This window comes from Equus caballus, chromosome 7 (assembly GCF_041296265.1).
Source record: "Equus caballus isolate H_3958 breed thoroughbred chromosome 7, TB-T2T, whole genome shotgun sequence".
In the NCBI taxonomy this organism is placed as follows: domain Eukaryota; kingdom Metazoa; phylum Chordata; class Mammalia; order Perissodactyla; family Equidae; genus Equus; species Equus caballus.
This window is the reverse complement of record NC_091690.1, coordinates 1,386,161-1,501,859: the sequence shown is the minus strand read 5'-3', so window position 1 is coordinate 1,501,859 and position 115,699 is coordinate 1,386,161. Positions and strand designations below refer to the sequence as shown.

Sequence of the window (115,699 nt, the reverse complement as noted above, 5' to 3'; positions counted from 1 at the left end):
GTTGCAAAACAAAGTGTTCAGACATTCACTAAGGATGCTCATTGTGTAAAAACAAATACATCAATAATATTAAAACAGAAAGTTGCAAAAACATCCAAGGAAAGAATACTGAAATATCATACAGCGTCTGAAGTTGCACGGGGCCATGGCGGGCGTTTGACAAACTGTCCTCTCTGAGCTTGTCCCCATTTTCTAAACATTCGGCTTTTGTCCGTGTGATGAGGGAGAAAATCAGAGTTGCGGGGATTTCAGGGAGTCGGGAGGGGGCAGGGGGCGCTGGCCTCGGCGGCCCCGCGTGTGCTCAGGTTCCCGAGTGGCTCCTGCGGAGGCCGTACGTGCCCAGGAGTTTTCCCGGCGGCAACTCCCTGCCCGAAGCCACTTCCCCTTTCCACTCGGGGGTCCCAAAGTGGCCCACGCTTTGCAGCTGCAGACCCGTGGCTGCAGGTCTCAGAATGCACCTTTGAAGGCCAAGAGGGGACACAAGCATTCAGGCCACAGTGGACCCCCTTCCCAGATAAGGTCACGCTCCGAGGCGCTGGGGGTCAGGACATGAACGTGCATTTTTTGGAGGGGCGACCCAGCCGTAACGGGGTCAGGGGCGTGTCTGGAAGGTGAGCCTTCTGTAAAGGGCCTAGTGTGCACACGGGGTGGGACCGAGGACCGGGGTTGGGGGACGGGGCCAGGTCACGCGGGGCGAGGGCGCTCCTCACCCGGGTGAAGCCGGGTTTCCCACAAACACCCGGGAGAGTTTGCTGAGCGGGGCGATGTCCACAGGGAGCAGCATCGGCCGGGACAGGGGAGGGCTGGCGGTCCCCCTGGGGTCCAACTCACGGCCCACCCTCAGTCCTTCCCTAGGCTCGGCCCGCCTGTCCTCACTGAGCGAACACTGTGACACCAACGGACGCTACTACGAGCGAAACTGAGGACAAGGTCTGTCCTGACGGCATCCTACATGGTGTCACGTTTGTAAAAGTCTAAATGGAACAGGGTCCCCCTCGGCACGGTGACATTGGGGCCGGGTCACTCTCTGGGGGGCCGTCCTGGGCATGGTGGGGGGTTGAGCAGCATCCATGGTCCCCACCCACTCGATGCCAGGAGCTCCCCCAGTGTGACACCCACAAATGTCCCCAGACGTGGCTCAGTGTCCCCCGGGGGGCAGGATCACCTCCTGTTGGGAACCACAGACCTACAGTTACAGAAATCACATCCTTTTACAAATTTTAAAACACATGGCTCCTCCAGAGGATTTCAAAGCTTCCCAGTGCTTTCGAGATAAGCTGGTGACTTTGCCCGCCGACATCGCGTGCCGGTGACTTGTCAGGGCTCCGTTAGTGCAGACGGCCCTGCGGGAGGCTGTGACATTCGTCCTGGCCGCGCTGGCCGCCGTTTGCAGAGCTAGCACCAGGGGGACAGCTTAGGGACGCGGGGTGAGCGGTGTCTCGAGGCTCCGCCTGAGCTCACAGGGCCTCTCACGTGGACCCAGCCGCACTGCACGGACTTCAGCACTGAAAACGGCACGCTGCTCGTGGGCGAGCAGCACGGGGGCCCGTGTTCACAGCAGCCAAAGGGGGAAGCAACCTGAGCGTCCATCACGGATGGTGGATGCACACACGGGGACCTCCACACGCTGGAATATTACGCAGCCGTGAAGAGGAGCGAGGCCCTGACACGGCTGCACGTGGACGGACCTGAACACACGACGCTCAGGGAGAGGCGCAGGCACAGAAGGACACACAGCGTGTGATCCCATTGACATGAAACGTCCAGAACAGGCAGATCCACAGACAGAGAGCGGGCTCGTGGGGGCCACGGGCTGGGGAGGGGCAGGGGGTGACGGCTCATGCGGAACTGGCCTGCTTTTGCAGTGATGGAACGTTCTAGAACTAGATAGAGGTGATGGTTGGACATCTCTGAATGTACTAAAACCCACTGAATTATACACTTTTAAAGGATAGGTTTTATGGAATATGAATTATATCTCAATAAAGCTGTTATATATTTTAACATTGGCCCTGTGCTAACACCTGTTGCCAATCTTTTTTTTCTGCTTCTTCTCCCCAAAGCCCCCCAGTACATAGTTGTGTATTTTAGTTGTGGGTCCTTCTAGTTGTGGCATGTGGGACGCCACCTCAACATGGCCTGATGAGTGGTGCCATGTCCGTGCCCAGGATCCAAACCAACAAAACCCTGGAGCCGCCGAAGAGGAGTGTGGGAACTCAACCACTCAGCCCTGGGGCCGGCCCCCAATAAAGCTGTTATATTTTTAAAATGACAAAATAATTTCCCATACACCTGGGCCGGGCTGGAGTGGGTGTTGGTGTGTTTGATGACTGACTAAACGAGGACGTCAATGTTTGAAGAGGTGGGATGACACAAAAGCAGTCCAGGGTGACCGAGTGGTTACTTAAGCAGGATTTTGACCTCACCGCCCCCCTTGGAGGAAGTGATCCCACTTTGCAGATGAGGAAACGGAAACGAGGCCTCTGAGCTGGCGAATCACCCGGGTCAGCCAGCAGAGCCCGCATTCCACACAGCCGTCTTGCTCCTCCTCCAGGAAGTCCTCCGTGATGCCTCCAGACTCCACAGGCCGCATGGGCCTGGGGTAAGGCCGCTCCACGCAGTTGGCTCACACCTGGCGCTCCAGAAACGCTTGCTGGCCGACTCCGAGAGAGAGGGCAAGGCGACCACCCTTTGTGGGTGCTCTCGCCTCTGGACCCCCTTCTCTGAGGCTCCAAGACAGGAAGCAACGTGCCCAGGGTCACTCGGCCAGCCTGGGGGTGACTCTGTGCTGAAGGAGGGGTGGGGTCACCCTCGGCCAATGCCCAGTCCTGCCCCAAGGCGGGGGACGCCCCAGCGGCCATCTTGTGCCCGGCCCTCCTCCCTCTCGCTCCGCCGGCCCCGCTGATTGGCCCACCCTGCGGCCTCTGGCCACCTGTCGCTGTCTGTCTTGGGGCCACCCTCCCCGCGCTCCATCCCGTCCACCAGGCCCGGCGCCACGGCTGCGGGGTAAGTGGGGCAGGGGGAGGCCCAGGCTGAGGTGGGGGTCCCCGGGGTCTGGAGAGTGCATCTCTGAGGTCCACAGGGGTCCCCAACTCTTGCGGCTGCCCCCCCCACACACCTAGGGGCACCCACCTCCTGCCCACTTGGCCCCTCCCCCACTGCTCAGCTCCAGCCCCCAGGAAGGGTCTCCTCTCTGCCCAGCAATGGGGACACCCAAATGCTGGCAGCCAGAGGCACTGGGGACCCCAAAAAGCATGGCTTTGGGAAGCCAACAGACCTGGCTTTGACCTCAGGCTCTGCATGACCTCTGGCCTATGGCTGTCTCCAGCCTCAGTTTCCCCTTCTGCCCTATGGGAGCAGAGGCAAGGAGAAGGGGCAGCGTTGGGATCGGGGGACCCCTGGGACCCCTGTCTGTCCCTGCCTGTCATGGCTGGAACGAGGCTGGTCCTGGCTGCTGGGGCCTGAGCGCCTAGATTTAGAGAGCTGGGGAGGGGGGTGCCAGGAATGGTGGGTGAGAACAGTAGAGAGGGAGACCCCGTGGGGGCAAAGGCCTGGGAGGGGCCGGGCTGCACGTCCGCCTGTCCCGCTGGCCTCGGGCACCAGATAAAAATAGTCCTGGTCTCAGAGAACATGAGCCGACCCGGGGGCCAAGGGTTCTGGTTTGGGCTGTGTCTTTGCCCATCTCTGTGTGACTTGGGTGGGCCCCAGCCCTCTCTGGGCCCCAGCAGCCTCTGCTGTGCGCTCAGGGATGCTGGGGCACCGGAGAGGCTGGCCTATGGGGAGGGGTCCCAGGGCGGGCCTGGGGGGCAGGGAGGGGGCCTGGGGGGGGCCAGCGCGAGCGTGATTTGCCGAATGACGGGGGCCCCAGGCAGAGGGATGGGGCTGGGGGAGCCAGGGCTGGGTGATCCCTGTACACGGAGCCCCCTCCTTCTGGCCCACAGCAGGGGCCCAGCGAGTGAGGACGCCTCCTCCTTGTCCCCCCAGCCCCGCTGTGGACCCGCTGCTGCCCAGACGTCGCCATGACAACCAGGGCCGTGGAGGAGCTGGACGGTGGCCTTGGCAGCTGCCAGCCGAGCGAGGACCTCCCCACGCTGGCTGAGCTCTGCCCAGGCCAGCCCCCCGAGGACCGGGCTCGAGGTACCCATGGCGGTGGGGGAGGCGGGGGGGCTGGCAGGCTGAGGCCCACGTCCCCATCCTCCCGTTGAGCCACGTGGCTCAGCTTCAGAGACCAGGACTGGGCTCCCACTGGACTGGCTTCAACGGCGATCCCCGTTTCTAACCCCTGTGACCGTTCGTGCCTTGGGGGCCCAGAAGGAGCCCACAGGACATGGGTGCTGGGCCACACAGGTCGAGGCTCGAGTCCCACTTGCCAGGGAAGTGCTGGGTGCCTCCGAGCCTGTCAGCTTTCGAAAGTGGAAAATGGGAGCAGTCACCTGCCGCTTGCCCAGCAGAGCCCCGTGGAGGGCGGGATCGGCCTGGGGTCCCCACGACTTGACTCTCCCTCTTTTCCCACCAGCAGCGACGCCCAGGCTGGCCGACTCCGGCGGCTGGCCCCACGTAAGTAGCCGGAGCTCTCAGGCTTCAGTCCAGGATGCCCCTGCAGTCGGGAACACGCTGGCCAAGGGGGGTGCGTTCCTCCAGCCCACGGGAGAGGTTTGGGCTCCCTTAGAGGAAAGATGGGACCATTTGTGACTCCCCATAGGACTCCCGGGAGGCAGCAGCTGAGGGCAGCCCAGAAGGCAAAGTGGATGCCAGGCCCAAGAAGACAGAAAAGGAGCCTGTGGCCAAAGAGGCCCCAGGACCCGGGAAGGAGAAGCTGAAAGCAGGTGCAAATGGGTTTGCAGGAGGCAGGGGTGAGGCGGGGAGTGGGTATGGACGGGTATGAGGGGTTGTTCCTCGGCTGGGTCCTTGGATGAGGGGTGGGAGGGGAGGTGTGGCTCATGGAGGCTCCCGCTGAGTGGTGTCCCGATGCCCCAGGCAGTAACTAAATGGGCCGGGAGCCTCTGCTAACCAGCTAAAGTGCTGCTAAGCTTCAGCTAATTATCTTCTAGAATATTCTGGGCATCCCAGAGAAGCTGCCAAGCACGCAGGGCTTAGTTCTCCCGCCAGGGCGGCACACACAGAGCTGCGTTTAGGGCGGACGTGTGCCCCCGGGTACCGGCGCCCAGCCCCGCCCTTGCTCCTGCAGCCCCCCGGAGCCCCGCGCGCAAGAAGGCGCAGAGTGCGCCGCCCCCGCAGCCGCCGCCGCCGCCGCCGGCCCTGAGCGAGGAGCTGCCCTGGGGGGACCTGTCGCTCAACAAGTGCCTGGTGCTCGCGTCCCTCGTGGCGCTGCTGGGCTCGGCTCTCCAGCTGTGCCGCGGTGAGCCTGCGCCCCACGGGGGGCTCCACGGGGCGCGCGCTCCTCCGGGGAAGGGTCGGGTCTGCGGGCCTCCCCTCCCCAACGGACAGGCCTCCTTCCCCCAGGATGGATCTTGTGCGCGGTCCCCCCACCCCCACCCCGCTCAGGGATGGACATTGGGTGCCCTCGCGATCGGGCCCGCGGCCCTCTCTCCAGGACCGGCTTTAAGCGTCCCTCCCCTCGCGCCCCACTATGGACCTTGCGCGGAGCCCTTTCCCTCCCAGTGAGGACCTTGCTGCCCCTCCCTCCCCTGCGAACACACCCTCACCCCCGCGGGCCTTGCATGCCCAGGGTAGGCGGTGGGCGCCCCCTCTCGGCGCGCGGGCCTTCCTTGCGCGCCTGCAGCCCGCGGAGAAACACGACCGGTCCTTTTGCAACCGCAATGAGGGAGATTTGGAGGGGAGGGGGCGCGCGCTGCAGCGGAGACACGGAACCCCTTCCGAGGGCTCCGAGGGACCCAGTCCAGCCTCAGGGTACCCGGCGGCGTCCGGCGGGGCCCCCTTCGCTGGTCCCCAGGGAGAGGGAGCTCTCGGGGCGAGGGCTAGGATGGACGGCGACTCGCATCCCCTTGTGTCCCCTCCCAGACGCCGTGGCTGGGGAGGCGGTCGCCCCTGCGCCTGTCCCTGAGCCGTGGGTCCCGCCGGGCTCGGCCCCCAAGGAGCCAGCGTCGCCCTTGGTAAGCGCTTCTTTCAAGTGACCCCGGGCGTCGGGTGCTCATTCGGGGGAAGGCCTGGGCCGGCCTGCGCTGACCCCAGCACCCCACACCGTCCCGTTGCAGCCGAAGCCCGTGGCCTGGGCGCCCCCATCGGGGCCGCCTGCGCCCCAGGTGGAGGCAGAGAGGCCCGGGGTTCCCGTGAGCAGGGAGGCTGCCGAGCAGGACGAAGGTGAGCCTGCGGAGGAGCGCGCAGCCGTCGCCGACCGAGGGTCCAAGGAGAGGCCACGGAAGCAGAGGGCGCGGAAGGAGAGAGCGCGGAAGGAGAAGAGGCCGCGGAAGGAGAGGCCGCAGAAAGAGGAGAGGCCACGCGCCGCCAGGGAGCCCCGGGGAGCCCTACCCCGGCGCTGGGAGGCACGTGACGCCGGCCGTCGGCCATGGGCGCGGGACTCCGGACACCCCGAGCACGGGAAGAGGCCGGCCTGGGCCTCCCCACGGCGCCCCAACGAGGAGGACCGGCCTCCGGGCCGCCAGAAGGCCCGCGCGGGCAAGGGGCGGGACTGAGCCGGATCCTGGGACCCCTTCTCGGAGGCCCCGTGGTTCCAGTAAAATAAAGCGAGCGAGCGGCTCCGCGTCGCCTGCTCCTTTGCGCTTCTAACCTGCCCGGGGCCTGAGTGACGGGGATGGAGCTTCAGGCCGGCGAGAGGCAGTGGGGCCGAGGGGGACAACCCGGCCCTGCGCACCAGGAGGAGAGCTGGCTGAAGGAGGCCCCGCCCCCAACATGCACGGACACCCGAGCTGGGTGCTTGCTGGTCTTTATTGGGGCGATGATTGGGATCTGAATAAATATGGGCAGGGCGCCACTGGGAGCACGCGGCGGGTCACCGGCAGCCGCACTCGGTGGCCACCATGTTGGGCACGTGGTGCGCGCTGATGCGCTCCTCGGACAGGCTGATGAGCAGCTTGCCCGCGTAGGCAGTGGGCACGCAGCAGGGCGCGCGCGCCAGGGCGGCGCCGCGGGCCTGCATCTTTAGCAGCAGCACCACGTGGTTGCCGTAGCGCGGGTTGCGGTCCGACTGCGGCCAGCCGCACGCGCCCTGGCAGTTGTTGGCCTGGTACGTCTCGGGGATGAGCACGGAGCGCTCGGCGCGCAAGTCCACGCGCAGCTCGCGCAGCGCGCACGGCCCGTCGGCGGCCCCGGCCCCCGCGTTGCGCTGCGCCCGCCCGGGCCCGCTCCGCTCGCGCCCGCGCCACTCGGCGCGCAGGCCTTGCAGCGCCTTCAGCAGCAGCAGCGCGCGCAGCGGGCCGCCCGGGCCGCCCTGGTCCTCGGCGTCCCCCGGGCACAGTGCGAGCAGGCGCGCCAGCAGCGGCTCTGCGGCGGGGGGCAGCCCCGGGAGGCTGCGCAGCTCGGCCGCCGCCGCCTGCAGCTCGGCGGCCACGCGGCGCGCCAGGCCCGCGGCCCAGGGCGCCGACGCGGGGTCCGGCAATGGCGCGGGGTCCCCGGCAGCGGCCGCGGTGGGCGGCAGCAGCAGCAGCAGCGGCTCCTCGCCGTCGAGCAGGCGCTCCAGCGCCGCGGGGTCCGACAGGTTGACCAGGCCCTGCGGGAAGCTGGCCAGCGCGCCCGGGTCCAGGGCCAGGCGTGGCGGCGAGGCCGGAGTCGGGGGCCCCCGCAGCGCGCGCACCAGGCGCGTGAGCGTCTCCAGGAAGGGGTCGGCGCTGGGCCGCGGCTCCTCGGGCTCCGGGGACGGCCTGGAAGGCAGAGTCGGGGGCACTGAGCGGGCGCGAGGCTGCCCCGCCCCCACCTCCCCGCGTCCCCAGGCCAGGGCTTGCGCGCACCTGGCTGGCGGGAAGGGCACCGTGTCGAGTCGGCCGTGCGCGGGCATGGGCGCGGGCCCCGGCCGCTGCAGCAGGAACAGGGCGGGGGTCATCCGCGTGAAGCAGCGGGGGTCGGCGCCGAACAGCAGCGTCTGCAGCTGGGCCGTGCTCAGGGGGGCACCTGCACGGGGTGGCGCCGGGCGGCCTCAGTGGCTTGAAGCCAAGGGCATCCCTGTGCCCCCCGCCCGGTCCCTCTGGGCGCCGGCCTACCGTCTCCGCGAGGCTGCAGGGTCAGGATGAGCCCAGGGTGGCGCCAGGCCCGTGCTGGGTGGTCGACGGCCAGCGCCAGGTAGCGGGTGTCCGGGGACGGGCAGAGGCTCTGCGGAGATGGGGGCTCAGCCCGCTGGGTGGGCGCGGGATACCAGCCCCGCTGTGCCCGCTGCCCTTAACACCCCTTCACGGTTCCAGCCTGGACCCCTGGAGCCTTTCCCTTAACTGCGGCTTAACCCCCACCCTGCAACCCCCGTCCCAGGCGTGCATGTGGGCTCCTGAGACCCGGGACTGGCCCCCTGAACTGCCTGGTACCTGGGCCCCCGGCAGCCCGGCCCCCGTGACAGTGACCTCAGGGCCGGGCCCGGCGTACAGCACCAGCAGCGCTGGCTCCAGGGGGCTGGCTCCTCCAGATGGGGGCTCCTGGAACCTCAGCGAGGGCGTCGGCTCCCACATCACTGTCACCAGGACAAGGGAAAGGGGGACGCCTAAGCCATTGAAGCCGGGGCCCTTCCCCAGGCCTGTTGCCCCACCCCCCTGGGAGCCTTGGGGAGCCTGGTGGGAGGTTGACGTCTCTGGACACCAGGGGCAGGACCTCGCTGGGACATGGTGGCCAAGGAGGACTGACTGACAAGGTCGGTGGGGGGCCAGCTGCCTGTCACCCTGATGTCTCTGGGTCTGGGGTCTCTTGGGGGGCCCCTTCCTGCCGTGGGTCTCTGAGGCCAGTGGCCCCTGAGGACAGGCACCCCCTGCATCTGGCTCCTGCTGGGTGGGAGGACGGGCGTCCTCACTGGGCCCTCGGGGCCTTCAGGGGCGGAGTGGGCCACCTTCCCTGATACTGCAGGAGGGGTGGGCCTGGGAGCGGGCACCGGGGACCTGCCTCCAGACACGACAGAGGCAAGGTGCCCACCTCCTGGCCGTCGGCCTCCACTTGCCCTGGAGGCGGGAGGGGTCCGGGCGGGGGGCTCTGGCTGTGCCGTCTCAGGAGGAGGGGGCTGTCTCCCATCTTGGCGGCCTAGAACCACATCTCCCGCCAGCTCCAGGCACGGCCCCCACCTACCTTCCTCCAGGTGCAGGACCACCAGCCGCTGCCCCCAGGGTGCCCCCAGCCAGGCCTGCAGGCGCTGCAGAGATGGTACGGCCGCCTGCCGGTCGGCAGGGGAGCAGACCCCGAAGGTGGGCAGGTCGCGGGGGCTCCAGTGGGTGCGCTGCACGGCCTCCAGGAAGGCCTGCTCGTAGCCGCTCAGGGCCCCCGCCACCCGCAGCGGGGCGCTGCTCTGGTTGCCACCCTCGTCCAGCGTCACCAAGCACCCCAGGGGTTCTTGGGGGCTGCCTGGCGGCCAGTCCCAGTCCTGGTGGAAGATGAGGCCCCCGGTGCCTGTGGCTGGCTCCCCAGGCAAAGCTGGGGTGCTGGAGACCTCTTCTCCGGGGGTCCCGGCCCTCAGCAGAGCCCCCACAGCTGACAGCACAAGCGCCAGCCACGAGAGAGACGGAGCCCGCATCCTGGGCGCTGCGACGGCCCGGGCTGCCCGGCCTATATGGACGAGCCGGGGATGTTTGTGCGCGAGGGCGGCCCTATCTCCCGCGCCGTGACCTTGGGGGCCAGTGCCCGGCGCCCTGCCGTGAGCCTGGGCGGCCGGGCGGCCTCCTCAAAGCCCCTTCTGTTCCAGCCCAGCTGCCTATCTCCCCCTCACCGGCGACAGAAAGTGTGGCCTGTGCCCAATTGTCCACAACTGTCCTTGACGGGTTCTCCCCCTGGAGACAGCGGGAATGTGAGCAGGGAGTGACCGGCCCAGACTGTCAACAGCTCCCAGCCGGAGGGGGCAGGCACGGAGCGGGTAGGGCGAGCTGCAGAGCCCCCGCCTGGAGGATGGGGCCGGGCCCTGAGGGGCACCAGATGGCTCGGGGCTCAGAGCACTGGGTGGGCGGGCCTGGCTGGGGCTCCCGTCTCCTGCTCACTTGCTCTGACCCGGGGCCCGTGAGGCCGCGGTAGACCCCCAGGAGAGCGGGCAGCCTTTGCTCTGCTCTCCGCAGAGGACACACCCCAGACCCCCTGCGTGGCTGGCTGGTGGGGCCACAGGGACGCCCGACCCTGAGCCACCCCCACACATGGTGGAGAGCACCCCAAGGCGTCACTGACAGCAAGTGGGTGCTGTCTGCCGGCGCACACAGCGATCCACTCCAGACATCAGGAAAGCTGTTTAATGCGTTTTGGGGACACGGCTCAGCCCCGTACAGAAGCACGGACTTCACTCCAGGGGAAAATACAGGAATCAGAACCAGACGTGCCAGGACGGGGCAGCTTTTCAGTTGGCAGGGGGAGGGGGAGGAATGCTCCCAGGACCTTCGGAGGGCAGTGGGGGCCTCAGCATTGGGGGCATGGGAGTTGGGGGGTGGACCCCGGGATTGGAGGGGTGAACTCCAGGAGGCTGGGGGTGGACCCCAGGAGCTGGAGGATGGACCCCAGGAGGGGGAGGGTGGACCCCAGGAGGCTGGGGGTGGATCCCTGGGGCTGGGGGGTGGACCCCAGGAGCTGCTGGATGGACCCCCGGGGCCTGGGGGTGGACCGCAGGAGCTGGTGGGTGCACCCCGGGGGCTGGGGGGTGGACCCCAGCAGATGGGGGAGGATGGACTCCTGGGGCCGGTGGGTGGACCCCTGGGGCCGGAGGGTGGACTCCTGGGGCCGGAGGGTGGACCCCGGGAGCAGGAGGGTGGACCCCAGATGCTGGGGGGTGGACCACGGGTGCCGGCGGGTGGACCCCGGGGGCTGGTGGGTGGACCCCAGATGCTGGGGGGTGGACCACGGGTGCTGGGGGGTGGACCCCGGGGGCTGGCGGGGGCAGCTGGGGGGGGCCCGGGGGGCCCGAAGGTGCAGGCCCACTAGGCGGCATGGGTGGCAGAGGCAGGCCTCCGGGTGGGGGTGGGGGCAAGGACTCAGGCAGTGGTGGCCGAGGGGGCAAGCCATTCATCAGCGGGGGCGGGGGCCGCTTCACTCCAGGAGGCCCGGCCGGGAGGCTCGGCGGTGCCGGTGGCTTCTCCATCTTAAAGTGGAACTGGAGAAAAAACTGGAGAAACAGCAGAGGCTGAGCCGGCCCGCAGAGCCTCAGGTGGGGGACAGGCTGGCCCGGCAGCTGCCGAAGGCCCCGGAGCGGCTTACCTGCTTGGTCTCCCGGTTCCAGTGAGTCCAAAACTTGCCTTCAGCCTTGTCAATCTCCCTGCTGGGCACCTGCATGGGGAGGGGCAGAGCCGGGCCTTCAGGACCACGAGGGTGGACCGGGGCACGGAGCTCAAGGGCGTCCCTGCCCGCCCCTCGGCCTCAGAGCAGGCCCGGCGGGGAGGCCCTCTGTGAGGGACCCGGGCTTGGTCTCGGGCTGACGGACTCAGCTTACGATCCAGCTCTGCTGCTTAGCACCCTGCAACCCAGGGACGCCGTGCCCTACGCTGTCCTGTCCGTCCTGCGTGTCCAGGCACAGAACGCGGTTACAGAGCCCCCGGACAGCCCGGCCACGGGGGCCACTCGCTGCTGGGTGTCTTGGGGCACCCACCTCGGGCATGCAATCCCCAGCCCTGGCTGCACCGTTTGTCCCACTCTCAAGAGGCACGCGTCCACTGAGGGGGCCCTGGAGGGGCCGGGAGCCACCTGCCTGCCCCGAGCAGACCCCTCAGCTCACTGCCCGCCTCATGGGCCTGGCAGGGCAGGGACGTGGGGACCTGGAAGGCAATGGTCTCGTAGGGCCCTGGCGCAGCGGGGACCTGGGGACTGGGGGACCGTGTACCTTGAAGGCGATGGTCTCGTAGGGCTCGGCGGCCATCAGCAGGTACTGCCAGCGCCGGTCCGGAGGCTCGATCCTCTGCTCGTAGGCGGACATGAAGCGGTGGCGTGGCATGATGCCCTCGGCGATCTCTGGGTAGTCAATCTGCAGGGACACAGCCAGGTGGCAGCAGCGCCCGCAAGCTCCCATTGGAGCAGCGAGCGGAGCCTGGCAGCCCCTGCCCTACCCCACCCCGGCCCCAGGCCCTGTCTCACCTGGAAGAGGAGGCTCTGCTGGCCCATCTCCGTGTCCCTCTGCTTGGTCACTGCAACACACGAGGGTCTCAGGGCCAGGCCGGCTTGTCCTCCCCAAAGCTCAGGGGGCCTGGGGGGCTCTACCGCCACCCACTAACAGGAAGGCAGACGCCAGGGGAGGTTGCCCAACCGGTGAACTGGAGCCCTGCCCAGGCCAGGAGGGTGCACTGCAGGGGACGGCCCAGGTGTGTGGCGGTGGGGCAGGAGAGGCCTGTTGCCCTCACCCCTGGAGGCCTGGGGGCACCGAGCACACGGGCCAGTGCAGCCTGTACCCCTGCTTCTGCGAGAGGGCGCCCTTCCCAGTAGAGCTGTGGCTTCTAGGCTCTTCTCCACGCCACCCCCCGACGCCTCCGCGCTACAGAGACCAGACAGCCTATCATGGTCAAAGGCCTTTGGGGGCCTCCCCAAGTGGACGCTGCCGTCCCAGCCCTGGTTCACGGAGCAGGCCTGCCCCGGGGCCTCTGCATGCTGTCTCCTGTCTGGACCAGTCACACACAGGCCGTCCCCACCTCCTGCACAGACACCAGCCAGGCAGCTTTCCTCCCTTCCTCCCTCCCTTGTAGCTCCCTGCAACAGTCTCCTGAATTCTGGCGGGCACGTGCCCCGCTCTGAGCCAGGGAACCAGGGCGCTCCCCTGCCAGCGGCTCCACTGACAGCTGCTGCTCACACGACCCCACCTCCCCTGCTCTCTCTGCTCAGGTCGAGGGGCCACAACCCGGTCCCCAGTCCAGAGGAAAGGGATGCACCAGGCTCACTGGCCCCTTTCACGCTCCCCCTCAGCCCCAGGAGAGTCATGGTCATAGCTCCCCCGACACGGCGCAGGGATACTGGGGTCCTCACGGGGGAGGAGGGGAGGATTTGGCCCCAGGAGAGGAATCCTTCTGAGGGAAACGGTCGCAGGCTCCCCAGAGGGTGGGGCGGGGTCGGGGTCCCGGGCAGAGGGCTCCTCAGGCCTGGTGCCAGCTGCAGGCCCAGCCCCCTGGACACTCACCTTTGTAGCCCGGGCGGCCGATCTTCACAAACTTCTTCACCTCCACCTTGACCTTCTCCGGCGCCGGCTGGGCGGGGGCCTCCTTGGCCTCCTTGGCTGCTCGCCGGGCCCTGCAGGCCGGACAGACACAGCACTGCGGCCCCTCCCCACAGCCGCCAAGGCCACAGGCCCAGGTGCCGGGAGCCGCCCCGCTCTGCCCCTGGAGCCTGGAGCTCATCTGCATGGTGAGCGGGAGGGGACAGGCCTGGCCACCTTTCTCCTCCTATCATGTTGCCCACTGTCCCTTGCTGAGAACCCCAGAGCCCCCCACTACAGAAAAGCTTCAACACTGGGTGAAGAGGGCCTCCAGCCCCGGTGGGTCCGCCCGCCTGTCTCCCCGCGCTGGCCCGAGGCGCCGGCTGGGCACGGGAAGGGCGGCGAGGCACTCACAAGTTGGTCTGATGCTTCTTGCCCTGGGTGTGCGCGAGGTAACTGCCCTGCAGCGGGAAGAGGGGCACACGACAAAGGACAAAGTGAGCAGGAGAGAGAGGGAGGAGCCGGTCTCTGTCCGCAGGGCCCAGGACAAGGGCACCCGGAGGTGGCCGGACAGACAGACCCCGCGGATCTGCACAGAACAGAACGAGACAAACACGAAGCCAGAGAGGACGAGCCCCCAGTGCCGGGTCTGAGAGCCGAGGGACCCGGAAGTCTCTCCCACTGCTGGGGACACCAAGGGGCCTGCTGGACTGAGGACGCTCCGTGGCAATGGCTGGAAAGTCCACACGGGAGCAGCCCTGTGACCCTGCGGTTCCATTCTGATGACCCCACAGGAAGCTCTCCGACGGGGGCAGGATGAGACATACGGATTGTGGTTCTCAACCTGGCAAGGACTGTTCTGACCACTCAGGGGACGTCTGTGGCTGTCACACTGGGGGTGCTCCTAGCATCGAGTGGGTGGGGCCAGGGATGCTGCTCAATGGCCCCCACAGCGCCCAGCACGGCCCCCCAGAGAGTGACCCGGCCCTGATGTCCGCAGTGCCAGGGGGACGCAGACAGCTGAGACTGTTCGGGTCGCCACTGTTTGCAGCTGTGAACAGACTGGAAGGCGAACCGAACCTTCGAACGCGGAAAAGGACAAATGAAGCCTACAGGACAGTGGACAAGCTGCCCGTGGGAGCACTCATTGAATGGTCATTCAACCTTCCGGTTGTCAGAAGACGAGGACCAGAGCCACACCAACTAAATCTCGAGAACCCGAGGTGGGATGTTTTGGGCTGTGCCCCACGTTCGCAGACACACACACATAGCCGCAGCATTAACGGTACTGAAGGAAAGGGAACTGGGAGGAGGCTCAGCGAAGACACAGCGCTGGGGGCCTCCAGGGGCGGGGACAGAGGGGGCCCGGCCTCCACCTGGCGCCAGCAGGCCTTTGCCCTCAGCTCTGAGTGGCGGCCCCAGGCAGAGCCCCTTTGTCCTCGGCTGCATTCCCGACGGCATCCCAGAATCAGCCAGGCAAGAGCTGCGAGAACGAGGATGGGGGAGCCGGGGGTGGGCACAGCGAGCCCCGCCTGAGAGCTGGGATGGCGGCACTGGACCGGGGGTGGGGGTGGGACAGGGGAGGGCCCGTGTGGGAGCGGGTGGTGGGCCAGCAGCCCGGGCCTGGGCACACACCTCATTGTTGTGGAGCGTCAGGCACAGCTTGCACTCGTACGAGCCCAGGTGGTTTTTCATGAAGTAGGGGTCCTGGGTGGGAGGGAAGCAGACTCCATCAGATGGCGGGAGGCGGTGCCCCCCACCCCGCAGGCGAGGCCTCCTGTGTGGGGGCTGAGGGGCGGCTGTCTTCCCCGTGAGCACACGTTCCGGGAAGGAGCACCAGGAGCAGCCCGGGGCCCGGCAGGAGCCCCTAAGGCAGCAGCGCTCGCCCCCTGGATCGTGGAAATGCAGAGCCCGCTCTGCAGGCGGGGTGCCGACCCTCTGCATCCGCAACGCGCTTGCGGGGGGGAGTGTCTGTGCGGAGTCCCTGGCCCCACATGCGTGGAACTTTGGGACTAGAAAGAGGCAGAGCTGAACCAGCACTGCCAGCTGTCCCTCTCCCGGGCCGGCCGAGGACCTGCCCGCCAACCCTGGCAGCACCCCCAGCGTCGCCGCACACAGGCGGCAGAGGAGGAGCGCTGGACCAGATGCCCTGAGCCCCGTCTCAGTGAGCGGGCAGGGCTCCTGGCCCGACAGCTGATTCGCCACCAACAGAGGCAGCAGCACACCAGCCGTGGCTCAATCCTGAGTCCACTACCCGGCCTGTCACCTCCGAGACAGCTGTCTACACCCCCCCACCTGGTCCTCTGCGGAAGGCGGGGGGGGGGGGGGGGGGGGGGGCAGGGCAGCACCCACCTTGTTGATGTCAATGGTCTCCAGCGCCAGCTGCCGGAGGCGCTCCCTGCGGTCGCGGTTGCTCTCGGAGGAGGAGGCCACGCCCCCGCTCCCGGTCTTGCCCCCGGGGCGATGCTGGAAGTCCATGGTGAAGGCCTTGGGGCTTGATCAGACTGGGACGCAACCTGCGGAGGCCCAGTGAGAGGGTGTAAGGCGGTGGCAGGGGCTGGGGCCTCCCCGGGCAGGCGGAACCCCCTGGCTCCAGCCCCCTGCACTCAGGACCAGTCTGCAGCCCTCTCTTCCAGCAGGCCGAGGGCCCACGGTGGGCCAGGCCCACAGGAGAAGGAATAAGGATAAACAAGGACAACGGGGCGTCTCCAGGGACCAAGGGGGTGGACTGGAGGGACGTCACCCCAGCCGAGGAGTGCCAAGCCCAGGGGCCCGAAATGGCAACGGGGAAGATGAGCCCAAGTGCTCACTGACGAGTCTCACCTCCTCCAAGGAGCCTCCCCGGACAGCCCGAGCCAGGGTGTTCCCTCTCCTCGGAACTCCCTTCCCGCTTGTCTACACTCGCTTCTCCCAGCCAACCTCACCTCTGCTGCTTGGGCTCAGCTGTGAGCTTGTGGAGGCAAGGCGGACACACATCTATCCTCTTATTCGCCCTACTGCCTCACGCACCGGAGGCCTTCCAGACCTGTGTGCGGCCGAGGAAGGCTCTCCTGGGTCCTCCACATCCTCTTCCAGCCCCTCGTCAGCCAGCCCTGCCCCTGGGCGTCCCACAGTCAGGCTCAGCCCAAACCCACCGTCCAGGCACCTCTCGCTGATTTCCCAACACTCTCTCTCTGGATTAGCCTATGGTATCTCGTCTCTGTTGGAGTGAGCTCACAAGGACAGGGCCCAGGAGTGAACACGACCCCTAAAGACGTCCCCGTCCTCGTCCCGGGACCTGCAGATGTGTCACCTCACATGGTAACTTTGCAGGTGATACTGAGTAAAGGACACTGAGATGGGGGGTGACCCTGGATTCCCGGGGCCCAGGGTCATCCCAGGGTCCTGAGCAGAGGGAGGCGGGAGGGTCAGAGACAGAGATGGAGATGCTGCGCTGCTGGCCGTGCGGACGGAGGAAGGGCCCCGAGCCCAGGACGCAGCGCCTCTGGAAGCTGGAGGAGGCGGGACACGCTCCTCCCCTGGGGCCTCCGGGAGGACCCGCCCTGGACACCCTGGGTTTAGGACTCCAGACCCCAGAACCTGAGACGATAAACGTATATTTTTTTAAGCCGCTGAGTTTGTGGTGATTTGCTGCAGCAGCCACAGGACACCACCACATGGGGTACAGGCCAGTAGTGAAGTGGGGTCACGCCCCCGGAGGACCAGACTTTTTATTTCACACAAATCCACTCACAGCTGCCAACTGTTCAATCTCGTCGGCCACAGCGTGAGACAAACCCCCACTGACTATCAGCCTCGCTTCATCAAACAAAGGACACTTCAACGTGCAAAGAGGACACGATACCAGGACAGCCCCGTGCCAGGAACGCAGCCTGCCCGCCCAGTGGAACCCTCCTGCCTGGCCATGCTCCCCGAGACCAGGGAAACCACGCCTGGCACCTGCCGCGGCTGTTGGCCCAGGCCGCCCTGAACTCCGTGATCCCACTGCCAGTGCCGACCACAGGCCCCTGGGGGAAGGCCCCGAGTCCAGCAGCACATCCGCCCTGTGGGGACGCACCTCGACATCCCTGCCGTCAAGGGATGGGAAGCTCACACCAGGCACGTGTGAGACTGAAGGGTGCGACCCGCTCTCCAGCCCCAACCCAGAGCAAGAATCCAGAGGCCCGGGAGCCGGCTCCCTCGGGTGACAGATGACAGGCCTCCCCTGGAGAAACTCCCACGGTGGCAGAGGACGGCGTTCACCCCAACACTGAAGACTGGGGGCTTCTGAGGGGGACTGTGCTCTGATCAGCACAGCTGGCCGACAGGTACCTGGAGAGGTGCTCGACATCACGCACCATGAGGGACACGCAGGTCAGCCCACAGCGGGACGCCACCCACAGCGGTCAGGAGGGCGGGGATCAAAAGCAAAGACAACCACAGCCAGCTCGCGCTCTGGGAGTGAGCGCCGGTCAGACTAGGGACCTGCGGCACAGCTTCTGGGGCTGGGACAGAGAGCCACCAGTCTGCTGATGTCCTATTTCCCGCCACACGTCAGTGACATCTTCAGAACACTCTCCTGGCCCCATGGTTGGGAAGAGCTGGAAAAGTGACTCAGAAGGCAACGTGCTAGCCAAGCCAAGAGCGCCGATCTGTTTGGGGATGAGCCCAGTTCCTTCCTAAACGGCCAGACCCCGCTCCTCGGTCCCAGCGGCTGGCTGGGAACGTGCACAGGGGTTGCAGGGGGAGCCTGCTCAGAGAACCTGATGGGCTCAAGGGAACCCAAACGAAGACATTTGCTCACTGCTCACCAAACGAGGGAAAACCAGTAACTCCCAGAAACCGAAACTGCTGGTTACTCGCAGCCCACTGAGCACAGATCATCGTCCCCAGCCGGACTGAAACGAGAGCCCTCGCCCAAGGGGAAGGTCACATGCCCAGGCACCCTCGACTCCCGGGCAGGGCAGTTTTATTCTCAGGAGAATTGGGACGACGGGCCTCCCAGCCTAGAGAGCCCAGGGTGAGGGCCAGGCTGAAAAGCCGGGATTCCATGAACATCTGCCCAGGGAACGGCTGGCAGTCTGCCCCCGACGCCGCGGCCAGAGGGCGGAGGCCCAGCCCGAGCCCCCAGCCCAGGGGACACCACGACTCTCTTCTGGGGAGAGCACCCTCAGACACTGACGGCTGGGGTCCCCCACAGCCCAAAGAAAACACCAGCTCCCGTGGGGCCTGCCGAGCTGGAGGCGCACCAGACGAGGAGCAGAGCTGGCGACTCTAGTTACGCAGATGCGAAGAGCCAGCACGGATCCCAGGAAGAAGGGGCCTCAAAAGGAGATGCCGACATCCTCCTTAACTGTCAGGAAAGTCACCTGCCCTCCCAGGAAACCAGAACAGGAGGCCAAAGGTCAGCACGGCAAAGCAAGACCAGAACGAACCCTTGGAAAGTAAAGACCAGGTGATCTCAACCAAAAATGGAATACGGGCGCTCGGAGGTAAGAGTCAAAGAAATCTTTCACAGAGGAGGAAAGAAAAGGAAAAAGCAGGCGGCACAGCGAGAAGCTGGATGAAGTTCCACAGTGGGGACAGAAAGAAACACGGAGTGTGCCATCACACAAGCAACATCCGAACACGATCAGGCAAAAAAAAAGAAACCGTCCCAGGACCGAAAGGACCTATTCTTCCAACAGGACAGCCTTACCCAGGTCAACACACAAAAAGACCCTCAATAAATGGATCCCGAAACTCCACAACACGAAGGAAAGCTGGCAACTTTTTACTGCACAGAGAGAAAATCAGAAACAAGAGATCAGAAACCAGAATAGGACCAGACCGTTCAGAATGGGACTGAAAACCTACGGCGTGCAAATGTTTTCACGGTTCTCAAGACGGATGTTCAATCTAGAATTTTACACCCAAATTTCTAGCTCTGAGGATCAATAAAGCCGTTTTCATGTAACCAAGGACTCAAACCAATGAGTAGGTTTCTTAAAAGCTCTTTCAACCTGCGGAAAAGCACACGTGTGCGGTGTTGGAGCTTTGAGAGAAAAACTAATAACGGACAAAGAAAATCAGTCCCATAGGAAAAACGAGGAAATCGGGGGAATTCAGAACGCTACGAGAACCACGACATGGTTAAACACGCTGTTATTTTCCGTCTTAGGAAACGGGACTAAGGCTTCGACTACAGCTCGGGGTCTACAAACACGACCGGGGTCTGGAGGGTCAAAGTGGAGCGGGTGGGCGAGGGGCAGAAATAACCGCCATCAGTCACGGTGGGAAGTCAGCAGGTCGCGTCTAAAACCGACACACGCAGAAAGCGTTCGGGTTTTTACAAAGATGAAGGGTGGCACTTAGAATATTAGGGGAGGAGCGGCCTCTGCGGCGGGACGACGGCGCAGGGACCAATGACAGTTTTTGGTGAACACGCTATTAACCCCGTAAGCCCGGCAGACGGAACATTTCCGGGGGCTCCTCTCGGGGGTTCCGCGCGGCCAAAGGGCAGAAGCGGGAAGCGGGCATCAGGGTCATTTAAGCTCGGGGCCTCGCTCGCCAGACGGGGCCAGCTAACGGGCTCCGGGTGCCCTCGGCGCGGGGCTGGGCGCTCCGAACTGACCTGGAGCCGGTGACCGCCGCGACCCCCATCCCACAGTTACCGGAACTGGGGTTCCCAGGGGACCCCGGACGGCAGAGCCAGTCAACTAACACTCAGATAGAAGGAAGGAGCCCCGGCCCCAAGGCGGCGACCCCGACCCTTCGGGCCTCTGGAGGGAGAGCTCCGAGCGGGCAGGGGGCGACGGGACGCAGAGGCCCCAGACCCCGGGGAGGGGGCGCCCCCCGCCGCAGGCGCCCCTCGCCCACGTCCGCTCCCCTCCAGGGAACCCCGGGCTCCGGGGCCCCCGCCCCCGCCGCTCCTTTCCCGTGCCTGAGGCTGAGATACCGTTGTCTTTTCAGCCGCCACCGGGACCGCCACGACTTCGTCCTGCGCACGCGCGCCGCGGGCTAAGGAAGCACTTCCGGAGGCAAACGGGGCGGGGCCTCCGGTGTGCGCATGCCCACGCCGTCCGGCGGCCTGGGGAGGACGCTCTAGAGGCGCGAGGAGAAAGGGGAGGGGCTAAGAGTGAGGGCTGGAAGCAGAAGTGCGCGTGCGCACCAGGCTCTCGCCAACCCTCGGGCTGCTCCAAATCGCGCGACGCCAGTTCTCGCGGGAGGGAGGGCTGCGACTCGCCCACGGCCCGCCTGGTCCTGTCCGCTTCAGTAAAGGGGGTGCTTTATTCTGTTTCCACCCTGGTTCTGGCTTATTTCATGGTTATATATAACGACCGTCCGTCTCGCCTACTATCCCGTACGGCCCAGAACGGCTTCGCTCCGCCCGGGTGACCCCTCTGACGTCAGCGCCACGCACCGGTGACTGACAGGCCGAGCGGAGACGCGGCCCGCGAGCGCGCAGGCGCAGTAGCTCCGGGAGCGCTTCCGGGACGGCGCCGTGGGACTTTTCTGGCGCGATCGGGGACGGCGGCCGAGAGGGCGCGGCCCGGGGTTCGCGTTCTGGGTCCCGGCGGCGCCATGCGCTACAACGAGAAGGAGCTGCAGGCGCTGTCCCGGCAGCCGGCCGAGCTGGCAGCCGAGCTGGGCATGCGGGGCCCCAAGAAGGGCAGCGGTGAGAGGGGCCGGGCCAGGCCGGGGGGGCCGGGGCGGGGAGGGCGGCCGCCGAGTCCGCTGAGCCCGCGCGAGCCCGCCCTGTGCCCGCAGTGGTGAAGCGGCGGCTGGTGAAGCTGGTGGTCAACTTCCTCTTCTACTTCCGGACGGACGAGGCCGAGGTAGGGGGGCGGGGGCGGGCCGGGGCCGGGGAGGAGTCGGGGTCGGGGCCGGGGTCGGGGTCCCCGCCGCGGTCCGCCCCCATCGCCCCGTCTGCCCCCAGCCCGTCGGAGCCTTGCTGCTGGAGCACTGCAAAGTCGCCCAGGAAGAGCCCAGCGGCTTCTCCATCAGTGAGTGTCCATCACCGAGTGCGGGGGGGCGGGGACGAGGCCCGCCGTGACCCAGCTCCGCCCGGCCCCGCCCCAGAAACGGAGTCCCCCGTCCCGGGCAGCGGCCCCGCCGGGCTCACTCGGCCGGGCCGCTGCCCTGGGGGCTCAGGCTGGGCGCACCCGTCGCAGCCGCTTCCGAGCTGCCACCCCGAACGCCGCCTCTTGCTGGGGAACACTGCCCTCTCGGGGTGCCTCGCTGTTGTCTCATCTGCCTTCGGTGCCCGGCCCTCTGCTGGCCCCCCGCCTCCTCCTGCCGGAGGATTGTCCTGGGCGGTCCGGAGAGGGGCTGGAATCTGCGGGGGAAGGAGGAGCCGCTTCTAGTTTTCCGCGGCTACAGGCTGGGAGGCCTAAACGGCAATAATTCATCTTTCTCGGTTCTGGAGGATAGAAGTCCGGGGGGCGGGGCTGGGGCAGGGCAGGTGCGCTCCGAGGGAGAATCTGTTCCATGTCTCTCCCGGCTTCCGGGGGTCGCTGGCTGTCCCTGCTGTCCGTTGCCTCATAGGAGCATCGCCCCATCTCTGCCTCCGTCTTCACATGGCCTTTCCCCTTGTTTATGCCTAAGTGTCCCATTTTTATAAGGACTCCAGCCGTGTTGGATTAGAGTCCCCTGTATTCCAGTGTGACGTCATCTTCACTGGTTACACTTCCAATGATCATCTATCCAAATATGCTCACGTCACCACTTCCCAGGTGCCAGGACATATCCTTTTGGGGTACACAGTTCGATTCATGACTGGCAGCAAGGGATGAGCCCGTGCTGGGGCTGGAGGAGGGGACAGTTGTGGACGGTGGCAACGGGAAGCTGAGGCCTGTGGCTGTCTGGGGGGTGGGTGTGAGCGGGGACGCACGGGGGCCGCTCTCTGCAGGCTTCGTCGAGGACCCGGAGAGGAAGTACCGCTTTGAGTGCCACAGCGAGGAGCAGTGTCAGGAGTGGATAGGGGCTCTCCGTCGAGCCAGGTGGGGCACAGGCCGGCCTGGGGGGCCCCGGGCGGGGCCAGAGCAGGGCCCTGTGAGCGCAGGCTGCTTTCTTCCCCAGCTACGAGTTCATGCGGAGGAGCCTCATCTTCTACAGGAATGAGATCCAGAAGGTGACCGGCAAGGTGCGCACGGGGGCCGGGGCGGGGTTACAGCGGCCGGAGGTGCAGGCCTCCTGGGCAGGGCTCACAGCTCCCCGTCCACCCACACAGGACCCCCTGGAGCAGTTCGGCATATCGGAGGAGGCCAGGTTCCAGCTGAGCGGTTTGCAGGCCTGAGTCCCGGCTCTGGTTCCTCTGATTTCCCACTGGGGCTGGGGCGAGCCCTCCTCACCCTCGCTGGGCCCTGGGTTTCCTGGCCGCGCCTGAATTTGCCGCGGGAGGTGTTTTGGTTTAAAGACTTCAAAAGCCCAAGGCTGCCAGAGGTGGGCAGTAAGGTCTCCTCCCCATGCCTCAGGGCCCACTGGACTGGCCTGGCACCTCTTGGTGCCACATGCTGCTGCCGAGGACGAGTGTCCACTCCCAGGAGCTGTGCCGGGCCCCTTGGGCCCGTCTGTCCAGGGCCTGGCAGGCCCCTGGGGCTGGCGCAGCTCTCCTGCCCTGCGCAGGCTGAATGTACAAAGCTAGACGATGCTGTGAAGGGCGTGGGGGCCGTGCCTCCCGGGCCACTGTGAATTCTCCTGCTGACAGGGCGGGCCCTGGCCAGACATCTCCGGCTGGCGTGCTCCTTCTGTTCGAATAAAGGTACCTCTTTTCCACACGGGGCGGTGGTGCAGTGAATGCAGAGGCATGTGTGTCCATAGGCCGGCGGTCCAAGGCGGTCGGAGCAGTTTCCCCAGGGAAGCGAGGCTCCTGGGGACAGACGTCTCCTCCAGACTTGAGGGTTAAGTGTTCAGGAGGCCGGGGTGGGGCCCCCCGAATAAAGGGAGACCTGGGGAAGGCAGTGGGGCTTGCGGGGGAAGGGAGGGGGTATGTGGTGGAATCCTGAGGTGCCCCTGAGCCCACCCCGCTTCCCAGGCCTGCCCTGAGTACAGCGGGCCCTCGGGGAGGGTTCTGCCCATGTTGTGAAAGGCTCCTGTCAGTTGGTGTTAATGAATCGAGGAGGCTGTCCTGGGCAGGCCTGACCTGCGGCAGGGGTGGGGCACGGGCCTCCCCAGCTGTCTGCCACGGTCACAGTGGTGGCCTTCAGGAGCATATGGGCTTCTGCCACTGTGACTGTCCTCCCCACTGAGGGGCAGCGAGAGTGGCCCAGGGCCCTCGGCTCTGCAAGGCCTTGTCGTGTCGTGACGAGGAAGAAACGCTGCCACCAGACGGGGTTCAAGTGGAAACAGATATTTTATTACAGCGTCCAGAGGTGGGAATGCAGAGCGCAGGGGTTAGGGAGAGAGGGGCAGGCCGCGCCAGTGCCCCCACCTCCAACAGTCTCCCCGGAGAACACAGCGGAGCCCGTCTGAGTTACAAACTGAGGTCGAGACATGAGAAACAAGTCGCGTGGAGGGGCCAGGTGACGGGAATGATGGGGCGGCGCGAACAGCCTCTTGCTGCGGGCCGGCGGATAAATAAAGGGGCGGGGGTCTTAAATAAGTCAGAGTCAGCAGGGAGGAAAGGCTGGCCCCTCCTGATGGAGGGTGGTCTTAGTAGTTGGGGTTTCCTGAGCAAAGCGACCGTGCAGCCCACTGGCTTCCCTGAAGGTGCCCGCTGCCCACTGTCAGCAGCACCGGGCACTGTCCCGAGCCACCTGGAGCCCCTGGCCTGCTGCTCCCCACCAACCCCCCGGCGGCCTTCCTGCGCAGAGGCTACTCTGTTAGAGGGCCGGTGCAGAAAGGAGGCACCCCGGCACTTGCTGCCAGGGCCCCCCCCAGTGGGCGCTGCTGCCCAGCCTTGTGTGCGCATGCGGACACGGGGAGGACAGCTATGGCACGTGAGTGGCCGCCCACATGAGTGACACAGGGTGCCGCAGGCTTGCTTGGTCGTAGACGGGGACTCGCTGCGTGCGGGCATTTCTCTGCTGTCAGCTCCGCAGCATTTTAGGGAGCCCTGTGCTCCCGACGTGTGGAGGGGACAGGCCAAGCATACGCTACCTTGTCCTGGGGGCTGGGGCGCAGGGTACGAGGGTTCACGGGGTGAGGCACAGCACCTTCGTACGCTGAGAGCACCGACCCCGAGGGCAGGCCCCAGGGCAGCCAGTTACAGAGGACGGGCTGGTTCCCGCCACAAGCACCATCTTCAACTTCAACTATTGCTCTGGGCCGGGGCATCAGCCTGGCCCCGCAGGAAGGAGGCTCTTCCAGGCCCACCCGCGGCAACCAGGGGTCCAGCCACTTGAAGCTGAGCCAACGGCCAGGCCTGCTCCACACGGGTGGCTCTGTCCCTGGGAGGTGGCTGGAGGCAGTAGACCATCCTGCCATGCACCTGCTGGCCTGCGTCCCACCAGCCTCTGCCCATCTGGCCATCGGACCTGTTGCCAGGGACGAGGAGGAAGCAGGCCAGTGTGGGCTGCCATACCTGGCCTCTCAGACAGGCAGAGGGCCCCTGGCACCCACATCTGGAGGGATGGGCCATGCCAGCCAGGCTGGGCGGGGCGGGAGCTCCAGGCTTTTCCTCGAGCAACAAGTTAAGTCCTGGCACAAAGCCCCACCTCGGCGAGAGATGAGTTCCACCCCTTCCCTGGCAGGCGCCACCTCACGGGGGCAAGTGCCACCTTGAGGGGACAAGCACCTGAGGACTGGGCTCTGACTGCACCCACCCAGCCCTTGCTGGAGCACCCTCCTCAGGCTCTGGGCCCCCCTGCTAGGACCTTTGGCCGATGTTGGCCCTTTCAGAGGACCAAGGGCTTCTGGACATGCCCTTTCAGGGATGATACACAAACGACAATGCTTGCCTGAGGGACCCGGGGCCAGTCACGGACCACTGTGCTGGAAGGAACCCCCAGCCCTGCTGATAGCCTCTGGAAGCATCCAGAACAGCTCTCCTGCCTTCCTGCGAGGCTGCAGCCTTCGCCCCGGTCGCCCGCCCCAGCGCATGCGTTCACAAGCACCTCAGAGGCGGCTCCAGCATGGGGGCAGCTGAGGGGTCGGAGGGCCAGTGGCGACCTGGAGCGGCTGCATGGGCCAGCCCGGGCCAGTGCCACCTGTGTGCACTTGAATAAATAAAAAGGTTTTCTCCCCTCACTTTTCTTTCTTCCTTGTTTTTTAGTTTACTGTGCATTATACAATCTAAAAATAAATGAAGTCAAGTCTATGAAATTTATAAATTTTCATCACATCTCTATAAAATACTGTCACTCGTCACCGTGACTCTCTTCTGTACAGACACAACCAGGCACCCACGACTGACCTGCCCCGCGTCACCGGCTGGTGCCCCATGAGCTGACCGCACTCTAGCGGACCGCGGGGGGAGCCCAGACGAGCAAAGACGTACAAAAGTAATGCACTTGTTCCAGCAGCCAGCGCGCCGAGCCGTCCGCACGAGCACCACTCCCAGCGGGTCCCCTCGTGGCTCTGCCGCCGCAGCCTTGCCGAGCAGGATGGAGAGGCCTGGCCGCGCCCGCCAGGCCCTTCCTATGCCAAAGGCGCTGCTCCCGGACCGAGGGGCTAACAGTCTGGTGGGGAGCCATTCACAGTGATGGGCGCGCGGGCGGGCGGCGCCCTCTGGGCGACGGGCCTTTTCTGAGGGCCGGCACGCGGCCTGTGGGATAGGAAGAGCCGCGGGAATCAATGGGCGGGTGCGTCAAGGACTGGTCTGGCGTGGGTCAACCTCGAGTCAGCACCAAGAGAACGTGGAGGGGCGAGCCTGGCGACGATAGCACCGGGACCGGCGGTCGGCGTCTCCGCGGGCGGCCAGTCCTTCGGGTAGGTGTCTTTATATAGATCCTCTCATATATAGTATTTACATTTCTCAATAGGTTGCCTTTATGACTTCGGTGGAATAAAATAAGTCAAAGTTGTTTATACTTTTTAAAAAACGATAAATACTTTATCTAAAACCTATGAACAGTACGAGCCGGAGCCAGGCCCCCACTCTCCCGCAGATCTGCGCAGCACTGATTCACAGTAGAACTCGCCTCCTGTCCTGTCCGTCCTCGCCGTCCCGTGGCCGGCCGCCAGCACCGCGGCCCCCGTCCTTGCATAGGTCTCACGGGTGAGGTAGAAATCCTAGTTACCTGCGGAGAGCGCGTGGAGAAAGGCAGGACAGTGTGAGCGTTCCACCTGGGGAAGCCCAGACATTTCCCCAGGCCAGGGAACCAAAGCCTCCTACAGACAGACAGACGGACAGATGGACGGAGCACGGCTGTTGCAGGACTGCGGCCCTACCACTCCCGGAAGGGACCTCCATGCCATGCCTCTCGTCCATTCAGAGGCAGGAGGTCCCCATCCCAAGACCCTTCCCAGAGCACAAGGGGCGCTGGTCCCGGCCTCCCCTCCTCCCCAGGAACTGTGCATCTGAGGTCCCCCTTGGTCGCCACATGCCGGGCCCTGCTCCACAGCGGGCCTGCAGGCGGCCCCACTGGCAGGCCTGCGTGCCCCATAAGCGAGGCTGGTGCTGTCCAGCCCAAAGAGACTGCCTGGGAGGGGCCCAGGACAGAAGGACAAAAGGCAGGTGCCCACTGTGGGCCAGGACGGGGCCTGACACCCAGATGCCTCCTTGCGCACAACTCTGATCCCTTGTTCACGCTGGTCGCAGCTGCGCACCACCTTCCCTGGCAGTGTGCGGCCACTGTGCGCTGAAGGAGCCCTACCTTCTGGGTTTCTCCAACAGCATTGAGGCACGGCCCATCACCAGACCTCAGATGAGGCTGTCCGCTGACCCGCACCCTCACTGGGAAGCTGTCAGACTCCAGTGGCCTCACGTCCGTTTGACATAAACACACACCAGACCCTGTGCCTGGCCCCTGGCACCCAGCTGGCGCCCAGCTCCGTTCCTCAAGTCCTTGGCCCATGGGCTGTGCACCTGCCCAGGGAGGCCCCTTGCCCCAGGCACGTGAGGCAGCACTGGCAGTGGCCCAGCTCTCTACCGCCGTCTTGCGCCCAAGGAGGGGCAGACGGCCCCCCCGAAGGCCTCGCAGACCCCTGGTCCTACTTCCACGGGCAGGCCCTGCCTCACTGCTCTCCGCCGACTGCACTGCCGGCCCCAAGTGCACGGGCTGCGCTTCTCGAGGCCAGAGGAGCTGTGCCCGTGGGCCCGGGAGCCCTTCCTCTGGCCGGTGCCGGGCTCACCATTACCCAGCAGCTTTCAGGGGGTGTGAGGGACCTGCAGACAGGGACCTCCAGCTAAGGAGCCCGATCGATGGACCACCACTGTGTTTTGAAGGCCGCTACAGACCGAGGGCTTTAAGTGGGTTGAGTTTTCCTAACCCTACGAGGTGTGTTCAAGGAACCAGGCTGAGAGAGGCCCTAAAGCGGACAGACGGCGAGGCTGGGACTCTGAGCTGCCCCATGGCCCCACACGGGCCTGCTGGGCACCCCAGCCACTGCAGACACGCGGCCCGGGGCTGGCGCAAGCTCAAGCCGGGCAGGACGGCCAGGCTGCTGGCCGTGCCCATCGCCTCCGGCTCCCCTCCCTGCACGGCCCCACTGGCCTGGGTGGAGCAGCCCTCCCTAGCTCCACGGCGCACTCAGGCTGCCCCAGCCTCCTGGTCCCGGGCTCCTGCTCACTAGCACCTCTCAGAACTGACTCTCTGCCCGCCGGCCGAGGCAGTGCCGCCTCGGTGCCGGGCCCGGCCGTTCCCTGCAAAGGCAAGGGCAGGTGAGAATCTCACACGGCCGCCTGGCGGGCTCTGGCCTTACCTGACGGCATATGAACGGCTAGCTAAGCAAGGTCTTTATCGCGGCTTAACCCCCGCAAGGCGCGCGGCACACGGAGGCGGCATGCCAAGGGAAACCCACACGGCGGACGGCCCCGTGGAGCTGGCCTGCGGGAGCACGGGCGCCCGGGCCAGGGCCAGGCCGGGCAGGGGCTGGCGGGGCCCGGTGAGGGCGGGGCGGGCGGCCTTGTGCGGGAGGGAGGCGAGCTTGATGGACAGAGAGGCGTTAGCAGGCGGCAGGGAGGCGGCAGAGGAGGCAGGTAAGAAAGCTTGGTTAGCGGGGAGGGACGCGAGGCTCTGCAGAAGCTCGGAGTTAGCCGGGAGCAGCGCGGGAGGAGGAGGCAAGGCGGCGTTAGGCGGGCGGGGGGCGGGCAGGGTGGGCGGCCCCGCGGGAGGCCGGCCCGGGGGCGGGGGTGGGGGTGGCCGCGACTCCACCGAGGCGGGGGCCTGAAAGGAAGAGGCGGGGGTGGCGGCCACCGCCTGCAGCGGGGTTAAGCTCAGCGTGGCGCTGCGACACGCGGCCCCGCTGCCCGCGAAACTGGCTCCAAACGGATGAGCAGAGGCGGAAGGCACCGCGTGGTTAAAGACACCTGCAAACAGGAGAGAAAAACTCAGCTTCAACAAGCGGGCATTCTCTGGTCAAGCTAGAGCGACACGCAAGGGGCAGCAGACGGCAGTGGCGGCTCCGCGGGTGGCACAGGGCAGGGATGCAGCGCAAGCAGCGGGGCAGGCAGCCAGGGAGACTCACCTGCAGGCGGCCCAGGCCTCAGCCCTCTGGGCACGCCTGCCGGGCTCCCCCGGAGTGAGGGCCTCACTGCCCGTGCCCGGCCCGGCCAGGTCCGCCCTGGCCCTGGGGCTCCTCTCCACCCCGACCCAGAGCCACCATGCAGCAGGCGCTCGTGGCCAATCGCTCTTCCCCAGCACCAGCCCCTGTGGCCGCCCCGGAAGCCCAGCTGTGTCCGGTCTACAGGCGCCCTCCGCTGGAGGAAGGAGAGCCCTGGCTCGGGCTCCCCAGCAGGCGGGAGGGACGCCATCACGACCAGAGAGCCCAACACGGGCCGACTCACACGTGAGTGCTCTGCCCACACGACAGGCACGTCTGCATTTCGTGGGAAGGAACGAGGTGGCGGGAGCAAAGGACACAAAGGGACAGGCGGGCACAGCCTCTCGCCCCCTAGGGGGCTCTGGAAGGGAACCTGCAAGGCAGTCGTGGTTAAAGCTGGCGCTCCAGGAGAGTGTCGGCGACGGTGTGCGGCTTCACGCCTGCTACCCCAGAGCAGGCCCGCGGGACCCGCAATGCAGACGGCAGGGACGCGCTTCTGCCTACCTCCAACTGCGCCGCCTGCTACCCCGGAGGAGAAGCTGCCCATGGCGTGCGAGTTGGTCAGTCTGGTTGCGGCGGACGAGACGTGCACCAGGCCGGCGGCGGCCGGCACGGAGCTGAACAAGGACTGCAGCACAGACGAGCCCAGGTTGGCCTGCAGGGACATGGGGCCCAGGGCAAACTGCGGGCCGGGGGTGAAGGAGCCCAGGAAGGGGCGGTGCGTCTGGGCAGAGGGCGTTGCGCTGCCCGCCGAGGATGCCGCTGTGGCGAGGCCTGGTCCACTGAGGAGGCCCCCGGGAGGCACAGTGGCAGCAGAAATGAAGAGATTGTGGCCATTCTTGGAGTCGGGCTCGCGGTCACGGCCCTTGCCCACCTTGCTGTGCACCAGCAAGGCCCTGTCCGAGGGCCCGACCACGGGCAGGCCCAGCTCGCCCACATCCCTGCCCTTGCCCCCCTCGCCCTTCGGGCCACCCAGTCCATCCAGCTGCCTCTTGTTCACAAATGAGCCAGGCTCCGCGGCACCGGCCTCCTTGCCCCTCGGCGCGGGAAAGCTCGGGGCGGCACCCAGGCCGGCCACCTCAGGGGCCTTGTGGGAGAGAGCAGCGCCATCACTGAAGCTGTGTGCACTGAGGTCAGCAGCCAGGCCCCCGCTGAAGGCGAAGCCGTTGGGAGGGGTGCTGCTCGGGCTCAGCCCGCCAGCCCCTGCCAGGGCGCCGGGAAAGCTCTTCCTGGGGTGGGCGGCCAGCTTGGCGTCAGCCGAGCCGGGCTCGTCCAGGCCGGGCCGGAAAGCGAACAGGGAGTTCTGGCTCAGAGTGGAGCTGGCCTGCAGCGGGCTGTCGGCGGCCTTGGCCAGGCCGAGGTCGGAGATCGGGGAGAAGGTGGACTTCCACTTGCTGCTGTTGACGGGCTCGCCGGCGGGCGTCGGCTTCCTCCCCGCCAGGCCGCCACCTGACAGGGAGAGGCAGAAGCTGTGAGGCCCGGGCGCCTCTAAGAGGCCAAACTGGGAGGAAGACATGGTGTGGGGTCTCTGAGGGGATCCACGAGGACACTGCATAGGGGCAGACCACCGCCGGCTCGGAAGGACACCTTTCTGGCCGAGACAAGCGTGTTTAGGTTCACAGGTGCCTCTTTCGGGAGGACCCGGTTCACCCCGAGTCTGGTGAGGGTGGGGCTGGAGGGGAAGCTGCACACAGAGGAGGCTTCTGTGGGAGGGCAGGCGCATTCAACACAGAAAATCAGACTGTGGCCCAAATTCAGCCAGGAAGGAAACAGGACTGCCGCCCAGGCCACGGAGAACGCAGCCCACGCAGCACCAAGACCAGCCCGGCCAGTTACCACTGCCTCCCAGGCGGGACTCAACCCCACCCAGAGACAATTCCAGAAAGGCCGGGCAGTGTGGTCGACCCCAGGTGTGAAGGCCACCCCTGGGGTTGCATTACCTTGCCCCTCGGAGTTATTGCTGGGGAAACCGTTACTCACCGTTTTCCAAGGTTTTTGGAGGAGATTTGCTTTCTAAGGAGATAGTTGCAATTTTTCTCTCAATTCTGTGAAGAAGCGAAAAATCCACAATGAATGTCTGAATCCAAGTGTGTGTGAAAGAGCGGTATCCTTAAATGAAACTGCCCAGGGAGACCAGGAAGCAGCTGGACACACGGCCTGCTCACCCTCTGACTCCCTCAGAGGACCGCCGGGCAGGGCCCCAGCCCTGGCACGGTGCTGTCAGTGGTGGGGACAGGGAGGAGGAACGGGTGCCCTTTCCCAGGACAGAGACACCCACAGTCCCAGACAAGCGTCTCCGTCTAGCTTCTCTCTCAAGGCGCGGTGCCGGCTCCGCGTTACTCACAGGGTCTCTAGCGCACCCGCCCGCCCGTGACAGAGCAGCAAGCTGGTGCTCCAGCAGCCCCGGAGTACACAACGGTCTGTTTGTGTGTCAGTATTGTTATGGTCTGTCCCAAAGAACGCTGACCTCCAGAGACCCAGGGGAACTCCCGAAAGAAGGCAGAAGCCATGGAGTGGGGCATTCCCAACACGAAGGAAGAGCGCCCAGGTGCGATACTTTACAAAACACAATTCACATGTGGCAGCGACAACATGAAGTAACGTGGACAGACACCCGAGCAAACGGGCATCAACGGGCTTCATCACCCTGAACGGTCTGTGCTTCAGAGGACGGCCGTGAGAAAATGGGAAGAGCGCCCCAAGCACGGGGCGAACGCCTGCAGACCGTGTCTCTGAGACGGCACTGTGTGCAGCCCGCACAAAGACTTGTAACGTCACAGTAACAGTAAAGACAACCCCTGAAATAGCGCGCCAGGGACCACACACACGTCTCCAGAGAGAACAGCCCAAGGGCCAACTGGCACCTGAGAAGACGCTCAACGTCACCAGGCATCCTAATGACACTCCACTCCACACCCGTGAGAACAGCAATCACGCTAAACACCAAGCCTGAAAACGACAGGTGTTGTTGGCAAGGATGTGGAGAAACGGCCCCCGGGCACAGGCTGACAGGATGCGACACGGGGCAGCCACTGGAGAATGCTCTGGTAGGTCCTCAAACAGTGACACACAAAGTCTCCCCAGGACCCAGCAATCCCAGGAACAGGGAAATGAAGACACGTTTTCAAACAACACACACGGCATGTTCGCAGCAGCGTGATTCAGTGCAGCCAAAAGGCGTGTCCATGGACACGTGAATGGTCCACACAGTGTGGTCCATCCAGACACTGGAACATCATGCAGCCTTGAAGAGAAAGGGAGTCCTAACACCTGCTCCAACGTGAGCGGACCTGGAGAACGTGATGCTCAGTGACATGAGCCACACACAGAAGGACACACATTGTGTGACCCACTCACAGGAGGTCCCCAGAGGAGCCACATCCACAGAGACAGAAAGTAGATAGGGGGCCAGGGGCCAGAGGAGAGAGGGGGAGTGACTGCTAATGGGGACAGGGTTTCTTTTTGGAGTGATAAAAATGTTCTAAAATCAACAGCCTCAGGGCAGGTGGCAGCTGCCTGTCCCTGCCCCGCCCCGGGAGGGGCACGCTGAGCATGAGGGGAGCCTCCCAGTGGACGCCCCTCCCACGGACGGAGCCCCCACTCGCCTGGCGCTGCCGGGCTCGTCCTCGGAGCCCTGCTCCTCGTCCGAGGTCAGCGGGGAATAGTGGGCCCCATTGGTCTGGCTCAGGGGCTTCTCCTTCTTGAGCACGGGCGGCTGGTCATTGTCCTGGTAAGGGACCGGGGAGCTCTTCAGGGAGCTCTCTGGAGACGAGATGGCCGTGATTTCCAGAGGCTGGTTGATGTTGTTGACCTGAGGGCCAGCACAGACAGCACAGCCCTGTCAGCAGGCTCCCGGGCGCCCGCCCCCCTCAGCTGGGCCTGGGGGCAGAAGGCGCAGCGTGCAGGCATCAGCCTGTCTGGCCCGGGGGTGGGGAGGCTGCCCCAGCCCCCCCTCAGCTTACCATGGAGTTGAGGTTCAGGGGGGACCCTGAAGACTGCGTGAAGAGGCCGGCGACGGATGGCAGGGCCCGGCGCTTGGGGGACACACCCGAGCTGAGGCTGGGGGTCCCCACCGACGCCCGCTTCCTCCTGCCCCGCTTGCGGCTGTCCTGCCCGTGGCTCTGGCCGCTGTCCCCACGGGCACCCGAGGGCAGGGGGCTGTGCTTGCTGGAAGGCGACTGCTTGGAGCCGGGGGCACCTGCCGAGATGGTGAAGACGACCCTCCTCCTGGCCTCGCTCTCCGGGTCGGAGAGGCCGGACTCGCACGGAAGGTCCACCTTGCCGGCATCGGGGGGCGGACCCTGGGCGGCGCTGAGCCGTGGACTGGCGCAGAGCTGGTGGGCGGGCGAGGCCGAGCCGGAGTTCCGCGGCTGCACAAGCAGGGGGGGCTGCTGCGGGGTGGAGCTGCGGGACCCCATGGTGGCGAAGAGGCTCCCCGAGCTGGAGGACTCATCAAAGGCGGTGGGCTCGACTCCAGGAGCGAGTGGGGCCGGGCTGCCCGCCAGGGCCCCACTGATGGCCACGGAGCCAGCATAGGAGAATCCTGCGGGAGAAACGCGGGTTCCTCAGGGGGTCTGTGCCAGGAGACCCCCAGCCTGGCCGAGGACGGCGCCGGCCCTGGCGGAGCTGGCTCAGCACCCAGGAACCTGCCGTCTGTGTGGCAGCGAGCCCCCCCGTGCCCAGAGATGGGCACCAAGGAGCCAGGCAGGCACCTGGGAGGCCCTGCCGGGCAAGAGACCACGCAGCCCCGGGCCCTGTTAGGCGCTGGCACGAGGCGGCCACGCTTTTGGACGTGGGATGATGGGAGGTGGAGGAGCCCGCCCATGACCCCGGAGTGGCCCCTGGCGCTCCCCACACCGAGCCCTTTCTTGGGGCCCCTGGAGGCTCAGGAACCCAGATGAAACCCTTGTGAGAGAAGATGAGAGCCATCAGGCCGCCAGTGCTAAAGAAGGTGGATGCTAGAAGAGTCTCAGCTTGGCTGGGGCCCCTGCGTTTTACTGTTCGCTCCTGGAGAAGTAATTACCCCATGGCCACGGGCTACACAGGGGCTCAGCCCGCGGGTTTGGTGGTTCGGCCCAGCCGTGGTGGGAACCAGTTTACTGGCACACACCCACCCATCGGACTGTGGCTGGCGCCTCCACACTGTAGTGTTAACAGATGTGACAGAGACCCCTCGGCGGCAGGGCCCCAAGTGTCTGCTCCACCGGGCCCGGCACAGATCCGCTGGGCACTGTGCTGACACGCAGATGTGTCAAGAATCAGAGCTCTCTGAAGAAGAACTGGAACCCAGCGGGAACTGGGCCGCCCAGACGCCCCTGGCAGCGAGACGAGGACACCATCTACCAGGGGGAGTGCACATGCCAGGCTGACACCAGCCAGACTGAGCAGCCACGTCAGGAAGGCCCACACAGGCTCGCCGTGCCGCTGAGACCACAGCTCAGACCCCAGGTGGGAGGGGCCGGGCCGGCTCTGAGCTCGGCCTGGCATCCCTGAGCCTCATTCGGAGACACCCTGCTCCTGCCTCCCGTCCCCAGCCTGGGCCCTCCCGCTTCAGAGAGCGGCGGCGGCAGTGGCTGGAGGGGCCAGGCCGAGCTTGCGCAGAGGCCAAGTAGGGGGAGGGAGCCACAGCAGCAGGCAAGGCTCTTACCCGCAGGTGCCAGGGCGAGGCCTCTGCCTCCAGCAGCGCTGCTCGCGGCACCATGGGCACCGGCACCCGGCTGCTTCTCCAGTGTGGATGAGGAGTCTCGGGGCTGCGGCACAGGGCTGGGGGTGCTTCTCTGTGGAGAGGAAGCGCACACCATCAGCTGAGCTGGGCGGCAAGCAAAGGTCGGGGAGGGGGTCCTGGGCAAAAGCCATAGGAAATGCAAACGGCCCGAGGAAGAGAGAATGGCAGGTGTGTGAGAGCCATGCGCTCAGGGTGTGAACGCAGCGGGCAGCCACCCAGAGTTCTGACAAGATAAGGGACAGGTGTCTGGCGGGGCTTCTACAGGATCGCCTGGCTGAGGAGCCGCGTCAGGCTGAGGTGAAGGGACAAGGAGGGCAGCGAGGGGCTGCAGTTACATCCGACACAGCCCTTCCACTCCTGGGGGACAAGGTGAGAGCAGCCGTCCACATAGAACCTGCACACGCACGTTTAGTGCAGCGTGACACAGGACAGGAGAAGTTGGAACAACCCAAATGACCATGAATAGATGAACAGATACACAAATGTGGCCCACCCACACGCTGGAGCACGACGCAGCCGTGAAGAGGAGCGAGGCCCTGACACGGCAGCACGTGGACGGACCTGAACACATGACGCTCAGGGAGAGGAGCAGACACAGAAGGACACACGGCGTGTGACCCCATTGACGTGAAACGTCCAGAACAGGCAGATCCACAGACAGAGGGCGGGCTCGTGGGGGCCAGGAGCTGGGGAGGGGGTGGGGTGACTGCTGATAGGGATGGGTCTCCTTGGGGTGATGGAATGTTGTTCTAGAAGCCACTAAAATGTCCACTTTAGATGGGTGATTTATGAGTTATATCTCAACAAAAACCACAAAAAGGCTGCATTATACAAGATTCTGGTATTCGTGTGTCCACACGTGTGAGGTAGGAGGATGCAAATGTGGCCTAAAAGGAAGGGAGACAGGTTGCAAGCTTCCACCAAATCCGAAGTTTTATCCCCTCTCTACCCGCACACACCACCTTTCACGCAAAAAACCTGAGATAAAAATAGCAAAACCTCACTGCAGCTAAACTTGGATTTTGGACGTTCTATCTTTCTCAGAGCACTGGGACATTAAAAATTCAACAGCATGCAATCTAACAAGAAGGAACCAGGTCTCGAGGGGAGAAGAGCAGGCGCAGCACCCTCAGGTCCACGTGGCGCTCTGGGACGCCAGGCTCCCAGGCCGGCCCGCACCTCCCCGCGGGGCACTCACCGCCTTCTCGGCGCGGCTGGGCAGCACCACGCTGGCCAGGGGGATGCTGACAGGCAGCTTGCTGGGCTGCACGGTGCTGAGCGGGATGCTCACGGGCAGGCTGGTGATGGCCTCCCCGCTGCTGGCGTAGGCGCGCTCCTTCAGGCCCTGTGGCACACCGGCACAGCCGCTCACTCCGCTGAGCAGAGTGCAGCTGGAGCACACCACGGCCCTCCCACCTCAGGACAGGGCCCACGGCAGCGGATGGGCCCCCGCCCCCAAACTGCTCCTCCTGACCTTCCGGGGCCCCCGCCCACCTGCACCCCATCCATCCAACCACCAGCTCCTCACGCTCTCCCTTTCCCCGTATTTCCCGAACCCGCTGCCTTACATGCACAAAGGAACCGCCCAGAGCGGCTCTGCTATCACCCCATGTGCTGGGCTCACCCCGAGGACAGCGTGGTGACCACAGGCGGGACACAGCAGAGCCCGAGCCCCCCACCTGGCATTGCCTCCCGCCCGGCCTGACCGCTGGCTCCCCCACATCCGCCCCACGTCCTCCTCAGGCCAGACTCAGGCCTCCCAGGACAACATCCCCTAACGGACTCGTGGAGAACACTCTCCGAGGGGGAGACCCGCCCACCTTCTCGCTGCCCTTCTCTCCCGTCATCTGTAAGGCCACGGGGGACGAGGGCCGAGGGTCCTGAGGGCTCAGCTTGATCCCGTTGGCGATGACAGGGCTCTGGTAGGGAAGGCCGTTCTCCTTGGCGTGCTCAGCTCTGGAACGAGATGCGTCCGTTGGTCATTCTCCGGGGAGCCCACAGCCACGTTCCACAGGCTGGCAGCCTGGGCCTAGCAAATCCCCCGAATCCCTTCCAAACTGATGAGCTCACGCTCAAAAGACCCCAAGGCAGCCGCAGGGCACCCGAGCGGGGCAGCAGGCAGCAGGCGCAGAGCCCGTGGGCCCGCGCACTCACCTCGGGTGCAGCTCGCCAGCGGCTGCCTTGCTGCTGACCGCGTGGTCCTGGCTCAGGTGGCGCCTCAGCACCAGCTTGGCCGGCGAGAGCCGGGTGTAGTCAGGCAAGGCCAGCCCGGACAGCTTCTCGAGCCTCGGCCGGCTGCCGTGGCTGGGGGTGCAGGGCACGACCTCCTGGTCCAGCGGGGAGGCCAGGTACTGGGGGGTGTTCTGCTTGGACGAGGGCCGGCTCAGCGCGCTGCAGAGCTCGTAGCCGGCCGCGTGGCCGTTCATGGAGAGCTCCGGGCTCATGCTGCTGAAGTGGGGCAGGGAGAGCTTGGAGCAGTCCAGCTCCAGGGGCAGCCGGCCGGGCTCCGCCTCCAGCTCCCGGCCCAGCGCGCCCTTCCCGCGCAGGGGCAGGGGCAGGCCATCGTCGGGCGGCACGCAGGACTTGAGCTGCAGGAGCTCCTGCTGCCGCTGGCTCTTCTCCAGCTCCACGATGCTGATCTGAAGACAGAGCGGGTGTCAGGCCTGCCGCTTGGGGGAGGCGCCCCCACCGCCGAGGGCCCAGCCCCAGCCCGCAACCCGCCAGAAGGGGCCTTCCGGGAGAGCACGAAGGACGGGAAAGCCCGGACAGCACTTTCTTTGGGGGGTGGGGACGCGAGCCTTTGTTTCTCGGTTTATCCATTTTGGCTTTTTCCCTTATTGTGAACATGTGTCATTTCTTTATCACACAAAAGAAATGGAACGCAAACATATTCCCTTTCCGAGACTTCCGTGCAGGCTGGTGTGTGGACAACACCTGGCTCTGGTCACAATGTCAGCGACCCTCTGTTAGGACACACGCTGCTGGCTCAGCGAGCGGGACACCCCTGGGCCACCAGCCCTTCAGAAGCTGCTCGGCAGCGGATCATATGGGACCCTGAACTGCCCCTCTTAGAGACGGGGAGCACATCTTTAGAAAACATCCTTAAAGTGAGTGGGTGCAGAGAAACCCGCCGCGCTGTCATCTGTAATAAGTTACTTCCAAGAACCACAAGGTTCTGGGGTCGGGGAACGCCTACGTGAGTTATGAAGGTGCGCCGCCAAGACACAAACGCAGCGGGGCCCCAGCCTTCACACACAAGCTTTAATCACTGACGCCGCCGGCAAGCGTCCTGTGCACCTTTCTGACTGAAAGCCACACCCGCAGGGAATCAGCTGCCAGCAAAGGCCCGAGGGCAACAGACCCGGAGGCTGCCCTCTCCCTTCGTCCCACACCCCCTCCTAGCCGACCACCACAAGCAGCCCACCCTCAGCCACAAAGACACCAGCCAGTTGCCTTTCACGTAAACACACATCTCCTCAGTGACTGTTCCAGAAACAGTTCACCAGGAGCCCTCAGGAAGCCCCAGGCGCAGACTGCAGCCCGAGACGCCCTGGGAGCGCACCCTGCCCACCGCACTCATCGCACTGACGACGGGGACGCCCGGGGCGACGTGACTGTGACGCCCAGAACGAGTACCCTGTCCTCAGGCGGATGGCCTCGGCAGGTATGCCGAGGGCACTGAGCACACCCCTGGAGCCCGCGGAAGCCCAGCGCCCGGGCCCGGCCCACCTGCAGCTCCAGGCAGTGCCGCTGCTTCTCGGAGATCTGGCTCTTCAGGGCCTGCTTCTCCTTCAGCAGGCTCTCCAGGGACAGCGTGGACCAGTCCAGCTTCAGCTCCTCACACCGAGCCTTGAGCTGCGGGGGGGCGATGGTGGCCATGAGCCGGGCCAGGCTGGCCCCTACCCGCGAGCATGCGTGGCTGTGGGGGGATGGGACGCGCCCTGGGACGCGCAGCAGAGGGCTCTGCTTCCCGTCCCCACACTGGGCTCGGGGGAAGAGACGGGCCGGGGGTCTGGGCAGGTGTCCCCACAGGCCTGTGTTCTGGGAGCATGGAACCCATTTCTGGAAGGCCAAGCTGAGGAGGCAGCCCAAGGAGGAGGCCGGGGTCCCCAGAAAGGAATGTCCTACAGGGAGCAAGGGGAGGGTGCCCACAGGAGGGACTAGAGGCCCCGTTAGAAGCGAGGCTCCTGCCCAGCCAGCGACATGCGTCCAGGGTCCCCAGGGGAGCAAAGCTGCATGGCCTGTACCCTGGGGCTCCCTGAGGAGCCCAGCACTGGGGCACGGAGAAACGGGAAAGCCCAGGACGCCTGAAGGGGCCTGCGTGCTGTCACAGCCCTACATGCCCGACAAGTCTCAGAAACTGCCTGTGGCTCTAACATGCTCTGAGAGCCACGAGTGTTCCGAACACGAACGAGGACAGGGGGATGGGGCAGGGGGTCCTGGGACCTCCCCCCCGCCACTGCAGACTAAGCGAAGGACAGCCCAGGCCCAGCAGGCACCCTCGGGCCATCTCTGTCTCGGGACGCATATCAGGGCACCGGGCTCCAGGCCCATCGGTCGAGGGATGCCCGGCCCTTCCGGTCTGGGGTGCAGGAGCCCTGCGTGCTCCGGGGCGCTCTGGGGCACTCTGGAACAGACGACCGCCCTCCCCGCGCCCGCCCAGGCCCCGCGCACCAGCTGCAGGCTCTGGCTCCGCAGCTCCTGGTTGTCCTTCTCCAGCTGCTCCGTCTGCTCCCTCAGCTGCTGGTTGTGAGCCGAGATCTCCTTCTGCGCTTGGATCAGGTCATTGTAGGTCAGCGCCTTCACTCCCAGCTGAGGACACAGGATGGCAGAGGTGCGTGTCCACGGAGAAGCACGGGGCAGTGGATAAAGGGGGGGGCAACCCAGGGCTGGGGCTTCAGTGGTGGGAAGGGGAGGGGGCTGGCTTACACCAAATATGACCACGGTGGCAGCCATGCTGGGACGGCCCCTAAGACACAAGCCTGCGCCCACCCCACGCGCTGAACGGGGCACAGCCCTTGGACCAGAGCCCCGGTTCCAGGCCGCCCTGTGAGGAAGACGCTCAAAGCCAAGAGCACCCGACGAGGAAGCGGGCCTTCTGGATCTCAGCCGCGCCAACTGCACCCCTGCCCGCCCCCCATCCCACACTTGGGTCGTTGCCGGGATGGGGAGCCGGGGCAGGGGCGCACGCCTCTACCTCATCCAGCTTCTGCTGGAAGAGCCTCTTGATCTCCTCCTTCTGGGCCTGGCAGTGGCCGAACAGCTGCTGCGCGGCGCCCAGCAAGCGAGCGTTCTTCTCCTGCAGGGGACGGGCCGGCAGGGAGGGCTGGTGACCATGCAGCCCGTGCCCCATCCCTGCCCTCAAACACGCTCCGAGGGCCGCCTGACGTGAGACGCTCCAGCCCGGAAGGCTGCACAGCCTCCCAGCCCTCTCAGGGATGAGAAAGGCCGGCGCTCAGCGAGGGAGGGGCCGACCCCTCTCCAGACTCAACCAGGGCCCCACACACACCACGGGACCGGCCGGCTCCCCTCCCACCGCTCCGTCCAAAGGCCGTGCGACACGAGTGGCGTTTTGAGTTACAAACTGATGAGGAGCCACAGAGCCACATCCTTCCCACTGGGCGGCCACGTCAGGGGAAGTGAGACAACTTCCCCGCGAGCCGGGGGCCATCGGTGCCCGGCAGCTGGTGGACAGGGGCCCCTCCACCGCCCCGCCAGCCCCCGTGGAGGACATCTGGAACCCAGAGGCAGACGCCGGCCCCTCACGAAGCCCACCTTCTCCTGGTCCAGCAGCTGCTGCAGGTTGGCCTTGTACTGAGGGGTCTTCGTGTACGCCAAGAACTGCAAGTACTGAATCTTGAAGGACTCTAGGGGAGAGCCGAGGGCGGGGTTTTCACGCAGAAATGCCCCAAGCGCGGTCAGCAGGGAGGCAGAGGGCAGCGACGCGGCCAGGCCGGAGCCCTGATCTCAATGGGGGCTTGCTCGGTGCAGCCTCAGATGCCGCTTAAACGTGTCTGTTCGCCACTGTCATCCCACCAGGGCCTTCGGTGCCCACGCTGCCTCAGCGCCTCCACCGGGACCCTCCCACGGCCCCTCAAAGCCCTGCCGTCGTCACCCTGCACTTCCTTTCTCCCCAGACCACGTGGGTTTCAGCTACCAAACCTGCCAACTTTCCCGAGTAAACATGCCACGGACGCCGGACGGAGGAACCTGACGGCTCCCACCGCGCGAAGGGCTTTCCTGCTTCCAGGCTCAAAGTGGCCAGAGGCACCGGCATCTGGCCCGTCGATGTGAGCACATGCTCGGCTAAGCCAGAGAGGGCCCTGCGCCCTGGTGGCACCAAGCTCATCCTGACAGGCCCATCCCCCACACGGCAGACACTGGGGCCGGGTCACTCTCTGGGGGGCTGTCCTGGGAGGGGTGGGGGGTAAGCAGCATCCCTGGCCCCACCCACTCGATGCCAGGAGCTCCCTAGTCTACCCTGGGGGGCAGAACCTCAGCCTCAGACAACCACACGGCCCTGCTGACCCGGAAGCCCCGGGGTCACCTGACAGGACTGACCCTGGCCCTGTACCTCTAGTGTGGTCACCCGTACAATGTGGCTTTCACTGGGGTCGCTACACAAGCAGAGCCTCAGCCCCGCCCCCTCCCCAAGAGCCACGGGGTCGGAACCTGTGGAACCCGCAGACCCCGCACGCCTGGCGCCAGCTCACCTAGCAGCTTCTGCAGTGCGGGCGGGGTGGGGGCCAGCAGCAGCTGGTCGGGGGGGTGCCGCTGCACGCTGGGAGGTAGCTGGTAGAACGGGCTGTGAGGTGACTTGTACGCATCTGTGGGGAGACAGCAACAGCCACGCTTCAATAACTGCCCGGCACTCCTGGAGAGTTCCAGAAGACTGCTCCATGGACTTTTACCAGCTTTTTTAAAGATAAGACTCAGTACAGCTCCTAAGGTCCAAAGACGCCATCAGATACCACATCTCGGCGCTTCTAGAAACAGACAATGACCCCTACGATCTAAGACATCCCTGTGGCCGCGTCGTTTCTGCCGTGGCTGTGCAGCCAGCAGAGCCTTGGCCGGCAGGGTGAGCCAGGAAGCCCCGCTGCGCCTTGCTCTCGGGCAAACTGTAGGGGGCGGCGAAGCCGGGCAAGCGGCGCCGCACTCACAGCCCAGGACGTCCCACCCTCAGCAGGATCTGGAAGTCACGTGCCGACCCATACAGCACAGGACACCGCCAGCAACCTCTGCCCTTCCACTGCCCCAAGCTGGTGGGCCGTGCCAGGGGCAGGAGAGAGGCAGTGGGGATGCCCAGAGAGCCGCACACCGCGCCGAGGCAGCGCAAGGACGGGGAGCCGCCAGGACGGGCGGACGATGCATCTGAGGAGCACAGCGCTTGGGCCGCGGGGCGGAGGCCATGAGGGGCCGTCTGCACTGGGAGACGCCGGGAGGCGGGGCTGCTCACCCTGCGGCGAGGGCGACGCCGCCTGAGACACGGTCTGCGCGTGCAGGAGGTCCAGTGCAGTTTGGGTCTTCTTGGGCTTACGCTCGGGGTTCGCAGTGCTCGCCTTCTTGGGACGCCCGCGCTTCCGGCCGGCCATCTTCCGGCCCTTCTTGTTCAGCTTCTTCTTCCGCGCTTTGGACGGGGACGGCTTTTTGACGGCGGTCGCCCCAGCTTTCTCGTCCTCAGCACCAGAATCCTAGCGGACAGGTTGGGGGGGGGGGCGTGTTGGCAGGAGCCAAGCCCTTTGTTAGCACCAAGCATGCGACATGGGCTCCAGGAGAGCGAGGGGAGGAGAGCAAGTGCCGCGCACCCAGGACCAGGCCTGGAATCCCGGCCCTGCTCCGGCCTGGCGAGGGAGGGCGCCTACCAACGCGCACATGCAGCATCGCCCTCCCTGGCCGGGTCCCCACAGGTCACTGTGGACAGACGAGACACTCCCGCCAGGACCAGGGCAGCAGAGCCAGGGCGCGCGCCCTCGACGCCAGGCCGTGGGGCCGCTCACCATGGGGGTGTCCACAGGCGCGGCCGCCTTGCCCTCGGGCACCTTGGTGGGAGTGGTCGTGTTGCTCTTGGCGTCCCGCTGCTGCCGGCGCCGGGCTGCCTCTTGCTCCTCCTGGAAAGCAAGTGCGGCCGTGTCCCCGAGAGTGCTGGCGGTCGGGGCCCCGGCCTGAGGAGACCCGGAGCCCCTGCTTGAGGTCCACTCATGTCCACCCCTCTGCCCTCTGCACAGACGAGGGGACTGAGGCGCCAAGCAGCCCAGGAGCCTCCTGAGGCCCCACAGCCGGCCGCAGCCTGTGAGCACATCTGCGTCTGCCGGAGGCGAGCAGAGCCCCAGAGCTCGGTCACGGGAACTCAAATTACAGACGAGGGACCCTCAGTGCAGGGACGGAAGCCACTGCCAGGCGGTCACTTCCCTCTGCCCCTCTGACAGGTGTGCCAAGGGCCCCAGGATGGCGTGTTTCCTACACAAGAGAGTCTGTTCTCTGAAGCAAGATTTGCTACAGACGCCATGACGAAAGGGAGGTAACACGGGGCGACACCGGCAAGCTTAAGCTGCTCTGTGTTCTTGGCGGGGGATGACCACGTAAGACCTGGCTCCTGCTATGTACGGCAGAAGGACACAGGGTCCCGGGGGCCGGGGCAGGTCATTTCCGAGGGGGCTTCTTCATGCTCAGATACTTGTCTGAGCCTCAAAGAGAAAGACACTTAGACAGACGTTCTCTGAGGCTTGGAGGCTGGAGAGGCGAGTCCTAGGACCTGGCCCTGGGAGGGACGCCACAGGGGTGGCAGAACCACACGGTCAGACTTCAGGCCGGCTCTCTCGACAGCCAGCAGGCACCCCGTGTGCTGACCGGCAAGGCCAGAAGCAGCCGCACCATGCCCGGACGGGGCGGGACACGCCGGCCGCCCCGGCTCCTCGGGTCCCGTGTTATGGATGCGGTGGGTCAGGGTAACGAAGAAAGAGCGGTTCGCCCATTCTGTGCTTCAGCACAACTCACCAAATGACCACAAAATTTTCAAAGACTGCAACTCATTCAACCCATTTCCCAAAAAACAGTTGCTCACAAGAAGCATGCCCAGCGGGAGCTGGGAGAGAGGAGGCGGACATGGGCGAGCGAGGGCCGGAGGAGACGGGGCAGGGCCGGGGCCTGCAGGCCCGTGGAGCCGCCCAGACCCGCCGCTCCAACAGCGCTCCTCACGCGGCCACATGGCACACGGGCAAGCTTCCGGCAAGCGGCACACCCACGTTGTTAAGTCAAGGAAAAAAACACAAACTTACCCTGAGTTTTGGGTTTTTCAGACTAGAAAAATAGTTTTCAAGCTAAAAATGGAGAAAGAAAAGAAATACTCGTATTAGAAGTCAGTTGCAACCCTGTCAGGACAGAAGCGACACCCCAATGCGCTAGCGTCAGATGCCACTAGAGAGCTGGCAGCATCGAGGCTTCCAGACAGGCCCACGACCTCGCCTCCCAAGGGGAATGCATTCTGCCCAGACCCTCCCCGACCACTGGGCCACGCTCTCCGGGGTCGTGCAGACCCTCCAGAGCCATCTCACGAAGCGGGCAGACACACCATGGGTGAGCCCAAGAACTGGCTTCCAGCCGGCCCAGAGGCCCCTGGACACCAGAGGCCTCAGATGCCAAGGCCAAGTCCATTATCGTCACGTGTCACCCAGGACCACGTCTGTCCTACACAAGGGCTGAGAGCAGAAAAGGGAAGACAGACAAACGCCTCGACCTCCTGGCCACAGCCATTCCTGCTGAGAGACAACTGTGACAGCTGAGGGTAGGGTGAGAGTGCTGGGGAGGAAGGCGCTTGGGGTGCAGGCCTCAGCAGCGATGAGGAGGGTGCCAGTCAGGACAGCCCAGGGAGGGCGCAGCACCCGCCACGCGGGGACACTCACTATGGTGCGGTCGATGGTGTGCAGGTAGTAGGAGACCGGCTTCCCCGTCCACGACACCGAGCCCTTCAGTGGCGAGAGCTCCACAACGCGCATGATGGTGCCGATGTCTGCGCACAGCAGGCAGCGTGTCAGGGCCTCAAGCACCGGGCAGGGAGCCGCGGCGAGGCCCCGGCGTGCAGTTTCCTGGCAGTGACCTCCTGCCCAAGAGGCACCCGCAGGAGACGAGGCAGGAAGCGGGCAGAAAGTACCTCGCACCCACATCCTCACGGGCCCGTCCACGGCCACCAGGCCAGGGAGGCACCTGGAGGCCAGCCCGCAGGCAGATGAGAGAGGCGCACAGCCTGCACATGCCTGAAGGCAAGTCTGCTAACCCACAGGGCTCGTCAGAGGAAAAAGGCAATGAGCTCAACCAGGTAGGATCGAAAAGCACTTGTAGGATGATTTCGAAACACGGCTACCAAAGCACCCAGCACCCAAACACCAGAAACCCACAAGGCTGAGCACCACGGAGCCAACGTGGCTCCCCCAGGGGCCAGGGTGCCAGCCCCTCCCATCGCAGGCTGTCTGCACTGAGCCCCTCGCCCACCCAGGCCCTCAGTGTGAATGCAGAGCAGCCTTGTCACCTGCTCCTTTCTGGCTTCGTAAACTCCCATCCAAGCTGTGGGCCAACCCGGGCAGTCCTGCCCCCAGGGGACCCCAGGTCATGTCTGAGGACATCTGTGAGTGTCACTGGGGGTGCTCCTGGCATCGAGTGGGTGAGGGCCAGGGATGCTGCTCAACCCCCACAGCGCCCAGGACAGCCCCACAGAGAGTGACCGGGCCGGATGTCAGCGGTGCTGCAGGGACCCGGCATTAACGCACGTCAGAGGCTCAGAATCACATATATTGATAATTTAGCAAAACGAAAGTTTCTTACCACTCAAGTTTCTACTGTTTATTCTGAAGTTCAGAGGTGCAAAGGGCTTCGAGGACACAATTCTGCCACCTGAAACACAGAAATTAATCACTGCCATCCGTGGACAACAATCGTACGCTTAAATGAGAAAACTCAGGATGAGTCCAACTGAGCACGCACATGCCCCACAGCCCCTCAGTCACGAGCAGCACCCCGACATGCAGCCGGGTCTCTGAGAGCTGTCCCCAAGAAGGCGGCGGGTGACATGGCCCAGGGCCGAGCCAAGCCAAGGTCAGGTGGCAGCCTCGTGGTGCCAGGGAGAGAGCAAGAGCTCAGAGGGCCCAGGGCCTCACAGAGGCCCGGCGGCCAGGGCCCTCGCAGCACCCACGGGGCGTGCTGAACCGCGGGAGCATCCAGGGCGCGTCACGGGATGAGGAAACAGAACCTCGAGTCCTCAGAGTGGCCTAACTGGGAAACAGCAACCTGCAACAGGGCCAGGAGGGGCTTCCGAGTGTGCACCCCTGCAGCACACAGCTGGTGACCAGAGGGATGGGCAGGCGCCCCCCCCCCCACCCTTGGTCCCGAGCTGGCCCTAGTTCGACAAGCGGGCGTTTAGGCCCACAGGAGACAGGGCACAGAGGGGCAAGGTCGAGCTCACCACGGGGGATGAGCCCAGGATGGGCTAAAGGCGACCAGACAAGGGGTCCACTGGGGCGTTGTCAAAAAAGACGGAGGGGCTGCTCTCAAACGTCAGTGGCAGAGGCCCGAAGGCCATGTGTCAATGTCATGGGTTAGGGGCACAGCAGAAGAGGTGTTCCAGGCACAGCTGGGCTGGAAGGTTAGGGACACACAGAAGAGGTGCTCCAGGCACAGCCAGGCCGATGTGGGCTCTGATGGGGGCCTGCATACTCGGGCTGGGGGGACGTGTGCAGGGTGAGTGGGACAGCTGCAGCTCACTCAGACAAGATCATGAACCTGTGCCACACTCACCTGCACACAGACATGCACTCACATACACGCACACGCACACACGCGCACTGAAGCTGCCACTGCTGAAGGAAGCCGGAAGCCACCTGGCTTGATGCTGAGAGGTCCTTCAACTCTGCAGTTTGCTTGGAACAAACGTGGGAACCATCCTGAGATCAGGTGGCACTCGGGGGCCTCCCTAGAGGCCTGGTGGTAGAAACAGGTGGGAGCAGGGCAGGGAAGACGCCCTGAGCCAGGCCACCCCGGGAGCACCTCGCGTCTGTCTAGGCCATCTTGGAAGGAGGACCAGCGCAGCTCACTTTATTAGCCACTCTGATTGGCCCAAGGGGGAAGGGCGCTTTCTGGGGGACCTCCCTGCAGGGCGGGTGACTCCTGCTGTCTGTGTCATCACTGGCGAAGTGCGGGGACACCTTCTCAGAGCCGCGCGGCTCCATCCCTCCATCCACGTCCAGGAGCTTCCCTGTTTGGGCCATGAAGGGGAGCTGCTGACCCCAGAGCCGGGGGGGGTGCTGACGGCTGAGGGGGCTGCATATCCAACTTCTAAGGTCACAGCCCACAGCCCAGTCTCCTCGACAGGGCATGCCCACTGGGGGGCCCAGGAGACCCGCCAAGTTCATGTCAGGAGGACCCTGGAGAAGGATGGGCATCTGAGGTCAGAGGACGCCTGTGGGCTTTCCCTGGCTCGACTGCCCATGGGATTATCGATGGTGCTTTCTGTGACTAAATCCAACGTGGACGACACCACCGTCGTCTGTGGGAGAGAAGACTGGCGAGGACCTGCCCAAGCTCCAGGTATGGCCTCGCCCGCAGCACCCCAGATGGCGCTGGCTCTTCTGTCTTCCCCTCCTGGAACACACTGGGTTTTCTCCCCTACTTTCTGAGTCAGAGCCTGACATACTAAAATCCAGGGGCAGTTACAAAATCTGAATCAGGGTTCAAATAAAATGAGCTGGCTCCCATCTACTTAGAAGGTTCTAGAACGGGGTGTTCTCATCAGTCTGACATTCTAGCATGCGAGGACGCCCCAGACATAGCAAAGGGACAGGAGACACTAACGTCTCTGCCTGAGTGACTCCCTCCTGGGTGGCTAACGTGGGGACACGCATGGAGCTTCCCCCCTTCACCTTCTGGGGGACGCAGAGCGGGCATGCAGCCCGCAGCACACACAGCTCGGGCACGGAGGGAACTCATACAGTTCACCACAGGCCGAGGGAGGAGCTGGGGACACAAGAGTCAAAAGAGGGAAGCCCCACGTCCCCAGGGAGAGGCTGGCTGGGTGAGGGGGTGAGGGCCGCAGGGAGCTGCGGCCTGCACGGGTTCCTCCCCATCCACCGGTGGACTGTCAAGATTTCAGAGACAGGGCACCTCCCCTTAAGGTTTGGGCCAGATCCCAATAGAAGAACACACACTGCACAAAACCGCCAGGGGAGTCCCGAATCTCAAAGCTGTCCTGGGTATGGGGAGAACACAGCTCTTCCCAGTGCTCGACAGACCCCAGGGCAATGGCCCGACAGCTCCAGGCTCGAAGAGGCCACCGGCGGCTCTCAGCCGCGCTCCGCGACCTGCATGGGCAAGCTCCGGCCGCAGTGCTGAGACTCAGACACAGGGGAGCCGGCCCTGCCTCTCCCCTCCGGGCTGGACTGGGCGGCCACCTGCTGCTGCGGATGGAGGGCAGGGAGGCAGACAGAGCAGCAGGGGCGGCTCTGGCCAGGTGGGGACGGGCTCAAACGAGAAAGGCCCAGAAAAAGCCAACGGAGTCAGCCTGGACAGCCCCAGAGCCCTCAGCGTCCCAGGTGAGGGCTGCCAGATAAAGCAGGGATGCCAGTCAAGTCTGAACTTCAGATAAACGATGAATGACCCTTTTATCTAAGCTGGGACATTAGGTAGTCACCCGTTGTTTAAGGGCCACTCCAATTTCACCGACAGCCCAGGGCTCTCCTTGCTGGTCTGGCCGCCCCACAAGGCCCTGGGGCCAGCGGGAAGCTCCCGCCCAAGCAGGGGTTGGGCCACGCCTGCTCCACTCCTCACTGGACTGGAAGACACAGGCCTGGGACCCCGCTGCTGAGGCCCTGCGATGGGGCACTGAGCTGGATGGGGTCGGGACCGACCCAGAGAGCACCAGCACCTGCAGTTGGGGCCAGGACAGACGGACCGCGGTGGCCGTCTGAGGGCGCGGTGCACAGGGCAGGGCTGGGGTACGTTACCTTCCTTCATGTTTGCAAATCGCTCCTTCAGCTGGTGATCCACCTCAGGACCAAAGGCAAAGTTATTCACAAATATAACACTGCAAAATAATATTCCAGTTGAGTAAAACGAAGGTTCCATTTCCACAGTGTCTAGAGCTCCGGGGCACACACGCCGGCCGCCTCCAGTGCCAGCTCGGGGGCCGGCCAGCCCAGGCTCTGCCCGCACCACCACTGCCCAGGCGGGGATGGGCTCCTGGGCCCGCAGGGTAGGACGGCTGCCCTGGTTTGTCACTAACATGGATAACTCAGAAATTCTCCGTGACAATCAGACTGCTGGCTCCTCTGGAAAAGCCCAAGCAGACACGTGCGGGCCAAGGCGGCCCCAGTCCTCGCCTCCCCCTCCCACTCCCTCCACTGACTGCTTGCTCCTCCCTGCCCGCCTCTCAGACGTCCCTGGCTGGAATGGGGTGGCACAACCGTCGCCTGGGGACAGCAGTGTGAGGGTGACCAGACACCCAGACAGGAAGGCAGCTCGGTGGGGTCAAGCTGCGTTTGAAAGGGAGCCACTTGAGGGTCCACGGGACCAAAGCACAGTTCTAAGGGCGGGGTGGCTCGTCCTTTCCTGTTTTCTCCAACGTTCTCTGGCCCCAGATGACTCAAGGACCCTAGACTTGAAGGCTGCCCACTCGGGCGGTCCAGGAAGCTGCCGTCACACACCAGGGGGCTGTGTCACCTGCCTGCGCACCCGCCTGCCACGTTCCACTCGCCAGCTCCCTCATCCGCCCGGGCCAACACTCGCTAACCCAGAGAAACTCTCCGAATGGCTAAACTCTAGAAACACCCATGCAGCTGGTTCATGGGAGGACCTGAAGACAGACCATTCCATCCTTAAAATGACGCAGCCTCTCTCTCCGGCGTGCGCGCCTGTGCACTAAAGCCACGCCACGGCCAGGCCTAGGCCATGGCAGCAGCACCGTGGACAGCGCCTCTCCAACCCTCACAGAACCAGCCAGCGGGCTCCCCGCCACGCTGCTTGTTTCGAATCTCAATAATTTTAAAGTCAAGAGTCTGGAACCCTTCACAGCAGCCCAGACAGAGCAGAGCAGACTGCAACGGGCAGAGCCGCAAGACGAAACACCAAAGGTGCAAGTAAAGCCCAGCTCCCTCCATGCGCCTCACACAGCAAAGTGCACAGAAGACACCGGGCCACAGCCTCTGGGCTGCTGGCGGACACAGCTGCAACCAGACGGGCGAGCAAGGAAGCTCCACGGAGAGCGAGGCTGGCCTGGCTGGGTCCCCACTCCAGACCCGAGCTTGGGAAGGTTGGACGCCAGAGTCTCAAGGTGACCAGGGCATGAGCCAGAAAAGCCCCCGGGGACCACCGTGACTGGAGAAGGCTCCTAAGGCCATGGCCCCCTCACATTCCAGACACAAGGAAACTAGGGAGTTAACCGAAGCCAGGCGAAGCACTGATGGATGCCCTCAATGACAAGGAGCTGGAGGGGGAGGGGACACCCTTGACAGGAAGCAGAGCACCTAGGGGAAACGGGGGCGGGGGGGGCCAGGGCACTTGCAGAGTTGCACGGCACTGGGACCATGCCACGCTCTCCAGTCACTGAGGCCCATCCACGCCCTGCCCGCAGGAAGAAGGGGCTGAGCCCATGGGATGGGTCCCAGGCCAGGTGGCGACAGGTAGACGAGGCAAGGGTGTGGTGCGCTCTCAGGGAGCTCCTATATCACCATGACACCTGGAAGACAGGACACCTCAGCCTGGACGCTGCTGGTCAGCACTTGGCCCACTGGGGAGGGCCCCCCGCTGCACCCTGAGCACGGCTCAGCCCACCACAGCTGCAGCAGAGCCCAGACCCCAATCAGTGGGATCAGCATGGTTCTCCCAAGCAAACGGTGGGGGACCCAGCCAGTGGGGGACAGAGGGCCCGCCTAGGGTGAGAAGTTCTCACGGGAGAGAACAGGAAACACGCTGTGCAAGAGGGACACCTGCTTCCCATCTGCCCCAAGAACCGGGCAGTGGGAGGAGGGGCAACCTGCAGGAGGTCCCCAGGAGAGAGGACAAGACTGCAAGGCCAGACTCCACCTGTGCGGGCTCCACATGGCAGCGCAGCCAAGGGCCAGCAACCTCTGCTGACCCACGCTAGGTGCTCGCGCTCCCACGCTTCTTCCTGCTGACCCAGCAAGTGCTCCGAGGGCGGTCACTGCCAGATGCCAGGGCAAAGCAGAGATCCAGCCTCACTCCCCAGACCCCTGGCCGGAGGCAGCGGCAGGACAAAGGAAGATGGCAAGACAGGACAGCGGAAAGGACCACAGATGCAGCCTCAGGAGCCAGAGGGCACTGAGGTCACGCATCAGCCCCACAGGGGAGCGCAGAGAAACAGCCCCCAGCCAGGCCGAGGAGGAGGCAAAGGCACCAGCCTGGGTGCTGCTACACAGCAAGACCCACCCTGAGCGCAGGCCCAGAAGGGGGCAGGGTGGGGCCCTTCCTGCAGGCAGCGGGGGGCACGAATGGGCCTTGAGCCTCTCAGCCCAGCCCTGCCCAGCTATGACCACCTGCTCTGCTGACAGCCCTGAGTGACCCCTGGTGGGAGGAGAGGCGCCCGGGTGGAGGAGGGAAGCTCTGCGGGCCTCTGCCGGCCCTCTCTGCCCTGGGAAAGGCAGCCGCTCAGCGAGGGCCGTCCGGCCTGGACCTGCGACAGCGGGGCCCCCCAGCGCGCACCCTGCCCAGCCAGGCCCTGGTGCTGCCCTCTCGGCCCCCAGAGCCCCCGACTCGCCCACCCCGCGTACCTTGTGTTGGCAATCCGCTCTCTCCACTCTTCCGAGAGGAAATCGCCTCTTTCCAGCTGAAAGGAAGAAGACAGGGACAACGCTCACTCTCCACTCTCGCTCGGCCGCTGCACCCCTACCCTCACCCCCCGCAAAGAAAGGATGAAATGAGCACAAAGTCGCCAATGTGGGAGGGACACGAGATAAGGCCAGGCAGCCGGCCGCCGGCTCCGAGGGGAGGAGGGGACAGTCGGGGATAGCCGAAACCACACACTGCAGGTTGCCATACGATGTGCGGGTCACCAGGCACGCAACTTGGCAGGAAGGGCGCCTAGGGCTCCAGTGCCCATCCCAAGTGTGGGACACAAATGACGACGAATGACGAGGACATGGCTCGTCGGGGCTGAAAGTGGTTGCAGCCTCATAGAGAATGCAGGGGAAAGCCAAGATGCCGTGTCCAGGCCGAGCCAGCAGGGCGCGCCCCTGAGCCACGGCTGTTTCGGACTGAGGCAGGCTGCCAAGAGCAGACAGAACTGTGGGCCTGCACGCAGGGGAGCGCCCGGCACAGACCACGCCAGGCCAGACACCACGCGGCCAACGGCCCCGAGACAGCACCAGCGCACATGGCAAGGCGCGGCTAGCCCTCTGACACGGGGACAGGCCTTCACTGGGCAACCTGACCTCAGTTCCTACTGCTCACCCACCCGAGAACGGCCCTGTCTTTGCCCCGGCCTCCCGCTCTCTGTGCTCTTTCTATCAGCAGATGAGCATCACTGTGCCCCACGGCCAGGCCTGTCCAAGAGAACACAGTTCACGTAAAGCCAACTGTCCAGAGCGGTAAGGTCTAGCAAACCAAGAAACATGGCTTTATAACTCCTCAAAAAGGCTCTATCACCACTCCTTGCTATCCACTCAAGGCAACTAAAAACGTCCACACAAAAACCTGCACACACATGTTCACAGCAACACGATTCACGACTACCAAAAAGCAGAAACAGCCCAGTGTCCACCAATGGATGATGGACACACAGAGTGTGTCCCCTGACGTGCTGGAGCACAACACAGCCGTGAAGGGGAGCAAAGCCCTGACACAGCCGCACGTGGATGGACCTTGAACACACGATGCTCAGGGAGAGAAGCAGACACAGAAGGACACACGGCGTGTGATCCCATTGACAGGAAACGTCCGGAACAGGCAGACCCACAGACAGAGAGCGGGCTCATGGGTGCCAGGGGCTGGGAAGGGGTGGGGGTGATGCTGATGGGACCTTGTCCCCACCTGCACGAGTGCCATGAGGTGAGCAGGAACCCCCCCACGAAGACAGCAGGAGCCTGATGGGGCACTGTAGCCCCCAGGAGGCCCAGTGCCCACCCAGAGCAGACGGAATTGAGACTGAGTAGACAAGGCCCTGGGAGTACTGCTGCCCCAGAGCAATGAGGCCATGTGAGGGCAGGAGCAGCTACACGTCTTCCATCCTTGAGCGCACACAGGGGAACTGCCCGGGTCACCGCGTGATGTGACACGACATGACGGCGCAAGGTGCACGGTGTGAGGAGGTGAGCCAGGGGAAGGCAGTCCAGGTGTAGGGGGAGGGCCCGCCCACGTCCCAGTCATGCCCGAATCTGAATCCCATCCCCACCCGAGGAAGCTTCTGCCTCAGCCGCTGCTCCTGGCGCACAGCCCAGCCAGGCCTCGGAGTGACAAGTCCAAAGTCCCGACCAGGCTGGACAAAAAGAGCTCGCCCACAGGCCTCAGGCTTCTGTTCTCAGAGAGGCCGGCTCGCCAGGCTGGCCCCTGGTAGCATCTGGACCTGGACTCGGTCTCGGCCACCCACGCTGCCCAGGCTCCCAGCCCTCAGCTGTCTGTGCAGACACGGGGTCTGGCCGAGCTTTGCTCTCCTCCCGTGCCCAGAACCCCATCCATGCCGGGCAGAGGCCCTGTGCCCAGCCCCCCAAGAACCCTGTCCTGGTCTCCGAGCCCTGGGGACGGCCCCTCACACATGCCGTCACATCTGGTTTGGGGAAACCAGGCACGTCCTGTGGGACTCCCCTGGGAGAGGACTCTGGAAGCTTCTGCCTGGTCTCTCGCCCCCGCCCCACATGCCCTTCCCTCTGCTCATTTTGACTCATGTCCTTTCTCTGTATAAACCATGGCTGTGAGGACAACCACTGCTGAGTCCTGGGGTCCCCAGGGGTCCCCACTCCTGGGGGTGGTCCTGGACTGACAGGTGCCGCCAGGCTCTTCCTGATGGGGCCTCTCTCCTTGGAGGCTGGCCCATCAAGGCCACGCTGTTTAAAGCCACAGCACCGCTGCTCAGTTCTGGTCTCACGTTCAAAGCAAGAAAACAGCTACCGTCCTGGCTCTGCTGCCCAGCCGCCCTGCAGCTCTGTTGCTGGCACAGACAGGCTGTGACCGTCTGAGCGGAGTGACTGGCTGAGTTGGCTCTGTCACTGAGGCCAGTGTGCCTGAGTTAACATGGCCAAGAAGATGCACATGACCTTCCTGTCCCTCCCTGCCTCCAGTCACCCTGGGACTGGCTCCAACATAACAGACCTCCAAGTATGGAGAAATGCACGAGGGGACAAGAGAGTCCAGGGGAGCCCCCAGCATGCACAGGTGCAGACGGCTTCAGTCTGCACAATCGTCCTTCCACAGGGAGGCCAGTGATTTGCTTGTGGGCCCAGGCCAGCAGGAAGGTCCAGGGTCCAACTCAGGCAGGGCAGGTGCCATCCCAGGCTGCTCCACCTCGACAGACACTCTCCTGGAAGCCACTACCCACACCTGCACAGAACACACATGCTCTCAACCTCGCGGCCTCTGTGAAGCACCCCTCCAATGGGGAGACTGAGGTAAGCCACTCGGAGCCCAGGGGATGAGAGCCACCAATGGGTGGCCCTGGGCTCTGACCTGCTAACCCGCCAGGAGCAGCCAGCCACAGCTCAGCTGAGCCAAATCCCGTCTCCCGGCCGCCCCTGACTCCCAGGGACTCGACCTGGAGCAGGAGCAGCGTGAAGGCGCAGTGACGTTTCCGAGACATGCGTGGCTCCCTAAGGAAGCAGCAGCTACCGCCAGCGTCCAGCCGTCCTCTCGTGGATGAGCCTACAGGGGCGGCACTGCCTCGAGAAGTGCCCGCGCACGGGGGCAGGAAGCACCTGGCACAGCTATGTACACAGTGCCGAAGCCCCTTCCCCACACGGCAATTCTGTGAGGCCTGATGGGGGAAGCCGACTGTGCCAGGCCCATCGGCAGGCGCCAAGGGCACAGGAGTCAGCCCCGAGCGGGACGGCCGTGGTGTGCGGGAGCTCTGGGAGGGCCGGATACCAGCCCGGGCAGGGCATTGGAGGATCATCTCCTGGGTGGAGAGGCACCCTGAGGCGTGACAGACACGGAGGCAGAAGCCGAGGGGAGGGAGAGGAAAGGGCTCTGACAGCAGGAGGGCGGCAGGATGGGGAGGCAGGGAGCAGAGGTGGCTGGGGGAGCCCCGGCTGGGAGCGGACAAATGGGGAGGCAGGCCGCACGGGGATCCTTGGCCTGGAGAGGCAGGCTCTGGGGCCTGGAAAAGCACGCTGGACTATTTTTAGGCTCCCGCTGGCTCTGTTTCCTCTTCAGTTCTTACGTAAGAGGACGCAGGACTCCGCCTGCCAACCAGGGCGCCTAGTCAAAGCCACAGAAAGCTCCCGGGAGGGCCTCCCAAGACCCAGGACACAGTTCCCGCCAAATCCGGGCGTTCAACGGTCAGGCAGACTCACCACACCCTCCTGGAGCAGGGCCGCGTCAAACAGGCCACTCTCTGGAAACAGGTGAGAGGACGCCAGAGGCCCAGACGGCCACTCGTCCTGTGGCCAGCTTGTTCCAGGCACCCAGCGCCAAGGCCATGACCAAGTGTCCTTTTACCCGAATTCTGCTCCCAGCCATGTCGCAGGAGCCATGGCAGGGCTACTGAGCACCTAAACCTCAGGAGACCCAAAGAATGAGACGGTTTCCACACAGGGAGCCCCTCCCGTGTGCCAGCCGGTGCACCGCAATGCTCAGACCCCCAAACGCCCACCCTATGACGAGAGGAGCAAGAAGGAAGAAGAAATGACCCCCTCGTGGGGCGGCCCCAGGGGTTCCCCCTGCCTCTTCCTCCAGCCACAAGGATCATGCCAGAAGCCAAAACCACGCTCCGAAGAAAGCGCTGGAGGCTGTGTGTGGATCGCTCGGGGCCGTTTCTGGGAACCGTGTCAACAAAAACTTTCACGCTATGTGCCTGGAACAGTTTGGCTCTCACCAGGAGCAGGAAGGATTTTTTCAAATTTCAAAGCCTGTGTTTTAGGAAGTCAAGAGGTCTTAGGAAAATGGCAAGCCACCTGGGAACTCTGAGGCAGCATGCCGGGGGACGAGGGACGGGGCCCGAAGTTTCCTAGAGACAGAAAGCAACTGGACTGACGCCCGGTCAGCCTGAATGACAAACACCGCAGAATCGCAAATGCGGGAGGACAGGGGAGGTCAAAGGACACAAGCCTCGCCTTCACGGAGGGCAGAGAATTCTGGAAGAAACTACACCCAGACAAAGGGGAGGGGAGCTGGGCCCAGGCCCTGGGTGTGTGAGTCCTGGTCCGAGGGAGGCAGAAGAGAGGCAGAGGGGGCATTTCCCAACTCCCGCCACGAGGCCAGCACCCCTGACGCCAAACCAGAGACAGGAGAATGAGGACCACGGGCCAGTCTCCCCCCCGGACACGGCAGACACAAACATCCTCGACAAAACAGGAACACGCCGCACAGCCACCACGTACGCCAAGAGCGCACACCACGACCACGCGTGGAGGGCTGGCTCAGCCTCCGCACACCATCACATCGATGGACAGAGGGCAGGAACCACAGGATCATGTCGGCAGACCCAGAAGAGGCACGTGACAAAATCCAACACCCTCTTGATGAAGATTCTCCACAAACTGACCAGAGGGGACTTCATCAACTCGATGGAGAACATCCACAAAAGGCCGACAGCTGCCAGCCCACTTGCTGGCGAGAACCGTGCTCTCCCGCTGCCGCCAGGGACGAGACAAGGCCGTCCCCACCCCCAACAGCATACGGCAGGTCCGAGAAGAGGTACACAGACGGGGAGGGAGACGCCAGACTGTCTTTGTTCGAGGATGACATGCTCATCTACGTAGAAAACCCAAAACAATCAACAAAAAAACCTGGAACTAACAGCAATTACAGCAAGGTTGCAGGATCAAGGTACGATCGTATGTTAACATACAAAATGCAAAGGTCAACTGCTCTCCACAAAGCAGCGAGGAACAAGCGGAACTGAGATTAGAAAGACAACACTGTGCATATCAGCACCAAAAACAAGAAAACACTTACGCATAAATCTAACAAAGTACGCACAAGATCTATTTGAGGAAAACGGCAAAACCCTGATGAACAAAATCAAAGAATACATAAGTACAGTCATGCGTCGCTTAACGACAGGGATAGGTTCTGAGAAACGGGCCGGTAGGTGACTTCGTTGTCGTGGGAACATCACAGGGTGTACTTGCGCCAGGCTAGATGGCGCAGCCCACAGGACGCCCGGGCTCTGAGGTGCTAATCTCACGGGACCAGCGTCCTATATGCAGCCCGTTGGAGAGATTCCACGTTCACGGGCAGGAGGACTCAACGTTGTCAAGACGTCAGTTCTTCCCAACTTGATCTATGGATTCAACGCACCCCAATCGAACCCCAGCAAGTCACCTTGGGGACATCGACGACCTGACTCTCAAGTTCACACGGAGAGGCCAGAGCCGCAGAGCAGCCAATGCCACGTCGGAGGGGAAGGACAACGTCAGAGGATTGACGCCACCGACTCGAAGACTTCCTGTGCAGCTGCAGGAGCCGAGGCAGCGTGCGGGCGGCGAAAGGACAGACAGACAGGCCAAGGGAACAGAATAGAGCCAGAAAGAGACCCACACAGACGCCGCCAACTCATCTCTGACAAAGGAGCAAAGGCAATTCAACGAAGAAAAGCGGCCTGTGCGAGAAGTGGCATGGAGCCGCTGGACACCCACACGCAGAGAAACGACGCCAGACACGGACCTTCCGTCCTTCCCAGAGATGAGCTCAAAACAGACCGCGGACCTAAATGTAAGACGCAAGCAAGACGAGGCCTGTAAGCACCCGTAGGAGTAAATCCAGGTGACCTTAGGTATGGCAATGATTTCCAGACACAACGCCAAGAGCACGATCCGTGAGAGGGCAACGGCTTGGGGTGTTCGCACCCCCAGTCCGCTTCCAGCCCATGGAAGCCCATGGAAGAGGTTCTGTGACCTCTTCCGTCTCCCTCACAGACAGGGAACGCTGGTTCTCACTCAACATCACCACCCCACGGGGCGCCCTGCTCCAGGCTGCTGACAGCGGAGACGGAGACAAGTGACCAGCTGCAGGAAGTCTTTGGGAGGGAGCAGCAACAGGATAGAACATTAGGACCAGGCGGAATCAAAACGACTTTGGCCTCAACCACTGGGTGTGTGGCGGGAACGAGCGGAGATGGGACAAGAAAAGCATGGTAGGGACACACTCTGTGATGCCCCAGCAGAGGACAAGTGGACAGAGACTGCACAGCAGCTGTGTGTCCACAGGCAACAGAGAAAACCCGGGTAGACAGATTAACGGAATCGTCCCGAGCACGGAAATGCATTTCAAGACATGGACGCAGACGCCCTGGGCAGAGAGGGAACAGAGGCCTCAGGAGCCATGGCGTCAAGAGGCCGGGCTGAGCGATGCAGACCGAGGGCCAAGGGGAGGCCGGCAGCTGAGACAGCCCATGGAGCGTACTGCCCCAATCCAACATTTGCCAGGAAAAAGGACTCGTTGGCGGGGTCACACGCTGCTGGGAAGGCAAGCAAGAGAACCACGCCACTCAGCCAACAAGGGGACAGGGAAAAGACCGTGTCACCCCAACCACATTGCCTAGCCTCACACCATCTCTGCACAGGTGTATGACACCAAAGGAGGGGCTACGCCTAAACAGCCCCAGGGGCCCCCAAGACCTCGGTGGGGACCAGGGACACATGGTGGCTGAGTAACCTTGTGCAGCCGAGGGCTGAGAAAGAAACGGCACACGTGCCACCTCTGTTCTCCGAGCGTAGGGCAGCAGCTGCATGCCTCCCCAAGGCGGCCCCGAGAAAGGACAACGAGGGTGGCCAAGAAAGCGTGGAAAAGAAACACGGGCGAGGGGACTTCAGGGCGCGCAGAGCTGCCCATCCCAGGGACTCCTGGAGGGAGCCAAGCGGGCCTCCTGCCGCAACACCGTGGGTGGCTCGGCACTGCCAGGCCATACAGGCGCTAGGACGGGCGGCGAGGGCAGCCCGGGGGGAGAGGAGGACGGCGGGTCAGGGGAGGAAGCACAGAGGACTCGGGCTGGACCGTTAGCCGCGGGCATGGAGCGATGGCACTCACTGTGTATTCTGCATGCTTTTTTCCATACCATTTCATCCACTTCCTGAACTCTCGGTCCATGGTCTGCAAGGGAATGAAATCGGACAAGCCGTCAGACACCTGGGACTGCCAGGAGGACAAAGGAGGGCCCCTCAACATACCTGGGTGGTCTGTCTGCAGCTCCCTGTGGCCCCCCCCCCGCCTCACCACCCTTCCGCTCTATGGAATCGGATAAGCTGGGACTGCTGGCTTGCCACCCCCCGGCACAACCCCTTTGAGAGCAGGCACGGGATGGCACTGGGGGGCCCAGGGGAGGGCAGACTGTGGGGCCTGAAAAGGTTCCCGACTTCAAGGGAACTCGAGTCCACCAGACGCCCGAACCCCAGGCTCCGCGGGGACGAGACCCTGCTCAGCCACATCCACCCCCCAAACCCTGCTATCCCCACTCAGGCAGACACTGGCGCAACGGGGACCCAGCTGACCCAATGGTGCGTGTGGAGAAGGCAGGCCTGCCCTGAGGGAACGAGGCTGCAGCCCTTCGTGGGCAGCACCAAGAGGGATGCAGCCGGGACGGCCTCTGGAAACACATGGAGAGGGGCCCAAATGTGCATGGGGACCAGGGAGCCTCGGAGCACCCACCCCGGACCGTCCTTCCTTCTCGATGTCCCCACACACACCTCCCCCTGGCCCCGGGGGCCACGCCAACAAAGGTCTGAAAGAAAAGAGACACAAACGCAAACACAGGCCCGCACCCAAGACCCGCTCACCTCTGCGTACTTGGCTGGGATGTCAGCTTTCTCGACGCCATAATGATGTTTGCAGTTGGTGGCAGCGGCGACCTGCAGTACGACCTGGCCCACTCCTGCAGAGAGGGGGAGATGGGCTGTCAGAGCTGTGGCACAGTGACAAGGGCACGGACTACCTGGGGGGCAGGGACACCCACACCACAGCCGCGCCCCGCCACCACGGTCACCAGGCTGAGGCCATGGGGTCTCCACGAAGGTGCACCAGCACTCTCCGAGGTCGCTGGGCCTACTCAGATGACCCAGGCCATGAGCTGAGCCCCCCGAGGGGACAGCTGTCTCAGTTACATTTCATCATCAGCAGACACCACACCAGGGCTCCTGCAACTGGAATCCATTTTTGGTCTCCGGGCCCTGCTCGGCATTCTCTGTCCAGACACAGACCAGGCTCCATGTGACCCTCTCAGCCCAGGAAGGCTCCCTCCATCCCACATCCCCCCACAGCACCACTGCAGCGCACCACGGCTGAGCACGGCCAAAGGCACCTGAGCATGCCCGTCCGCCGCCGCTCAGCATCGCCTGGGCTCTGACGCGGGCTGCAGAGGTGGCAGGAGAGCCCCGGCAGCCAGAAACGGGGTCTCCGGACATGCTGCCTGGTGGTGTCAGCGCAGCCAGTGAGCAGGCCAATACTCCCACACGCCCAGTGGGTTGGGTCCCAGGCAGGAGGCTGTGGCACCAGCGTGTCCACGCCACCCCCCCTCTAATTCAGCCTCACGCCCGCCAGGGCAGCTCTGCACTTCAACCAGCTCTCAGAGCCCTGACCTCCCTGCTAAACAGGAGGTGTGCAAACCACCACCACACACGCCACTCAGAGACACGGTGTGGACAGCGAGGCCACAGCGAGAGGCCGTGCGACCACTGCAGGGCACAGGAGAGAAGGGCAGGAGCTGTGCGCAGAGGACAGCACCGCTCAAAACGCACACCTTCCAACACACAGACGCGCGGACAGCCGTCAAGATGACGGACCTGCACTGCACGCTCAGGAAAACATGGACTGCGCAGTCGGTTAAGCCTAACGCAGTGACGGCTCCACCCAGGAAGGCATCAGTGTCCCTGTCCACAGGGCCTGGCTTCCAGCGCTGAGGCCGGGCCTGGCTAACACAGGACTTCCGAGTCCCTAAGCGTGAGGGTCTCATGGCAAAACAAGGTCACGTTGGGGCAGCAGATACCCCAGAGGAGGGCTGTGCATGGGCTCCCGATGGAGTGGTCAACGGTCCGACAGGCGGCCACACCATCGGCTGTCACCTCGACCATGTCCATCAGGAGCCCAGCAGCCCAAGTGCTCACTCAGTGGACAGTTTCCCATGGGGACCAGGACGTCCCGTCACAAAGAGGCAGAGCGCTGGTCGGGGCGGGGCAGTGTGGGCAAGGTGGGCAGGGCAGGTCCCTCATGTCATGGGGGCCGCCTCTACCCAGAGCCAGGAGCACGCCCCAGGAACAGGAGTGCGTCTTGCAACGAGAGGAGGGGCGGGAGAAGGGGGCCTTCGGGAGCACAGAGAACCGGGCCTCCCCGCTGAGCAGAGCTGAGCGGCCGCAGGGAGGGGCGGGCCAGGAGCTCGGCGTGAGGGCTGCCAGCACCAGGCGGCGGGGCGCGGGCCTGGCTGCCGCTGCAGGTTCTGGCAATGAGCCCCGGGGGGCCCGCGGGCCTGGCTCACAGGCTGGCTGAGCAGCAGCAGCAGCAGCGGGGGCAGTGTGGACCCCGGGTTTCCGGGCACGGGAAGGAGGGGCTTGCTTCAGGGCCTGTTGCGCGGGAGCTACTTCCTCTCCACGCGAGGCCGGGTCTGGGGGAGGGGAGGGGAGGGCCGGGGAGTCCCGCCCTCAGCTACCAGGCCCTGCAACCAGACGGGGCGGCCCCACCGCGGAAGCGCAGGCCTGGAGGGCAGGGTCCACCACACTCACCGCTGCCCAGGTCCACGAATAGGTCGTCCTCAGTCATCTTGATCTCATCGATCATCTGCGCCACCAGGTCGAAGGAGGTCTCGCCGTACACCTCCGGGGAAAAGGGCTCGTAGTTGTTGAGCTTCTCGGGGTCAGTCACCGAGTGGTTGTACACCTGCTGCAGCAGGTGACGCAGGAGCCCGTTGGACGGCCGCGTGTTCAGCTTCATGGGCTGCGTGGTCCCCTTCCACTAGGACAGCAGAGAGCCCGGACGCGTCACACATGCGGCCAGCCACCCAGAGACCGTCCCACCCAACGCGTCTTACTGCTGCCTCCTGGGAAGGAAAGTGCGTGCACGCGTGCGTGTGCTGTGTGTGTGCACTGCATGTGTATAGATACACACGTGAATATGCACACATGTGTGCGAATGTGCACATGTATATAAGCACATACATGTGTGCACATGTGGGTGGGTGTGCATATGTGTGCGCATGCGTGTGTACATGCGTGTGCATGCACAGCTCCTCCCAGTTCTCCTCTGCAGCCGGGGAGGGAGACTGCCAGGGCCTGCTCGAGCCCTTAGTAGACAGGGCGGCTCCCCAGCCCCAAACCCTACTTCCAGTCAAAGCAAAGAGAGTTGGTCCTGGGAAGCCACCGGGCATCTGTGCCGGCGCCCTGCCCGGGCCCCCGCACGGGCCGCTGCCTCCCTAGATCACAGGGCCTGTTAGCCTCGTTGTCTGCAGAACCCTGGCCTCAGATGGCGGCCTTGGCCTGAAAATCTCCTCGGGAGAAGAGACCGGCCAAGAGCAGGGCCGGAGCCAGCCCCCCGCAGCTCTGATGTTGGGCCCACAGCTGCGACCCCACCTGCCTCAGGGGCCACAGCCGGCCCCTCACCCACTTGCACACGCCGGCCCGAGTAAGGAGTCACCCCGTGCCTGACACTCGCCGGCCCTCCCTGGGCCATCCCGGGCTCCCAGTAGGGGTCCCAGTCCTGGGGCGTCCCTGAGAACAGTGCTAACCCCTCAGGGCCCAGCCTCAAGGAAGGTACCCCGAGGCTTGCTCTCAGCCCTTCACGGGCTCAGACCGTCTAAGACGCAGCTCACCAACATCGCCACACCCCCTCAGATTCACGGCCACGGCACTTCAGCCCCCTGCAGCCCTGTGACAGGGCCTGGGACAGCTGCTGGGGGCTTTCTCAGCCAAGGGAGGCACAGCCCAGGACAGGCCACCATTGTGCAGGAGGCTGGAGACGACACAGGTCAGCCCCAGGGCCTCAGGCCTGGCCTCCTGCTGGGGACAAAACCGATGGGACACTCCGAGCAGAGGTGGACAGGTGGGAGCCACACAGCTGACACCCAGGGGTTCTCTGGGAGCTCCAGGCCCTCGCACAGGAGGGCCCTAACACACTCAACCAAGTGTCACCTTCCCCACCCGCCGCTGAGGAAGGCGAGGGGCCTGCCTGAGAGCCGGCCCACTCCAGGGACCCGCGCTGTCCAAGAGGGGAGCCCTCACACCCTCACACCAGTGGCAGCGGGCCCTCTGTGGGGAACGGTCTTCCCAGCTGCCCTGCCCTCGCTGTTCTCTGCATGCCAAGGCCTGTCCGGGCATGAGCAGAGCCCCAGGCCTCCCATGCCCAGAGTGCCCCAAGGGGGCCGGCTGGAGGTGAGAGAAGCCCCCGGAAGGCTAGGCCACGGCACACACGGGAGAAGGGAGACAATGACACAGGACACACCTGCTGAGAACAGACCCCCTCGGTCCTGGCAGCAGCTCCCTGGACACCCCACACTAGCGGCCAGCAGTGCCCCACCCACGCCACACACTGAACCCCAGGGCGCTCTGTGGGCCGGCATGCCAGGGCCATCTGGAGGGGTCCAGAGGCACGTCATTAAAACTGCCAGGTGACGGGACGGGAGCAGGGTTGCGAATCACAACACAGGGGTCCCAGCCAAGGAGATGGGCCTGAGGGGAGGGCAAAGGCCACCTACCAGCTGGTGGATGCTGTCGATGGCCCGGTTGTACTTGTCACAGAGCCTCTGCATGCTTTCAAAGCTGAAAAAGGCAAGGGAGAGGCGCTGGTCACTGCCGAGCTCAGAACAAGCCTCGCGGGCAGCACGAGGGACAGCCCCCGGTGAGTGGGCAGGGGGCACAGGGCACTGAGGAGAGCCACGTGGGGGCCACGAGGCGGCAACCTGTGCTTCGAGGGCTCAGGTCACACAGAGGTCACAGGCGTGCCCTGCAGGCGCTGGTGGAGAAGAGGGGCCTCACAGCCATTCACACGGCACGGCAGGCGGTGTGCAGGCAGGTGGCGGGCACAGGGTCCTCCCTTCCCCATGGGGACGACTTCCACCCTCAGCCCTCCCTTGGCCGGCCGGGAGGGTCACCGCAGGCCGAAAGGGATCCCCGGCCTGATGGACCGCAGAGGACGATGCCCAACAGCCAGACCCTGCAGAAGGCAGGGCAGCACCCCTCCGCGCAGCATCGCTGTCACTAACGTGCCAGAAGTCCCTGCGCTTCCACGGAGGTGAGCGGGGCATGGCAGACTGCAGACTGCGGGGCAGAGAGCTGCTGGGAGTTTCTAAGAAAACTAGATTCTCCCGAACACGATCAGTTTGATTTTAGGTGTTCCTTTTCAGTGCAATCCCCTACCTTGGGGGGAAGGGTGATTCTGCCCCCCAGGGGACACTGGGCCATGTCTGGGGACATCTGTGGTTGTCACACTGGGGGTGCTTCTGGCATCAAGTGGATGGGGCAGGGATGCTGCTCACCCCCCACCGCACCCAGGACGGCCCCCCAGAGAGGGAGCTGGGCCCTGACATCCACAGTGCCGAGCAGGGACCCCGCACCAAGTGTGTGTGCTGTACAGAAGGCAGCGTCACTCAGGGGCTCTCTCTACGCCACCTGCACGCACAGCAACAAGGACGCTTCCTCCCCGCATGAGACACCAGGAGCCTGGGAGATGCTCAGCAACACCAGCTGAATAATGGGCTCCTCCACACACAGGGAGATGGGGACTGATAGCTGCTTCACGGGGTCCCTGAGCTCCCAAACCCACCAGCCCCTCTCCCCAGCTGCACCTTTGCTGTCCACCCGTCCCTCACCCTTGGCCCTAGAGAGTGTAGGTGCCCTTCCGTTTCTAACAGAAGTAACCGGACCCCAGTGAGACCAGCGCCCACGTGACACCTCCACACCTCCCTTGAATGGCAGCTGCAGTTGAAAAAGCTAGAGTTCGAGAGCAGGAAAGAGCAGAGGCCACGGAAGCCTGATGCATTCTCAGAGAACGAATGGCAACAAATAGATAACACACGAGAACGCCCCACCTTGAGAGAGTGCCGGTGTGAGGACAGCGGAAACCCCCAGGGGTGACGCGGGGGTGCGACGGGGCTCAGGCCGTCTCCCCAGTGGAGCGGTGGGCCAGGCAGGGTCCCAAGGAGCACAGGACCGTGCGTCGGCTCCAGGCCCAGCGCTAACACCCCGAGCCCAGTGTCTGAGTGCCACTCTGTCCCTGTCTGGCCCTGGTCTCCAAATTTGCAAAGCAAAAGGATGAAGTAAACGCCAGGCCCGAGATCTCCGGCTCACGCGTCCTCACACGGCCCTCAGGGAAGAGCAAGTGCTCCATCGTGCGGTTTGATTTCACGTATTCCAGATTTCACAGCTCTCCTCCGACCTCGCAACTGGGACCCGCTCCCGCCTGACGGGCCCTGGAGGAGACTCCCTCCCGCAAGGTGAGCAGACGTGGGCTCGGGGCCTGGCCCCACACCCTGGCCAACAGGCTGAGCGTGGACCTCTGGGCTGGCCCTGCCGTCACCTTGCTTAAGAGAGAAACAAGGATCTCCCACCACGTGCCTGACCCCAAACTCGCACAGGCCTCCCACTGACCTCTCCAGCCTCTATATCCTTCCGGTCTTTTCCAAGCCGACTGAATATTGAGGAACGAACATCAAACCCCTACCTGCAAGCATTGTAGGAAAAGCATCTCTACACACCCCGGCCTCCAGGCCAGGCACACGGCAACCATTCTGTCATTAAGGCCTCACTGGCCGCGGGACTAATGCCCAAGGGACTAATGCTCAGCACCCACGCACCCTCTCCCTGGGCAAGAGGGGTCTCGCTCAGGTCCCCAGCACACATCAGTACTGACGATGAGCCCGCGCCACCTGACATCGGTGGGGGAGCCACCTGACACTCCAGGGGTCCGAGTGCTCCAGAGACGAGTGAGCACCGGTCCCTTCTTTTTAAAACATTGGGTGCCGCTTAGTTAGCAGAAAGGAGGGCAGTAGGTGAGGGGACAGGGCCAGGGGCTGACTGAGGCTGGAGATGCTGACCCGCAGCCCAAGAAGTCCTCCCAACACAGAAGTGAACCCGGAGATCCAGTCAAGGGCGCCGGGGGCCGGGGCCTGTGGTGGCTGCAGGGGCCTCTGGGCTGTGTTCTTCTCAAGAGCGAGCTACTTAAGCCCACAGACGACACAGTCCCTCAGGGAAGACTGCCGGGCCGACGTGGAGCCTGCCAAGAGCTAAAACAGGCACGAGTGTGGAATGTCGTCCTTCCTCCTCAAAGAAAAACAAAAAGTTCCAGGCAGGCATTCCAGAGGCGGCCTCGCCCTCCTCCACCCACAGGACTCTCCTCTAAGATCCAGGATGTGCCTGCAGGAAACGGCCAGAAGCAGCCAAGGGGCTGGGCACCCGGTTACTGACCAAACCCGAGAGAGGCCTAGACGAGGCTGGCCAGAGCCCGGCACTCGGCAGGCCAGCCCAGCGGCGCGGCTGCCGGCAGGAACGCGGGCTGCTGGCAGTCTCGGCCGCGAAGACAGCGACGACTAGCTGGAGGTAATTCACACATGCCAATTCCAGTTTCCGCAGTGTGGCGTTTCCAATTACGTCCTCACTCTGACAGCCTCCGCCAATATTTGATAAACATTTCCTACCAAAATAACTTCGCGGAGGCTACAGCCAACTCTAAAAGGAAATTTCAGATCAGCTTGCACCATCGAAGAAGAACTAATTTGAGGCTCTGTCCCTACAAAGCGCCGGCTGGCCCCAGTGGAGGAGCAGCCTGGGCAGAGTCTCACTCACCTTTTGGTGTCGTAGTCGATTAAAACATAGTTCTCCATGGCAAGCTTGAGATCTGGGATTTCTTCACACACCCATCTGAAACATAAGAGCAGAGACAGCGGCGAGGACGTTATTAACACTCTATTTTTTAACTCTCAACTTCCCTAAACACCGTTTACTCCCAAATATAAAAACAAAACATCCTCACGACTCAACTCAAAACATGAAAGAGAGAAGGGAGGCAGGACTTCAAAGCAAATGCTGGAAAGCTGACGCCGCGGTAGCGAATCACAGACTTTACGCAGCTTCAAGTTCACACAGCGCTGGCTACTGGGAGCGAAATTGGTTTACACGTTTCAGGGTCTAGGAAACCCATCGGCTCAAATGAGCGAGTGTGAGCAGCAACGTGCGGGCCAGAGGTCAAAGGGGACTCTCACTCGAAGAATTAACTAATCCCAAGACCAACGACGGGGCTTCCTCAATGAACACACTGCAGGAAACGAGGAGGGCAACCGACAGATGAAGACACAGGAAAACGCGTCCCCCCAAGCCCAGGGGCGGCGCTCACTGGATCCTGACACGACCCCGAAAACCTCATGAGGGGGCGTCATCGCTCCGACCTCACAGAACGAAAAGCAGACAAGAGACACGGTGACAAACAGCACGAACGGATCCGCAAGCTTCGATGAGCTGGCCGAACTCCTTCCTCGGAGGGCTGGCCCAAGGCGAGGGGGCACACCAGGCAAGCGCCGTCCCCAGGAAGCGCTTCACCCCCTCGTCAACACCCGCCCATGGAGCAGCCGCCTGGCCCAGGGGCCCCACGGCGAGTGCCACCAATGGCTGAGAAGAAACAACACTCGTCCTTCTCAGTTTCTTGAGGTCACGTGACCCCGACGCCAAACCAGAGAAAGACCAAGCCTCGTAAGACAAAGTCGTCGCCCCAAACACACAGACCCCAGGGACCCCTCAGAGGTCCAGGCCCCCACCCCGCGAGACCTGTCCAAACTCAGCCACCAGGTTCCAGCTGGGGAGCACCTGCCTCCAGGTGGCATCTCCCTCACGCTCCCTCAGACCCCAGGGTCCCGGAGTGGCTGTGCCGTGATGCGTCAGGGCGTTCTCCACCCTGGCACACAGCGCACGCACCTCTTCTCCCAGCGCTTCTCGATGGCCAGTTCTCCGTGGCTCCGTCCGGAGACCCGACGGTACCGAAACCACGACCCTGCAGCCAACAGCAAAGTGGCGGCGCCATACCCAGCACTCCCAGAACAGCAGGCACAGGCGGGGACACTGCGGTCCCCACTTCCCCTCCACACCGCGCCGGAGGTCCTGGCCAGCGCCACGGGGCACGGAAAACGAAGGAACGCCATGAAGACCAGACAGGAAGAAGCCGAGAGTCTCAACTCGCAGAACACGACTCAAGACGTCGATGACCCTGAGGAGTTTACAGAGAAGCTACCAGAATCTGCGTGACCGCAGCAAGGCCGCAGGACACAAGGTCAACGTGCAAAAATTACTCTGTTTATACATACTCCCAACAAAGAACTCAAAAGAGAAACTTTTTAAATGCCACTCAAAGTAGCATTAAAATATCAACACTCAGGGACAATTTTAGCGAAAGATTTCTATGCTGAAAACTATAAAACATTGCTGAGAAAAGCTAAAAACTTTTCATATTATATTTAATTAAAGATTAACTTGTATTAAAGAAAAAGAAAAAAGAAAAGAAAGAAATGTACTATGTTCATGGAATGGAAGACCCAATGTTCTTAAACCCCGTCAAACTGCGCTGGAAACGCGGGGTGACTGCCAGCCGGCTTTTTTGGAGAAACAGACAAGCTGATTCTAAAAGTGACGCGCAAAGGCGGAGAACCTAGAAGGCCAAAAGGATCTTCACAAAGACACCGTGGGGAGAGTCACACGACCTGGTTTTGAGACCTGCTGTAAACCGACAGTAACCAGGAGGGTGTGGCGTTGGCGCAGAGAGACAGACAGATCGACGGTACAGAACAGACTCCAGAGAGAGGCCAACATGTCCACAACTGACTTTTCACCAAAGCACCACAGCAGGATGGGGAAAACAGACTCTACAACACAGGAAGCAGGAACAACTGAACGTCGGCTGGAAAAAAAATGAACCTTAACCCCCGTAAACGTAAACCCCCATTTGACATAAACAAAAATTAATTCACAGTTGATCTTAATCCTGAACGTAAAAGCTAAACCCACTGAGCTTCCTGGGGAAAACAAGAGAACAGGTTTGTGACTCGGGCAGGCAAAGATTTCCTGGATGGGACCCAGACGGCTGACCATCCAAGAACGAGCTGACAAGCTGGAAACTCGCACTCATCCAGGTGCCCTGAAAACCGCACGGAGCCACAGCCAGGCAGGACGGCGCCCCACTCGGCACTCACCGCCAGAACGCGCCGCGCCACCAATTCCCACAGCTCGGTGAGGAGAAGACAAACAAGCCCACCTCAGAAAGACAGCAAAACCGTCTCCGGGGAAAGGAACTCGAGCTCCTCGGAGAAGCGGCTCATTCTAAGGCTGGGACGCAGGAGAGTCCAGATGACTGGCGAGCACTGTGTGGCTCCAGAAAGTGAGGGTGTGCTCAGAACAGGCAGGGGCAAGCCAGAGGGACTCGGCACAGACTGAGAGCCCCCACGGCCAGCAGGGGGACGATCTGAGTAACAAAGCGAACGACGGTGAGGCTGGGCTCCAGCGCACCAGGTGAAACACACACCTACGAAGGAAACGCTCCTCCCGACAGCAGAGTCCCAACTAGCGGCCATGCGGAGAACGAGGGCGATGGATGATCTCCTCGGGAGGCCCCAGAACTGGGCGCTGCGGGTCACACTCCCTCTGGATGCTGAAACCGGGGGCACGAGTCCAAGGAGAAATGCAATGTGCATTGTGTCCAAGTATTTCCTCAAAATATTTACTGATTAAAAAGGAGGAAACAGTAACTTTCCCTTGGAGAAACGTGGCAGACACCATGTTAACCAGGGGACCAGGGTCAATGTCACACACGGTAAGACACATGGAACCCATGTGCCCTCGCTGTGCGGGAGCTGGTATCAGGAACAGATACCCTTGGTCCAATGCTTTTCCTGCACCCATTTCTTCTCATTCAGAAGCAGACCACAGACTCGACATCATTTCATCCACTTTATTCCGCATGCCTCTATAAAAGCTAAGGACTTTTTTTTTTAAAGAAGAAGATTAGCCCTGAGCTAACTGCTGCCAACCTTCCTCTTTTCTCTGAGGAAGACTGGCCCTGAGCTCACATCCGTGCCCATCCTCCTCTACTTTATATGTGGGACGCCTGCCACAGCATGGCTCGATGAGCAGTGCCATGTCCGCACCCAGGATCAGAACCAGCGAACTCAGGCCACCGAAGTGGAACGTGCGCACTTAACTGCTGCACCACTGGACCGGCCCCCAAAGTTAAGGACTTTTAACATAACGACAATGCCACCGTCACACCTAGGAAAACATCAGGCACAGTCAGGAACATCTCAAATCCACACAGGGTCATCATCTCAACGGCGAGAGACCGACGCCAGCTGTCACCGCTTCTCTGCAAAATTGGGGCGAAGGTCCTAGACAATTCAATCAGGTCAAGAAAAAGAAACAAAATCACAAAGACCGGAAAGAAAGAAGTGAAACCGCCCCTACTTCTGGGTGATACAAGTATTTCCACAGCGAGTCCCAGGAAATCCACAGAGCTACTACCGGCATCAGTGAGTTCAGCACAAGGTCAGGGTTAACACACGAACATCAAGCGTGTGTTTCTTGACGAGCAGCAGGCAATTGGAAAATAAGATTTAACACGCAATCCCATTTACAGTAGTGCCAAAAGCATTAAGTATGTCGGAGTAAATCTAACCAAAGACCCCCGTGGAGCGGCAGAGCGTGGCTACAAGCAATGCTGGCGGACCTAAACTCGGGGGCAGGGGCCCACGGTCACGGACTGCAAGACTCAGTGTGGACGGCAAAGCTCTCCGGAATGACCCATGAGCCAACGCCATCGGAATGACCCATGAGCCAACGCCATTGCTCACAAGTTACGCAAAAACCCACGAGCTGATTCTAAAATGCATACGGAGATGCAAAGGAGGTGGAGCAACCAAAGCGGTGTTTAGAGGGGAGCCAAGGTGGGGGACGTCTTCTGCCCAGGCCCAGAGCTTACGACAAGGCGCCCGCGACACGGGCTTTGTACTGGCCAAAGGACAGACACGGACCACTGGACCCGAACAGAGGCCAGAAATAGGCCAACTCGTATGCTGTCAGGTGATTGCTCACAAAGATGACAAAGAAATTCCACAGAGAAGGGACAGTCTCACCAACAAATGGTGCTGGAACCACCGGACATCCACATGTAAAGCAGTGAACTTGAACATCACCTCGCACCCCACGTTAAAATCCACTCACAATGGATGAAAGGGCGTAAAGGTAAAGCCTGAAGTATAAAACTTCTAGAAAACGTAGGAGAAAATCTTTGTGACTTCGGGCCAGGCATATATTTCTTAGGATGCAAAAAAACAAAAACTATAAAAGAAAGAAAAAGTCGGTCAGTTGGACTTTTATCAAAATTTAAAACATCTGCTCCTCGAAAGCCACTGTTAAGAACGCGAAGCCACCGACTGGAGAAAACACGTGCGCACACACACCTGAGACAGGCCGGCGCCCGCAACACAGAAAGAACGCCCACCATTCAAAACCAAAGGACTGATTTTTAAAATGGGCAAAAGAAGATGGACACCATTAGCCATGAGGAAACTGCACATTCAAACCACAATGAGACACCACCACACGGCTCAAAATAGAACAGGAAAAAACCAAACCAACGCCATCCCCATCACCCGCCGTGCGGACGCTCCCGCACCGCCGTGGGGGCGCAGCGTGGGGCCGCCTTCGCAAACTTTGGGGCAGTTCCCCTGAGAAATAGCTGCCACACACCCAGAGATTTACCCAAAGCAAAGGAAGGGTGTCCGCACAAACCCCCTGTGAACGTTTACAGCAGCCTCGCTCATAAGCGCCAAAGTCGAAACCCACCCAGACACGCCCATCAGCCGTGGTCCACCCACAGCAGAACACACCTCGGTGACAGAAAGGAAAACTACTCCCCCACCCCACAGGGTGAATCTCAAGACGTGTGCCGAGTGAAGGAAATCAGGCAAAAAAAAAGGGAAAAAGCACATACTGTGCAAGTCCATGTAGGCAAAATTCTAGAAAATGCCAAGACACCCCAGTGGTGGACAGAGGACCAGGGGCTGCCTGGAGACGGGAGTGGAGAGAGACGGACTCCAGAGGACGGAGGAAGGGAGGGGGCGATGGAGGTACTGTCACTGCGCCTGCCTTGCGTGGACGTGTGGATCCCACACCGGTCACGCTGGGATGTGCTGCCCCTTGCCCTCCAGTTGTACCTCAACTGCATGTGTGAAAACACCAACACGTGACTGAGGAAAGCGGACGGAGGGACAGACGGAACTGAGGGGCCATGGGCTGGGGACCGTCAGCCTGGACGACGGCTTCAAGGGCTCCTTCCACCCTCCATCCACCTCCGCGTGTGACAGAAATTCTCCATTCTAAGACGATGACAGACAGGACTAACTGAGGGAAGGGAGCAGCTCTGCCAACGAGCAGGACTCATCCGCGGGGACGAGACGGAAGAAGGAAGCTGTTCTGAGGCCCAGAAGATGAGGCTTGGGCCTGCGGATCGCCAGCCACTGCCAGCGCGGGAGAGGCCCAGGCCAACAGGAGACTCCAGGCCCAGGGCTGGCTCCCCAGCTGCCACACCAGTCCCGACACCCACGCTGCAGGGCCAGACCCCGCTTCGCAGACGGGAGACAGAGGACCGCCCACTGGAGCACGCACTCTGGGGCGCGGACGCGAGCGCAGGCGGCCGGCGCAGGGCCCTTCATCTCAGCCACGACGCTCCCACTCCCAACAGCAGTTCTTTAACCTACACGAGCAAGCGACCCGACAACACTGCTGAGTGGGTTCAGGCCCAGCCAATGAGATTCACACAAATTCTGTCTCCTGACCCCCAAACGACCTGGCAGGGAGGCACAGCTCAGCCTGAAGAGCAAACCAACAGGCTCAGGGAGCCCTGGGTATGGTCCCTGCAACCAGGCGGCAGGACGAGGACTCACATCACGGAGGGGCCCACGTCCTGACTCTTTCACAAGGTACCACCGCCGGGCCCTGCCACCGGCCGCTGCAGCTCCTTGAGGACAGCATGGTGTGTGGCCCTGGCAGTGGCTACGCAGTTGGGGATTTTAAGGGACAGAGCAAGAGGCCAGGGCCACACACACACACACGCACACACACACGCACACACATGGCTTTACTGCGGGTGATGAAGAAGCTCGGCGTTTCCGACCATGGAATATCTAAAGCCCTGAAGCTGGGAGAAGTCCACACAGCGGCCATGGTGGCCCCCGTGCTCGTTCCAGGCCCTTGAGTCCAGCACAGGCAGAAAGCCCACGAGAAACCGAGGGCGGGCGGCCTCCCTCCTGGCCCCTGTCAGGGTCGCCAGCCCACACGCCCTGCGCCCTTCTCTGCACACTCACGGAACGGGCCGCAGACGGGCGCCGGGGCCCAGCAGCGGGGGCTGAATCAGCAACAAACCCAACGGGAAGAGAGAAGGAAACACAGGGAGAGGGGAGGAGGGGAAGCGGGGAGGGGTCCCCCGACACCCTGCCGGCCCAGGGTTTCCACCCCCTTCCACGGGAAGCCGAGGCTCAGGGAAACACCAAGACCCGGCGCAAGTCACACCCAGACGACCTGCACTCCTCCCACCAAGTGGTAGCAGCTTCCCCAGTCTTCTCGGGATGCGGACGCGGATCACGAGAGGAGCAGGGCAGAGCGGGATGAAAGCGGGACCCTAAGCCCGAGTCCCTGAGAGAGCAGGGGGGTGGCCCTGGATCCTCGGGCCCCTGCACAGGAGGGCTGGGGGCTGCTAGGAACTCAGGAAGGTTAGCCCCCTCGAGGCGCGCCCCCACGACCCCCCCCCCCACAGGCCCAGCCCAGCAGGCTCGCACGCGCACTCACCGGATGGTCTCGATGATCTCGTGAGCAGCATCGTGGTGCTTGTCCTGAAAGACAAGGGCACAGGGTTGAGAGCAGCCCAGCGGTCCCTCCACCCTCCGGTGATGGCGGGTCAGCGGTCCCGGGCGCAGGGACCAGAGGAGGCAGTCGCAGCAGCCCCTGGCCTCCCCATCTCTTCACTCCCCACTCCCCACACAGGCAGGCCCTACCAGAGAGCCTGCCCATGGCACTGGGGTGCTGGCTGGGCCCCCTGCCCACGCAGGACGAGCTGGCCTCGGGGAGGGCCTGCGCCTGTGGCGTGCTCCTTCCCCAGCAGGCAGCAGGAAAGCGGCCTGGGATGGTGCCTCTGCCCGCCCCCTCGTCTCCCCAGCTTGCCCCCAGCCCCTGCTGACTCCTCACCCGCACCCCACCAGCCCGGACGCCACAGGCTTGGCTTTGAGCTACTGAACCACTCTGGCCCCCGCTTACCCTTCCCCATCTGTAAACGGGGAAACCAGTAACACGACCACACCACCGGGAGAGGCGTGTGGTGGTCCTGCCGCCCAGACGCAGACACCTCCCACCGCCACTGATCCTGCAGGGTGCCCGCCGTGCCCACCGCGGGGGGCTCGCCCTGGCTTCTTCCTCAAAGAGGGAGCTCAGGGGTCACTCCAGGCCTTTCACCAGGGTCTCGGCAGCCAGCCGACCCAAGACCTCACAGAAACCAGGGTGAGGTGCCTGGCGGCCTCTCTCTGCCTGCGTCCTTCTCGGAGGTGCCTTCCGCACCAGTGAAGGCTCATCCCCGGGGAGAGCAGGCTGGGTCACCGGAGAGGACGGGCTCGGAGCCAGCAGCGAGCAGTTCACGCCCAAAGATGCCAACAGCTGCTCTGTCGCAGTGACTGCGCCCCTCAGCCCAGCCCACACGTCCCCCGCTCCACAGGACAGCGACCGCAGGCAGAGACGCCTGGGGCCCGGCTGGCAACGCCCGGGAGGGCCTAGGACAGTGCCCCGCACGGTCCAGTGCTGAGTGACGGCATCCAAACGGCTCTTCAAGTACCCTGGAGTCCGAGGCCGCCTTCCTTTAGTGACAGCTCTGTCGAGACACAATCCATGCAGGATGGAGCACACCTGTCTCAGCACACAATTCGGTGGCTTTAGGACAGAGGTGTGCAACCATCACACTAATTCCAGAACATCCTCATCACCCCGTCCCCAACAGCAGTCGCTCCCCATCCCCACAAGCCCCTGACTACCACGAGCCCACCCTCTGTCTCTGTAGATGCGCCTGTTCTGGATATTTCATATAAATGGAATCACACACTACGTGGCCTTCTACGCCAACCCTTATTTTTCAAGGCAAAGGAAAAACCAACCTGTTAGTGTTCTTAATAATATCCTCCAGTTTACTCAGGATCAAGGCCCAAATATTACTGGGCCTCCTGTCATTGGAGAAGGTGGGGGGCGGGAGGGAGCGGACACGGGCCAGCGTAGGGGACAGCCTCGCAGGCCAGTGGTTCCCAACCTGGGGGCTCCTGAGCGGCAGTGCCAGCACCCCCTGCTCAGTCAGAAACTCCGGCTGGGGGCCCTGATGGGAACGAGTGGCCCCAACACCTTGTGGGAAGTGTCAGAAGGCACCAGGCCAGCTCTGCTGGGCAAGGGGGACAGCCTCAGCCCGAGTTCAAAAGGTCTGAGAGGAAAAACAGGAAGCGGCAAAAAGGAGAGGTGGCCGCAGGCAGCAGGCACAGGAGTCCCCGGCCCAGCACCCAGAACCCCTGGCTTCTTCGAGGGCGACATGGAGATGGCAGGCACCCTGGACCTCTGACACGGGGCCTGGGCTTTGCCCATGGGCTGTTCCAGCCTACACGACCCTCTCCAGGTCCTGGGAGGGTCATCTGGCTAACGTAACAGCACCCACCACAAATGGTCAGGAGGGAGGAGCCGGGCGACACCCCCAGGGAAACGCTAGTCTGCTCAATGCAGACACATCTGCAAACCTGCGCATCATCAAAGCCTGACTCCTCTGATCCGAGCATCAGAGGGACTGACGGGCCGCCTCCCGAGGCCCGACAAGGCCTCACGGCACCTCCCGATCATTTCTGCAAATCCACCACAAGGACAAGGAGATGGTGTGGTGACAACCAGAGTGTTTGTAAACAAGAAAGAAACCACAACTCCGTGGGGGCCGGCTCCGTGGCCAAGTGGTTAAGTTCATGTGCTCCAGCTTTGGCAGCCCAGGGTTTCACCGGTTCAGATCCTGGGCGTGGACATGGCACCGCTCGTCAGGCCACGCTGAGGCGACATCCCACATGCCACAACTAGAAGGACCCACAACTAAGATATACAACTATGTACTGGGGGGATTTGGGGAGAAAAAGCAATTAAAAAAAAGAAGATTGGCAACAGTTGTTAGCTCAGTTGCCAATCTATAAAAAAAAAAAAAAAGAAACCACAACTCCTGAGGCTCCGACCGCTTGTCCAGGAGGCCAAACCAAGGAGCACCAACATGCACCCCCGACAGCACCGTCCTCAACACAGGTCTACTGCATGCACCGAGTTCAGGGCGCCGCAACTACCGAGCTCGCCCATGAGCTCAGCCGTCTACTCTCTAGGTCCACACCCGCCATCCGGCACCAGGCAGGTTCAAGGCCCAATGTCAACAGCAGCAGGTGGCTGGATCCACGGTGCTTGGGAGAGTGGGTGACACACTGGCGGTAATGTGACACCTCCACTGAGCTCAGACGGTGCCGATCCCTCCACGTACGTACGCAGCCAGCGGTCCTCCCGAGCACCAGCCCGTTTTGCAGATGGAGACACCTGTGCCAACCTGCCGCAGGTGCCACGGCTCCTGCGAGGCTGGGAACCAAGGTGGGAAGCGAGCCCAGGAGATGCCGCGGCGCCCCTGCCTGGAGGGCACGTGCCCACCCCTGGAGCAAGCCCTTCAAACTCCAGGGGAGAAAGCAGGGAAGTCGGGCTCTGTCACAATCAAACGTCTTTTATGCTTCAAAGAACATCATGGAGAAAGTGGAAAGAAAAACCTCAAAATGAGAGAAAAGTTTTGCAAATCGTCTATTTGGGAAAAGATCTGTATCTATTATACATGAAGAACTGTGACAACTCAATAACAAAAGGACAAATAAGCTCATTTAAACACGGGCAAAGGAACTGAACTGACAGTGATACAAAGAGAACATTCCAGTGGCCAATAGGGACATGGAAAGACGCTCGAGCTCCTGAGCCAGGAAGGATGCAAAGCGAAACCGCCAGGACAGCCAGAATCACGGATGGGGGGCCGGCCCCGTGGCCCAGTGGCTAAGTTCACGCTCCACTTCAGCGGCCCAGGGTTTCCCTGATTCGGATCCTGGTCATGGACATGGCACCGCTCATCAGGCCATGCCGAGGCGGCACGCCACATGCCACAACTAGAAGGACCTACAACTAGAATATACGACTATGTACTGGGGGGATTTGGGGAGAAAAAGGAAAAAAAAGAAGATTGGCAACAGATGTTAGCTCAGGGCCAATCTTGAAAAAGAAAAAGACGGACAATGACAAGGGTCAGCAAGGCTGTGGAGAAACGGGCACCTCTGGCCCCGCCTGGTGGGGATGTAGAAATGTGCGGCCACTGTGGAAACAGTCTGACGCTTCCTCAAACGGATAAACAGAGTTTCCGCACGACCCAGCAACTCCACCCCAGGTGTCCACCCAAAAGAAACGAGAACGTACGTCCACACACAAGCCTGTACGTGAATGTTCAAGCAGCACGATTCACAAGAGCCAAAAAGTGAGAACAATCCAAATATCCATCAACAGACGAATGGATAAGTAAATACAGCATATCCACAGGCTGGAGCACGACGCAGCCGTGAAGGGGAGCAAGGCCCTGACACAGCCACACGTGGATGGACCTGAACACACGACGCTCAGGGGGAGCAGCAGACACAGAAGGACACACAGTGTGTGACCCCATGGACGTGAAACGTCCAGAACAGGCAGATCCACAGACAGAGAGCGGGCTCGTGGGGCCAGAGGCTGAGAGGGGGTGGGGGTGACTGCTATGGGAGATAGGGTTTCTTTTGAGTGACGGAATGTTCTCAGATTGACAGTAGTGATGGTTGCACAATTCTGTGAATACACTACAAACCCGTGCACTGCACACTCTAAATGAGTTGTATAGTATGTGAATTAGAACTCGAAAAGGCTGTTAACAAGAACCCACAGGCATAAGTGTCGTCTATCATTTAAAGGCCCCACCCCAGCAGGAAAACAGTGCGTTTATAAGACACTCACGCGACTAACCCACTCTGTTGCTGGTCGACAACGTTTACTGAGACCCAGACATACGGTCTTGGCTCCGGCACCCACTGGCCCTGCAAAAGCACAGAAGACGCCAGGCTGTGTCGCAAGGTCCACGGAAGAGACGATCAGACTCACACAGCAAAGCACACAGGAGAAAAGCAGCCACGGGGATGCTGAGGGCAGTGAGTCTGAACTCCCAGCGCTTCTCCCTCCTGAATCACTCTCTCTAGGAGCAGTCCTCTGGAGAGGCCCCGTGGCGAGGGGCCTCCCGCCAGCAGCCGTGCGAGGGAGCCATCCTGGAAGCGGCTCCTGCAGCCCCAGTCCAGCCCTCAGACGAGGCAGCCCGGCCGGCCTGTGTGTTGACTGCAACCTCGTAGGAGACACCAAGCCAGAACCACCCAGAACCATTGAGTCTGCTCCCAGATCCCTGACCCTCGGAAACCGTGGGAGTAATAAACGTGTGTTGTTTTAAGCTGCTAAATGTTGGGTCGATTTGTTACAGCAATAGATAACCAATACAGATTTCGAGTTAGGCTGATCAACTACTTGGGCGCGGCCCACGGGAATGAATTTTACAGGAAGCGGAGGACTCGAGAGCGACACTAGAAATGCCCCTCACCAGGCGTTTCTGATTCAAGTCACTGCCATAAAGCTACAGAAAGGGGGCTCACTCTGGGGAGACTGCTCCTGAGAGCGTGTGCCACGTGCGAGCACAGCCAAGACCACAGCGCAGAGGGGTCCCTGCGGGGCTGGGGTGGGTGGTGCTGGACTCCACTGCCTCGCCCAGTCCTCAGAGAGCCCCGAGGCAGCCAGTCCCAGCAACACGCTCACCTTACACGGGACTGTGCTCGAGCCCACAGGGCTGGCAGGCTGGGCTGACCCGCAGCCGTCTCACCAGGCCCGAGCCCGTGCACCAAAGCAGGCAGGCCTGGAGAGCGCTGGGGCCGGGAAGTGGGGCTCCTCTGTGCCGAGACGGAATCGAGCTTTCCTAAGCTTTAAGAACAGAAAAGAAGGAAGAAAAATGTTCCAACTGCACCTCCTGAGATCTCAGAAGGATCCTTTCAGGGACTGGCCAGTTTCCACCCTCGGTCCTGGGACGTGTAACCGAAGATGCCCTGGTCACCATCGATGACTCAGAAGCTCTCACGACTCCCTGGCCGGGGCTCTTCTCACCACCCGACTGGCCCTTAGAACAGAGGGACCCAAGAGCCAGAAGCCGACCTGGAAAGGTCGCACTGACAACAGCCCGGAGGAAGCCTGGATTTATGAGCAGCCCTCGTCTCATTACAGAGCAACACACACACCCCCACTCATCCTCTCCTCCAGCGCAGGAGCCCTGGAACCCCCGGTACGACCCAGCCCTCGTCTAATTACACAGGGATGGCCCCCACACGCCTCCCCCAGCACGGGAGCTCTGGAATCCTGGGTACGACCCAGCCCTCGTCTCATTACACAGGGACACCCCCCACACGCCTCCCGCAGTGTGGGAGCCCTGGAACCCGGGTATGACCCAGCCCTCGTCTCATTACACAGGGACACCCCCCATACCCTCCCCCAGTGCGGGAGCCCTGGAACCCCGGGTACGACCCAGCCCTCGTCTCATTACACAGGGACACCCCCCACATGCCTCCCCCAGTGTGGGAGCCCTGGAACCCCGGGTACGACCCAGCCCTCGTCTCATTACATAGGGACACCCCCCACATGCCTTCCCCAGCGCGGCCACGCTCCCAGCCCAGCGCCGGCCCATGCCAGGAACTCCCGCCTGCTGAGTCAGTCTCCTCTCGCTAGTTGCGTCGGAGCATCTCATGCAGCAGCTGAGAGGTGCTGCCATGTAAAAATCTGTCTCTCGGAATGGGGCTAACTGGGAAGGCTAGGGATGGGCACACGGTTCACCAGTGCCTCCACGTGGGGACCATGTGGAAACGCCCCTAAGTACAGCTGTGCCATCTTAAACTGCACACGGCCCAGGGGGTCACCATCACGCCTGGAGATGATGTGAAACCCTCTCCCCCTCCTGCTACTGCTCAGCTCCCCAACTCAGGGAGGGCAAGAGGCCCGTGGTCTGCTTCTTCCAGACGCCATCAACCCTCACGTCCTCCGCACCACCAGGTACAGACTGCATGTGGAGGGGACACACAGAGGGGCGGGGCCGGGTGTGGGGAGTCCCAGCTGTCACATTCTGCAGGTGACCAGGTACAGACTGCATGTGGAGGGGACACACAGAGGGGCGGGGCCGGGTGTGGGGAGTCCCAGCTGTCACATTCTGTAGGTGCCCAGGTACAGACTGCATGTGGAGGGGACACACAGAGGGGCGGGGCCGGGTGTGGGGAGTCCCAGCTGTCACATTCTGCAGGTGTCAGGCTTGACAAGCATCAGGGTCCCCTGCAGGGCTCGTCAGAGTGCAGGCTCCTGGGGCCCACCCGTGAAACGGGAGATTCAGAGGGTCCTGGGGCCCGGGAAGCTGCGTTTCTAACAAGCTCCCGGAGGACGCGGAGGACGCCGGTCCAGGCCCCTGAGAGCCGCCGCCCTGAAGAAGCTGGAGGCCTGCGCGCCGCGTCCCTGCCCGCTCGGGGTGAGCTCACTGGCAGCGCTCCAGACCTGGCCTCCTGCTTAGGTCAGGGCTGCAGCTGGAGGCGGGGAGGGACGTTTGCACCAATCCCCTGGGGAAGTGAGGACAGCGATGGCTCCTGAACACCCCGGAGACAGAGGACAGAGATCTGCCTGGGCCTCAGGCCCCGCGACACGTGCGTGCTCCTCCCAGCCACCCAGCAGGCTGCAGGGAGACGTCCTACAGTGGGGGCGCCCGCTTCCCAATCTTCGGGGCGCTGCTTTCTTTCCTGGGGGTTCCACTCAACTCTGGGGCCCGGGGTGGGGGCAGTAGGCCACTCCCTTCACACAGGGTCCCCAAAGCCAAAGCAAGTGGAACAAGATGGCAGCTGGTGCAGACCACACAGACTCAGGACTGGCCGTCACACAAGCATGCTGCACAAGAGGGCCCCTCACAGGCACTACGTTAGTGGACACAGTAGGGCCAGCCCGGCCAGGGCGGACACACAGGCAGCGGAGGCTGTGACATGGGAACCACCATGGACAGAAAATGTGACGTGTGGGCAGAGTTTTAAAAAGCAGAGAAGGACAAACGGTGGAGATACGACATCAAACGTGGGGTGACAGAGCACGGCAGGAGGTCTGTCATCTGTCCGTCTGTTTTAACAGTAGGGCTCTGATAGCAGAGATCCGAATAGAGGGGAGAAGGGATATGGTGCAAAATCAACAAACATCCAGAAAACTCTCAGTCCGGGAGGAAACCAGAGGCAGAGAAGCCAGGCAGGTGAGCACAGAAGGCTGCAGCCTGTGAGTGTGAGCCGCGGTTGCGCCTCACACGGGGCGGTGCCACACCCAGGAGTAGGGCGCAGGGGGCGGTGGTGAGGGTGGAGGGCGAGCGTGGTGCGGGCACCTGCCGGGCCCAAGTGTTCAACAAGGGATACGAAACGAGTGACTCTCACACAGGGGCGGCAGGGAGAAGCCAGGCTGCACATCCAGGGTCAGATGTCACAGCCCCAGATGAGCGCAGGCCCTGGCAAGGGGAGCACAGGCGACAGCAATGGGCTGCTGCCTGCCCGGGGAGCTCCAGGGAGGCGGTGGACGCAAGCCCCGCCAACCGCACCCGAGGACGGGCCAGGCCACAGCCAAGGTCCACAGGACAGGGAGCAGCATCGTAATGCAACGCAAAGCAGAGTGCACTGTGCCAAGGCCAGGGGCGGCACAGGCAGGAGGCCCAGGCCAGTCAAGTGAGCCGCGTCTCCAGCAAAAGACTCCAAAACCCGGAGAGTGAGCAATGGTGCTGACACAGAGCCCTCCCGGGGCTGACGGAGGCTACCGGGTCAGACAGGAGATGCTACGGACTGAACGCTTGTGGCCTCCCAAATTCTCATGCTGAAGCCCTGACCCCCCACCCCCGCCCCCGTGGGATGGTGCGGGGCCTCTGAGTGATTCGGGTTAGATGAGGTCATGGGGTGGGGCCCGCGATGGGATTAGTGTCCTTGTAAGAAGAGGAAGAGACTAGAGCTCGCTCTGCACCGCGTGAGGACTCGGGGAGGGGGGCCTTCTGCAGGCCGGGAAGAGAGTCCTCACGAGGAGCCGACCCTGCTGGCCCTGATGGTGGACTCCAGCCTCCAGGACGGTGAGGAACTAACGTCTGAGGCTTAAGCTGCCCAGCCTGTGGCATCTTGTGACAAAGACCCCCAGGACGCAGGCGGTAAACGTAGGCAGCATTCACAGGGTGACTCGAGAGAGGAAGGGGGTGAAGAGAAGCCAGGCCGAGAAGGGCAGCCTCCAGGCCAAGAGCAGAGAGGAGGGCACAGGCGGAGAGCAGAAGTCCAGCAGGGAGCGGCAGCTAGGAAGGCGCAGTTTCACCCGGAGCCACAAACGGTGCCAACGAGGGCGAGGGTGGGGGGCCGCCATGGGTCAGCAGTTACTGACTCGCGCCACGCAGGCTCTTGCAGGCTGGACCTGGAACCCAGGGGGCGGGTGGGCGTGCAGGATTTCTAAATTCTGAACTAAGGTGCCGGGAGACTCTCAGAGGTACCCCCCACCCCGCCTGACAAAACATACACCCCAGGAAGTCCCCCTCCTAAGGATCCCTGGGGAGAGACGGCCCCTCTTGGGAACGGGGGCGCTGGGCAGGCAGACAGCTCCTTGCATAAACCTCCCAAAATGCAGGTTTGCATTAGTACACATCCGCGCTCATTCCCTGCTCCACGACGCTCTGCAAAGGAACCAGGCTCCGCGGAGAAATGGCTGGTTCCAGAGCTGGGGCAGAGAAAACCCAAGATGAGCCTGGACAGCCTGTGTGCCAGGCAGTAAACATGTGCCCAAAAGGGACGCAGGCACGCCGAGGACCCAGGAGGCAACCTGAAGGCGCTCCCAATGGCCAACGCCAAACGTGAGTAACACGGTGATGACAGCTGGATTACGACCCAGAGAAGGAAGCAAATATCCAGGAGCCCACATCAACACAAAAACGTGTAAACAAACAAGTGGAGGGAAGAGGCAGGTTCTCCTACAGAGGAATCCCAGCGAACGGGCGGGAGGAGGAGGGAAGCAGAAAGCACTATTGGGCTAGTGGTCTGGCAACCGGTGCCGGCGAGAACCGCCGCCAGATGCTAAAATTCATGCGCCAAACTTTGAGGACCAGGACACCTGGACGGCCTCATGTATCTCCCCCAGGATAAGAGAGAAAAGCAAGAATTTCACGGTGGAGGGACTCAGAAGATGCCACCCTAAGCAGGGGTCAAGGTCAATACCGTCAGGAATAAGATGCATGGACAGGGGCCTCCCGATACGCCGCACCGAGGAGGGCACAGCATCCCGTCTGTGGGACTCCTGCGAAGAACCTCAGCCCCAGGGGGAGGGTCCCCAGACAAGGCCACATCAAGGGGCGTTCTGCCAACGGCTGACCACTTCTCAAAGTGTGCGGGTCGGGAAAGAGGCCGCCTTTCCTGGAGGACTGAAGGACCGCTGCAGATCAGAGGAGCTCAGGGGCCCGACGACTAAACGCAACGGTGACCCGGGACTGGACCCCGTGGCAGAGAGGGACGAGGAGTGGCTGAGTCAGTAACACTGTCCCAACGTGAATTCCTGGGTGGACCCTGGTACCGCAGGCAGTGGAGTGAGAGGTACAGGAACCCTGGGCTACCCTGGCAACTCCCTCTCAGTCTAAAATCCTTTCCAAGCGAAGTGTAAAAAGCAGCACTGGGGAGGCAGCCCGGTGGCACACTGGTTAAGTGCACACATTCCGCTTCAGCAGCCCAGGGTTCACCGGTTCAGATCCCAGGTGTGGACATGGCACTGCTTGTCAAGCCATGCTGTGGTAAGCGTGCCACATATAAAGTAGAGGAAGATGGGCACGGATGTGAGCTCAGGGCCAGTCTTCCTCAGCAAAAAGAGGAGGATTGGCAGCAAATGTCAGCTCAGGGCTAATCTTCCTCAAAAAAAAAAAAAAAACAGTACTGAAAGCTCAGATCCAGTCGCTTCACGAAACGAAGACAAACGAGAACCAGTGCTGCCAGGGTCAGCATCCTGCTGGGCTGCAGCCGTGCTGAGAGCCACCCTTCCCAGAGACCTTCCCAGTCACTGAGAGTGACACTTCCTGCTGCCTGTTTCTGAGACAGGGATGCTGCGTGGTACACAGCACACTCGGTCTCTTGATCGTGGTCATCATCCCATAAGCTTCCCAGCGCCTCTGCCCAGCTGGAATTTTACATTCGTCCACACTGACGAGCAGGGAAACTGTGACACGCACATACACGCACGTCAGGGATGTGGTACACGACCGCCCGAAGCTACTGAACGTCTCAAAACTCTTGTGAGGTCGGTCCGCTGTTTTAATAATCACCCTAGATGTCATCCAGAAGCTTCCCTCTCATAGATGTTACGACGTGGCCATGTGACAAAGTGAACGCTTGGTCTCGACTGCTTTAACCAAGGAGCACAGCATCAGGCTGAGTTCACATTAATTTATCGTTTATTCTTAATATGACCAACTCAAGGATTTACAACGATAAATCATCACTCACCTTTACCAGTTCAAACTAAGCAAAAACCCAAAAAAGAGAGGCCCTGTGTCCAAATAAATGAAGAGGGAAATCCGACTGTGGGACAGCCTGGCAGGGGAGGGGCTGACCCCCTAAGATCAGCCTGGAGAGCAGGCAGGTGGCCGTCGGTCCCCAGAGGGGCGGCGACACGCTGGGAGCCCACCCGAGGCAGAGACTTCGGGGGTAGGCGAGGGGTCAGGTTGTGCCTCAGGGCACAGCAGAGAGACGGCAGCCGGGAGAGACAGAGCGACCGGCGGTGCGGGCCAGGCTGAAGGTGGCGGTCAGACGGCCGAGGCGGCAGGGGACAACAGATTAGTGGGGTGCGGCAAGAGGAAAGGCAGGCCCCCGTTCAAACAGCCAGCAACTTGAGGATGGTGACAGCAGACGTCACACCAAGCTCGGCCCTGCCGCGTAGAGGCGTGCGGTCGGGACGAACAGGAGGCTGAATCCACCTGTGCTGCTTCTGGACATGGGACCCCGGGTGGCTCACCTGACCTCTATGCGTGGCGCCCTGGTCTGTACATGGGACCCCTGGGGACGCACCTGTGCTGGAGAGCCCTCCTGAGTGTCCCGGGGCTCCTGCCCTAACTCTGCTCTCAGTGGGCTGGTCTTCAGACATCAGAGGCTCTGGGCCTGCAGCCCGTGCCAGGGAGCAGCACAAGGAGAGAGGGCGGCCACCAGAGAGACTTCTCAGTCAGTTACTTAAGACCCACACAGCGACTATGGGGACACCCGCTGGGGACACGCTGCTCCCAGAGCTCAGGGAGGAGCACGGTGTCAAACGCACCCCTAGAAGCTGCAGAAAAAGTCAGCTTCCCCCAGGCAGTGCTTTTCAACTTCACTAGTTTTAAGAACTATGCGTACATGGCCCCCAAAATAACGTCACGCTGCAAAAGGGGACAGAGGGAGCAGGGGGCAGCGCCAGCCTTTCTCAGGGCTTCTGAGTCCCTCACCTGTGACTCAGCCCCGCTCTCAGGGGATGCTTTCTGCTCAGATGAAGACAGAGGTGACAAGAGCCAGCAATGACTCACCAGGAAGGAGGGCTCAGCCAAGCACGAGGGGACACTCGGCGAGCCACAGGCAGCCCAGGGGGACATAATCCCGTTACCCATTCTAAACAGATCACAGCCAACACAGCCGTCCAAAGCAGAAGTCCTTCCAAGAGAGAGGCCTCCGAGCCGGGCCACATGCCACCGTCTCCTTCTGCTGGCGGGCAGCCCCTGGAAGCCCCTCCCCACCCCGGAACAAGGAGTGTCGGGTTTTTAAGCGACAAAAGTGTTATGGCAGGGCTAACATCTGCTGCCAATCCTCTTTTTGCTGAGGAAGACTGGCCCTGAGCTCACATTGGTGCCCATCTTCCTCTACTTTCTATGTGGGACGCCCACCACAGCATGGCTTGACAAGCGGTGCCATGTCGGCACCCGGGATCCGAACCGGCGAACCCTGGGCCGCCAGAGCAGAACGTGCGAACTTAACCACTGGGCCGGCCCCGAGTGTTGGGTTTTTAAGCGACAAAAGTGTGATGAGAGTTAACATCTATCATACAGGCGAGGCGGCAGAGCCCTCGACCTCCCAACCTCCAGGTCGTAAGAACACTAGGACGGGTGGCCCCGCTGCAGCACCCAGGTGCCGGGCTGCAGACGGCAGAGGGACCAGTCAACACAGGGGCCCTGCAGCAGAGCCCGCAGGCGAGGCCCTGCCACAGGGGACAAGGGTGGGGAGAAGAGAGGATCGGGGAAAGAAAGAGAAAGGCAGGTCAGGAAGAGAAGGAACCAGAAGGGCAGGGAGCAGAGGCAGGCGAGACAGTGAGGAGGGTATGCGGGCTGCGGAGGGCCGCAGAGAGACCCCTGTGCGGCACCCCCCGAAATGTGGCAGGTCCTCGGTAAACACCCGAGAATCACTCAAGGCCACACAGACGCGGACTAGCAGGAGCCCGGCTGTGGGAACGGCAGGGACAGCTTGAAGGAACAGAGGAGGCTCAAGGCGCCCGGCCTGAGTGAGAGAAAGGAACCGGGAAGGTGAGCCCACGGCCGGGGAGGCCAAGGCTCGCTCCCAGTGGGAAGAACGCGCCAGAAGCCCCAGGACGTCAGAAAGAAAGAGCAAGAGCAGCTTCCTAAGAGGAGAGCTTGGGGCCGGGACCTGGGGACGCGGATGCAGCCGGTTAGCACCCTGCGGGCCCCGCATTCAAAAGGGGACCCCAAAATGCTCTGTACCTTGATTGGCCCAACGTCACCGATCTAATTATCTTGTTCTCTAGTTTTGTAAAATGTCACCACTGGGGGACACTGGGTGAGGAGAACATGGGGTGTCTCGGAGTCATTTCTTACCACTGTGGGAGAATCTGTGATTATCTTATATGTAAAAGCATAATTAAGAAAAAAGGACGGAGGTCCCAGAGGGTCCGGGGCCCCTGCAGCTCGGCCACCACCTCCCTAGTGACTATCCCAAGTCCCCGGCTCCCTCTGGCCTCTCTCCATCAGGATCTTAAGGACCAGAGCGTGGAAACAAACAGCCACACGTGGAATTCACGGCTCTTCCAGGCCCCTTCCCCTTCTGAAGTGGCTCCTTCACCTCCGCGACGTGGAGGAAGGGTTAACCAGCCTTCCACCTGAGCGCCGATTACGCACGACTCACTCAGCGGAGGTCAGATCAGAAAATATCTTCTGAGTCACAGGGAAGGATGGCTCACGCGCCCGCCCACTTCTGCTACTACTCACTGACCGAGTTAAGGGCATTCATCAGAGAGCGTGGGTTCCCCGGAGGCAGCAGAGGGTGGGGACAGGCACGCTGGGGCCGCTCCCCGCCCACGGCCTGAGTAAGTCCCGAGGGGAAGGACCGCCACCTGCCCTCGCAGGCTCTTGCCCTGCCGGCCTGGCAACCCACGAGACCACTGACTCCCTTCCAGGCTGAGACCTCATTTTCCCACCAAAAGGGCCGAACTGCTTTAGAAAGGCCACCACGAACTCTAAGTGGCTGTCCAGGAACCCAAGTCACCGAAGGAGCGAAACTCTCCCTGCCTCCCCCTCTTATTTGTCAATTGTGAAAAAGAACACCCATTTCCGCGGCTGGACGCTTCCGAGTGTGGACAGTCACGGCTGCCTGCACTTCCTCCGAGAAGCCACCACACCTCCCCCAGGGCAGGACGGCCAGCCCCTCCCTCTGGGACGCAGCGATCCATCTACACCGCACTCCAACTCTGCCGAGCTTGTGTTTCCAGATCACCTACCCTCCTTCATTTACGACTTTCTGGAGAAGGACATTGTCTACTGTCCTCCGTGCCCGGGAACAGTGTCAATACGCAGGACGTGCCTGCGGAATGAATGAATCAATGGACAAACAGGCTCAGTCGTTTCACACGACCGGTCACATGAGTCATCTGACCTTCTGAAAAGTTAAGCTTCTAAAGTAGCCCAATTTCTAAATGTGCTCATCGTCGAGTCATCACAAATACGAGCTCTTACGAGGCAGCGCCCCCTCGTTTCCTGTGAGAAAGCAAAATTCCTCAGTGGGGACACGGGGGGTGAACAGACGTCACCACCACGCCGTAGGCAGGCTGCTGCTCGCACTGCAGCTGGCTGAGAACTTCCCCGGGCCCGCCCGCCCGCTGGCCTGGTGGCGGGACAACCACACCAGGAGAGGGCCTGCTGACCGCAGGCGGAGCACCCAGCCAGGCGGGCAGCACACACTGCCAAGCGAGGCCCGGGCCAGCGGGGGAGGCGCTCTGCATTCAGAACCGCCCGCCACTGGAGAGCCAGGTCCCGCCAGTGCCCAACACAGGAGGCCTTATTTACAACAGGGAGTCAGTCACACACAGTGTCCTCGCTCCATCCCGAATAACAGACAGAGAGGGGGACAACGTGACCGTCTCCAGATGAACTCCCATCTTAGCACCCAATGCCCGGATGCTGGGTCACAGTGGGTTTCTTAACTCCTCCAGTACTCAAAAATACCAATTTCTAAAACACAGAAATGTCGTTAAACACACACAGTCCTACTCCGGAGCATCTTCCCAAGTGAGGCAAAAACTCAAGTTCACATCAAAGCCTGCCCTGGATGTTTGGAGCAGCTTTATTCGTAATCCCCCCAAAAGTGGAAACATCCCAGAGCAGGCGAATGGATAAACAGGAAAGTGGAATAGGACAGGGCAAGAAAAAGGAGGGACTCGTGAGGCCGCAACAGCACCGATGAATCTCAGACAATTCTGCCCCGTTTTGCTGGGTGAAAAGCAGCCGGAATCAAAAAGCCGCATGCTGTTCATTCCATGTCTCTGACTTTCTGAAAAGGCACAACCGCTGGGGCAGAGAGGAGACGACTGGTGGCCTGGGGTAAGGGGCCGAAGGGACGCTGAGGGGTGACAGATAGCTCTGCTGCCCGACTGCCGGGGATCTGTCCAAACTCCTGCAACTGCCGCTAAGGGGAGTGAACCACACCGCATGTCAGCTGAGGATCCAGCAATAATCAAATTTTAAACAACGCACCGGCCAGCCTCCCAGCGCACGAGGAGCGCTGGCTGCGCCGGGGAAGGGAGGCGGGGGGGCCGGAGGACCGGTCCGTTTGAAGGCTCTCCCCGCTTTCCGTTTCCGTCGCCTTGGACGTCTCCCCGCCCTGCCCACCGCCGGGAGGAGCTGCCCAACCAGAAAAGCCGGAGCCCAGAGCCGGCCTCACGCCCGGCTCCAGGGCCAGGTGCCAGCACCGGCGCCCGGGCGGTCCCTACGCCCAACCCCGCCCCCGGCCGCGACGTTTCCAAAAACTGACACGCTCGGAGCGCGCGCGAGGGGCGGGGCGCGCGGGCTTCCCCGCCGGGTCCCCTGGAGGCCCCGTGTCCCCCCCCCCACTCCCCCACCCCGTAAGCCGAGCGCGCGAAAGGGCGCCCCAAAGACGCCCGCCCACGGCGCCGGCTGCGCTTTCCCTCCCAACGGCACAGCGCCCAGCCCGAGCGTGGACCTGGGGACACAGACACTCGCCCCACGCCGCCACCCTAGGGGCCAGAGGCCGGGACGCCCGCGCCGCGCCCCGCATATCTGGAATCGCCCCGGGGACGCCTTTGTAAATTTCCGCTCGGCCTGTCATTTTCCAAGGGTCACTCAAGATCCGAGGGACGGAATGCCTGGTTTCCAAGGGTCCGGCCAGCCCACCCGCTCAAGATTAAGGGGACAGAATATCTAATTTCCAAAAGTCCGGCCAGCCCACCCACTCCAGATCGGGGGACAGAACGCCCCGTTCCCAAGGGTCCGGCCAGCCCACCCACTCCAGATCGGGGGACAGAACGCCCCGTTCCCAAGGGTCCGGCCAGCCCACCCACTCCAGATCGGGGGACAGAACGCCCCGTTCCCAAGGGTCCGGCCAGCCCACCAACTCCAGATCGGGGGACAGAACGCTCCGTTTCCAAGGGTCCGGCCAGCCCACCCACTCCAGATCGGGCGACAGAACGCCCCGTTCCCAAGGGTCCGGCCAGCCCACCCACTCCCGACCGGGGGACAAAATGCCTCCTTGAAATAGCCGGGAGGAAGGAGGAGGAGAGGGTATCCTCAAAAATAAAAAACCCGGGCGCACTGACAGAGCAGGGAATAAACTCCCCAAAACAAGAGAGAAACCCCGAACGTCAAGACGCAAAGTACAGACGGGGGAAACCGGGGGGGACCGGGGGTCCCCGCCCCGCCGGGGCAACGGCAGCCGGGACTCGGGCGGCCCCGGGAGGCGCGGGGGTCCCCGGCGCCCGCCGTCCGCGCGCGGCTGGAACGGCCGGGGCCCCGGCGGGGCGGGGACGGGGGTCCCCGGAGCGGCTTGGGGACGCCGGGCCCGGGGTGTCGCGGCGGGGCAGGGGCGCGGAGGGGCGGCACTCACGTAGACCGGCAGCGGCCACGGGTAGACGGCGGGCTCGGCGCCCACGGGCGACTTGAGCCTCAGCTCCAGCTTCTCGCCCATGTCGGCGCGCTCGGCCGCCGCACCATGCTAGGCGGGCGGTTGGGGGAGGGGCGGGGCCCGCCGGCGGGGGCGGGGCGGGCGGGCGCGGAGGGCGGGCGGACGGGCGGGAGGCTGGGTGGAGGGGGCCCGGCCTGGGCCTCGGCCGCCGCCGCCGCCGCCGCGCTCCCGTCCGGCCCCCGGCTCCCTCTTTGTGGTCACAGGCCCGGGGCCTCCAGCGCCGCCGCCATCTTGGGCCGGCGTGAAGCGAGCACAATGAGCCGGGGGCCGGGCCGAACCACTCGCCGCGCGCGCGCGGGGGGGGCCCGGCGCGAGGAGGCGGCGCGTGCCCGCTGCCCCGCCCGCCGCGCCTCGCGCACCACCCCCCCGCCGCCCCGCCCCGTGGGCTCGCCCGCAGGCACGCACGCACGCACGCACGCACGCACACACGCGCGCACGCGCGTCCTCGGCTGCCCTCGCCCGCCCCCGCCGGCCCGGAGCGGGGACCCGGGGAGACCCCACGGAGGCTGGAGTGACGGGTTCGAGCCCCGCCCTCGGAGGCCTGGCGCCGGCCCTCCCTAATAAAGCCATAATTCCTGATTAAACAGGTTGGGCCGAGTCCCGCCTCCGCGCCCGCGCAAAGTACACGATCTGCTCCACAAGAATGCCGTTTAGGGAGCGTCTATTAGGCGCCAGATCCGGGGCTCTCAGCATGGGCAAAAAGGAACGACCCCCCCCCCACCACCCGCACAGAGCTGCCGTTTTAATTGGAGTAGTAATGACAGTGATCGTGGGGGAAAATAAGGAGAGTATCATAAATGCCACGGGGATAGTGACTCTGATATGTCCGCTCCGCTGGCCCCGGAGCCCACAAACGTTATTCCTGATGTGACCCGGAGGTATTTTCCAGATGAGAGTAACATTTGAATCAGTCGACTTTGTGTAAAGGAGATTATTACTGCAATAAGGTGGGTGGGCCTCGTCCAATCAGTTGAAAGCCTTAAGAGAAAAAAAAAATTAATTTTCCCAGAAAGAGGACTTCTGCCTTCAATGGCCTCCAACTACAGCTGCAGGGTCACATCTTCCTTGGTGTCCAGCCTGGGGTCCCACCCCAGAGACGGCTGACTTGCCCACTCTACAGTCAGGAGGGCCAATTCCCTAACATAAAACCCTATCTATGTATATGTATACGAATGTCCCCAACTTAGGGATGGTTCGACTTAGCGAATTTTTGACTCTACGATGGTGCGAAAGCGAGACTCATTTAGTAGAAACCGTACTTCGATTTTTTTTTATTTTGCCCTTTTCCTGGCCTGGCAATATTCCGGACGATGCTCTCTCTCGTGATGCTGGACAGTCGCCGGTCCCAGTCATCCACGCCGTCCCGAGGGTGAACAACAAATACACTTACAATCATGCTGGACCCTACAGCCACGCCGGACCCATCCCACCGTTCCTTTTCACTTTCACCAGTCTTCGGTATATTACAGGAAATATTCAACACTTGATATAAACTCGGCCTCGCGTGAGACGGTTTTGCCCAAGCGTAGCGAACGTAAGTGTTCTGAGTACGTGTACCAGAGGCTCGGCTGAGCTATGGTGGCCAGCGGATCAGACGCATTTTTGACTTACGATATTTTCAACTGACGACGGGTTTATCGAGAGGCGACCCCATCATAAGTCGAGGAAAATCTGCAGATGCATATGTGTGCATAGAGAGCGTGTATAGACACAACTCTATCTCGACACGTGTGTGTATGTGTGCGCGCACACACGCAGCCCATGATTCTGTTCGTCTGGAGGTCGCTCACTGAGCCAGCCGTTAGAGTATGACAATAGGGCACCTGCTACGTGCCGGTTAGGGAGCCAACCTCTTGCCCTTTCCATACCTCGCTTTCCATATCACATCTTCCCAGCGGGGCAGGTGGTGCTGCTTTTCCCAGGTGAGGCACCTGAGGATCAGAGAGGTGCCACAGCGCGCCCAGGGGCACACAGGAGAGAGGTGGGGAGTGGAGGTTGGAGCCAGTGCTAGGAGCAGAGCAGCAGGGCTGAGAAAGGAGATGGGTAGCTCCTGTTTGTCTGAGGTCGGGACATAGGTTACCCTGGGGGTGGGGGGGCGGCGGTTACACAGGGACATTCACTCTGTGAAAAAGTACCCATCATGCACTTTTTCTGTATGTTTATCCATGAAGAGCCTTGTAAAAATGGGTTCCCCTGGTGGTTGTGAGGACACATCGGGAGGTTGGAGGGGGCGGATAAGGGAAGAAGCAGAAGGAGTGAGGCGACTAGGGGGCCATCCAGGTGACAGCAGAGGAAGACCCAGAAGAGAGATAACCCCCCACAACGCACAGCCCGGAAGGGCTCAGTTTCGTGAGCTGACGACGGCCAGTCAGATCTCCGCCTGGCACCCCCTTTCCCAGACTGAGAAACCCGGAGCCCAGACCGCCCCTCCTCCTTCCAGCGAGGAGAGCCAGTCACCTCGGGCTCCGGCTCCCAGGCTCCCGGCGCTGGGAGCTATTTTAAGCTTTCATCCCATAGGACACAGCAGCAAGTGTCTCAGGAAACTGTGTCTGTCTCTCTCTCTGTCTCTCTCTCCCCGACACCTTCTCTCCCTCCCTCCCTCGCTCTCTCCGTCTTCCTCTCTGTCTCCCCACCCTCTCTCCCCCTGTCTCTTCCTCTCTTTCTCCTTCTCTCTTTCTGCCTCTCTCTCCCTCTCTCTCTCTCCTCATCTCTCTGTCTCCATCCATCTCTCTCTTTCTCTCCCCTCCCTCCTCCTCCATCTCTTCCTCTCGCCCCTCATTCCCTCCCTGACCCCCGTCTTTCCTCTCCCTCTTTCTCCCCCCCCCCCCCCACCGTGGACCTCTCAGACCCTGACTCAGGCAGCCAACCAGAGAATGGCTCATAGCTGCTCCCCTTCGGACCCCTCCCGATGCCCACCCCCCACCATCAGAGGAATGTCAAGCAAGCCCTGGCCAGGTGTGACCTTGGGCCCGGGGCCATCAGCACACGCAGTTCCCCTGCATGGAACATTCTTCCTCAGGCTCCTCCCTCCGGTGTCACTCTCAGTCTTCCTCCAGAACCTTCCTGGACTCCCCCAGACAAAGCCAGGCCCCAGAATGTGCTTACACCCACCCAGAATTCCAATCCTGGCCTGCCCTGCCCTGCCGGGTGACCTTCAGTGAGTCACTCAGCCTCTGACGGCTTCCTCTTCTGAACAGCGGTGCCAACAGTCCCTGCCTCGGGATGTTTGTGAGAGCTGTATGAGTTAACATAGAAAGTGCTAGAACGGTGCCTGGTGAATAGAAGTAATTTGCCATCACTCTTGCTGTTGGAATTGTTGTGGTTAGGTAGGGTGACCAGGCACCCTGGTTTGCCCAGGACTGTCCAGTCTTAGCGCTGGAAATCAGGGAACCCCTCCCTCCCAGGAAAACCGGGACGGTTGGTCACTCTATGTAGGATAGACCCTCCACTTGGTCTTCCATCCCCCTTGCAGCCTGAAAGGAAATTTCTCCCCTCCTTCTTTCCTGCATTATGACCCTCATTCATTCATCCACTCCTCCCTCGTTCGACTCCTTTCTTCAACTAGTATTTATGAAGCTCCTGCTCCATAGCAGGCACTCTTCTAGGGGCTGGGCACACAAAAAGCCAGGAGAGCGCAGGAGAATCCCATCCTCAGAAAGCCTGGATTCTAGAGAGGGCAGCAAACAATAAACTGAGGAGATGCAGTTCGTGCTAAGGGGATGATGTCGCCGAGACCGTTGAAGAAGGAGGTGGAGGGCGCGGCAGCTCTCCATGCAGGTGCTGAAACCAGAGGGGCAGACCTCGCCCCGGGGGGATGCAGGCTGTTTCAAAACAGTTCTTCTCAACTGGAGTGACCCTGCCCCCAGGGGACGCCGGGTGATGTCTGGGGACATCTGTGGCTGTCACACTGAGGGTGCTCCTGGCTTTGAGTGGGTGGGGGCCAGGGATGGTTTGCAATACCCAACAGCATCCAGAACGGCCCCCCTACAGAGAGTGACCTGGCCCCGATGTCAACAGCGCCGAGGGGGAGACCTTGCTTCACACCATTCTGACTGGCCGGTTCTCCTCGAATCCTGTGAGGGCAGGGACCCTATCCTAGTCACGTCTGCATCCCCAGAGATGACCCATCATGGAGCAGCCGGGCAAGGCTGAGCCCAGCTTTGGAGATGAAATGACGAACACCTACGTCCACCCCCCCGCCTCTCAGAGCTGGAGAGGTGGGACTGGCCCCCAGGTGTGACGGCCTCTATCACCTCCCCCGTGAATCTAGCCCTTTTCTGAGTCGTTTCCTCTTGCCCCTGTCAGGCCCCTGTCATGGGTTGAGTTCCCCAGAGACGATGCTGAGAACGAGGACTTGGGTGCAGGTTGTTGATTTGAAGGTGCAGAGAACAACATGAAGTGGGCGGAGATGACAAAGGGGTGAGAAGGCAGCACGAAAGCCTGCATGGCCACGCCAGCTGCCTCGGTGGGCAACTGGAGCTCTGCCATCAGAGACTCTGGGCCACGGTGCAAACGCACACGGGAAGTGACCCACCCAAGGGGCAGGCGAAGGAGCTGGGTCCTTATGCATCGACTCCTATCAGTTATTGGAGGAGGGGTGGAGGAGGGGTGGAGGTATGAAGTCCCGGGCGCTCCTGGCCTGCCACAGCCCCACACAAGTCCTCAGGCTCAAGTCGCAGATCCTGGCTGTAGCGTCTCAAAATGGTCACGTCCAAGAGAAAAAGTCAGGGCGCCAGCACCATCGGATTCAGTCCCTAAGGGACCTGGCCCAACCTCTCCTATGGTTCCAAATACCTCCGGAGGCTTCAGACTTCCACCCACCATCTCCGTCTCCAGCTCTACAGCAAACCACCTGCCGACAGCCCACACCTTCCGAGGGGCTGGCAAGAGCACCGTAAAGATGAAAAGAAACCCAGGCACGTTCAAGTCCAGGAAATACGCTCGCATCTTTGTTAAACACATGCTTAATTTTAGAATCGTTTACATTCACAGAAAAGTCGCAAAGGTGCTTAATTTCGGGACAGTTTACATTTACAGAAAAGTTGCAAAGATGGTGCAGAGTTTTCCTGCGCCTGTAGACCCTGCACCCAGTTCCCCCCATTTTTCACGTTACATTAGTATGATGCATTTGTTGCACTTAAGAAACCAACATTGATACATTGTTACTAACTAAATTCCACGCCTGATTTGAATTTCCTTAGTCTTCCCCTAACGTCCCTTTTCTGTCCCAGCTTCCTCTGGGCTGTGATAGTTTCTCAGACTTCCCTGGGTTTTGATAACCTGAAAGCTTTGAGGACGATCAGTCAGGTATTTTGTCTCTCAATTTGTTTGTTTTTCTGTTGTTTTTCTTGTGGTTGGTCTGGCGTTTTGGGTTTGGAGGCAAAAGGCCATTCTCATGGGATCCCATTAAGCGTATGTGCCATCAACAGGACTCAAGACTGATGATCTTAACCTTGATCTTGACCATGTTAACTGTTATCTTTTCAACCACAGGTGGACAGTCCCCTCCCCTAAATAGCCAAAATTAAAGAGACCGACAACATTGAGCATTGGTTAGGATGGGGACCCCCTGGAATTCCCATGCATTGATGGTGGCAGCGCAAATTGCAGAGCGGAGCAGCCACTCTGGAATCCTGTTTAGCCTGATCCACTGGAGCCAACCATGCCTACGCCATGTCCCCACCCCTCTCCTCCTAGGTGGGTGCCCCAGAGGAATAACTCTCTCCATCCCCACTGAAAGATGTGTGCTAGAATGTTCACGGCGGCTTTACTCGTAACAGCCAAAACTGGAAATGATTTAAATGCCCTTCCAGAAGAGAATGGGTGAATAAGTTGTGCTGTGTTCATACAAAGGGATACCACACAGCGTTGAAAGGAGGGAACTGCTGATCCACATGGATGAGCCTCACAGACACGATGGCCAGGGGAAGGCAGTCTAACGCAACGTCAGGGGACCGACTTACAACCCCATTTACATGAAGTTCAAAAACAGGAAAAACTGACGAATGGTGCTCGAAGTCAGACACAGGTTGTCTCTGGGGGGATATTGACTGAGAAGCGGCCTGTGGGACCTCTGCGGGCTGCAGGTGTTCAACATTGCCGTCTGCGTGGCGGTTACTGGGAGAGAGATAGGTGGGTAGGTAGACATATAGGTAGATGATAGATAGATAGATGGATAGATAGATGGATAGATAAATGGAGGAATAGATAGATAGATGGATAGGTAGACAGACACAGATGATAGATGATAGATAGATAGATAGATAGATGGATAGATAGGTAGATAAATAGACAGATGATAAATAGACAGATGGATAGATAGGTAGATAGATAGACAGATGGATGCATAGATGATAGATGATAGGTAGATAGATGATAGATTGATAGATGATAGATTGATAGATGATAGATGGATGGATGGATAGATAGATAGATGACAGATAGATGATAGATGATGGATAGATTGATAGATAGATGATAGACAGATGGATACGTAGGTAGATAAATAGATGATAGACAGGTGGATAAATAGATAGATGATAGATAGATGGACAGATAGATAGATGATAGATAGATAGATGATAGATGGATAGATAGATGGATAGCTAGATGATAGATGGATAAATAGATAGATGATAGATAGATAGATAGATAGATAGGAATTCATTAGGCTGTTCACTTGATAATCTGTGTCCTTTTTATATGTATGTTATACCTCAATAAAAAAGAAAGAAAAGAATAAAATAAAATAAAACCAGGTCTGGGCTGGTGAGAATGTAAAATGGTGCAGCCACTGTAGAAAACAGTTAGGGAGTTCCTCAAAAAGTTAAACATGGGGGCCCGCCTGGTGGCACAGTGGTTAAGTGCACACGTTCCGCTTCGGCAGCCCAGGGTTCGCCGGTTCAGATCCCGGGTGTGGACATGGCACCACTTGGCAAGCCATGCTGTGGCAGGGGGCCCACATAGAAAGTAGAGGAAGATGGGCACGGATGTGAGCTCAGGGCCAGTCTTCCTCAGAAAAGAAAAAGTTAAACATAGAATGACCATATGATCCAGCGATCCCACTCCTAGGCGTCAACACAAAAGAACAGAAAACAGGGACTCAAACAGAAACTGATTCACAATACTCACAAGGTAGAATCACCCCAAATTTCCCTCAATAGGTGACTGGATAAACACAGTGTGGTCCCTCCCGACAAGGGAATGTTATTCAGCTCAAAAAAGAAAGCAATCCTGGCACCTGCTCCAATGTGGACAGACCTGGAGGACGTGACGCTCAGTGACATGAGCCGGACACAGAGGGACACACACTGTGTGGTCCATTCACAGGAGGTCCCCAGAGGAGCCACATCCACAGAGACAGAAAGTGGATGGGGGGTCAGGGGCTAGGGGAGGGGTGGGAGTCCGTGTTTCATGGGGACAGAGCTTCCGTTTGGGGAGATGGAAAGTTCTGGAGACGGATGGTGGAGATGGTGGCACAACCATGTGAATCTGCTTAATGCCACAGAACTGTGTACTTAAAAATGGTTAAGATGATAAATTTTATGTTACATGTATTTTATCACAATTTTTTTAAAAAGCAGTGGTAGCAAAATGAATCCTAACCAGCCTGGCAGAGAACGGTGGGTTTCTGCCCTAGAAACCCAGGACCCCCGGAGAGCCCTCTTACTGTGTCCCTTTTGCCCGTTTGCTTTGTCCCGGGGCCAGTGAGATCACTCTTGGCAAGACAGGAGGCACGCTGCATCTGTGTCAGCAAGGAAGGAGGGTTACAAATCCGTGTGCCAAGTTTAAGGTCATCCAGCAGATGGAACCTTGGAAAGATGTCCTCGTGGAGAAAGAAACACACGATATGTCATACAGAAAAAGCAAGGCAAAGTGAAGAATAAGCTCAATTTAAACATATATACACACACACAGACATAAAATACGCTTGTCTGTAAGTAAACTCTGGCTCACAAGAAACACAATACAGTGGTTGTAACTGGAAGGGAAGAGGAGTAAATTGCTATTCCCAGTTATCTGAGTCTCTCCCTCTAGCAGGACGAGGCACATTTGCACCCTTGGCCGTGTGAGTTTGCAGGGTCTCCAGTAGAATTATCAAAACACACGTTCCTGCCCCATTGACTCTAGCCTTAACGATGCATATCAGTTATCTACTGCTGCGTGACGACCCACCCCAAATCTTAGTGGCTTAAAATAACTGTCATTTAATAGTTCTGTAGGTCAACAATTTGGCCTGGGCCCCGCTGGGCAGTTCTCCTGCTGGTCTTGTCTGTGGCCCCTCACATGCACACGGTCATTTAGTGGGTCAGCAGCAGGCTGATTGGTCTAGAGAGCTTCAGCTGGGTTCACTCATCTCCACTCTCGGTTGTCTCATCCTCCGGTAGGCGAGCCAGGCTTCTGTACATGATGATGTTTTAATAGTACTAAGAAGACAAGGATAGAACCTTCTAGACCTCTGGAGGCCATTTGGAGAGGCTTTAAGGGCCCACGCTTTCTCCCCTAAGGTCTTATCCAGCCCACCCTTTGTTTTTGCAAATCAACTTTTGGGGCCAGCCCGGTGGCATAGTGGTTAGGTTTGCGCGCTCCGCTTCGGCGGCCCAGGGTTTGCAGGTTCGGATCCCAGGTGTGAACCTAGCACCGCTCATCAAAACAGACTGTGGCGGCGTCCCACATAAAGTACAGGAAGATGGGCACAGATGTTAGCCCAGCGACAATCTTCCTCAAGGAAAAAGAGGAAGATTGGCAACAGATGTTAGCTCAGGGCCAATCTTCCTCACACACAAAAAAAGGTTTTCTTGGCACATAACCACACGCATTTGTTTACACACGATCTGTGACAGCTTTTCCGTTACAACAGCACAGTTGGGCTGTGATGACAGAGACCACCTGGTCTGCAAAGCCAAAAATATTCACTCTCTGGTCCCCTATAGAAAGTGTGCCAGCCCATGATGTGACACACCAGAACACTCGCCTCTCAGAATCAGCAGCCTAGCCACGCCACCAAGCTTTTGGGGGGGTTGGGGAAAAGGTTCCTGGGTCCCCAAACATGGCACAAACCTCATCCACATTCTCCTGCTGGATGTGGCCAGAGGGGCTGTAGTTTGCTGCACCCCTGATGATGGAACTCAAAGCACAGGCAGCAGTGGACTCCTCTGTCCTCCTTCATACCACACAGCATCCCAGGAGCTTCGGCCCCCGGCCTCATGCCTTCGTTACACAGCTATTTTCTCCCAGTGGAAATTTATCTTGTTGACCACTTCGACTCTGCTGCTGGCCTTGATGATCCTCCCACACACAAGGTGCACAAACCAGAATTTTTTTCACGGCAAAGTCTGGCACACACAGAGGTTGAAATCTCATCGCAGATGCTCTGGGAAATCTCAGTGATTTCACCAAATTTCCCTTGGAATGGAAATAGCAGAGCTGCTGGCTCTTCACGGCCAATTTCAAGTCTCAGCAGTGACAGCAGTGACTTAGGAGAATGGAGGAATTGCAGCAGGTTCCTTCTGCTCCAAGATGCAGGCCACTGATCCTTCTGGAGCCCAGGGTTTCTGAGGTCCCCGCAATGGGGGCTTTGCTTGGCAATTACACCACTTCCACTTATTCAGCCCTGGCTGTATGCTTGGGCTGGGCCACGCACTTTACACACAATCTTACTTGATCCTTCAAGGATCCCCTGAGGAACGTTCCTTACATATGCGTTTCCTAAGGTGCTGTCACAAAGGACAACAAATTTAGTGGCTTAAAGCAGCACAGATTTACTCTCATATATATATTGTTTCTCTGGATAACCCTGACTCATACACGGGGCTAAAATCAAGGTGTCACAGGACTGCATTCCTTTCTGGAGGCTCTAGGGGACCGTCCATTCCCTTGCCTTTTCCAGCTTCTAGAAGCCACTTGGCTCTCCTTGGCTCAGGGCCCCTTCCTCCATCAAGGCCAGCAGCATCAGGCTGAGTCCTTCTCAAGCTGCCGTCTCTCTGACCTTCTACTCTTAAGGAGCTTTGTGATTCCCTCGGGTCTACCAGGATAATTCACAATAAATTCTCCATCTTAAAGGTCAGCTAATTCACAACTTTCATTCCATCTGCCGCTTTCATTCCCTTTTGCCACACAGGCTAGGATATTCATAGGTTTCAGGGATTAAGATGTGGACGTCTTCGGGTGGACCATTTATCTGCCTACCATACTTGATCAACATCCCGTTTTACAGATGAAAAAACTGAAGCTTAGACGCGTTGAGGGACTTGTCTGAGTCACAAGCGGCCAGTCAGTGGTCAAACTGGGTTGACCTAGTTGCAGGGTCCAGACCATTAACCAGTGCTGTGACAGGCAGGGCCCCAAGCGCCTGTGGGCAGGAAGAAGGCACCGGAGAGCTGAATGTAGGGTTTAGAAAAGCGGAAATCCAGTCTCTCACTAAGTAAAGTAGGCAGAGCTATTTTAGGACACTCCCTGCCCCACCCAAAAAGTCTCTGGGGTCCAGGTTGCACCTGCCACGGCCACCTCAGCCCTGGCTGCTGCATCCTCCCCACGTCGCGGCGTCCGGACTGTTGTTTCCTTCTGGGCAGCTCGGAGCTCTCCGTGGTACTGAAACGCCCCCCCAGCTTGCCTCTCTTGGCCAGGAGTTTGGGTCTCCGGGGTTCCAGCTCCTGTTTTGTCTTGCTAACTACACCCCAGGGCTCCTTATTTCCAGTCCTTCCTTGGCCTCAAGCTGGGAGTCAGCCCTGAGTTCAAGGGCAGCCCAAGAGCTTGGAGCATTCCTGGAATCTCCAAATAGTTTCACACTTCGAGATTCCTGATGTAGGGAGATCTGTGATGGAAGGAAGCCCGCCCCTTACTGACGTATCTTTTAGGAATCATGCAAGGTCACTCCCGGACAGCCTCAAGTGCCCAAGTTTTGGCTTCAAATTATACCAGTCGCTTTGAGCATGCTGGTTAAAAACGAAGAAGAAATCAACAAACAAAAACAAACTCTCTTCTGCTATTTTGACTTTGTGGCAGTCTCCAGAAGCCATCTGGTCAACCACAGAGGATTCTTGGAGTCTCCAGATCTGTTTTTTTTATTGTGGTAAAGTACTCATAACATAAAATTTACCATTTTAACCAATTTTATTTATTTAGTGAGGAAGATTGGCCCTGAGATAGCATCTGCTGCCAATCTTGATCTATTTTGCATATGGGATGCCACCATAGCATGGCTCGATGAGCGGTGTGTAGGTCTGCACCCAGGATCTGAACCTGCAAACCCCGGGCCACCAAAGCAGAGTGTGCAAACTTAACCACTACACCACTGGGCTGGCACCCTATTTTAACCATTTTTAAGTTCCAGCTCAGTAGCATGAAGCACACTGACATGGCTGTGCAGCCATCCCCACCATTCGTCTCCAGAACTTTCTCATCTTTCCAAACTGAAACTCCGTCCCCATCAAACATTGACTCCCCATCCGCCTCCCCCAGCCCTGGCACCCACCATCCTACTTCCTGCCTCTACGGATTTGACAATTCCATGTCCTCTTTCTGTTCCAGGATATCATCCAGGGCACCATATGACATTTAGTCACTATGTCCATCTTCTTAAGCACCTCTTGGCTGAGATGGGTTCTCAGATTTTCCTGTTTTTTGATAACCTTGGCAGTTTTGAGGTGCGCAGGCTGGGGATTTTATAGAATACCTCTCATACCTTGGTGTTTTTCTTATGATTGGATTTGAGTTATGGGTATTAGGGAGGAAGACCACGGAGGTGAAGGGTCCTTCTCATCCCGTCATATCAAGAGTCCATGCTATCAACGTGACCTATCGCTGTTGATGCTGACTTTGATCACCTGGCTGAGGTGTGTTTGTTGGTTTTCTCCGCTGGAAATTTACTTTCCTCTCCCTTTCCATCCTGTTCTCTTTGGAAAGAAGTTGCCATGCACAACCCATACTTATGGGGTAAAAGTGATGCTCCCCCTCCATGAGGGGTAAGTATTTATGTAAATTATTTTGAATTCTTCTGCCTGGGAGGTCTTTTATCCTCCCATTTATTTAATCATTTATTTATGTCAATATGGAGCAGTGGATATTTATGTTGTGATTTTGGGTTACAATCCAATGCTGCTTTGTCTTGTCACAAAAACTGTTCCAGCTTTGGGCATCGGGAGTTCCTTAAGTTGGTTCTTGTGTCTCTTTGACATACCCCCTTCTTTAAGGTAGATTTTTTTTTTAGGAAGATTAGCCCTGAGCTAACATCTGCCAGCAATCCCCCTCTTTTTGCTGAGGAAGACTGGCCCTGAGCTAACATCCGTGCCCATCTGCCTCTACTTTATATGTAGGACACCTGCCACAGCATGGCTTGATTAGTGTTATGTAGGTCCGCACCCAGGATACCAACAAGTGAATCCCAGGCTGCCAAAGCGGAACGTGGGAACTGAACCGCCACGCCACTGGGCCAGCCCCCATTGTGGTAGATTTTTAAGCACTTACTGTCTAGCACTACAAGATGCTCCAGGTTCCTCTTGCCCATGTCCTGCCCCAACTCTGGAATCAGCCATTTCTCCAAGAAGCTCTGGTTCCCTTTGTTAGAGGATGATATTAGAAACCAAGATCCGGGTGCTGGGTTTTGTGGACTTTTAGGTGCTCCCTGTGACGGGACAGGGATATGCGATGTGAGTCTGAACAAATGACTTTTGTTAATCACACTGAGGATATGGTGCTGGACAACACTGTTTTCTAAAATCATCCTGTCAGAATCTTTGCTGTTTTCAGCCCCATTGGACTGAACGCAATGTCTTGCTCTCGTCTGAAGGGTCTGAACCCTGCAGGTCACTTTGACCCATGGAAGCAGCCTGGATTTCCAACCTGGGCGTGGAGCTTCAGATAAAGGCTGTCTAGACACAATATTCCACTTGGTAGTTTCCAGGGAAACAGGACTCTGTTTTCGCATCTCAGTCCAAGCTTAATGCCAACCTCTTTACTCACAGCTCTGCCCAGCTCTGAGCCTACTGAACTCTGCTTCACGTAAATAGTACCTAAATTCTACTTTTCCCCAACTCCTATAATCACTCGTCTCTTTGTGTGAGTGTGTGTGTGTGTGTGTGTGTGTGACACTCCATCTTTCCTCTATTATGCACTCTCTCTTGCTGCAGGAAGTTAGTAAACCTAACTTTCTGGGACCACAATTGCATCCCTGGAGGTCTTTATCAGATGGGTCTCACCAGGAAAGGGGATGGTGGTGGGGAAAGGGCTGTTGCTAATCCCAGGTCCTTAGACTCAGTTTTTCAGTGTAACATTGGACAAGCCATTCAGCGGCTCTGAGGCACAGTTTTTGCACTAGCATAATGGGGTCAGTAAATTTGTTTCACTGAACTTTCAGTGGATGTTGTGAAAATCAAGGAGGAGAGAGAAATAAGATATATTTCAACTGTCCTCTTCCTCCCAGGGACAGGAAGGGTCTTGGGGAAAGGTGGGGCTGCAATACGGCGGGGAGTAGATAGGGGTAGGATCAACAAGCAACAGATTTAGTCCCCACGAGGGGACAAGAGTCCTCCTTAGCTTCTCCCCTCTATCCTTTTCCTCTTTCCTCCTGGTGAACTGCCTGCAGTGGAGAGTCCCTGGAATTAGGATTGCCAAATTTAGCAAATAAACATGCACGATCCCCAAGTGGAGACGAATTTCAGATAAACACCGAATAATTTTTTTAGTGCAAGTATGTCCCAAATATAGCATGGGACATGCTTATACTAAACGAAATTCACTGTTTATCTGAAATTCGAACTTAACTGAGTAGTCCTGTATTTTACGGGGCATTCCCACTAGAAATCGAAGCATTTGGCAAACCTGAAGCAGCCTTTTGGAAAAATGGCGCTAAACACTTCCTGGGCCCGGTAGCCATTTTGTTATCACGTGATCCTGTCACGTGACCATAGTTTCTTGAAGGGGATTGGCTCCCTTGCCAAAGCAGCCAGTGATAGGATGAGAAAGCAGCCTATCAGGTGGCCTGGAATTCTAGCCAATAGGAGCACGGATGGTGAGTTAGTGGCCCAATCAGAGCTTCCCTTTGTCGGAATGTTGAAGATGGGACTCTCGGGTAGAAATAAAAGTGGGTTCAAGTTCAGCCTTTGCCCTTTGGCGGTTTTCTGTGTTTTAGACAAAAATCACCAGCCTCTGGTTTTTATGTGAACTGCATATGGGTATTAAATGAAGCACCATAGGCAAAGCTTATAGTAAATGCTCAGTATATATGTCCGCTATTATCAATGTCAATATAATTAACTCCTTTGCTCTACTTTCCTCCCATGAGATTAGGCCAACAGGGAATATCGCAACCCCACTTTACAACTGGGGAAACCGAGGCCCAGGATCACCTTGGTGGACAGGGTTCTTGGAGTGTTGGCTGGGACCAGGCCCCTCCAGGCTCCTTAGCCACCGCTCTGGCAGCCCGGCTCCCACTGCTGTCTCGACAGGAGTTGTAAGCCCCTCAGCATCCTCCCAGCAGACCTGGTGCCTGTGGTTACCAGGACCACAGGTGATGCAAGATGACGGCTTCATTGCTGGGAACTCCTCTCCAGCCACCAGGGAACTGAGGCAGCCTAATTGGTGTCTCAGCGGGCTGGAGGTGCCCAGTCACTCACCCAGGCACAGCCCTGGTGACTCTGCCCGTCAAACGCAGAAGCAAAAGGTGTTCTTCTGACTTTGAACCAAACGGCTCATGCTCTACCATTCATCTTCTGGGTAACCAGGGCAAATGACCTCTCTCTGAGACCCAGCTTCCTCATCTGCCAGATGGACACCATAACAATGCGCTCGCATTCATTGAACAAACATCGTTGACAAAACCAAGTTTTGGCAAGAATAGATAGCAGTGGCACTCTTGCCCACCACCGCTGGGACTGTAAATTCGTGCAACACTTTGAGAAACTGGCCTCAACTACTAAAACTAACATACGCTTACCCATGACCCAGCGATTCCATTCGTGGATATGTAGCCAAGAGAAATGAGAACAGTTGTCTACCAAAAAAAATGCAAGAATGTACATAACTTGGCTAAATTAGACATAATCAGAATGAAAGCCTTTTTTGCTTCAAAGAACACCATTGAGAAAATAAAGACAACCCATGGAATAGGAGAAAATATAGGCCGGCCCGGTGGTGCAGCGGTTAAGTTCATACGTTCTGATTCAGCAGCCTGGGGTTCACTGGTTCAGATCCCGGGTGTGGACATGGCACCGCTTGGCAAGCCATGCTGTGGTAGGCGTCCGACATATAAAGTAGAGGAAGATGGACATGGATGTTAGCTCAGGGCCAGTCTTCCTCAGCAAAAAGAGGAGAATTGGCAGCAGATGTTAGTTCAGGGCTAATCTTCCTCAAAAAAAAAAAAAGTGGATTCGTGGTTGTCAGGGGCTGGGGTGAGGGATAGGGAAAGACTGTCAATGGGTATGGGGTTTTTGCTTTTACACCTTGTGAAACCATAGAATATACATATATATATTGGTCTCTGCCCCAGGTTCCTGGCACAGAGCTCCTAAAACCCTTGGAATTTCCTGGGTGATAGGAGCATCTTTTGTTCTAATGAGGCGATTGCTGGATGGCTCCTGGATGGAGGCTGATCGCCAGAAAGACTAAGCCATGATTAGAAGTTGGAACTTTCAGCCCTGCCCCCATCCTCCATGGAGGGAGATTGAGTTAATAGTCAATCATGCCTAAGTGAGGAAGCCTCCACAGAAATCCCGAAGGTGTAGGGTTCAGGAAGCGTCTGGTAGGTGGACAAGCGGAGGTGCTGGGAGAGCGGTGTGCGTGGAGAGGGCATGGATGCTACGCCTCTTCCCACGTACCTTGCCCTGTGCATCTTTTCCATTTGGATGTACGTCTGTATCCTTTACCACACCCTTTCATAACAAACCAATAAACAGTAAGTAAACTGTCTTCCTGAGTTCTGTGAGCCACTATAACACATTAATTGAACCCAAGGAGGGGGTCATGGGAACCTCCGATCTATAGCTGGTCGGCCAGAAGCTCAGGTGACAACCTGGACTTGCAGTTGGCGCCTGAAGTGGGGACAGTCTTGTGGGACTGAGCCTTTCCCCTGAGGGATCTGATGTTATCTCCAGGCAGATGGCATAAGAATTGAGTTAAAACGTGGGACACCCAGCTGGGGTCACAGAGAACTGCTCGCTGTAGGAAAAGCCCCACACACGTGGTGTCGGAAGTGTGAATGCGATATTAGCGTGAGAGTAAAGGAGACACGCCCAGCAGGAGAAGTGACTTTTTCCTAGACGTATCGCAATAGCTGTGCTTTATTTAAAGGCGGTGCAACGACAGATGTGGTTCCTTGGTTTATTCTCCCGTGTTCCTAACCCCTCCCTGTGTCAACACACTTTGTCAGGTGAGGTTGAAGTTCTTGCAACTGTAGGGAGAGTCCATCCCTGCGCGACAGGCGGTGGGCGTGGTCCTGACTTGCTCTGGCCGATGGGGTGACCGCAGGTGCTCAGCTCGCCCTGAGAGGAGCACAGCCCCTGGCAATGGGGTCGCCCCAGGAGCGTGAGCACAGACCTGTGGGACCAGGGGCGTGCCGAAGCCAGCTTGCGCTGGCTCTTGAGAGCCCACTGTTAAATGTTTAGGAATTTTGTGACCCGGTTTTTAAACATACCCGGTATTAAAAATGAAATTAAATAAACAGGCAATTAAATAATTTGTAATTACAGTAAAGATGATCAATACTCAAAACTTACTATTCCTGGGGCCGGCCTGGTGGTACAGCGGTTAAGTGCGCACTTTCCACTTTGGCAGCCCGGGGTTTGTGGGTTCGGATCCCGGGTTTGGACGTAGCACCACTTGGCAAGCCATGCTGTGGCGTGCATCCCATGTATAAAGCAAAGGAAGATGGGCATGGATGTTAGCTCAGGGCCAGTCTTCCTCAGCAAAAAAAAGGAGGATTGGCAGCAGATGTTAGCTCAGGGCTAATCGTCCTCAAAGAAAGAAAACAAAAAAACCTTACTATTCCTATTTACATTCTCTTGGTGTTATTTATTACATTTCCTACGCCCTTCAGGTTATTTATCTCTATTATATCAGTATGGTGGAAACAGTATATGCTAGAGACTGAATGAACCCCAGAAATTCATATGTTGAAAGCTAACCCCCAATGGGGTGACATTAGGAGATGGGCCTTTGAGTGGTAATTAGGTCGTGAGAGTGGAGCCCTCGCGAATGGGATGCGTGCCCTCCTAAAAGAGAACACAGCAAGAAGACGGCCATTTATGTACCAGGAAAAGGGCCCTCGCCAGACTCCCAATCTGCTGGCGCCTTGATCTTGGACTTTCCAGCCTCCGGAACTGCAAGCAATAAATTTCTATTATTTATAAGCCCCGCTGTCAGTGGGATCTGTGTTACAGCAGCCCGAACGGGCTGAGGCGGTATATAACGGCCCACTTCTGCACATTTCTTCCCAACTCTGCGTTCAGTGATGTCACAATGGTAGCTTGAAATCAGCCACAGTGGGAGAACTTACACTGCAGAAACTGGCAAAGGTGACAGGCCAATGTCCTCTACCCCCGAGCCAGCAGTGAAACATGTACCAGCCCACCCTGCATGGAACACACATGGGCCAAGCCAAAGCTTGCAGCCAAGACCAGCCAAGCCAAAGATGAGAAGACATGATTGTGGTCTGAGCCACTGAGTTTTGGGGTAGTTTGTTACATAACGTTATCACAACACTTCCTGTCTAATACACCAGGTATTATAAATACCACTTTATTGGACGAAGAGAACTTCAAAGCAGGGAATCCAAGTGCACATGACAGAATCTGTTAATAGGGACAGAGTTGAGTCCAGAGGGAGCTGGGAGCGGGAGACAAACATGAGACCTGGGTTCAAATCTAGCGACATAACAGGGTTTCGCTTTATTGACCTCACTTCTCTGAGCCTCTGCTGTCAAGAACAAATGGAGATGACTCTCATCCATTGTCTTGAGGATCAAAATAAAAGAACGCGGAGGGTAATCAGTGGTCAATAAATGCCCCCATAAGGTGATGTCTGATCTGGTCCCTGTCGACTTCACCAAACTCACCTTCTTCCGTTTCCCTCCTTGTTCGCTCTGCTCAGACCTCACCAGCTTCCTCTCTGTTCCTCCACAATACTAAGTGTGTTGTAACCCTTCGCTTTGTCCTGATGTCTGCTTGGACCGTTTTCCTCAAAGCTTCTCCTGGCTATGATTCTTGTCCTCGATCTCAGCTCATCACCAAAGCTGGCACATAGTAGACAGGATGTTGTTATTGAAGGAATGAATGGATGGATGGAGATGGATGAGCGGGGGGATGGTAGAATGGATGGATGGATGGATGGATGGATGGATGTGTGGATGGGTGAGTGGGTGAGTGAGTGGATGGATGGCTGGATAGATGAACGCATGGCTGGATGGATGTGTGGATGGGTGAGTGGGTGGAGGGATGGATGAATGGATGGATGGATGGATGCCTGGATGGATGGATGGATGGATGCCTGGATGGATGGATGGATGGATGGATGCCTGGATGGATGGATGGATGGATGGATGCCTGGATGGATGTGTGGGTGGGTGAGTGGGAGGGTGGACGGATGGATGGGTGGATGGAGGGGTGGATGGGTGAGTGGGTGGAGGGATGGATGAATGGATGGATGGATGGATGCCTGGATGGATGTGTGGATGGGTCATTTATGGATGAGAGAACTGATTCAAGGCTGAAGCTGGCACTGATCACAGATGTCCCAGCCTCCTGCCACATCCCCCTGCTCAGGGCTGCAAGCCAAGAACCTATCAGAAAAATGCCACTCCTTCTCTGAACCTGTGTAGCTCTGCTCTCTGCTGGCTGTCCTGGAGATTGCAGGCAGCCCACCCCTCCCATGATGTAAACACTGGCTCTTGTCCCGTTCTTTCGTCTTCATCAACTTAACATTTACTTTTTTTAAAAGATCTTATTTTTCCTTTTTCTCCCAAAGCCCCCTGGTACATAGTTGTGCATTTTTAGCTGTGGGTCCTACTAGTTGTGGCATGTGGGACGCCGCCTCAGTGTGGCCCGACGAGCAATGCCATGTCCGCGTCCAGGATTCGGACTGGTGAAACCCTGGGCCAGTGCAGCGGAGCGCACGAACTTACCCACTCGGCCACGGGGCCGGCCCCGACTTAAAATTTATTGAACGCCTACTCATGCAGCAAACAAAAGGACAAAGATCCCTAGATCATAGAGTTTGTGTTCAGGGTGGAGGAGGTGGCAGAGGCTGATAAAAAACAAAATGAGTAGGTGAAAATATGGTGTGTTAAAGGTGGAAAGTTTTTTATTTTTGGGGGTCTTTTTGAGGAAGATTAGCCCTGAGCTAATATCTGCTGCCAATCGTCCTCTTTTTTGCTGAGGAAGACTAGCCCTGAGCTAACATCTGTGTCCGTCTTCCTCTACTTTATATGTGGGACGCCTGCCACAGCATGGCTTGCCAAGCGGTGCGATGTCCACACCCGGGATCCGAACCGTTGAACCCTGGGCCACCAAAGCGGAATGTGCACACTTAACCGCTATGGCACCAGGATGGCCCCTAGAAAGTGGAAAGTTTTAAGGAGAAATATCCAACAGAGAAGGGGACAGATATTGTAGGGGCTTCATTTTATCCAGGTATAATCCACATACAATAAAATGCACGCATTTAAATCACGGAATTTAAGTTTTGACATATGTAAACCCCATGAGACTATTGGCACAATCAACATAGCAAACGTCTCCATTACCCTCAAAGGTTTCCCTGTGTCCCTCTGTGATCCCTCCTTTGCTCCCCTCCCTTCCCCTGGTCCCCAAGCAATCAGTGATCTACTTTCTGTCACTTAGGTTAGCTTGCATTTTTCAGAGCGAGGCTTCATCTTGGCACTGCTGACGTCAGGACCAGATCGCTCTCTGTGGGGGGCTGTCCTGGGCACTGTGGGGTGTTGAGCAGCATCCCTGGCCCCCACCCGTTTGATGACAGGGGAACTCCCAGTCATGACACCCACAGATGTCCCTAGACATGGCCCAGTGTCCCCTGGGGACAGAATTACCCACAGCTGAGAAATCCTGGATTAATCCTTGTTCAGCCCCATGAATTGAGGACTTGTGAGTTTTTTTTTTAAATCCCATTTGGGAAAACTGAGGCTCCAATATGGCTTGCCTGAGAACACACTGTGAGTTCCCAACAGGGTTGGGAGCATAACTGGAGTCTTTCTGACTGCCGTCCCCCTCGCTCCACCATTTAACCACCCTCTGCACCCGAGCTCTCCAACACGCCAGTCACCAGCTACTATGTTCAATTTTTTTATTGTGGTAAAGTACAAATAAAACTTACCATCTTAGCCATTTTTCAGTGCACAGCTCAGCGACATGAAGGACATTCACACTGTTGTGCAACCATCCCCTCCATCCGTCTCCAGAACTTTCCATCTCCCCAAACTGAAGCTCTGTCCCCATGAAACACTGACTCCCCACCCCTCCCCCAGCCCCTGGCCCCCCATCCCCTTTCTGTCTCTGTGGATGTGGCTCCTCTGGGGACCTCCTGTGAGTGGGCCACACGGTGTGTGTCCCTCTGTGTCTGGCTCATGGTACTAAGCATCACATCCTCAGGGTCCGTCCACATTGGAGCAGGCGTCAGGACCTCCTTCCTTTTCACGGCTGTGTAATATTCTGCAGTGTGGATAACCCATGTTTTGTTTATCACTCATCCGTCAATGGAGACTTGAGTTGCTTCCGCCTTTTGGCAGCTGTGAATGACATTGCTGTGAACACGGGTGTGCAAATGTCTCTTTGAGTCTTTGTTTCCAATTCTTTTGGATCTGTACCCAGCAGTTGGAATTGTTAGATCACGTTGTAACCCTTTGTCTAAGTTTTGAAGAACTGTCAGACTGTTTTCTGCAGCCGCTGCACCATTTTACGTTCCCATCAGCTGTGCACAAGGCTTCTAATTTCTTCACGTCTTCACCAACTCTTGTTATTTTCTGGCTTCTTAATAATATCATATTCAATTTTAAATAAGATTTCAAATTCAGGGGCCGACCTGGTGGTGCAGCAGTTAAGTGCGTACGTTCCGCTTCAGCAGCCCGGATCCTGGGTGCCGACATGGCACCGCTTGGCAAGCCATGCTGTGGCAGGCATCCCACATAGAAAGTAGAGGAAGATGGGCACGGATGTGAGCTCAGGGCCAGTCTTCCTCAGCAAAAAGAGGAAGATTGGCAACAGATGTTAGCTCAGGGCCAATCTTCCTCAAAAAAAAAAAAAAGATTTCAAATTCAGTTTCTCAGTCTCATTAGTCACATTTCAAGCGGCTGCCTCATCGGACAGCGTAGGAGGAGAGTGCGTCCGTCATGGCAGAGAGTTCTACAGGACCACGCTGCTCTAGACCGCCCAGCTGGGAATTAACACTTAGTCACTCGTCTAAAGACCCACCCTCCCGTCATAACCCTTTGTTGCACGCTAAAGTCTGGGCGGAGGGCCTGGGTTGGAGCAGGAATGTACTAGTGTTTCCGTGTCAGTGCTCAGGGGAGGGTGACAGGGAGCTCCCACAGAGTCCTCTTCTTCCCAGGACCCCAAGTCCCTTCTCTGCTGCCCTCTCAGCCCCCACCACTTGCCCTCCCTCTCCACACACGCAAAACAGCCCCCAAATGTGCCATGATGCTCGTTACCTCCCCAGCTTGCTTTTCCCTGCCCGTGTGCCCAGGACGCCCCTCGCCCTTGTCTCGCAGTAGCCACAACAGTTGAAAGGGGAAAACATGGAAACAATTTCTCTTTCCACCGATAGGTTAAGTAAGAAAATAACAAGACAGTAATTACAACAGAAAACAGCAACACAGAGCTTTGTAAACCATTGCAGAAAATTATCCGCATCAGACTCCTAATAGCTGCTGGAGTGAATTACACAAAGGTAGTGGTTTAAAACAGCGCATAATATACCTGTGCCGTTCCGGAGGCCACAAGTCCAAAATGGGTCTCGATGGGCTAAAATCCAGGGGTGGCCAGGGCGGGTCCTCCCGGAGGCCCCAGGGGAGGAGCGTGTCCCGCCTCCTCCAGCTTCCAGAGGCGCCGTGTCCTGGGCTCGGGGCCCCTTCCTCCCGTCCGCACGGCCAGCAGCACAGCGTCTCCATCTCGGCCTCTGACCCTCCCGCCTCCCTCTGCTCAGGACCCTGGGATGACCCTGGGCCCCGGGAATCCAGGGTCACCCCCATCCCAGGGGCCTCGACTTAACCCATCCGCAGAGTCCCCTCTGCCTCGTTGAGGTGGCAATGTCCGCAGGTTCCAGGACCAGGACGGGGACGTCTTTGGGAACGTCATACTGCTGACCACAGCATCCAATAATTAGTAGAACAAAATTAGTATTACATATTGATCAGTGAAGAGAAGCAACAGAGCCGTGTAATCTAATTTATATGAAAATGCAGTCACCCCTGAAAGGAACAGCTCAACACCCAAGTGTGGGAACGCAGAGAGAAGGGTCTGGAAGGAGACACCCTCAACTGCTAATGGTGGTTTCCTCTGGGGAGGGGATATTGAGGCACAACGTGGAGGAGGTTTCGGAAAAGGCTGTGAGCTAGAAAAGCCAAAAGTTGTGCAGTGTCCCAGCAAGTCTGAAATGGACAAATGCAATAGACACTAAGATCGCAGGGGAAACATAAGATGAGAAGCAAGATATTATGCAGTCTCAAAGTACCTCCCCTAAGATATTTACTAATTACATAGAGATATCTTGGAGTTTTCCAGATATCTTTCTTTATTTGCTGTTGATTTTGAATTTCATTCCATTGTGGTCGGGAAACACACTCTGTATGAATTTAGACATTTCATGACCCAGCATATTATCCATCCATCTTGACGGATATTCCATGTGCATTTGAAGAGAAGGTACATACCGCTGTGGTTGGGTGGAATGTTCCATAAGCATCTATTTGGTTGATAGCATTGCTCAAGTCTTCTCTCTCCTTACTAATTTTCTTCTTGTTCTGCTAGTTATTCAGAGAGGGATGTTGAAATCTCTAGCCATAATTGTGGATTTGACTGTTTTTTCTTTTCAATTCTGTCAATTTTTGCTTTGTGTATTTTGAACCTTGTTATCAGGGGCATATATGTTTAGGATTGTTATGTCCTCTGGATGAATCAACTCCTCCAATATTGTGTAATGCTCTTCTTTATCCTGGTAATATTCCTTTTTCAAATTCTATTTTCTTCTGATAGAAATATAGCTACTCAAATTTTCTTATAATTAGTGTTTGGATGGTATAGTTTTTCCATCTTTTACTTTTTGTTTGCCAATATAAAGTTTTTTTGCCCCACTTACAGCATTTCCCCCTCGGCTTTATTGAGGCATATTTTTCATATAAGGAAGTTAATTTCTTGTAAGTTAAGTTTGTAAGTGATCTTGTAATCTTGTAAGCAATTTCCTGTAAGTACAATTTGATAAGTTTTGACAATTGTTTATGCTTGCATCACTACACCACAATCATGATATGGAACATTTCCATCACCCCAAAGTTCTTTCTCCCTTTGCAATCAACCCTCCCCTCCCCCTTGCCTCCAGGCCACCACTGTTATGCTTTCTGTCGATATTGCTTTCCTTTTTCTAGAATTTCATAGGGTGGAATCATACAGTATGCGGTGTTTTGAGTCTGGCTTCTTTCACTTAATAGAACGTTTTTGAGATCCATCCGACTTGTTGCGTGTGTCAGTAATTCACCTCTTTTTATTCCGAGGGTTATTCCATTCCACACTGTTCACTCGTTAAAGGAGGCTTCAACTGTTTCCACCTGTGACCTATTACGAATAAAGATGTGATGATTGTCTGCACACGAGGAGTCTGTGTTTGGAAACGTTTTCACATCTCTTGGGGAAATACCTAAGACAGGAATTGCTGGGTCATATGGTAGATGTATCTTTCACTTTGTAACAGACTGCCCAACCATTTTCCAAAGTGCTTGTGCCATTTTGCATTGACTCCAGACACGCAGGAAAGTTCCAATTCTGCATCTTCTTGGTGCTAACAGACTTTTTAATCTAATCTTTCTAACAGACATACTGTGGTATCCCATTGGGGAGCATTTCCTTAATGACGAATGATGTCGAGTATCTTTTCACAATCTTCTGGGCATTCATCATCTTCTTTGGTGAAGTATCTGCTGTTCAAATCTGCCACTCTTTTAAAAAATTGGGTTGCTTATTTTTGTGTGATTTCTTAATATTTGTCAGATATGTGTATTGTGAATATTTTTTTTCCCAGTTGGTGGCTGTCTTATCATTTTCTCAACGTTTTTTGGAAAAGCAAAATTTTATTTTGATAAAGTCTATCTTCTTGCTTTCAAAAAATGGCTTGTGGGGCCAGTCCAATGGTGTAGTGGTTAAGTTCCCGTGCTCTGCTTTGGTGACCTGGAGTTTGCAGGTTTGGATCCTGGGCATGGACCTGGGCGTGGGTGTAGATAGCACTCATCAAGCCACGCTGTGGTGGCGTCCTACATACAAAACAGAGGATGACTGGCACAGATGTTAGCTCAGGGCCAATCTTCCTCAAGCAAAAAGAGGAGGAATGGCACAGACGTTAGCTCAGGGCCAATCTTCCTCACACAAAAATGGTTTGTGCTTTTTATGTCCTATCAAAAAAATCCGTGAGTAAGCAAAGTCAAGAAGATTTTTCCCACATTTTCTTCCAGAAGTTTTTATACTTTTAGCTTTTCCGTTTAGGTCTGTGATCCATTCTGAGTTAAAATTGTATATGGTGCACATTAATAGTCAAGGACAGCTTTTTTCCATTTTGATATTCAATTGTTACAGCATCATTTGCTGAAAAGACCATTCTTTTCCCTACTGAGTTATTTAGCACCTTCGTTGTAAATCAATTGATCATAAAAGTGTGGGTCTACCTTTTTGACTCTCCTTTGTCTTTTCGCTGGTTGATGACTATAGGCTTATAATAAGTCTTAAAAACAAATAGTCCTTCAATCTTGCCCTTTTAAAAAATTGTTTTGGTTACGACTTTTTACTTTTGCACTATCTATACCTTTATATTTAAACTGGACAACGTATGGTTGGGGCCATGTTGACTGTTTCTGCTCTGAATTACTGTTTAGACCAGTTACATTTAACGGAAGTTTCAATATGGTTGGGCATAAATCTTCCTTCTGTTCCTTGCAACCTTTTTCTCTTCATTTGACTTATTTTAGATTTTAGTGATTTTTCTAAACATACTACTTCACAGATAATGCAAGACCAAGAGTATATTCCCATTTCTGCCTCCCATTCTTCATATACTATTATTCACTTCAATATGTTATACAGTAAATTTCAGAATACATTGTTGTTATATTTGCTTTAAAGAGTCAATTATCATTTAAAGAAATTAAGAAATAATTATGTTTACCACATTTTAAACGTTTCTTGTGCTCTTCATTCCTTTGCATAGATCCAAATCTCTGGTATCATTTTCCTTC

The 115,699-nt window shown here is 59.8% G+C and overlaps 5 protein-coding genes across 22 annotated transcripts; 2 read left to right on the top strand and 3 right to left on the bottom strand.

The window, feature by feature from the left end:
* Positions 1-2,451: 2,451 nt before the first annotated feature.
* On the top strand, positions 2,452-6,678 carry JSRP1 (junctional sarcoplasmic reticulum protein 1). 5 transcript variants are annotated; one of them, XM_023644359.2, is made up of 7 exons: positions 2,452-3,006; positions 3,985-4,137; positions 4,520-4,557; positions 4,703-4,826; positions 5,189-5,359; positions 5,983-6,074; positions 6,177-6,678. In XM_023644359.2, exons 2-7 carry the CDS (start codon positions 4,020-4,022, stop codon positions 6,612-6,614), a joined length of 981 nt encoding a protein of 326 aa, XP_023500127.1. In that variant the 5' UTR covers positions 2,452-3,006; positions 3,985-4,019; the 3' UTR covers positions 6,615-6,678. The 5 variants fall into 5 exon arrangements, with proteins under 5 accessions (XP_023500127.1, XP_023500125.1, XP_023500126.1 ...); XM_023644357.2 differs by having other exon boundaries at positions 2,497-3,006; positions 4,517-4,557; XM_023644358.2 differs by having other exon boundaries at positions 2,531-3,006; positions 3,942-4,137; positions 4,517-4,557.
* Positions 6,679-6,927: 249 nt separating this feature from the next.
* On the bottom strand, positions 6,928-9,649 carry AMH (anti-Mullerian hormone). The gene is given in 5 exon segments (NM_001317263.1): positions 6,928-7,799; positions 7,887-8,046; positions 8,136-8,244; positions 8,451-8,593; positions 9,196-9,649. Coding segments are annotated over 5 exon segments (1,722 nt in total). The 5' UTR covers positions 9,638-9,649; the 3' UTR covers positions 6,928-6,931.
* Positions 9,650-10,323: 674 nt separating this feature from the next.
* On the bottom strand, positions 10,324-20,553 carry SF3A2 (splicing factor 3a subunit 2). 5 transcript variants are annotated; one of them, XM_070272421.1, is made up of 9 exons: positions 20,124-20,553; positions 15,560-15,723; positions 14,843-14,914; positions 13,622-13,668; positions 13,193-13,302; positions 12,163-12,212; positions 11,912-12,052; positions 11,293-11,361; positions 10,324-11,200 (listed from the first exon to the last, which is right to left on the bottom strand). In XM_070272421.1, exons 2-9 carry the CDS (start codon positions 15,683-15,685, stop codon positions 10,442-10,444), a joined length of 1,374 nt encoding a protein of 457 aa, XP_070128522.1. In that variant the 5' UTR covers positions 15,686-15,723; positions 20,124-20,553; the 3' UTR covers positions 10,324-10,441. The 5 variants fall into 5 exon arrangements, with proteins under 5 accessions (XP_070128522.1, XP_070128523.1, XP_070128525.1 ...); XM_070272422.1 differs by having other exon boundaries at positions 20,109-20,232; XM_070272424.1 differs by lacking the exon at positions 20,124-20,553 and adding an exon at positions 19,800-20,075.
* A 20-nt stretch (positions 20,554-20,573) lies between these two features.
* PLEKHJ1 (pleckstrin homology domain containing J1) lies at positions 20,574-22,944 on the top strand. Its single transcript, XM_023644360.2, has 6 exons — positions 20,574-20,843; positions 20,936-21,003; positions 21,105-21,171; positions 22,077-22,167; positions 22,247-22,310; positions 22,398-22,944. Exons 1-6 carry the CDS (start codon positions 20,750-20,752, stop codon positions 22,461-22,463), a joined length of 450 nt encoding a protein of 149 aa, XP_023500128.1. The 5' UTR covers positions 20,574-20,749; the 3' UTR covers positions 22,464-22,944.
* A 556-nt stretch (positions 22,945-23,500) lies between these two features.
* DOT1L (DOT1 like histone lysine methyltransferase) lies at positions 23,501-90,372 on the bottom strand. Of its 10 annotated transcripts, XM_070272413.1 has the most exons (30): positions 90,187-90,371; positions 73,475-73,518; positions 66,440-66,514; positions 63,355-63,418; positions 61,391-61,619; positions 59,456-59,550; positions 58,710-58,772; positions 51,305-51,360; positions 48,524-48,603; positions 45,354-45,422; positions 44,438-44,544; positions 43,814-43,855; positions 42,536-42,646; positions 41,995-42,229; positions 41,249-41,362; positions 40,311-40,402; positions 39,733-39,834; positions 39,210-39,347; positions 38,265-38,390; positions 36,690-37,174; positions 36,356-36,491; positions 35,734-35,880; positions 34,458-34,587; positions 32,773-33,353; positions 32,416-32,621; positions 30,791-30,855; positions 29,315-30,259; positions 29,055-29,183; positions 27,971-28,577; positions 23,501-26,346 (listed from the first exon to the last, which is right to left on the bottom strand). In XM_070272413.1, exons 1-29 carry the CDS (start codon positions 90,265-90,267, stop codon positions 28,006-28,008), a joined length of 5,319 nt encoding a protein of 1,772 aa, XP_070128514.1. In that variant the 5' UTR covers positions 90,268-90,371; the 3' UTR covers positions 23,501-26,346; positions 27,971-28,005. The 10 variants fall into 10 exon arrangements, with proteins under 10 accessions (XP_070128514.1, XP_070128515.1, XP_023500119.1 ...); XM_070272414.1 differs by lacking the exon at positions 48,524-48,603 and having other exon boundaries at positions 58,738-58,772; positions 90,187-90,372; XM_023644351.2 differs by lacking the exon at positions 29,055-29,183 and having other exon boundaries at positions 90,187-90,370.
* Positions 90,373-115,699: the final 25,327 nt, after the last annotated feature.

What these genes read in the sequence shown, in the direction of transcription:
- JSRP1 (XM_023644357.2), top strand. Translation starts at nt 4,020, where the DNA reads ATGACAACCAGGGCCGTGGAGGAGCTGGACGGTGGCCTTGGCAGCTGC. An exon ending in GGCTCTCCAGCTGTGCCGCG is followed by an intron (nt 5,360 to 5,982) that starts GTGAGCCTGCGC and finishes GTCCCCTCCCAG; the next exon opens with ACGCCGTGGCTGGGGAGGCG. An exon ending in AGGAGCCAGCGTCGCCCTTG is followed by an intron (nt 6,075 to 6,176) that starts GTAAGCGCTTCT and finishes GTCCCGTTGCAG; the next exon opens with CCGAAGCCCGTGGCCTGGGC.
- SF3A2 (XM_070272421.1), bottom strand. Translation starts at nt 15,685, where the DNA reads ATGGACTTCCAGCATCGCCCCGGGGGCAAGACCGGGAGCGGGGGCGTG. An exon ending in AAGAAGCATCAGACCAACTT is followed by an intron (nt 13,303 to 13,621) that starts GTGAGTGCCTCG and finishes TCCGGCCTGCAG; the next exon opens with GGCCCGGCGAGCAGCCAAGG. An exon ending in GGAACCGGGAGACCAAGCAG is followed by an intron (nt 11,201 to 11,292) that starts GTAAGCCGCTCC and finishes CTGTTTCTCCAG; the next exon opens with TTTTTTCTCCAGTTCCACTT.
- PLEKHJ1 (XM_023644360.2), top strand. Translation starts at nt 20,750, where the DNA reads ATGCGCTACAACGAGAAGGAGCTGCAGGCGCTGTCCCGGCAGCCGGCC. An exon ending in GGGCCCCAAGAAGGGCAGCG is followed by an intron (nt 20,844 to 20,935) that starts GTGAGAGGGGCC and finishes CTGTGCCCGCAG; the next exon opens with TGGTGAAGCGGCGGCTGGTG. An exon ending in GGGGCTCTCCGTCGAGCCAG is followed by an intron (nt 22,168 to 22,246) that starts GTGGGGCACAGG and finishes TTTCTTCCCCAG; the next exon opens with CTACGAGTTCATGCGGAGGA.
- DOT1L (XM_070272413.1), bottom strand. Translation starts at nt 90,267, where the DNA reads ATGGGCGAGAAGCTGGAGCTGAGGCTCAAGTCGCCCGTGGGCGCCGAG. An exon ending in GCTGGCGAGCTGCACCCGAG is followed by an intron (nt 36,492 to 36,689) that starts GTGAGTGCGCGG and finishes ATCTCGTTCCAG; the next exon opens with AGCTGAGCACGCCAAGGAGA. An exon ending in CCTCGCCCTGGCACCTGCGG is followed by an intron (nt 33,354 to 34,457) that starts GTAAGAGCCTTG and finishes TTTCTCCCGCAG; the next exon opens with GATTCTCCTATGCTGGCTCC.